The sequence below is a fragment of the Bemisia tabaci genome, chromosome 8, assembly GCF_918797505.1.
Source record: "Bemisia tabaci chromosome 8, PGI_BMITA_v3".
Taxonomy (NCBI): domain Eukaryota; kingdom Metazoa; phylum Arthropoda; class Insecta; order Hemiptera; family Aleyrodidae; genus Bemisia; species Bemisia tabaci.
Window position 1 is genome coordinate 10,832,360 of NC_092800.1, and position 101,770 is coordinate 10,934,129.

Consider the following 101,770-nt stretch of genomic DNA (forward strand, 5'->3'; position numbering starts at 1 on the left):
CCCTGATAACGAGCTTTACAATAATCAAACGAGCAGGAGCCAGGATATCACTTTAGCTTACGTCCGCAATCTTGGATTTTGGATTTTTCTGACTTTGACCAAAATTCGAGTTTCCGTCATCAAATACCGCAATAAATCAAGTTTCACAAAACCTAACGAACGGGAGCCAAGATAGCATCGTGAGCTTCGTCCGCGAACTAAAATTTTGAAAACTTAACTTAAAACAAATGCTATCCAAATTCTAAGCTCAGATTCGGATTCCTCGTTAAAAATTGATGAAATTCCATGTATCATACGCTAGCATAGCGTAATGGAAAAAGGCATTAACGATGGCGTGCTGATTCTAATATATCAGTCCAACTTGGCAACATGGGTAAGCACTGAGTAGGTCAGCTGATGAGTAAGAAGAATATTTCTCTTCTCGGAAATTCTGCGGCGAAACCGAATGCTTAGCGCCGGCGCCCGGGCGGATTCGGCGAAGCTGGCGGCAAGGCGGCATTTAGATAAGAGGGTTGAATTCCCTCATGATAAATTCTTCTTCCTCCTCAGCTGACTTCTTGACCCATATTGGACTGATATGTTAGAATCATTTCCTTCATGCTATGCTGACGTATGATACATGAAATGGCATCGATTTTTCACGAGGAATCCGAATCTGAGCCTTGATTTTGGATATCTTGCGTTTTAATTTATTTAAAACTAGCGCAACCGTCCAATTGATAAGTTGCTCTCAGCCTGACACACAGGGAAGTGGAAATTCGACGGCAAAGGCGGATCCATACACCTCGAATTGGGGGGGGGGGGGGGGGGGGGAGTCCGAGGGCCTCTCCAGAAAATTGCTGAATATTTGAAGTTTTTAAAATGCAGTTTAAGTTCCTTTCGTCATGAATAATTACCAAATGTAATCGTCTTTCCTACGTTCCTTCTTTCTTTCCCTCTTCTCTATTACCCCCTCCTTTTTTCTACCGAACGGGGGGGGGGGGGCGTATGCTCCCTGCGCCCTCCCCCCCTTGATCCACCTATGTTAGACGGTCGTCCAAGGTAATAACATGTCGAGGAACGTTGACTTCGCGAGTTTGAATAATTGCGCTAGACACAGTGCGGTTAGAAACGCATATTAGCGCCTGCGAGATCGCAGGAATACTTTACGCATTGCGTCAAACCGTGCGGTCAGCGCGGAATGCTTCTCTAGAGCTCCTCTAAAAACTCCGGTTGCTGAGAGGAAGAAATAGACGACTATCCTTCATCTTACTCTACGAATGAAGGACCTCCCATCAATAGTAACTCTAAAAGAAACAAATTTATGGAATCAAAGTAACACCTCAGCCAGGAAACCTAGTCTTGCTCACCTAGCAGAGATATGAACAAGGAATTTGTGGTACAAATCCTCCCTAAAACTTCATCTCTGAAGGAGGGTATAAGGGTAGGCCTTCTGGTAGAGAACATCCTAAAAGTGCTACCTCCAGGAAACTTTGAGATTTTCATCCCACTGAATGCAATGAGAACATATTTTAACTTACATAAAGAGGGGAAAAACATGCTGGATAGTGTTTTCTTGTAAACTTTCTGATACATAAAATAATTGTAGGGCAAATCGACATCTGAACCTTCTGGATTTAAACTTCTCTGATTGAAAGAGTCCAATACACAAGAATAAGAACAATTTGTCCTGAACTGAGTGGAAATAACAATTTCTCATGGTGCCTTAGCCCTGTGGAATATTTTTGGAACAATTTTACAAGGTAAACCGACTGCAGGTTATCTATTTTTTGAAGTTGCCATTGGGAGGAGCTTCAACTAAAATTTCGTCCTTAATTCTCAGCCTATGAAAATTTTCCGAAAAAGATACTTTCACGAAAGCTATAAACTTAAAAATATTTTTTTATTTACACTTTACAAAAACAAAAACGCCTGATGTCATAAAACTTAGATTTAGAAGCTGAACACAAGAGAATCCTATTTGTACATATGATATTCTACTAGCCAAAGGGATCTGTTGATCCGATTAATGCTTTTTCCGCAATGGGGATTCGGCGCTTGAGGAGATCCAATTTATTTTCCGATACATCTGGTAACTTAGACGCGTTTTTAAGAAGGAAATGATGGAAGAAGAGCCGCAAACTTTCACGGAAAAGCTTCAGCTTTGGAGCTTTCGAAACCCGAACGAAAACATCGGTAACCTTATCATCCGAGTCTGCCAATAGAATAATAGATAGAAGCTGCCGCAAAAACTTTAACCCTGCCTCATCCAAGTCGGTAAAATGCAGCACCTGTGACACAAAGCAAGCGAATAATTTTAAAAAACTTTTCCTGCCCAACAAGAAAAAAAATCTAATTCATTGTAAAAATTTTCCTCAAAGTTTCTCATTATTTTATCCCTGAGTTTTTCGGATAGATGATCTTACGCTCGGGAAAAATTGGAACAACTTGCCAGAAAAATTTCAATCAGTATCGCAGCGCACTCGTATGACAGTTGATGGTCAGTTTCAACTCACTTGGTAAAATTTTGACTACTTTTCTTCACAATATCAGATTTACTGAAACAAAAATAGTATCTGCGATGCTCTTACCTTCAGAATGGAGATAGGCACAGCTTTTGCTAGGAACAGATGCGCTAAAAACTTGGCAAAATTGCTGATCTGAACAGAAGACATGGAGCTCAAATCTTTAAACTTGTCCCACGAAGTATACTGGATGTTCAGCTGAAAAAATTAAGAAGAGGTGATAAAACTACTAACTGTATTTAACACACTAAATTTGAGAGAGGAATATTTTTAAAAAAAAGTACGCATGTGTTGCCTTCTCCAACTGAATATTTCTTCCAATTATTTAAAAAACTGAGCTTCTCTGTTTTGTAATTGGGTAAAACTAGTTCTACATTGGAAAAATTTGAAGCAAATGGGTGGATCACTTCTGCTGTATCTCGTGACAATGTGCTGATGATTTTCAAGACTCCATTCGATGAAAAAAGTTCTTCCATTAAAAATGGACAGAGATCTAGATTTTTTCTTCTTTTTTTTACTTATACTACGCACTTAACATAATTTTGTCAATTTTGGACCATGAAAATTATCTTGCTGTTAGTTGATAGCTTTAGTTCATTGACTGGTTTTTTTTGTGATCTCTAATAAGTAGTAAAATCCCTGTCAGGGATTGCAAGAAAGAACCAGTCAATAACATGCTATCGAATAAAAAAAAAAAAAACCTGTCATGAACTATTCGTGACAGAATTCAAATCGACAGTTTTTGTTTGATCTTTTAAAAGAAACAAAAACTGAGCCTTTATCTAGCTTATTTTAAGCACTCAGCCGATAGAAAGCGTTTACTGATTTCAACCTGGCTATAGAATTCTAGTATACTTAGTGACAATGTTATCAAATGGGGCACCGGCTCATTCGGATCTCACTGGATAGGGGCCTCACATGTTTAGAATAGATTTGTGTGTGATACCTTTCGTTAATGCTTCTGATATCGAATAACAGAGGAGAATAATCTTTTTTCTATAATTTATTGGTTTAACGGTAGGGTAGTTTTCTCAAAATTGACCTTTGAAATTTTCATTGAGGCCAATTCTTTTCTCATTGATGCTTATCTTTTTAGGTGCACTTAAAACTGCACCTACATAGAAAATATTGTTAGAGTAATGTTGTCAAAGCAAAAATTAATATGTCTCATATCAGCTGAATTCTTTTTAGATTTTTTCACAACCTTCGGTGCACCATCAGTAAATAAAATTTATTTTTCACTTTAAACACATACTGACAGCTGAGCGCTTCTTTAATGCGAATATATTAGAACTTTCCTGCTTGTTTTGTGTTGTTACAGATGCTTTTTATCGGCCTATGTGTATTTTAGAATTGAGTTATTTACCTGATACTTCCGATCAGCCTCACAAAAATGTTGAGCTAGGTAGGCATAGTACAAGTTAAATTGCTTTTCTTGCAATAAACAATGAACAACAACACGCAAAATCTCCTGTTCCTGCGATCCTTTTAGACCAAGGTGAAGCAATTTCTCAAAAGCGTCCAAGTAGTCCTAAAAACAAAAAATTTAAAGACAGATATGTATTGGATAAAGTTTAAAAAAAGTTAAATCAATGACATTTAGAAAATCGAGCCAAAATTTCTCCTTCCTTTTTCTCAGATTGATTCCTTGTGGCACTGTTTCCGCATTATTTTTGAGAATAGCTTTACTTAACTATTGTTAGGATTTCATTTCAACACAATTGGAATCGAGACATGGTTTTTCAATGAAAGTTTAAAAAAGTCTCTGACTGGCTTTATTTTGATGGCATACGAATATTACACTTGTCTTGTGAATGAAATCTTTGAAATACTGAAGAGTGAGTTGAAAAAGTGAGAAAAACAAAAGTACCTCAGCGGTCATCAGGATACAAAATATGTTTCGCCTAGTGTCAGTGTTCATTCGCTGTTTCCTAGCCAATTGTAAAATCTCACTGCTGAATTGTGGCTCAATATTTGTTTTAGTAGACTTGCCAGGATGTTGAGGTAAGGCACCTGTCCATGCAGATCCTACAATCCACCATCGACCTCTTTGGTCAGCTGCAAAAAAAGAGAAAAAAATTGATTATAGTAGAAAAAAAATCAATAAGTATTAAGATGTTCATTCAGACTTGGCAATCACATACATTGTTTCTTTAATTTGAATTCTAGCAATCTTTGCCTTTGGTTGAGCACTACACTTAGACCAAATACAGAAAATTAAAATAAATTTCATTTTACAAGCAAGTTTGACTTTACTAGCAATTCGGAATAGAAGTTAAGCTTACCATTTCTCAAGTCATCCAAGGTGATTTTTAGTTCCGAGATATATTTGCCAGCTCGAATTATATTTTTGACTAACTTCTTCAATCTTTCTGAAGTAGTGGTATCATAACCTGGAATCTTGGCAAAATTATTGTTTTTCACAGCAAGCAAGATTTCAATCATGAATTTTACACGAGATCTGTAACAGAAAAGGACATTCTCATAAAAAAATACGCTTCCCGTCATAAATATGGGACAGACTGAATTGAATAGAGAGGAATAAAACCACATTATGGAGGAGAATGAGTTAAGGGTGGTTTTAAGCTCAACTAAGCGTACATTTTCTCCGGTCCAAACTTCAAAGTAGATAAAAGTTATTTTGCATTTGAAAATAGATAGTGAAATTTATTATTAAAATTGAGTTTTGCAGAGGAATACAACTTCAAGTCTCTTTAACCTTTTCTCTTTTTTTACTCCAAGTAAATTTAACTTGGTCCATCCCACTGAGCTCAGTCTACTGGTATTGGATTTTAAATTATAACTGATTTTCAAGTGTAAGGCTAGTTATAATTTTGAGCGAGTCACTTAAATACCAGTTCCAAAATTTTAGATATTCCTTGAATTTCTGCCCTTCATCTTTCTTTTTCTCGACAAAAACATTTTATGAATAACTGCAAACTTGGCAATATTTTTAGAAACACTGCGATTTTTGATACAGAGCTGATGAAGGAGGGGAAATAAAAATATGGAATACATATTGAAAAATTATAAGTGCGGAATATTTTACCAATTTGTCTATTTTTACTCTGCGCCTGTTGTAAGTTTCTGCTTTTGCTCTGAAAAAGTTCTTTAGATTTTGAGTAATTTTTTACAAAAATTGTCAGAATGCTTTCTATTATTATTGAATGATGTTTCAAAAAAAATAGCTATATTTTGCAGAGGATTGAAAATAAATGCATGCATCATTATTGCCTCCAAGTCAAACAAAAGTCTTGAACATAGACTGTTGAGTATTTTTAAGATGGAAAAAATTGATAAAGTACAGACGTTAAAATTGATAAGTACAGACGTTTTTGCAACAATTAACTTCAGAAAAGAAAACAAATTTTGCACTCATTTTAAGAATTAGGGCACTTGAATTTGTACTTAGGTAATTTGTAATTAGTACGTAGGAAAAAACGAATTACGTTAATGAAAGGAGGTTGAGTTAAAAAAAAAAAAAAAAAAAAAAAAAAAAAAAAAAAATACAAACCCTTCAGCTAGCTTAGTTTCTTTGTTGGCTCGAAGTTGTATTTTCACAATTAACTGTTTCAAAGCACCAGGGTCATCTTTCCGCAAATTAAATCCCACTGACTTCAAAACAATTAAAATCAGATCAATATCCTTTTCGCTAAAGTTATCACAGAATTGATTGACCATATCATAAAGTAAACAGGCATTGAAAATCTGGAAAAAAAGGACAGAAGTTTCATTATAATAACCTGCTTCCACATTGATGGCTAAATGCAGAAAATGCGTGTTTCAATTACGATGTGTAAAAATCTTCAATTAAGTTTAATTTTCTTGAAAGAAAACTAATCAATAAGTTTGCTTGCAATTTTGTGTGATTTTGCTAGAAAGAGAGAAGAAAATTCACAAAAAATGTTAGTACAAGCCGCTGGTTAGTTTCCCTTTAAAAAAAAAAAAATTAGCAAAGACTTACAATGTTAATTTGAGCTAGGCATTTTTCCACTTCAGCTATTGATATGCAGAGTTACATTGGTATTATATGCTTCTCAAAATCTTCAAATATATGAAAATGCAACGAATGAGAGTAAGCTCTGATACGATTATGACTTTAAAAGTAGAGAATTATTTTTGGGGCGGACTAATTTGTATCCATAAGCTCACTGAATGAACCAGTCTTCAGAGAAGAGAAGCTGAATCGTCATTACTGAATGGACATAGATAAATCAAGAAATCCAACTTTCTGTTAAAGCTGGATTGACAAGTTTCTGACAGAATTACTGGATGGCCCATAGAAACAAGCAAGAGTCTGAGATTTTGACCCAATGCTGGGAGAATTATCCACACTTTCAATTTTATCAGGGTTGCTGAAGAATTCAAAAGAAAAAAAATTCTCGATTCCCCTGAAAAATTTTGGTAAAGTTTCCTGATATTTGAAGATTAGCAGAATGATTAAGAGAAATAAAAACTGCCACTTCCAAACCCAAAAATGCAACATTTGCATATCAGACACACCCTGAAAAGCGAATGATGGTGGTTACACAATTTTCCTCTAACATTTTTTGTTTTTCCTTGACTTTTCCCGATTTTCTGACTATGGCGGCCTTTTTTTTTTTTGGCCCCAGAAAATATTTACAAGTTCGATACATCTACAACTTGCGCCAGAATTTTCTGTCACATAAAATATGAAAATCGATGGGTATGAGTATGGTAATGGTTTGAAGAAATTATGTTTTTGGTTTGTTTCAAAAGTATCTTAGTCAAATTTATTGATCTTACCTTAAAAGTATACATATGAGCTAGAAGGTAAAGTAAATTATCTAGTTTCTTATCTTCAATTATCAAATCATCTTTATAATAGCTGTCAAATTTCTTGATCAATTCTTGCATGAAGTAGGCACCTAAATCGTAAAGAACAGATAAGAAAAAATAAATTAATACTTTTCTCACGTTTAAATAAAATGTGCAAGAATGTGAAATTTTGCGAAAAAATTATATAATCAAACTTTCAGGAGCAAAATTTAAGACGTAAATATTGGACAGGGTTTTAGAAAGGACTGAAGGAAAACCCAAATCGTTTTAAATTGGTTTTTGAAAGTCTGATGGGGTTTGAATATTAATAGACCTAAATAAGATGAAAAGATTGATAATAGGGAAATGTAGACTCTTTCAATTTTTGATTAACCCTTTCAATACCAGGTCTAGAATAAGGTGAGGCCCACACATCCCATAATCCAGACTAGAAAAGAGAGCGGCACCTAACGAGTACTTCAAGTCCCAAGACCAATGCAATAACATGCTTACACTTTGTCATAAACATGTTAGATTTGTAGTTCATATCCACACCAAAAGACAACATACATTAAAAGAATAATGAGCAATTTAATCAGCCAAAAAATGTGGCCGATTACAACTTCACCCAGGGAAAGGCTGATAAGGAAAAAAAGAAAAGAAGAAAATGAAAAATGAGGACATCCCAGAATTTAAAATTTCATTTTCAAAATTAAAAGAAAAAAAAACAAGGAAAATGAAACATTGATTTGCTAGTGCTGTGAGAAAAAGACTGAAATTAAAAGTAAACTCATCACAGCATGCAAAATATGTCAGATTAAGTATCTTGTCTGGTGCATTGAAAGGGATGATTAAGTGTTAGTTTTTCTATCAAAATTCCATATTGACGGTGAAACTAAAAAATTCATATGGCAGGAGCAATGCCTCAAAATTTTCGCCTCTATTTTATTGTTTGTAAGGAGACCAATCTAACAGCATGGCTTGAAATTTTCAAAGAAGATTCCTAACGCAGAAAAAAAAATCAGCCAAGTTTTAAAGAATGATGTTCAGTAGTTTCCTATGTAACAAAATAAAGTATGACAGGAAGTTTGCAACGCTGCAAACCGAAAGACGCATTATTGTAGTTTCACCATCTATATGTAAAACTATAATTTGAATGTAACTTAAGACTGAGATAATCTAATCTTTCATTTGGAGGGAAAAAAAGTTCTGTTAGGTACTAGACTGATGCATTTGATGGTCCTTACCGACTTCAGTGCCTACATTGGCATGAAGAATTGCAATCAACATGGCATGCTCTAAAATAAGTTTCTCTGGCGTAAGGGTTTCCGCAACAATTGCTTCCTCAAAGAGTTTAAATAACATCTCATTCGTAGAATTTCTGCTGTGGGACATGTAAATATCTTCCACCTGAAAATCAATAGAAAATTCATCATTATTTGGACAGGAAGTAAAAATTCAAGGGTTAACATAAAAATTAAGCACTGAGTCTTTGAAGTTTTGTAATCCATGAGGTAACTCACAAACCATTGCAAAAAGATATTCATTGCATGAAATTTTTAGGGGCAGATCAACGTTGAGGTGTTTCTAAACATTTTCAATATTATACATTTCTTAAAAGGGGGATTTCATGCCTTTTTCTACATGATACTGAGAAAAATCACTGAGGTAGGTATCTAACAAAATCTGAATGAGACTGCTTCATCAAACATAAAATAATTTGTTGAGTTTCATGCCATGTTTATGTTGACATCCAGCATTAAACACATGACTGTCGGCAGGATCAACATGATGAAGTCAGATAGAAATTCAGAGGGGCATTTTATGGCAGTATTTAAGCGCTCCGCTAATCTCCAAGTAATTCACATTTGTATTGGCAGGCATCTACATAGAAAAAATACAGAAGGCGGAAGCGAGGGAGGGATGTGCATTTCCACACCACAGCAGACCTCACTCTCATTGGCTGATCAGACGATGTACATTTCTACATCTCCACTGATTCTATTGGTGACTGCCTCGCCACCACTTTCTGTATTTTCTCTATGAGGCTTCCGGACCATAAGATGAAGCATTTAGATGTAGTGCTTCAAATTCACTGAACACTCTGCACTTATAAATCAGAATTTAGAGGCTAAAAATAAAGAACGCAAACCCAATGTAGTCTAAAAATTGATGCTATTTGTAACTTGATAATGGACCACTAGATAAGGTACGAATTTCAGCATTCTGATACATGTTTCTTAACCAAAATTTTACGTAAAACACGATGCTCACAACGAAAATTACCGAAATTAACTCCTTACGAAGATATCTAATGATTCTTAATGCGTGAATTCAAACCACCCGCTCATGAAAACTCAATGCTCTACGTGATTCACATCGCGCGCTAAACGTTATCATGACAGTCTCTGCGATATAAAAATCTGGCAACCTCAATCTTGACGCTTTGGCTCAGTTATAGCAAATTGCTAATAGTTTGAACAACACATGATGGGAAATGAACATTGCTCGATTGAGAAGCTTGCTGAAACCGTTGTAGTGGGCGATTTGACTCACGTAGAGTTTTGAGTTTCTTGTGAGCGGGCAGTTCAAATTCCTCGTAACCAATGTGAAATAAAAACGTTAATATCTTCGTTAGGAGTTGGTTTCCGTAATTTTCGTTGTGTGAATCGTTTTCTACGCTAAATTCTGGTTAAGAAACATGTATCAGATCGCTTAAATTCGTACCTTGTCTAATGGTCCATTGTTGAAGTTATGCATCTTGCAAAGTTTCTGCCTACATTGTTACAAATCATCACCATGCCTCTAGAAAGTTTTGAATAAATTCTGCAAATTAGACTTGCCTTTTTGTAGAATAGAGTCCCTTTGAGAGAACCTTTAAAATTGACTTACTTGTTTAGATATAGAAGGCATATTCCCTTCTGCAAGTCGATTGATGAGACCTTTCATTAGCTTTCTGAGTCGCATCATTTCAGCTGCTTTATTTTCGTCAACTTCTTCAAGTTTTTCCCTCATGGCAGGAGGTACATATTTCCCTGAGGTTTTCTCCTGAAAAAATTGAGTACATACAATATAGTAAAACCACTGACTAAATTTCCTATATAAAAATGGCTGACCGAGAGAATTTTGGCTGTTTGGATTCATTCTTAAGTATTGAAAAATTTTCATTGTTTTTAATCATAAATGATTTATTCAGACTTTTACCAATTTTTCGTATTTTTATTTATTTCATTTTTCTAAGGTTGAAAAATATTATGTCAATGCTTCAAAATAGTTGGTATCTATATTTTTCTCCAGTTTTCATTTTTATCGATAAATATTACCAAAGTTAGTTAGTTTTTATCCTCTATGGTAAAACTTATTTTACACTTTATACTGCAATCTCTCTGGCACTTTGGTGACAGCAATACCTGAAAGAAGATTCCAACAAGAGTTAAAAATTCAGAGTGTCAATTAAGGGAGAAAATTAGTTTATGATTTAATAACTAAGGCATTTGAAGGCCAGTGAATTGATGAAATTTATTAAATCTATTTACAGCTTCCAACAAACCTTTCACTTTTCGCATTATGCACCCACCTCAAGAATTTAATTCAGTTTAGTCAGAAAATGTTCGACATTTGCTTTTAAGGAGATCGCAACCACAGCTGAAAATATTATATGTGTAAACAGAGCTAGCAATGAAAATAATCAAGTGAACTTTGAAAAAAACTTTTAAATATCTGAGAGAAAGGGCAAATAAACCTACCTGGATGATATTCCCTTTTTTGTCTCTTAGCCTGCCATAAATATCTTCCCACTGTCCATCAGGGAGCTCTAATGCCTTATTTTTTGGTGCTTTCTGGATTTCAGTTTCACTCTCTTCATCACTGAAATCGTAACGACTATCATCTGCAGCGATATCATCACTGTTGCTGCTATCGTTTTGTTCGAATTCCTCTTCCATGTTTCCATCTTCATCTTTGTCTACAATATCACTGCCACTCTCGCTACCACTTTGCAGTTCAAACTCTCCTTCCATGTCTCCGACTTCATCTTCATTTGCGACATCACTGCCATTACCGCTACCACTTTGGAGCTCAAATTCTTCTTCCATGTCTGGGATGTCACTATTAGACTCAATATCTTCTTCTCCATCATTGAAGCTCATTTCCATGCTATCTTCTAGATCAGAGATATCGTTGGCTTCGCCGACATCACTCCCATCGCCAATATCACTACCGAATTCAACCTCCCTATCAGCCTCCATTTCATCCGCATCTTCATTCATCTCCTCACTTTTTTTATAGTCACCTTTTTTGGCGGATTTTTCGGGTACCAATTTGCTAATTTTTGGTTTTTTACTACTCCTTTCTTCAGGTGCTTCATCATCATCATCACTTTTACGTTTATTCTTTGTTTTATCATTTTTAAATTTTTCTTTTTCTCTTTCCGCCATTTCTTCGATATCATTTTCAAGTACGTTTGGAGGCAGGTTTTTAGTGTAGTCCAGATCACATATTTCTAAAAGGTCTGGAGAGAAAGCTAAGGAGATTCACTTTAAAAATCAACTATAAAGGCTTCAAAATCTTACATCAGCTATTCAAACACTATTGATACATTAAAGGATACGCTAGTTTGAGAAGTACTCAACAAGCCATATATTCTCTTTCTCTCTCCCTAGTCTTCCATAGCATGAGATATTGAGAGGTGCAGGGCCGGATTTGCTTGTAGGGCACTGGAGCCCAGGCCGCAATTTTGCAATTGGAGCAAATTTTGGCGATGGCCAAATCTCAAAATTGGAATTTTCTTCTTTCCTAGTGTAACCACTTCATTTTGTATTTTTCAATTGTGTACTTCATTTTGTAGAGGAAGGGAGGGGGGCTATTGTTGACTTAAGAGAGGCAAAGTACCGCCAGCCCAGTGCCCCAGGGGCCTGAAAACCTAAATCTGGCCCTGAAGAGATGGGAAAGTTTGAATCAGGAAAAATTTCTCCAAGAAGATAAAATTGGCTCTTACCATTTAAATACCTAGGTTAAACTGTAAGAGTTGAGGACCCTAAATGCTACTCTAAATGACTAGAGCTCGTGCATCGTATGTTGAGACAAACGTCAATCTCCGATTAGCTCTGAATTCGCACCACTCAACAGGTTAATACATGTAGTCAGGTGGCACCATTAGTGAATGGTCACCTAAGCAATACTTAGAAGTTTGTCTCAACATATACGAGCTCTAGGCTAAATGCTGAAATATAAATTTTCATTCAAGTTTAGAGCCTGTCATTCAACACATGTCGTTAAAAAAATTAGAACCTGTTTTTCTACCTCCATTGTAAAATTTGAAGCCTTTAGGCCGAGTCTATTGATAAATTTGAAATTTGCATTTTTTATTTATTCATTAAGTAAGCTTAATCACATCACACACCTTAATGATAAGATGAATTGAATTATTCTGCCAATTGGACGTATTTCTATCAAACAGACCCATGTGCAGGTGAGAAATATGGGGTGTGCTCGCTAGTTCTCTGACCATAAGAGTGAATGAGAATAATAAAGCGCCAGTGACGTCAGCGGCAATGATAAAGCCGCGGCGCGAGGGGGAGATCGTCGTCGGGGCGCTTTAACTCATGAGCTCTGTCCACAACGCTCTCGTCCAATCCTCGCGGCTCATGAATCCCGCATTCTGTTGGCACATAGTTCTGTTTGATAGAATGTAATATCCCGCTTTTCGATCTTTCCAAGAGGAATCACGCCCTCTTTTACATTGTTTCTTATGCAGATTTCTAGAGCACACCCTATATTTCTCACCTGCTCATAGTTCTGCTTGATAGAAATACGTCCAATTTATCATAAGGGGTATGAAACTAAAAAATACCATGAAAATAGAGCTATCTGTAAGTACCTTACTTTAAGAGGACTGAACTGTAAGAAAAATTAGTAAAAAGGATACAATCCAATCCATCTTCCTTGAATGCCTTGGGGATGCTCTTCTGTTTCTTCTTGTTCAATTTCAATAACTTTTCTAACTGTCGAATATTTCGATCTTCTTCATCGTTGGCTTGCATAAGTTGTTTCCTTCTTGCGAGTGCCATATCTTTCTCCAGCTGTGCACGCGACTGCTTCTCTCTGGAGCGTAGATCATCTTGAATTTCAGACGAGTTCTTGAACCTGACACTTTTCTTGCTAGGATCTGAGGTGGGTTTCTTAAGGATTGATTTGACTGAATTTTTGCTCTTTTTTGGTGATGGCGAGGTTTCAGCAACTTGCTTGGAAGACTTCTTGGATTTCTTCTCCTTCCGCAGTGCCTTTCGTCGTTCTTTGCGTGACACTACTTTAATCTCAAACTTTTTGGGTTTCTTTTTAAACTTTTTGCCTTTAAAAGATTTAGGGGCATTCATTGTGAAGTTAAATCTGATGCATGAGGCACACTTGTTGCAATAGAGTTCTTGAGTTAAGGTATAAAATTACCTTCTTTTGGGATGACAGCTATTGTCCAGGGGTAAAAATCACAAATTAAGTAAAAAAGATAAGAATAAAATGATTTATCATAGTAGAAAATACGGGGAGAAGTAATGCAATAAAAGTACAAATGTATTCAAATTCAGCACATGGTCTAAGAACATAAACATAACCTCACTTAATGATTATGATTGTTTTTCTTGTTCATTGTTCCGTTTGTTTGATTGGTCTAGGGCGGTTCATTCCATTTATTCCGTGTTGAACCAAAATAAGCGGGAATTTCAAATAATTCCAAATTCGCTTGTTTTCAGTAGCGGTGTTGTCAGTTTTACAAATTCCGGATATCCTGCTTGCCAAATCGTTTCCGTTTCCGGTATAACAGTGTTGTCAATTTTACTCACCGAGTGTTCGTAAATTTGTCAACATTGCTTTACCGGAAACGGAAACGAATTGGTAAACAGGATATCCGGAGTTATTTGAAATTCCCGCTTATTTTGGTTCAACTCGGAATAAATGAAATGAACCGCTCTGGACCAATCAAAACGTCTGGTTCAGAATTTGCGGTTAAGATTCCTTTTGTTCGAAAAGTGGAATAACTGGGAAAATGTAGCAATTTGAACCAACATACTCAATTTGGCATTATTATTGTTTACGTTCTGGGCTGCAACCTTGTGCACCGCTTGTAAGCAGGAAATATGAATTACTTTAGGAGTCAGCAAACTCAGGCTGTTGATAGCTATAGTTAGTTTAAAACACATCGACGGTGAAACTACCAGACCACATACCTCGTTTGCAGTGTTTAAAAATCTCCGCTCTCAATTTATTCTTTTCAATGAAAACAAATCAACATCATTTCTTGAGATTTTCCGAGAGTATCCTTTGCACAGGAAAGAGAAAACACGGAAGTTTTCCAGAATTGATGTTAAGCAGTTTTCCATTACAAAAATTAAGTATGACAGGCAACGTCGCAAACCGAGGTACCTGGTCAAGTAGTTTCACCGTTGATATCCATGGCACTCACCCGAAGCTTCTTCAATTTCGTTGGATATGCAATTTGATCTCCGGAGAATTAAAATAGTAGCTGAAGGTCGATGCGAACTCTCGGGAACGGCGATTTTCGTTGTTATTTAGTCTGCTGATGGTCAGTAAACATCCTTGACACTCGCCTGAAGTTCCTTCAATTTTGTTGGATGTGCAATTTGATCTCCGGAGACTTAAAATAGATGCTGTAGGACAAAGCAATTATTCGAGAATGGCATTCGTTTTTATTAACTTCGCCTCTGCTGGGAGCTCGTAGCCATCCCACTCTCTCAAAGTTCCTTTAATTTTGTTGGGTATGCAATTTGATTTCCGGAGAGTTAATATAGTTGCTCGAGGTTGAAGAAAGGGCGCTTATCGTTTTATAGTAGTCTGCTGAGTGCTGGCACACATTCATTCGACTGCAAAAACGATGTTGCAAATTTTCTAGAATATATATTATTTATCGAATTGAAAAATATTCACCTTTCTTTCCCAAAGAACTTCTCTGACACTTCTTCAACTGCAGAATAGTCTGAGAAAATTATAAACCAATAGGTGGGGCTTCTGATTACTGAAAACCTTTTGCACATTATCTAAAAGTGTTAGGACGAGTGTTTCTTATGATTCTACATAATACTTAAGTAAGGAGAAATTTTTTCTCTTCAATAGGTATTACAAAATTAAGCCAAAAGGATACTTTGTCATTGTTATGACTGTACTTTTGGTAAAGGGTTTACTTTACAGTTCCTCTAGAATTTTTTTATGTTATGAGGGGTTTAGGTTCACGGAGTTTAGGGCTTTTTTATGTTTTTCAGATGATTGAGAGTAAAGGTTCATTTGATGAAAAAAAGGAAAGAAAAGAGAGAGAAAAAAAAAAACTAGTTGGAGTTTGATAGCTGGACTAGAATGCAGATCTTTCTAAAAACCAACACAACACCACTGGACACCCAAAAAGGAGAAAATGTGAAGAAAGAACTTACATGTAAAGTTCTCATTCTCGCAGAAAATCGGTAGATTCACTTCAAAGTTGGTGAGAGGCATTTGTTCTGAATAAGATAGGGCCGAAAGTGATAATTTTTTCCTTCATTTTTCCCCACTTTGATATGACAACTGATAAAAGCTCTCTGTTTTGAAATCTATTGTCCATTGCAAAGAAAATGAAAACCATAGAGATCTGTCCAAAAAATATAATCAAAGAAACAATACAAAACAACAATAAGTATAGACTATCAATAAAAACAACAAGTAAAAAATAACAGTAAAAAAAACATGTGATGTTGTTTCAGTATACAAAGTAAAATTCTTAGCAACTTGAAAACATTAAAAAATAGTTGCAATCTAATTATAATGGATAAAAGCCCATTACCCGTTTTTGGCTGCCCCAAACAGAAGTTTTACACTAATTTGTCAGACCACAGAGTTAAAATAATGTCATATGAGGTGAGAAAAAAATTAGATTCACCTTACCTAATAGCAATGTAACCAATTACAATATTATTTCTCACTTGAAGAGAGTGTCTTTTACAATTCAAGGAACATAGTTTAAAATTAGAAAACTAACAATGTGCGATGTTCAATATCGGCTTAAGTAGTTACTTTGGTAGAGATTCGAAACAAGAAGAGGTGATTTCAAAAAGTGAATGAACTCATTTTATTAAAAAAATAAATTTTTTCTAAGGAGATTCACTTTTCCTATCAATGTAATCAAGTAATTTCCAGCTTTAAAGAGAGAGTTTCATAAAAAAGCTAAGTACCCTGTATTTTTTCCTGAAAATATAAAAAGTGAGCAATTATTAAGGCTAATATTGAGTTCCTGATAACTCATTTTAAATTGGCCCAATATATTTTCTACAACTTAAAATGATGTTATTGAGTTATAGTTTACTGGCCGGCAAAGCTGCCTCCCAAAATGTCACCTGCCTCCACCAACTGGGCCGTGTGAATGTGTCTGGAGATTCGCAGAGAGCTTTTTGAAAGTTTTTATAGAGCTGAAAAGGCAAAAGAAAGTTCATCAGTACGAGAGAAATGAAAATTTGAATACGTAGACTCAGGGGCAAGTGAGCACTTAAAAAGTAGACTTGTTTTAACTGATTAGATACTGAGCTGATCCAGAATTGAGATGTTCAATGCTACAATGACAAAAACTTGTAAAAGATTGTTACAAATAAGGAACAACACATCATTTTGTTTGAAAAAAAATTAAATTAATTTTTTATGGTCTGATGTTACGAGGTTATGTCAATGTATTTTTTTCTTGATCAATTAAAATTACGAAGTTTTAAGGAAGAGAATCTGGGAGTGGTTTTTCACACAATCTACAACAATAATTTTTTTCCACGAAATCTGAGACCCAAAATTAATTGATTGCATATTGTAAACTTACTTCCATCTGAAAGTACATTTGAAAATTCCACACTCAAGTGAAAACAATGTTTTAAAAATATTTTTAGTAACCTTACAAGTTTAATATAAACTAACAGCAAAATTTACCTCTCCATCAGACATTCCCAGTGCAGAGTTGAGCGCAAAATCACAGGGAGCGATCACATCTGCTAAGGAAACAGCATCATCTTTCAGCTCTGAGCACAAGTCCAAAATTCCATCTCGCAATATAGTGGCTGGTAAAGCACCTGATACATAACCCCCTGCAAAAAAAAAAAAAAAAAGACAAAACATCAAGTATTATTGATTTAAGATGAATATATGAGGTAAGGCTCATCGGTTGATAAGACGGAGGTTGTTTTTGTATATGCCGACTATTTACTTCCATGTTCATATTTGACATAGTAATTGTAGAGAGGCTTTGATGCTTTTATGTGACTTCAAAATTTGAAGTTTTCATATAAAGTTTTTCTTTTCAATCATTTCTTGCTGTCCTTTTCCTCCACAAATTGGAATAGGGATAGGTACATTGTTAATTAAGTCATAATTTTATGAAATTCGTGGCATATCATAATCAAATACTAGTACAATGGTCTAAAGCATCTGAACATATTGGTCCTTATTTTATACGTATTAATTTCTGGTTACAACTCCCATCTACAGTCAAGACAAAAAAAATTTGTATTAAAGCCTCGACAAAATCTTGCTGTTTCTGAATACAAAAAACTTTCAAGAAAGCAAAAAATCCCCATACATAATAAACTCAAATATATCAAATTGAAGTGGTGAAATAGGTAGGGCAGTCACCTTTGAAGGAAATCTAGGACTGGCAATGAGATTTTCCCCCTCAGAGGTTGATTTTTGGATTGGGCATTGATTTTTGTTTCACCAAGAGGAAAAAAAAGAAAAGAAAAAAAGTGATCACTTGGATTTTTTGTGGAAACTTCATTTCCTTAATTTTCAATTTGTATATTCATACCTTGATACATGGTTACGAGATGTTTCTCCAAAGACCATGCACCATAGAGAGAGGACACCTTCAGAAGAATCTTGTACAATTTCTCATCAGCTTTGACGGATTCAGCTCGCTCCAAAATTTTCTTCAGTAGGAAATGCTAGGAAAGGACCAAACAAAATATTGAAATAATGGGATTGTACATTGAGTAACAAATATCAGTTATACTGAATAAATGGTTCATTACATTGATAACAAAGTCATGTTATGATAATTAAATCTTGAAGATAGAGAAATAATTAGATGTGTCTATTTTTTGCCCAATATGAATGGAAATACTGCATTTTGAAAAAAGGGCAGATGGCATCATCCACTGATTTAGTAGACCTAATTGATTTTCACTGGGAGAATTCTATCGTTGTATTCTATCTACCCACATGGCGTTTGAACAGATCTTGGCATTCCACCTATTCTAGTAGATTTGACCATTAAAACACCAGTCTCTGATATGGGCTACTGGCCTAGGAAAACATTATCCTCCTATCTACTAGCTACTTAGCTTCTTAACTGTTTACTTTTCTGTGAATTTCAAATCTTTCTTTGAAGGGGACGGCAACCTTAAAAACAAGTTTGGCTAAATCGACAAAGAAAATAGTGCAATGAACGATGCCAAAATCCGTTTGCGAATATCTGCATTTGTTGAGCTGCTATCGCGAAAAAAAAGCTGAGCGCAAGACATCATGAGCTCAGTCTCGCATTTCGCAGTCTGCACTCTGCATTCTGTCTCCGGTGTCAAGTTTCCGACGCTAGTTCGCGACAAGTTATTAGTTCGCCCCGATCTCGCTCGTTTCCTGGCCGACTCTTTTTTCTTTGCTTACGGGTGACTATAAAGGCGACTTCGCGGTGCCAGACAGCGAACGCGCCAGACTTCGAGTTGTGTGCATGTGAACCGCAGTCGCACCAGGAGTGCGTCACATCACCAGTCAGACTTACAATCTTTCATATCTCTGCAGATTTTGCGAATTTTTCGTTCGGGACAGCCATTTTGCTTCTTATACCTTCCCACTTCAATTTTTAATACTATCTCATTTTCGAGTTTAGAGTTGCCCTCCCTTAACAAAGGACTTGAAAAGTCCTTGTCCTTTATGTAAAGAAAGATGCAGTTTTCCTTCTCTGTAAATAACCTCAAGAGAAATTTCTAAAAAAAATATGCATTTTTGCTACTACAAAAAGGAGGAAAAATTAAAAGAATGCTGTTGATCACGGGAGACAGCTTCATGAAATTCAGGAAACAAGCAACTAAAAAAGTTGATACTTTTTTGCCTGATACCTACACGAAAGTTTTAACTTTTATTCTCCGGCTCAATGACTTATTTGAAAGGAAAACTTGGGGAAAATAAAATAATTGAAATTACTTTCAGGGAGGACAAGTTCAGTAAATTCAAATTATACGCAAAATATCAAATGGACTACATGAGGAAAAAAAGAACGACATGTACAGAATTTCTCATTATAAGGTTTCTTCTTGTTAACTGCAATCCGAATGCTTTAGGAAAAAGCTTTGGAGAAACCTTTTACGTAAAGATGGACAAAAATGTACAAACCTCGCAGTATACTAGAGACAACGTTCTTGCTAAGTAGACTTGGGAATGATTCTTGACACTGAATGAGTCGAAGCCTTTCTTCGACAAAGTTTCAATTTTGGCAGCTGTTGACTTCAGAAGGTGACAAATCAACCATTGGAATGCATCTTGCAATACTGTAAACAATACAAATCAATTTTACATTAAATAATATGGGGAAAATGATATGCACCAAGCGGCTTTGACAAAGGGTGTAGTGCGTACCAAGTAAATTAGTACAAAATTACTTTCATTCTTCTTATTAGAACTGGACGGTATTGTCAAAAGAGAACAAAAAGCATGGTCACATTCAGAGAAATGCTTGCCTGTATAGATGAATTCAATAACAAATATGGTGTTTCCGACACCAGAAAAGTTGGTTGCATTTGGATGAATCACAGTTCAATTCAACTTTGTTGTTTCAACTATGCTGGACACATTAAATAATGCGAATGCGACACAAAAATAAGACTAATCAATTAGTTATTAGAGGGATGAAGAGAATTTAGCAAACAATCGAGACTATAGAATAACCACTTCATAATGCCTTCATTTTAATAACACTGACTGCAAGGTAAGGTGCTGACGACTTTTGATTGGATTTCTGATTGATGAAAGCAAAGGGTTTTTGAGATGAACGTTCGTTGCCAATTTCAGCTGTCCAACAAGCCGCCAACAGAAGTGCAGAATCTTCCTAACTTCAGATTATCACGCACCTACTGCTGGCTTTCCACAAAATTGCCCATTAGTTTAACTCTTTTCTTTTTTCCCCTTTTGATTCTTACTTTTGACTTTAAAAATTTTCCCTCCTTCCAAATTTATAGGGCCTTTCCACATTTTTATGTCCGGCAATCAGGCATTTTCTGCACCTCTGGGCACTAGTAATACTAACTAGAAAAGAAATATTGATAATTAATATTGATTCATTTAATAATGACAGAGGTGCAATGAGTTAAATTAAATGTTGGTAAAACCTCTCCACAAATTCTACAGTTGTTTATCACTTCTCTCTCTCCGGGTCCCTTGCTATGCTCAATACATATATTTTCCCCTCTGTCTACCGGACCTTTCTCTGTGTCGGACAAATCTTCCAGTCCCTTGAGATCCATTACAGAGAAAGAGTACTGTATCAGAAAATGCTACATGGATGAGTGACCATTCTTAAATAAAATCATCATTTTTCAACACAAAAACTGAAGTTCTTGCGGTCAATCAAAAAATGTGAGGGTTACAATTAAAATAAACTATTTCACGCACCTTTAGGTGAAACTGCCTCCTTCACACTTGTCGCAGTGAACTTGGAATTTAATATTTTATCTGCATCAGCAATAAATGTGACTGAGCCTAATGGAAAATCAAACACACCAGGAGTCTTCCTTTTAGACCATAGTTGTAGTAACCAGTTGCTTGTTTGCTGGATTAATACATTGTTGTCGCCTTCATAGGTTGCGTTTACATCTGTATCCTCTCGGAGGTCACACAGTCCCGCAACTGAAAGATGACAGTGAAAACGGTAATTTAGTTACATCATATGACAATTGTGTGATTTGTTTTCATCGCTGCCCAGTTCTCTTGCAACATCACTCTCATCTTCCTGTGAAGTTTTGATGAGAGTTAATGAAGGAGTTATTGAAAGGCTCACAATTGGTCCATTTAGTAACTTTGGTTGACGGTGAAATTGCAAAAATCTGTTACTTGAGGTGTTTCAAGATCATCGCTCCTTTTTGTATTTTACAAGAGGCAACCAAACCAACATCATGGCTTGAAATCTTCAAAGAACATTCTTTACTTAAAGAAGGGAAATCAGTGAAGTTTTCAAAAAATGAAGTTCACACCTCAGAAGAAAATCTTGGAAATTTCATAGAAAGACATCCTAATGGATTTTTGACTCAGAAAACTTACTTGTAAAAATGGTGGTATTTATGAAGACTTAAAATATTTTTTTAGAGAAACATGGATCCAACTCTTTGGCAAACTCAGAGCAATTATTGCACAGATATTTTGCTTGGGAAATATTCTGAAGTTTTGATACAGTTTTTGATTAAAAAGAACATAATGAAGCGAGCTGAAATGACCAATGTGGACACTTCTTAATGGTATTAACTCACTTTTTAAGTAGCCATGACCTCCACATGCTTCCCGACTTTCTTGAATCGCAAGATTAGTAATCCATGCAGCTACTGGTTTTGCTGAACTTGACAGAGTGTGTATTTCAATCCCCAGTTTAGCCTGAAAAACAATGGCATGCTTTAATATAATTTTGGAGTACGAATTCAAATTAAGGCTACAATGAAGTCAGTAACTTTTTAGTAACTCATTACTCATTTTGCTATTAAAAAAAAACAAAAAAGTTAAGATACAGGCTGTTGGGTCACTTTTGCATTCATGAAAAAGAACAAAATCAACTTTGATTCACTAACGACTGGTGCCGTACCAAGAATTTAACTGGAGCCAAAAAATGAATTCTCTTGGGAAATAATATTAGGATTTCAAAATTCATATAATGTTTAGAAGTCATGGGAAAACTTTCCAAATGGAAGGTTATGAATTGATTATGGAAAATTTTCATACTGAGTTGATACGTAGTAAGTGTCATCTTGTTCTCAGTACTAAGTTAAATCATTCTCTACAGGAAAATTTCCAAACAGTGAGCAACTAAATCGGCCCTACTGTTCACCGTCCCACCTAACTACTAAGTTTTATTGCTAACAAGTTGATATTATTCTTCCATCGATTAAGAGATGCAGGATTTCCTCCCATACTAGGGTTTTAGATTAAATGAGTTGTAATGAATGATTTTTGATGTTTTAAGTCTACACTTCTTTTAAGGTTTCTTGCTGTACTTTGTTGCAAACTTTTTTTGGAATGATACTCTCCAACCTTGCTATTTAATCGTTAGACTTGACATGCTCCAACACGATAGAAAGGGTGGCTTAAGTATTGACGAAAAGTAGTGTTATAGCTGATTGCTACCAGCTTTTAACGAAATTCTGTTCTGAGGAATATAAAATTTTCTTTACTTACTGCTTGTTCTTTGCTGGTATCATCCTGATGCAAGTTCAAAATTGCAGCTTTTGAGGTCTCGGCAAGAGCTGCACTGAAAAATTCACCAAAATTCTTCAAAACCACTGCTGCAGCTAGATACGGAATCAGTCTCCATTGCTGTAATTCAGGAGAAAAACGCAAACTTGCATTGTTAATATACTTCAGTTTAACTTGAAATTATAGATACAACTGACAAAATTGCTAAAATCAGATATGAGATAACTGACTTGAACAGACTTTTTGGATTAGAAGCTGGGAGGAGATACTTTGAGTTAGGTTTCTATCTTAGTGAATCTTCATTAAGCATGTAGCAAAGTGCAAAATCACATATCACACTGTAGTACGTCAGATATTAGTGAACAAAATTTGACAATGAAAGGCTTTGAAATATGTACCTCCAAAAGTACGGTCCAAGTGAATATTGCTAGTAGAAATGCAGAAAAAATTAGCGATATTCACTCAAACCATACTTTTGAGATTATTTCAAATTTTTTCTTTGTCAAATTTTGTGTGCAAATATCTGATGCACTGCAGCAGAATGAGGATAAGATGCTCAGAAATTCTTAAAAAAATATCCTAAAATCAAGCGTTTATCAATTGATTGATTGAAGTTTGAATCGTTCTTTCCAGTTTAATATTTTCTTTTTCAAAGCTCACTGATTACCAAAAAATTTACAATTCTTACTTTAAAACCTTGCTGATCGGCTCTTTAATATCTACGTATCAAAGCTTTTCACTTGTGTCTTATTCCACATCAATCATCCCTATTTACCTATTTCAGAGGAGAAATAAAAATTTAAAACAACATGTATGATGACAATGACTGCAGAAATTATATACTTACATGAAGAGGGTATTCTAGAATAGGCAATTCTTCTTTGTTCTCTGGTCCAAATTGTCGACGAGTAGCTGCATATCGTACTGCGATAGGGACTGCTTTTGTCATATAAGCTAGGCAGATGCTGACTATGCCGACTCGACCTGCAGACAAGGCTGCAAAATTTGCACCTGAAGAAACAAATTCCACATTAGAATATTGGCATGAATGAAGCGAACATTTGCTTGAAATATAGGGGAAATCGATGGCTATATGACAAGCTAGTTTTATAAAATTCATGAAATGCTAAAAATGTTCAAAAGACAATTCTGCAAGCGATATAAAAAATTCTCTTATTTAGCTAATAGATAAAAAAGCCATAGTACGAAAAAAAGTTTGAATAAAAAATGCTGATGTTTTAAGTTACCTATTCTCTTATTGGGATCTTTGAATGGAGTTACGTATTCTCCTTCAGGAGTGACATCACCAGTTTTGTTTAAAAGATCTTCCCGATCAACAGGATAGTTATCAAACAAGACAAACCTGGAAAATAAAGAGGTGAATATAATTAGAAGTTAAAAGAATCCATCGCGAATTCTGAGTAACGGAACTTTCTGAAGAATCACAAAGTAAAGAATCAGTGGTTTTTACAGGAGGAAGGAAATTATTTTAAAAATACCGAACATGATTCTTTATTCTTTGGATGAAAAAAATATACTTATCGATTGCTACCATTGAAAAATTCACAAAATGATTACAAACTAACTACTCAACGTATTGTAACTATTAAGTAATCATTGTATTTCAGGATATGTTTATGATCACCATTAGCGAGGTGGAACACCACTTTGAGAGGTGATATTTCAAGTTGAAATAAGTACCTACACGAAAATCTGTCAAATTGAAGAGAGCAGCACAATTTACTTTAAAAGCAGGAAAAGGAGGGTGGAGGGGGAGTAAGAAAAATATTTAAATGTGGAGAGGGAACCTTAGATAAAACAGGTAAGATTTTATATCTGAGAAAAACGATTTTTGTTGAGCCGAGTCTAATATTCAGATTTTGATATTTTGACAGAACTTCTCTAATGTCCTAAAGAATGACATTCAAGCAATTTATGTTATTCACTTTTGTGCTAAACCTTAAGTTGTATCATTATTGGGCAATTTTATGCCCAGAATATGACAGATAAAAACTGTAGATAACTTTTTCTGAAAAGTGTGTTCCTAAAAATACAAACTTCAAACCGTTATTACTTCAGTTTGGTTCCACTTTCTTCAGTACATACTGCAAATCCCAAAATGTTCGTGAACCAATCTATTTTGATCTGGTATCAATGCTTCAACTTTCCGTTTTTAAAAGACTCAAGTTCGTTTATTCCTGGATGATCACAAATAAAAAGAACTCTGAAAGCCAAACAAACTAAATCGTAGGATCTGAAAAAATGAAAAACAAAGAAATAAAGGAAAAATGAGGGGAAAATTTTTAACGAAAATGTTTACCCATTATCAATGCCATTTAATCCGCCTTTGTGACCCATATCCCCGACAGTCACACCTTCGTAAGGAAGCATTGTTTCAGGATCACGAATTTTTGTCACGAATGCATGCAAACCGTGGTCCTTCCCATCTGGAGTTATGAGTTTGGCATAGACAATTGCATGAGTGGCAGTTTTTCCTAAAACGATAACAAAATAGAACAGTATTGAACTGAAATGGGATTAGATCTTCCATAACATTCTTTGAAGTTGAAAGCTCTTGGTGTTTAGTGCTTCAGAACTGATGAGTGGAAAAAAATATTTTTATCGGCTTTGTAAGTCGGGATGAAAATTTCAGAATTGAAATTACTAATTCTTTAGGCTTTTCTAGAACATTTTATTGTTCTTCTAAGTTATGGTGCAGTTTTTAATTCTTTCGATTCATCAAAATTCTCTTGCAGCATTACATGAGAGAGTTAAGAATACAGCTTTCTTTTTTCTTGGCACAGCTAAGTGAGGGACATCGTCTTTGCCACCTCCTGGCAAGCTTAGAGCCCATAGCATGCTATTCTTCTTGCTTGTCTCTTTTGCGGAAGCTCATGCCATTTTTAGCTACAATGACGGAATGAATGATGCGTGAAACAAAATAGCTAACACTTTTGCCATGCACAAGAACTCTAACTATTTCTCACTGCTTAATGGACCACTAGACAAGGTACGAATTTAAGCGATCTGATCCATCTTTCTTAACCAGAATTTTACGTAGAAAACGATTCACACAACGAAAATTACTGAAACCAACTCCTAACGAAGATATTAACGTTTTTATTTCATATTGGTTACGAGGAATTTGAACTGCCCGCTCACAAGAAACTCAAAGCTCTACGTGAGTCAAATCGCCCACTACAACGGTTTCAGCAAGCTCCTCAATCGAGCAATGTTCATTTCCCACCATGTGTTGTTCAACCAATTAGCAATTTGCTATAACTGAGCCAAAGCGTCAAGATTGAGGTTGCTAGATTTTTATATCGCAGAGACTGTCATGATAACGTTTAGCGCGCCATGTGAATCACGTAGAGCATTGAGTTTTCATGAGCGGGTGGTTTGAATTCACACATCAAGAATCAATAAATATCTTCATAAGGAGTTGATTTCGGTAATTTTCGTTGTGCGCAACGTATTCTACGTAAAATTTTGGCTGAGAAACATGTATCAGAATGCTGAATTTCATACCCTGTCAAGTGGTCCATTGTTGGTTGCTTCCGCAATGCTCCTTCCCCATGATAAAAAAAAGTTGTCTGATATGCTGTATTTTAATCCGAATTATAGTAAAAAATGTCAAGGGACTGGATAAAATGTTCAAACATAACAGTGACAGTGAACATAGTAAGCCCTCGAGGATATAATATAAACGTACGATGTGATACAGCAATGGAACTTTTCAATATGACAATGATTAAAATTTTGGTAATCATATGATCAGATGCTTTAGATGCAACCAGTTTAAAAGGTCACAATAGAAGAACTCATAAGTATTTTTCATAAACAATTTTGTCTTTTATTCACAAATGAGGAACTTTAATGTGTATCATAATAGTATTAAATAAAAATCCAATACTTTAAATTGTTTTTGATTTGGACATCGTGTGTTATAAACCCCAAAGGATGCATGGAGGCAAGAAAGTCCATAACACAAGCCATCTTACCGCAGTATTTCTGACTTTTCAAAAAATCAAGCCGGAATTTAATATTACCGTAGGGAATAAAGAGACAAAATACGGACCTAGGTTACCGACCCAACATTTAGCAGCTTCAAAATCAGGTGAGTGGAGGAGAAATTTTTGAGTCGCTGGATCATACTTTGCTATGGTTCTCATCCCTTTGGCATTGGAGCCATGCGATATCTCTGTTAAAGCAAAACAACCTAAAATCTGAAAAAAAAGAAAAAAAAACATTTTTACAAAACTAAATTATTATTGAATTGGTTGAATATTTTTGAGTCTTTCATGGAACTTAAACCAAAGCAGAGGCATGCAGAGGCATCCTGAGTTTTTTCTCTGAGTTACGTGAGGTTGAATTGGACATTAGAGCAAGGTTCTTCGTACTGCCGACATCACACAAGTATTCATACTAAGAAATAAAAAGTAGATGGTCACCAGATTGTAATATACCTAGGAATACTTAAAAAATTACTAAAATCAGCAAAGTGAAAAATAAATTGATGAACAATAACTTGAAAGATAAATTCATATTCTAAAAAATATAGCTAGAGTAAAATCAATCGGAGGACTATCGAAGTGCGATATGGAGAACCTGCCATCTTAATGAGAGTATCAAGATGGCAGTCTTTAAACATTAGCTGACTAATTTATTACCACTAAGATGGAGAAATGGTGCTGAGTCCACACCATCTTGTGGGGAAAACAAAACCACGAAGTTCCAAAAATTATAATTAGAGTCAAAAATAAATTTTTTAACACCAATGAGTACCAGTACAAAACTGAGGGGGGAGAGTGTTCGGCTCAGGCAGTTTGTATTGGAATATTAAATTGAGGTCAAGCCGAGAGATCTATACCGGTTTGGGTCTTTTTAGACCACATTAGTTGATCACACTCGTCAGTGAATCCAACTTAGCATCACCCCAAAATCCAGGACAGCATTAAAACGCTGTCATGAATATGACCCGAGGCATAACTCAAAAAAGTGTTTTTTCTCATTTATTACCACCTCTGATAGATAATAATCACAATATCCTTCTTCCAAGAGCTAAACAATTCTTGAAGGATTTAGTATTCTTGATAATTATATGAAAAAAGGTTGCTATGGAAAAGTTTAAAATAGATACCTTTCCTTCTAGAGCTTCTTCATAATAGTGGAAATGCCTTTCTGACCCAAGACCTAGTACAACATTGCCAAACATTGAAAACGTAAGAGAGTATTTGACTGTCATAGATGGTTCATACTGGAACAATGCTATCATCATGGTGAGCGGCTGGAAAAATATACATGAGACATCAGTTTCTTGCAGTGAAATGAATCTATTTAAGAGGCTTACTGCATTTTCAAAAGTGAACAAAGTAAAGAGGATATAATAAAAAAAGAATGAGGAAAGGAAAAAATGTTGATGGCTTTAACGCCAAAACCACATGCTTCAATTAGGGTACTTTAGGATTTCTGCTCCTATTTTATTCTTTATTTGGCAAATTGAACAAAAATAATCACTTGAAATTTTTCCAGTTAAAAAATAAAGGAGGTACCTACGAACAAAACAGTGGCATGGTTAAATGATCGATTATCAATATTTCCCCACTTGAAGGTATGGTAAAGAATCAATTATATTGTTATTATATTATAATTATTGTTTGTTGCAAATACATTTATCGATCCTTTTCTTTATGTTTAAATGGCAGATTAAGCGATATATCACAAAGCACACCATGCCACTGGAACAAAAGTCTGAAATTTTGAAAACTGAGAGTGCTGTAATTTCAAAGTTGGACTATCCAAATGATATGATTCCACAGAGAGCTCTTAATGTCTAAGGAATGGAAAGCAAGGTAATGATACCATAGCAAAAAAATACTCACCAGTCTAGGATCTTCTAAAATATCCTCCAAGGGCAAGAAATTCATGGCTCGGACCCTGTACATCCTTTTCGTTGCTAGTTCTCTTTGAGCATCTAAAGGCAAATCATCAACATGCCGAAAAATTGGATCACTTTCTAATGCCTGCCATATTTTCACCTGAGAAACATAAAAGTTCAACAGTAACTTAGACAAAGTAGAAAAAACTATCAGGATTTTTCCCCCTATTTTTGACACGATTCATTTTACAGGTACCTACTGAAGTAGATCTACTTCATTTGGATAAAGGTACATCTAAATTTTAAATTACTCAGGAGAGTAAAAGATAAAAAAAAAAATAATTTCTTGCAACCGAAAAACTAACATTGTAATAAAATCCAAAAATTTTAAAACACACAATTTTTTTATGTATATAGGTAGCATTATTAGCTACCTAGTGTCATCTTGTCATATCAGTAACATTGACTATTAAATAGTCTCCTAACCAACTTAAACAATTTTTATAATGTAAGAAATTGGCGACAGCTAATAAGAGAGATAGTTCCTGTCAAAGAATCTAACAGTCACCAACAAAATTACTGGTCTTGCTGATAACTTTTTGTTTCCCAACTATTTTGCCCTGATTGGCTGTTACCAGATATGTGATCTCCTTCAGATAGCTACCGATGGAGCTTTAGTCACGTTATGAAAATGCTGAAGTTCCGAGGCAGTCTCAAACTAAATTTGTATTTAATCAAATCATGACATAATCATGAGGTATCAGTTTTCTGCACTTGATGGTGATAAAACCTTAGCTCACTTGAGCAGTTCATCACCTAACGCTCACCTTAAATCTCCACAGTTTTTCGTCCTCCAGTAGCAGCTTTAACTTTCTCCAATCAAAAGAGGCTTTCTTCCTGTAAACATCCAAAGGCCCTGGCGGAAAGTCGTTTAATGTATGATCCACAGCGAGCATGGTGGTTTGGTCTGAGTAAAAGCTAAAACAGTACCAAGAGCAAATCAAATGATGTAAAAATTTCTGTAATACCTCCAAGAACTTGCGTCAAGTAAGCAAACTTAGAATTATTTGCTGGATCTCAATATCAGGGTGTCTAAATGGTTTAAAATGATAATGTAGAACTACTTAACCTTTCACAGGGTATTAATACCAAAGAGATAAAATTTGAAGACGGCATTTGATGAAAAATAATAACCTCAGTTCTATCCACCAGAGGGTGAATTATCAATCTAGCGAGTCTAGTTTCTATTTGATCTGAGAAATCTATACCAGACATAAGGATACATAGAGTCCATGCCAAATAAGTTTATGCACTTCTTGACTGCGACAGAAGATTGCCTGACATCACTTAAACGTGTAAAGCAATGGAGGAAGCAAAGTGGATCATCTATCCCAGTCTACGAGTGCATAGACTTAGTTGGCGCGGATTCTAGGATTTCTCAAATAACTTACACAACAACAGTGAAACTACCAGACCGTGTATCTCGTTCACGGAGTCTAAAAATCTCCGCTCCCATTTCATTTTATTGGAAGGACGACGCCAGATCAATTTTATTTCTTGAGGTTTTACAGATTTATCTTCGCCCAGTAAAGAAAAATCATGGCAGTTCTCAAGAAATGATGTTGAGTAGTTTTCCATTTAAAAAATAAAGTATAACAGGAAGTCTACAACGTAGCAAACCGAAATGCGTGATTAGGGAATTTCACCATCGACAAGTAACTTATCAACTTGAAGTAAATATGTAGTTAGAAGAGATCAAATTGGCATTTATTGCGAAGGATACCTTTCAGATATACTACTCAATGAATATTTACACCAAGATTACCCAGACGGTGACTAAGATTTTGATGATAAGTTAGATGATGACTTACTTTAAGGTTGAAAGCTTATTCTGTTTGCGACACCAAAGGCTGGAGAGGGCTGAAAAACGAGAACCTGCAAAACTTCTGAGGATTATTCTGAAAGGTGTCAAAAGCATAGCAGAAGTGAAACTACACACGAAGATGACTGACCAATGAAGTCATTTCTTAGTACAAAAGATGCAAGTCAAGTAATTGTATGATCATGATGAAGGGTTTTCCTCCTGAAATTACAGAGGAATGGAATTTGCAATAATTCATTCTAAACGATTGTCCGACAATGTAACATCAAGTGCACTAATGACGATTGCAGGAAAATCAAATTAATAACATAAAAAATTAATTAGATCCACTAGAATTACATTCAACATGTGGTTACATAGTTAGACAATCACCAGTCACTTTTTTATCACTTATCAAATCCATCAAATCGAGTTTCAGTGTTTACAATCGACCCACTTCCGGTTTGTACACGTCTCAAACTCGCGAACAAACCGGAAATGGTCAGCTGACCGCGAAACAGCGCGACGACAAAAGAGGAGCTTTCAAACTTTTTAAAGCATATTTCACATCAAAACGATCAAAATCAAATTATACAGAGAATACTCGTTAATTTTATCACTACATGAACTGCAAAATGGTAAATTTATGATAATGAGATGAGTTAAATTTTCAATACTTAGCCGATTTTTCGAAAAAAACCGCCACGTGCAATCCAACACGTTTGTCCCTCTCTGAAAAAGACAACACACTGCTCTCGGAAATCTCTAACTTTTGATGATTCCATGATTCAAAGTAAATCAAGTAATATTGATATTTTGGTGTTACTTCGTTGAAAAAAATTATTTCGAGTAAAACTGATAAAATTCAAAGTATGTAAAAGAGGAATATCAGTAATTCTTCAGTTCATTGCTCTGCCAGGGATTTTTGGCAAAACATTTTTTGCTTGCATCTTAACAAACTTGTTCCCTAAAATTCGTCCATCTTGAAGCGCACGATCGCCGAAGCTGTGCCGCGTGTGCTTTTCGTAAAATGTTATTATTCTAACCGACGGATAGGAATATTTCAAAAATGGTATGTAGTATTTTCATTTTGCGCACTTAAATAATCCGTTCTATTACTCTACCACCTTTCTCCGCGTCTGTTTCTAACTTGTTTTGTCCTGCTGGCACATGGCCTCATAGGCTCAACGTCCAGCCGCCTTTGTGGGTTACCACGAGGATTCATCGCTCATGAAGCCTCAGAAACCTGCATTTATGCCTTTTAAGTTCTCTTCTGTAAATCGTCACCATGCTCCGTTCCCTTTACTCTAGCAGATTAAAATCCTCTTCCTTGTCAAACCTAACCTATGCTCATGCCTACGGACTCTCAGCCGTCAATCTAGAGTTGGCGTTTTGTCAGTCGATCTCTTGTCAAGGAACCACTTGCACATCATAATCTGTCAGTAGCCTGAAATAATTTTCCATTCTCTAGACTAGGAGCATGATCCACTATTTGTCCCTATAGCCTCAAGTCTGAAGTGGAGTCGGGTGCACCCAAGAGCTGGGGTTTCCACTGACTGTTGAAACATGGCATCGTTTTATTCATGCAAACATATATAGATAATGCCTTTTAAATCAGGCCAGAACCTGTTAAGATGTGCTAGGCAGTACTGCCTCATTGTATGGCACCTATATCATTCTTTACCTGAAAGAGCATATTAGGAGGCCGCATGGGCCCGGATGCACCCATTCAATGTTTAGAAAGATCCCTCTATTCTTCTAATTCCATCCTGTAAGTTGAAACCTTTCACCCTGAAAAGTCAATTCATCTCATTCCTTTTCTCTTTCTTTCAGAGTGTAGCGGCTACTCGTCCAATTGTCACCGTCCATGGTGAAAAAAATGAGGCAACTGGTTCCACCATCCCGATGCCTGCTGTCTTCCGGGCGCCAATCAGGCCCGATGTTGTCAATTTTGTCCACACAAACATAGCTAAGAACCATAGACAACCTTATGGTGTTGACAAAGAAGCAGGTACGCCAATATTGACCCCTCTTATCTCCTGCTTTCTTTCTTCAACATTTTCAAGCTCAAAATCATAAAATTTGTAATGGAGCTACATCTAAGATATTTAAGTCATTATGAAAAGTGAGGATGCATGCAGAAACTACATCTATATTTTGGAACCAATGGTTTGAATTCGGCCAGACAGTCTTCTCTCAGTTCTCCTTGTTGCAACCCTGAAGCTGTCACAATAAGGGCTTTTTCTTTATTCAAATTGCAGAGGATCGCTATGGAATGCACTACTTTTTTATCCTGTTCCACTGGCGCGTTCCATCTGTTCCAGTGAAATGCTGGGACTGCTCTGATGGGTGGGTTGAACCGCGAAGATCCCGATCTATAGCGGTTGAAAAAAAGCTCTCTAGTAAATGGTCACACTGAACTGAAGCAAGCCAAGGTTTTGAACTGGCCCTTACAGCATTCTATGAAATTTGGTCCTCATCCTCATTTTCTCAAGCAGTAAGGGGTAATGTCATCATTCTCGAATTTTCTCTCGTTCAATGAAGTTTCTAACTTAATATCAAAACTGGGGGTGCAATCACTTCTTCAACTACCTATCTAAGAAGAAATCCCCTTAATAACAGTATCCTTGTCAACCTCTTTTATCTTTAAAGCTTCTACATACCTGCCTTTGTCTTTCAGGTCACAAAACCAGTGCTGAATCATGGGGTACAGGTCGTGCTGTTGCCCGTATCCCCCGTGTTCGGGGAGGTGGTACCCACCGTTCTGGTCAGGGAGCCTTTGGTAACATGTGTAGAGGAGGTCACATGTTCGCCCCTAACAGAGTCTGGAGGAGATGGCACCGCCGAGTGAACACCAACCAAAAGCGTTACGCCATGGTATCTGCCATCGCTGCTTCTGGAAATCCAGCAATCGTCATGTCAAAAGGTTGGTAGCATTCGGATGGGCTTTGTTCTAAGTTGGAAAATAATAGGAATGATACTAATAAGATAAGAGACAGAATTTAATTGAAACCATCATGACGCAATCAGTAACGCCTCAAAATGTAAAATAACATAGTTTACTCATGACAATAGTGGAGGGTGCTAATACTTTGAAACTGTGGTCGCATCTAAAAATAGAAAGGCCATTTGAGGAAGAAGGGGTCTCAAAGATGGGAAGGCTCGGAAATTTCTGTCCTCTTGGTAAAGTCTGAGATCCCAATATCAGGTTTCGTATCGAGATTAGGGCTGCACTTTCTCTTATATTGGAGGGCGTTTTAATTTGAAGTTGCAAGAATCCTAGAGTTGGACATAGTATGATAAGGCTCAAGTCAATCTCAGACATGCATGTTTCTACACCACTCGGCAAGTCAGCACATGCATGAAGATTGCACCTTTAACAAAGGCTAATGCAAAGATCTTACTTCAATCTCAATTTACAATGTGCCTCCCCTACTGAAACCGGTGCAGGGCATCTTCATTTCGAATTCCTAACAAGAATTTTCCAGTCAAGAGGGCTTATTGCTGCCTGAGCTGTTTAGTTTTCAGAATTTAGCCATTTATTTTATCTTGTTTATTGAAAGAAAAATATACATCACAAAAAACTCCAAATTAAGTGATCATTAATACTTTTAACTCCTGCTGTTAACTGTTGGGCATCTTTGAGTAGGACTGACTGCTATTTTGTTGGTTTTTAGGTCACATGATCCAAGGAGTCTCTGAATTCCCTCTTGTTGTAACTGATAAAATCCAAGAATACAAGCGCACCAAGCAAGCAGTTGCTTTCCTGGCTGCTGTCAGAGCGTGGAAGGATGTCAAGAAAGTAAGTGCAGTGTTTACCAGTTTTCTATGGTTTTGAAGCCATTATAATCAGTACTGTAAATCAAACTTGCATCAAATAAGCAGGCAGTTGTTATCTGTCCTTGCGTTTTTGTTTACTATTAGCAATCGAGGATTGACTGTAGACAATGCTATTCAGAGGTATGTTATTTAGTCATCTGCGCATGATAGCTCAAAGTGAAAAATTGCTAATTTGTCTGACGTGAGTTCTAGTGAGTTTCTTAGGTGAAGAAAGTTGCAAAAAAATTTTATGTGGAAGAACATCCCTTGCAATACACAGGTGCTAAAAATCAATCTCATGTTGTATCAGTAATATTCACCGCATGCGGAGGAAAAGCCAGCATTGTTTTGTTTTAGCCATCCTCTAATATTATATTGTCCATTATTTCCTAGTGTAGGAGTTCAAGCCAGTAGTGGAGGAACTTGAATTTGCTTTTCTGTTTCATTCTTTAATGTTTCACACTTCTCATAATTCATGTGTTAACTTTTCTCCAGGTGAAACAATCTCATCGTATCCGTGCCGGCAAAGGTAAAAGGCGAAACCGTCGACGCATCCAGCGACGAGGACCCCTGATTGTCTACTACAACAACAAGGTACTGAGCAAAGCTAATTATCTCACACCGTAAAATTATCTTCTCATGCATTATTCTATTCAAATGAAATTTGCCACGTGTGCAGGCATTCCATTTGAACTGCTTAGGTCCATGTGGAAACAGAATTTCACAAGTCAAATAGTCATTACAACTTCATTTAAATTGAGTAATCAGCCATTTTGCTTTTAGGGAATCCACCATTTTTACAACAGCCGTATGCCTCATTTTCTCTCAGAAATTATGTAAGTTTTTAATTCAGATCAACAACTGAAAGATGAAAAAAGTTTCCCTGAATATTCTTGATGAATCTTGAATGATGACAAAAATTGGTCCGTGTTGTTGAGTTTTTGCTGAAAACAAACCAAATCACTTAACTGACAAAGATTCATCCAAAATTCTAAAGTGTTTATCCTCTATTTTCTGGGAGGATTTGTTTGTTTTTTTTTTTTTTTTAGTTGAGATGTAAGGTATTATAGATGTCATTTCAGGGTGGTTAGAATGATGACAAAATTTGGTCCGTGTTGTTGAGTACTACTGAAAATAACCACTTACCATTACTGACTAACTCTCTGAAATGCTGTTTCTGTCGTACGAGCCCATTTAGAGTTGTTTCTTTTAATTCACAAATGAATGTTAAAAATATTTTGTTGCCGAGGTTCAAAGAAAATGATGACAAAATTTGGTCCGTGTTGTTGAGTCTTACTGAAAATAAACAATTACCACTACTGATTACTTCTTTGAACCAATATTTTGGTCGCATTGCTCCATTCAAGGTCGTTGCCTTTGATTTACAAATGATTTTATAAATTAAGAATAATCCATGTTTCATAGCTGTAGCTCAAAGTTGTTTAAATGATGACAAAATTTCCCGCAGCCTTTGAGTTCTACTGACAGTATTTATTTCTGATAAACTCCTTAAAACTATAGCTTTGCACAAACATATTTTCATCTCAATTAATCAATGAATGTGATATGCTTCGAAAAATTTATTGGTTTAAGCTGCCATTGTACTTTATTATAATGATGACAAAATTTGGTCCGTGTTGTTGAGTTTTACTGAAAATAGCCTACACCATTTCTGAGTATCTCTTTGACAAAGTTTAATGGCAGCGCTTATCATTGCACAGTTTTTTTTATCTATTACTTCAGTTCGGATCTATGAGGGGAGAGAGAAGTTGATGTTTTTCGAAGTATTCCAAAAGAATTATTTATAAATCAATCAATAAACTTGTCTTTAAGTTGTTATGAGGATGACATAATTTGGTCCGTGTTGTTGAGTTTTACTGAAAATAACCTACACCATCTTCTGAGTAACTCTTTGACGAAGTTCAATGGCAGCGGTTATCATTGCACAGTTTTTTTTTTTTTTTTGTTTTTTTTTTTCACTTCGGTATTGATCTTTGAGGGGAGGGAGATACTGATGTTTTATGAATCACGGAAACAAAATTAAAATAAATTAATAAACATGTGTTTAAGTTGTTATGAGGATGACATAATTTGGTCCGTGTTGTTGAGAAGCACTGAAAATAACCAATAACCAACTCTGAGTAACTTCCAATTCTAGGGCTAGTTTATCAGTTGTTATGGTGTAGTTTTTTAATTCCTGCTGGAGGTTAGTACCTAACATGTTATATACAAGCAAGGTTATGTCTCTGTCTCTGCCTGTTTACCAAAAAACTTCACGTTTCTGGATCCTGAAGTCATACTTTCTCATATATCTCAAGAAATTCAACCGAAGGTTACATTAAGGTGAAATAATATGATGAAATAGTGTTAGAGCACTGGGTTATGATTCTCAAGATGATTACCCATTTCACGTTGACTAATTCTGACTTCCACATTTCACTCAATGCGCAATCAGTGCATCTCTGTCCTAATTTACTTGCATCTGTGTGGCAGCACCAATTTGGCAATGAAGAAAATGATGAAATTGCTAAGAGCACTGGGTTATGATTTTAAAAATGATTACCCTTTTATCACGTTGACAAAATCTGATCTCATTCTGCCATTGTTATGAGAGTTCTTACTCATTCCTTTCATTCCTACCAAGTTGAACTGAGTTAGAAATGATGAAATTGCTAAGAGCACTGGGTTATGATTGAAGAATGATTACTAACCCTAATCACGTTGACAAAATTCTGATCTTGCTCACTTAGTTAATCGGTACTCCTGTATTTTATGTCAGCCATTTTGTATTTGAGTCCTTCCTCTCTTCCATTCCCTTAAGAAAGAATCTGTAAATGTGTTCTCAAACATAAAAATAAATAGCTCTTCGGAGCAATGTGATCGGATAGTAAAAACTTCAGGAAAGAGTAGTCTCTTCGACTCATATCTTATCTTTCCTCATTTTTGCATGAATTTTTAAGGCGGATGATGATTAAAATTTTTATGATTTATTTTGATGATTTAAAACGGCTAATTTTTATTTTCTTTCCATTGCAGGGTCTTAGAAATGCATTCCGTAACATCCCTGGTGTAGACTGCATCAACGTTATGAAATTAAATCTCCTTAAATTAGCTCCTGGTGGTCATGTTGGAAGATTTGTCATCTGGACGGAATCAGCATTCAAAAAATTAGATGCTCTTTACGGCACATGGCGCAAGAAGAGTACTCTGAAGAGTGATTACAACTTGCCCATGCCGAAAATGGCTAACACCGACCTCACAGGCCTGTTGAGCTCTGAGGAACTCAAGAAATACATGAAGAGGCCCAAGTAAGTAATCGCTCTTTAACTTGACATTTGAAACCCACAAATCTGGAAGTGTGCAACGGACCACTAGACAAGGTACGAATTTAAGCATTCTGATACCTGTTTCCTAGTCAGAATTTCACGTAGAACACGATTCGTGCAACGAAAATTACTGAATTCAACTCCTAACGGAGATATTAACGTTTTTATTTCACACTGGTTACGCGGAATTTGAACTGCCTGCTCACAAGAAACTCAAAGCTCTACGTGAGTCAAATCGTGCACTACAATGATTTCAGCAAGCTTCTCAATCGAGCAATGTTCATTTCCCACCATGTGTTTTCCAAACTATCAGTAATTTGCTATAGCTGAGCCAAAGCGTCAAGATCGAGGTTGCCAGATTTTTTTATGGCAGAGACGTTCATGATAACATTTAGCGCGCGATGTGAATCACGTAGTGCATTGAGTTTTCATGAGCGGGTGGTTTCAATTCTTGCACCAAGAATCATTTAATATCTCTGGAAGAAGTTGATTTTGGTAATTTTTGTTGTGTGCATCGTGTTTTGCGTGATATTTTGGTGAAGATGCATGTATCAGAATGCTGAAATTCATACCTTGTCTAGTGGTCCATTAGTATATTCAGATTGTGCAGTATCTATGGATGCTGTTAACGTTTCATTACAGAAAAGCTATGTATATTGAGTTGTTCTCATCAGTAGCGGAGAAGAGGTCATTTCATGATTTAGATCCAATTTGATATAATGTAGAGTCCCCCTGATGACTTCACTACCAACAGCGCTTACTAAACTCTGATAAATTTTATAATGTCACAAACTTTTTCATGCATCAAGTTGGAAAAAGAAGGTTTCACCAAAATTTAATTTAGATGTAGCTTTTCACTGTTGCAATGCCTTAGTAACATCAACTCTATTTTCCAGGTATTCGCTCAAAAAATTGCACTGTCGTCTCGCAATAGACAATTCAGTCAATAACTTGAACAAGATCATTTATAGTTGCGATATTCTCTCCTAAGAAAGACAGTACTATCATGTCACCCTCAAAAACTTTATTTTCTATTCTAGCATTTTGCCTGAAAAATCTCTTTACGAAAGTGTCAGAAACTTTAGCTCAATTACCAGAATAGTTGGTGAAGAATTTTTCCAGACTCATATTCGTTTTATGTCAAGTATCTAACAAAGGAAGGCAATCTAAAGCAGTGCCATAATGTGTTACATAGATCATATGAATCAAAACGTTTCGCACAAGAAAATCTACTGAAGAAAATGTTTCTAACTCTAGGAAATGGAATGTTAATTGTGCGTATACTTGGCAGTTTTGGTAATATCACAGAGGAGCTCCTAAAATTGTGCAGGCTGATGAGCCTACATCAATGGAGGTCGAATGCAAGCAAATGAAAATTCTGAATGTTCATGTTCCTGTGCAAATATCTTAATGACAAAGAAGTCGTCCATGAAGGAATACGATCTATACACATGTATTGTATTCCTTCGTGGACCAATTATCGTCTTATTTTCAGCTTTGCTTCAATTTTCTCCAAAGAATTTAATGGAAAAATCCTTATTTTTGTTTTTCATTAAGTCTGTAATAGTGTGCTCTTCTCCATGCTCCTTTGTATGCCCCTCCAAGTTTCTATTTTGAAATTTATAGTTATACACTAGCAAGAAACTTAGCATTCATCATTCAGGCAAAGACGTTTCAATCCTCTAAGCCTAGATTTTGATACAATAGTTGATGATAAGTTGGCTAATTTTTCAATTTTGTATGTAATTACAGGAAGAAGACTTTCGTTTCTCGCATCAAGAAGAACCCGCTGCGCAACCCAAGGCAGATGGTGAAACTCAATCCTTACGTTGTTGTCCAGAAACGACTTGCCAAGTTGGAGCAGGCCAAGAACATCGAAGCCAAGAAAGTAGCAGCTGCCAAGAAGGAAGGAGTAAGTATTCTGTGCTTGTCAACCTAAGAATGTCAGGTTAAATTATGTTGAAGATCCTCATGAAAAAGATGCCTACTCATTACCTTTTCATGATGTTTATCTACATCGTCACTTTCCTGTTGTAGTTTCATGTTGCCGAAAAAACTATCATAACTGGAAAGGAAAAAAAATATAATTGATAGAGAATTTTATTGAAGAGAGGTTAAATCTGTCACTGAGGGCTGCTGAAACTTCTCAACCATGCGACTAGCCGGGTCATGTGCCAGTAACGTGGAATGGAGGAACCCCCATGAGAAAAGAAAAAATGGGCGGACCCCATGCAAAGTACAACTTAGCAGTATAAAAATCTGATTTATCGATGGAAGGGTTTTTTTTCCCCCTTCCCCTGCACCCATGCAATAGCAGGGTGTCTACCGGAAAGTCTGGATATAGTCCTGATTTTTTAGAGCGGTCCAGAAGTACTGAAAAAGTGCAGAATTTCACGATAAGGTTCGGAATTTTTGTCATTTTTGTCGCAATTCAAGCTAGTAATTCAAATTTTTGAAAATTTTCAAATTTCGTCAATTGAAGGTCCCGAAAAAGTACTGAATTTCTCTTATGAGGAGGTACTGAATTTCTTGGGAATGGATTGGAAAAGTACTGTTAAGTAATGTGTTTTGGCCAGCCTGTTTTGGTGGAAACCCTGAATAGTTACCTGACTCGTCTACTTTTTGTTGATTGCTGATGAGGGAATATCACATCTTGATAGTGATGTTTCGAAATATCTGCTCCTTTTTTGTTTTTTGTGTTTTTTTGCTTGATTTCTTGCGTGTTCATTGCATAATATGTTGACAAAATATTCCTTGAAGAGGGAAGAATAAATTTTGTAAAATTTTGAAGACAGATTCTGATGAGTGATCCAATCTATGAATAAGGTTTACAAGAAACCTACAAAAATGTGAACTGATTGTGAGCTACATGATTTTCAAGTTGACGCTTCCTTTATTTCAATTTGTCTGGTGTGCTAACAGTCCCGCATTCAAATTTGTTCTCAAATTTCATCAAGTCAAGTTGTTTGTTTGACAATTGATTGTTTTTTTTTTTAGGTTGAATACAAACCCAAGGAATTCAAACCTGTCGATGAAGACCCTATCAACATCTATGACGATAGCTGGAAGCTAACAAAGAAAGAATTGGGGAAAGTCAAGAAGCAGGGAATCAAAGAGTATAAGAAGAAGACGAAGGCAGCCGCCCTGAAGAAGAAGGCCAAGTCCGTCAAAAGGTTGGAAGCGAAGAAAAAGACAAAGGTAGTCAAGAAGAAGCCAGCAAAAAAAGCTGCGGCTCCAGCTAAAAAGGCTGCTCCCGCCAAGAAAGCAGCCAAATAAGGCATTGACAACCATGTTATGACTTCGAATTCAACTTTTTTTACTTTTTTGATGAAATATTCGATAATATTTTTGTTGAAACCCACGTTGTGTTTTATTTTGACCTTTTCATACCTTAATTAGATCACTAAGGAAATAACAAGTTAGAAATTTCACTTTAGATTGACTGAAATTCATGGAAAAGTAAATGGCCTTAAGCTGACAAAAAAGAAATTATAACGTGCACCTAAGCTTTGGTATAGCTGAATATGACCAAAATGAAATGAACATGAAATCAGTTAAATTCATGGGTGACACGGTTGAAAGGATTGACAAATTTGTAGGGATGGCGATTTCCAAAAGAAAATTAATTTCATTGAACCAAATTATTGGTTCTCCTAAAAACCAATCTTAGAGATCGAAATGCCGAAAAATCGTTTCTATGTTATTATTGCCACTGCCACTGCTTTTATTTGACAAAAATTGTTTGATGTCAGTTGTTCATTAGTTTGGAGGATGATTTGAAGTTGACTTTTAAAAATCAATGTGATTTCTCCAATCATAAGCATTCGAAAATTGATGTCTCCAAGTAATAGGTTTTCAATTGCCAGCCCTACAAATTCCCCTGCTCTGTCATCCAAATAATAAATGTTGTAGGAGCATTAAGATATTGAATCGATAAAAATATGTCCTAATCATTAAAGTTACTAATTAATTTCTCGATTACGCGCGGTTCATCAAATGCGCACAAGGAAAGAGTGCCAGACAACTATCAAAATTTTGGCCTGAAGAAGGAAGAAATTTCCGAAATGTTCATAGCCTAACTCAGAAATTAAGAAAAACCAGACAGAAAAAAGAAAAATAATATCCAGGTACTAATTAATGTCTCAACAAATTCATTGAATTTTCTGTAGAATTGATTTCTATGAACTCCTCAGAGAACTCCAAGTTTCAATTGAATCAAGTGCCTTAAAGAAGTCAAGAAGAAAATCCATAAAATTGTTTAAAAAAACTTATTACACCACAATATAATAAAAGATGAATGACTGCTAACGCTATCTCTGTCACAATCATGAGCTAAAAGGTGGCTTACTCAAGAAATGTCCCATCTTTCTAAGTCTGTGTCTCGGCTCCTTGATGAAGTAAGCTAAGCTAATGCTGCCATATGTGTGCCGTATTTATATCACAATTTTAAATGCTCCAAAATTTTCCAACTTTTAGATACTACAACCAGTGGTCAATTAAGTCCCTGAACCGACCTGCTAAGGGAAAGCACAATGTCGTTGAAGAATGGGCTTTTTTTTTTGTCTAATTACCAGGCATTTTTAACCAGTCCCATCTCCATCTTCATTTATTACACGTTTATATTTCAATTTTCATAAGTAGTGTAGTGGCATGACATTGTTGCTCTTAACGCGGAGGAAGAGAATTAAGTAAATCAGCGAACGGCAGAAGTCTATCCCCCTACATACTCAGCTCTCTCATGGCAAGGCAGATCATTCGTCATAGATAAAAAAAATAATTAATTTATGCAAATAAAAAAACATTGTTAAAAATAAAAAAAAAATGTGGAAAAAAATATTTTTTCAGTTTTTAATTTAGGCACAAACAGCCTTCCATAATAGATAGTTAGATAAGAGGACAATGTCCTAGGAAATGTTGAGACCAATTCATCAGCTTACTTATGGGAACTCTGCGCAGGTGGCATATTCCTCTATTTTGCAGAAGAAAGTCGAAGAAATAACTGTCGATCCACATTTTACTTCTAGGACTCAGAGGAAAGTGACGTGAAAAACAAGACTGGAAGTTTCAGTTCATTACTTAGTCACCCTTTTTTTTTAATTTTTTAAGCATAGCAAAAGTTTCTCAATTTTAAAAATAATGGAATAATTCTTCATTTTCTTTCTCATTTACGTATGAAGGGTGTAAAGTCGTTAATTAATTCGAAATCCCCGCCATTCTGATCCAGAGGTTGGTTGGTGGTTCGTGCCCTGCTATGTTGCCGCTGTCATTTTATTTTTTATTACATTTCTATTTCTATGAAAAGTTGAATCGTCTTTGAAACTTTATTTATGTCTTAACAACACTCGTTTTTTTTATTTTTAATGTGGTAATAAGTTTGTATTTTGAAGATTTTTTTTCCCAAGAAGATACAACCGCGAAGATTAACTGAACTTCACTGACGTGACAACGCTGTAACATGATTTTTGAGGTTATGTTGGCGGTTACACGAGCAGGTTCTCAGGCTTTCTCATACCATGTTGTTGTATAATTGCAGTAATTGCACAAATATTTCTTTCAGTTTCGAGCTGCCAGGATCATGTTTTCGGTCTTGAGCTTTTAGTGGTTTTTATTATTAAGTCACAACATTCTTCAGCTTAGGCACTTGATTCGGTCTCATTTCAAGTGCAGGTTATGCCAGTGTTTTGGGAAGATTAATTCATGATTATGTCGAGAACCATTCGAAATTAGGTATCTGCATCAGTTAGTCATTTGAAGTTTATTGTGGAACATCTGAAAAATGAACCTCTGCAAGAGATCATCTGATCAGTCCAGCAATGGGACGGAAGAAGACCCAAGGCCGTACCTAATAAACCAACGATACGGTACAGACAACGATATCCTGAAACAAAAGAAGTATTATGTCACGGGTGATGAGGTAAGAATACTTTCTCTTTCCTATCTCTGATCCCGAATTAGATGGAAAAAATTACCCCAAATATTAGATGTGCTGCTGAATTAAACTTATCCGATATCGTTTGGTTCCTTCGTTTTCTAAATACAATTCAATGGTCCCATCAGATTCAGGAGACCAATGAGTGTCAGGTTGAAGTTTTGGGCAATTTTCAGTTAACCCGTAAGTCATCTGGTCATTAAAACGGAGTCAAACACTGCTGATAGTTAGACATCAGACAATTCTGCTTCCGAATGGTCCCAATTAGTTTACTTTGACATAACATCTTTCTAGCAGCTTATTTACCTTTTTAAGGGATGTCAATCGTTCATGTTAATACTCAATGGTGCCATCTGATTGCATGTTCAAATTTGTTAAGTACGTAATGCTGACTTGACTAACAAGTCAGATAATTAACCTTACCAGAGATAGGTAATCAAAGACTAACCTCGTATCAATATTCAATGAATGAGCGATCTGATATATACCTTGGAGCAAGTGTCTTGGAATGCATCGAAGACGGCACTTACCTCTAAAGTTAAAGTTTGGTATTTTTTTCTGTAGGTCAGGACACAGTTTTGAGGACATGACTCTACTGATGTTAAATTCCATTTCTCTCCTGTACTACATTGTACTGAACCTGCTCAGAAATCCCTGCAGAATTTTTACGAAGGTTTTAAGGACCACTCCCATGAAATATTCCCACTGATGTCCTTCATATCATGCAGCTTCAATTTTTCACCCTGAAGCAGTTAAATCAAAGGCCAAATCCATCATTAAAATATGGAGATGCTAATTTGAACTTTAACAGGCTGTCATTGGGAATTGAAGTGGTTTCATATAATGATCTCAGGTTTGCCCAAGAATTTTTTTTTATTTTCTCTTTCAAACAAGGTACATTAAGGGGGGAGGGTTGTCTTCCTATTAGGGTAATCCCGCTTCAAATAAATAAAAAATTAAAATTTGGCTTGATCATCTTTGATTTGATGGAACTTCGTGAAGCTGATGCACTAAGTAATGATAAAATTAATTTTAAGACCAATAAGTAAAGAAAAGTAAAAAAGTACAGAAAAAATTAATTTTATGACTAATTTTTAAATTCACCTTATCCATAGCTGCCGATTGATAGGTTGAATTTCAAATTTTTTAGAGGTGCAAATCTTTAAAACATCAAGTCTTCAGTTCTATGATAGCCACAGATCCCATATTTAGTTCATTTATAGCTATATTCTCCTATATTATTAGGATCAGGACATTGGACCTTTTTGAATTTTCCATGCCCGCAATATGTCTTTTCTCACGATTTGGCATCGTATGTTCAGTGCTGTAGACGCTGATTTGACAGATAATACCTTGTGACCTGGCATACTTTATCAAGTACGTAGTTTTACATGATGGCAGCAAATTTTTTTTCAAAAACCCCCGTTTTTGGCGGCCAAAGTAGGCCGAACGCAGGATGCATCAACAATTCCTCAATGACGTCATCAACGGGTCGAAAATAACTGAATGCAATCCGGAAGCAACAGGTAGCCGTCTAGGAATGGTGGGAGGGGGGAAGCTGGCAAAGATAGAAATTAACATTTTCTCAAAAGACAACTGCATCAGTTTGTTGCTTGAACTCAAAGATAAATGTTTGAACTGCACAGCAAAGATTAGTAGTAGGTTTCTACTTTCATTGTTCCATCCACCTTAACTTCTGTACAATTCTTGAAAAGAAGCTCTCAAGAATTTTGAATCCCAAACTTTGTTCAATTCTGTATGAATGAAAGGATACATACTCTCGATCAATCCAGCCCTGGTGAAAAGTACCCTCTGAGGTGTCTTACTACATTATACATATTTTCGATGAGTTCTCAATCCTCTTTTCTCTGGGAAGTTGTTCTCTCTCCCTTAGTTGCTGTCGTGTTGCGGGGTAGCGCCGTATGATCTTTCAGACTCTCAGACAAGATTTTCAGAGGATCTTATTAAAGTTCATTTTAATCCGGTGTTTCTGAAAATTTCAATGAAAAATATCGGGGAAATTTTCTCAAAAATAATATTTTATCCAAAAAAAGTTGCAACGTTTGACTTCCCACACGGCATTCCCCTCTAATATTTAAATTAAAGTTTAATTTATCATGGTAGATCGGAGGGTATGGATTCGATCGACATGAATCGATCGTCACCGATTCGATCGACATGAATCGATCGAAAATGAGGTCCATTTTCCGCTGCGGCTCTCAAGAAGCCCTAAAATCAAAGATGGCGCCCGAAATGGCCACCGGTCTTGCGGATGAAACTGCCATTTAGGGCAGCTATAACAAACAATACGTTCAAAATCAAATTTCTTGGGTCAAGAAGTTCGAATGGGAGATCAGATGTTTACTCCTACAAAAAATTAAGCCTCCGAATCGAAAATGGCTGCCGACATCGTTGCCAGTTAGATGCGCAGACCGGTAAATGACCGATATTAAGGGATTTGCCAAAGGAGGGGTTTCGATAAGGGCCGTCGTTGGGCCCATACCCTGAAATTCTCCGATTCTACGATTGTTTGCTCATTTAAAGTCTAAAGTTTGCGGAATGTATCATGATTTGGTCATTTTCGGTCTACCTAGGGGTCTAATACTGGCCTAAGCATGAGACTAAAGGCCGATTTTGGCGAAAAATGCGGTTTTTTTTACATTCGACGTGACGCTGTTTCATAACGATCCCATCGATCGAAAAACAAGATCGAGAATCGATGGACGTGAATCAATCTACACCGCGTTAACAAAACCCGTGTCGATTCGATCGACATGAACCGATCGAAAAGTGAAAACGTGAATCGACGACGTGAATGGGGCTAATAACCATTTATGAAACAGTTCGAGCGGAAATAAATGCACATTCATTTATATTTTATGTCTAATTGCGCCGTTTTATCAAACTAGTTTTGACCAAGTTAATTCTGGTTCGCCAGTCCGTAGAACTAGTTGTTAAGGTGATTCGTCAAGCTCAAGTGACGTGGTCGAACTGGCATGCGATATATCGCATTGATTACGTCCAAATTCTCGGCAGATTTTGAATTTTTAGCGGAACAAAGAACCATAGCCCCTGCGCATAAGCCACAAATTTTTGTAGATGGGAATCCACAAATTTTTGTAGATGTTCAGATACAAAATTTGAAGACGTTTATTGGAAGTAATGTTGCTTATAGACGAGAGCAGAATAGTTGGGAATCAATCTTCTAAATTCCACAAGTGTGCCAAGAAGGGTTGAAAGACATCCTAGCGGAGATAATTAGGTTCCATTTTCAACGTTTGAAATCTACAAATTTTCATAGATCCATACATACAAAGTTTCATGGATGATCGTCCGTAAAAAAATCGTAGGCGGGGATCTATAAAAATTTGTAGATGAAGGTTCCCAAAAAATTTCGTAGTCGGGTATCTACAAAAATTTATAGATGAAGGTTTCCAAAAAGTTCGTAGACCGGGATCTTCAAACATTCATAGATAGAGAGCTACAAAAGCGGGATCAACGAAAATTCGTAGCTGGGCGTCTATAAACTTTTTCGTGGAGCCGCGAAACGCGTCAAAATACCACCCCTAAGGTAGCCCTAAGGGACATCGGACCGGGTGCCTAGTTGGGCAAGACATAACCACCTGTAGGGACCACCTAGGGCGAAAGCAAGGAAAAGGCACTGAAAAAGCAAGGAATCAGGGCTGCCGATACTCGGACTCACATTTCGCGAATTTTTTACTCACACGCTACTCACCAATCTAAAATTTACTCACTTGCTACTCACTGATCGCGATTTTACTCACTTTTACTCACCGTTCTCAATTTTACTCACTTTTTACTCACCATGTCCCGATTTTACTCACATTGACATTGTTTTCACTCACCGATTACTCACCGTTCCAAATTTTACTCACCGATTACTCACACTAATCGCGCCAAAAATGGAGAATTACTAAGAATTACCCATGGATTTTGCATTACTCACGATTACTCACGGATCGTCGGATTACTCACCAATTACTCATTACTCACGTTTTACTCACCGGTGCTCAAATTACTCACGATGTGAGTAATTACTCACGAATTGAAATTCCTTGTTCAATGACAGGGTACCAGTAGACACCCTGGGGAGGGCTTCATCTTTTCCGGCCGGAAACTTCCGTTTCCGGTTGAAGCCGTTGAGCTTACCCGGCTGTTTCCGGTACCATTCTTCCGAAACTCCAAACCGTAATCGCTGAGGTTGATAACTGAAACGAAACAAGTAATACCGTGTACTCTACGTAACCAGAGTCATTTCAATCCTATCGCGTGAAAAGAATTACCTAACTGATGAATGACAGTTAGGTTATCAGTACGTGCTTGTCATTTCATGTCTCGACGAAATATCTGCGAACCATCCGTTTGATAGTTGTTCTTGTTACCGCCACCAACCCTCTAACCTCCTCGTGGACAGTATTTACGTACCTAGGTACTGCTTCATATTTGTGATTTTTTTTACGTGACTCCAGCTTGCCTCTTACCTAAGATCAGTAGTTTCGATAATCTCCCTCAAGCTTTCCATCCACAAAAGTTAGATGAGCCCTCCTCTCAACTGAATCTTTTTGGTCTCTCTTTGGTTTCAGTTTTCTGTGGGCAGGTCGCAGGATGCCACATTAAGTATTCCAGATACATTTGTTTCGAGGAACCATTGTATTGTGAAGAAAAAGCTGAAAGAAAATTCTGAAAGTTCCTGGTTTCTACATCACTTGGTAAGCATTCACAAACTTACAAACTTTATCAGAGATGGTCAAGGGGCTGTCCTTGAATCATGTAACACTACTTTTCAGATTTTTTGACACTCCTTCCACAATTCTTAACTCACTTGAACGTTGTTCTAGATACTGTAAAGTAATTACTCAATAATTTGCCTCAATCACTCATTGTTATTATTTGAGAATTCGAATCTTGCGATTGCGAATACTTCGGAAGCAAATATTCGAATATTTTCGGTTATTGCTTCGATTTTTTATTTTTTATGAACCGTGAGAGATGAATGACACTTTTAACTAAGATGGTCAGTCATTCCCGTGTGGAGTTGTGTACGAGTTTTAATTAATAACGAGATTGACAATAGGGATGGATGGTTATCGAATTTGAATGCGATTATTCGAATTTGCGATTTCAAATACTTCGGAAGCGAATATTCGAATGTGATGCAATTATCTCGGTGCTGATAATTCGAATATCGAATATTCGATTATCTAAATATTCGACCATCCCTAGTACGCACTTTGGGAGACTGCACCAGTGTACCATCAAGACGGCAGAATATTCACCAAAACATCATTAAAATGATGTCTTACATGGATGAAGTGTCTTCTTTCTTTCAACTGAGGATCGAATGTGCAATGAAACACTTACATATATGTACCTGGCTAGTGGAGCTCGATTTTTTAGGATGTACCTAAATATTAGAGCCCTGGATAAATTTGGGGTATGGCAAATCCTGCAAATATTAGGTATAGATGACCGCATATTCGTTGTATTTACCAAATTGTACAACCTACTGATCGATAGAACCGAAATGGATGAGCTATGCGTGGAGTGAAGACTAATCATATAACGACGGCTCCTCTGTAAATGCCTCGGAAAAAATAGAAGAAATATAGGTACTTCAATCAGTTTGATCCTCATGTTTCTGGGAAATTGCTCTTTTTCATTGACCTATTCTTGATATTCGTCGGAATATCTTTATTTACTCATTTAGCAATCTATTTTAATCCTGCAAGAATTGCAGCAACTTACTTAAGCCTTGTCTTTATAATAATAAAAAAAATTTAAATCACACTGATCGCAGTGACACACTTTTAGTTAACGGTGGGTATGCTGGCTGTAGAACTTCTCTCACCATGTTTTTCCAGACTCCATACTGTAGTACCAAGGAGCTGTCAATAGCAATTTGTAATCTATTATCCGACTCTTTCACCTCATCTCAACTTATTTTTTTTTCTTGTACTTTTCATCCCAGGCTGGCGATAGAAGCTCAACATGGATAAATGGTATACGTCTCAAACCTGAAGAAGTAATCGAATTGAACACTAACGATTTGATAGAATTCAGTGATAAGAGAAACTTTAGTTTCAGGTTTCATGCTCCTGACATCGAGTTAGAACGCAAACGAGCAAAGAGAGCGTAAGTTCAGTCAATTTCATCATTCCAGGTGTATTTTGAGAAAGGCACAATTCCCGTAAAAATGTGAAGAAATAACTTCAATGTAAATAAGAGGAAACCTCCAAAATAACCTTTTTCTGCATTCAGTGAATTTCAGGGAAGCAACCAAATAATGATCATAATCTTGGGCATGTTGTCAATAACCCAAAAAGTCTCTGAAATATTCAGATGGAATTTTTTTAACGAATCATAGGAAGCGTTAATCATAAAAGTAACCTTACTCCCATGCAGATTCCAGTTTCTTTTGAAGTCCATTTTTGGCTCGGGCAAGTGAAATTGCCAAGAATATCCATAGAGAGGTGTGTGTGTGTTTGGGAGGGTGTGTGTGTGTGGCTTGAATAAGTTCCATTTTGCCCAAAAAATAGGAAGAAAGATAGCCATCTATGTTCTGGCTTCTTAACGATTTTCGATTTTGATAATTGCATAGTGCTAAATCTGAGAACCTCTCCTCCCTTTATAGAGTATACATTTTGCAAGTATAAGTGCATATAAAGTATTACATAATATTTGCATGTTCTCTAATCTATTTTTTTTTTCACAGGCTGGAAGAGGAACAGGAAAAAGAAAAAGAAGCGTTGACTATTGCGGCTAAACTGATGGCCAACGAGTTAGAACAAGAGAGGATGAAAAAAGAAAAGGAGGAGTTGGAGCTGAAAATGCAAGAACGCATTCAAATGCTCGAGGCACAATACCAAAAGGAGAAAGAAGAATTAGAAGAAAAAATTAAAACAGACAATTTAGAGAGGAAAAAATTAGCTGAAGAGCGAGCTCTGTTAGAAGAGAAATTGGCCCAAGAAAAACTCTTGGCTGAACAAAAGTTTAAGGATGTAAGTTTTTTCACTCTCTCTGTCTTACTATTTTGCGGTAAAGGCAAAATGATTAGAACTTAATGTTTTTGTGTGCATCGTAAGTTTTCATTCAAAATTCATTGAAAAACACGGAATGATTAGAATGAGCATATGCATGCAATCAAGATAAAGAATTAACGTTATGTTCTTTGTAAGAAATTGAGGTCTTAAGAGCAGTGGAATTTTAGGGCATACACAAATTTTTGATGTAAATGATTGAAATCAAACCTTTCTCTACTAACGCAAATTTTCTAGGAGGTGATTTTTGGCAAATTGGATCAAGAAATCAGAATTCAAGTTTTCGACAGAAAAGTCTCTATTTCCTTAAAAGAAGAGTTGTGAGCAGTTTAGTTAAATATCTTGTCAAAAGATGTGAATATTTGCATCATTATTTAACTATGTCGATCCCTGAATATGACAGATTATAACTTGAAATGTTCTTTTTTAAAACTAAATATTTTAGATTGATAAATTGAAACCAACATCATTCAGGCTTGATTTGACTTTCTGAAGCATTTCTAAGATCAAAATGTGGGAGAAACTCCCCTTTTATAAAATGGTAAATTTCTCTGAATTTTAAATCCTTTCATCTTTGAGGGTCCGTTTTTCCGTAAAGGACCACAAATATGTTGTCACTCAAAATTTGATCACTCAGTCCAACCCACCTGGTTTCACACTTTAAACAATATTTTTCAGAAATTGCCTTTGCCAGAATTGTCCTTTGAAAAGGACCTTTTGATTTTTTTTCATTCATGCATCATACAATTGACATGGTTGCCTCTGTCAGGGAATACCAAAAAACATGAGACATTTCAGGGAATTTTCATCATTAGAGATTATGACGAAAGTGTCAGGAAAAAATTGTTAAGTCACCTTTATTTGCCTTCTAGGTTTGATGTTTCAAACTAAAAATTTTGCCTGAAAACTATTTCAAAGTATGCCTTTTTAGCCATCTTGCATATCTTCAATTGTCAGGGAATTTCATTTTCTAAATTTTGTGGCAATCCTGAATTAAGCTCTTGAATCGTTTGATAAACGGAGCAACACTGGATTTTCCAATGAGAGACAATACTTTTTTATGATCAGCGGAAGTATCTTTGTCTATCCTAGTCTTCCTGATCCTCTAAGCTTTCTTTTCAGGATATTGTAGATTTACAGAATGTAGATACTGAATTTTGCAAACTTCTAACTTGCCAGTTGGCAATAAAAACACCTGAAGCAACAATTTTTTCGAAATGTCTGATAGAACATCGGAGCTATTAGGCAAGTAATGAAAAAAAAAATTAGTCTGTAAAGATAATTCTTATTTTTATATCACAGGAGAAACTTGAATTAGAAGACAAACTGAAAGGGTTAGAAGAAACAGTAAAGAAAATAGAGGATGAGAAATTACGGAAAGAAGAAGAACGTAAACAATTGGAAGAAGAAGCAGAGGTTTGTAGAGTATTTTTTACTCATCTATTTGTATGTCCTCAAAAGTTTCCAAGATAGGTGTATCAAGAAGAATGTTGTGGCAGAACTTTTTTTTTCCGAAAGAAAACCAACATTAAATCAGAATTTTTTACCCTGCATGTTCATTTCAAATAATTATTTTATTTAATATAATAATCTAAATCCTAAGAAAATATAATCCTGAACAAGATCAAATTTGTTGTTACTTACTGCTGTTGATTGTATTTTAGTCCCCCCCCCCTTTTTTTACACAATTTTTATTTAAAACAAAATAATATAAAAAACCAAGACACCAATTTAGTTAAGTTGTTTCCAAGTTATGACATTAATTTGCATAAATCCAGATAAAGTAAGTGGTCTCTTATTTTTACATTCCAAGCTGATGCTCTTCGTTCGTAACTGCAATAAACAGGGTTCAAAATCTATCTATGTTAGTGTGACTGTCTAGTTATGTTATCATTTTGCTGTCCACAACCATGTGAATAACATCAAAGTAGACCTTTGCCTATTTTGAAAACCCTTCGATACGCATGATTTTCCATTCTGAGGTTTACATAATTATTTTAAGCTATTGTAAGTACCTCTTTTTTAATATTTCAACAGCCGAAATGTTTCAATCCTCAAGATTTGATACGTCTATTGATATTTTTTTGCCTGTGTTCTTATGTCTTTCCCTGAGAAATTCTCAGCTGATCGATGATGCACTATATCTACCAAGAATTCATCAATGTCGATCATGTCATGTCTATGCTTTTAAATATTTCACATTTCACATTATTTTACCTATGTACTCTTTTCTTTTTCCAGAGAATAAAAGCTACACTAGCGGAAAAAGAGACTGCCCTGAAGGAAACAGGTAAATAATACACAGTTAAAAAATTTATTCCCGTTCTGTACTTGCACAGTTTTAATGGATTGAAAAAATGTAGGTAGGTATATGAGATTCCTTTAAAATTGAATAAATAAGTCACCAGATTGTTTAAGGATTGAAAAATTAACTGTCAAAATTTTTTTTAAGCTTGATTAAAAAATTTATTTTCAGATTTTTTGCATTTTGAATCAATGTATACATATCGATGGTGAAACTACCAGACCTCATATCTCAGTTTGCAATGTTGCTGACTTTCTGTCATACCTTATTTTTTAAATGAAAAACTATTCAAAGTCTATTCTTGAAATCCTCTGTGATTTTCCCTCTTGCGCGCAAAAAACTTCGTGAACACTTCAAGGAATAATTTTTCTTTGTTCTCCTGAGGGAAAAAAACGGGATTAGAGATTCAGAGAGAACACCACAAACGAGATTTGTTGTCTAGTAGTTTCTCCATCAATATTCAAATTGGTGTATGAAGAAAATACTCACAAAATTCAAGCCAGAATATTGATTCCTCTTTTGTCAAACATGAAAAACTCTAGTAAAGTAGACAATGTTTGATGTAGTCAAATCTGTCCTACTACTCATTCCAACGCTGGGTCATTCCATGTCAATTCAACCAGGCCATGGCACCCACCGACTTATATTTTTTAATATTTTTTTTACTTAATCTATAGATCAATATAAGAAGAAGTACCATTATTTAGCTTCTTATGTCGAATATTTTTGAGAAAAAAATTATTGAAGTTTTATCGTCTTTCGTAAAAATGCACTCTCCAGATTTCAAAAACGGCAGTACTTTGCCTTCAAAAAAGCCTCATAATTTTTTTAATTTTTAAGATTTTTTTCACGCAGTGTTTGCTACGATTAGTGATTAAGTGCGGATGGTAAGAAAATCCATGGATTCCTAAAGCAAAATTAGTGGAAACAGAAAGAATTTATGTGAATTTCGGATGAGATGCCAAGCTTCAAAAGGATTTGATGGGAAACAGCCGTAAAAACTTGCTTTTTTAGCTTTTCAATGCATTTTTTGCTTTAAAAGGGCGATTTGATAGAGAAAAAGTGAAATACCCAGGATTTTTATTTCAGATACTATCAGAGCACATTCTAACTATGATTTTCACCAAATAAAAAAATTAAAATATTTTGTTAGCTCACATGGTAATGCTCATTTTAAGGGATCAAGGCACTACAGCCAAAAATCAGGGCAAAAAAGGGGTATATTCAACTCATTTTGTCCTCCAGGGTATGTTAGGTTCAAGTGGGAATTTTTTCCTTCGAATACATACTACCATGGACCAGTGTGCCAAATTTTAGCTTAAAATCTTAAAAATTAAAAAAATTATGAGGCTTTTTCGAAGGCAAAGTACTGCCGTTTTTGAAATCTGAAGAGTGCATTTTTATGATAGACGATAGAACTTCAATCATTTTTCCTCAAAAAGTATTCGACATATGAAGCTAAATATTGGTACTTTCTCTTATATTGATCTATAGATTGAGTAAAAAAATTTTAAAAAAACCGAGTCAGTAGGTGCCATTTTCCCATTTTTTTTTGGTTGAATTGACATGGAATGACCCCGCTTAGAATATGAAAATTTGCTGCAAATATATTTATTGTTCCTTTTATTTCAGCCGAACAATTGAAAAAAGACGGCGAGTACGAGGAAAACATAAAAAAAATGACGGAGGAACTAGACAAGGTGAAGTCGGACCTGATTCAGAACTTGGACAAACAGTCTCTACTGGAGAAACAGTTGAAAGACACGGCTGGTTCTAGTTATCTAATAGCCAAAACGGAGTTACTCGAAAGTTTTGGTGAAGTTGTGGAGTCAGAACTACAGTGCAGTATCTGCAATGAGTTGTATATAGAGGTCAGTATCTTTGACTATCATTAACTTGAAAACTACAGTGAAGTCATTGGTGATCTTTTGAAAAATCAGAATATCTAGAGGTCGAAAACTTCTCTTAAAATCGTGATGCTCTGATTTTCCAAGCCTTAGCAGTCAGAGTAATGATAACTCTTCAGTATATAATAAAATTCGGATATTATCTGAGTTGTTTTTCGAGTTTTACATGAAAGGGGATCAGTGTTGCATCAATTACAATGTAGCCATCATAAAAGAAGTTAATTATTATTCGTTTGGTGGACTCACTGGCTCAAAACTGTATTTATTCACTTATTTATGTGAATACAACCCACATAATAGGCCATTCCATTCACTTTTGAAATTCAAATATGACGATTTATCCATTACAATAATGCCTAAGAAATTACGAATGACACTTAAGATCGGATACCCAGTTGTAAATTATTTTAACGAACAGCCAGTGGTACCCGACAGTTAATTTTAATTATTGACGAAAATTTCTGATTTCTGTCAATTTTTGACCAAATAACTGCATTTTAATCGATTTTGTGCCAGATGTTGTGTTCTCAAACACAATTTTATGTATTTCAGCTTAAAATAATGGAAAAGTGCCGAATTCACATTTTGGCATGCCGTTAATTTGAAATCTACCGTTGGCATATGATAAACCTGTTCTAATATTTTGTCTTTAAAAATTTTAGCGAAAAATATAAGAATTGCTATTGCTTTATTTGTGTGTCTTCAATAATCATTTGTGAAGACTCTATCAAGACAAAAAGGTCTCTGTCACTTGAAGGTAATTTTATTTTATCTTAATTTCAGGCAATGGTGCTACAATGTATGCACACTTTTTGTGCATATTGCTTGAACAAGTGGAAAAAAAGGAAGAAGGAGTGTCCTGTCTGTCGAGCCAAAATCAAGACTGAAAATAGAGCTTTCATCTGGGATTCGTTTATCGATAAAATGGTCAGCAAATTGTCAGAGGACCTGCAACAGAGAAGGAAGCAACTCATCGCTGAAAGAGCAGGTAAAGAATTTCAGAAATGTTCATTTTCATCCCATTAAACCCATTCACTATTACAAAATTTGCATAGCTGCAAAAAGCTCCAATGAAAGGAAGAGTTTAGAGTCCAAGCAGGGTGATCCAAAAGTTGCGCATCTCCAGCTTTGGGCATCATCTCTGTAACTTGTGCGGATAAATCGAAATGGAGACTTGCAATTTTTTAGGTGCACCTAGGTCAAAAGAAACGACTATAAGGACTCCAAAAAATTTCAAGGGGTTCACCTTGAAAAGGGGCAAGAACACTTGGAGCCAGAGAAACAGCAAGGGACTTTTGGATCACTCTTTTTAAGTTGCCAAGTAAAGAAAAACATCCACGAAAATGGAATAAAATTATAATCAAACAAACCCTCGACCTGTACTAAATTCAACAGGTATTAATTATGGAATGCCTAGATTTTAAGAATTCTCTCCCTTCCTTCAAAATGTCGCCTCTATTGAGATAGCTTATATATTTCCTGAAAATAGCAAGAATTAGCAAGCATAGCAAAAATTCTCAGAAGAAAATAATTTAATAAAAATTCTAAGCTTAAATTTCTGAAAACACCAAATATTAAACGTTCAAAGCTTGCCATAACACGGGCTGGACCGGACTGGTCCTCTCCAGGAGACTTATCCTATATCAGGAACTATGGTCATTTAACCACCAAGGCCAACTTTAGTAAACCAGCTGGACTCAAGGAAAATTTAGGTTCAAGGCCTTCTCAATAAAAACTTTACATGAGAACGAAGTCCCTGTATGTAAAATTGTATCCTGTATGTAAATTTTCTATGGAAGCTAATCTGTTCAATGCGATTAACTAATTTGTTCAATTCGACGAACAAATGCTCATCCTCATCATGGCCTCAATAATTTTTTTTCCTTTTGCTTTGCACAATCTCTAGCCTTCCAACATTGCTCTCAGACTTTATTGCTCTCTTAATAATTTAATTCTTTTCAGAAGGAAAAGGAGGAAGATCACAACAGGGGGAGGGAGATGACGAAGTGGAAGGGGAGGAGGATATGGATGTCGAAGTGGAAGGATGGGAGGAGGAGGAGGAGGATGATGATGATGATGATGATGATGATGATGATGATAATGATGATGATGATGATGATGATGAAACTTCTTTCGATGTAGCAAGGATGATTTTATCTGTATTTCCCTGTTTATCAAGATTTTATGATGATGATAATGATGATGACAGAGATACTGATAATGATGATGACAGAGATACTGATAATGACGATGACAGAGATATCAATAATGATGATGACAGAGATACCAATAGCGACGATGACAGAGATACTGATAATGATGATGACAGAGATACCAATACTGATGATGACAGAGATACCAATAATGATGATGACAGAGATATCAATAATGATGATGACAGAGATACTAATAATAGTGACCATGATGATACAAGGGATAATTCATCATTATCATCATCCAACATTACTCTCAGACTGTATAACTTTCTTAATAATTTAATTTCTTTCAGAAGAACAACGAGGAAGAGCACATCAGGGGGAGGGAGATGACGAAGTGGAGGGGGAGGAGGATGTGGACGACGAAGTGGAAGGATGGGAGGATGATGATAATGATGATGATGATGATGATGATGATGATGATGATGATGACAGAGACACTGATAATGATGATGACAGAGATACTGATAATTACTATGATAGAGATACTGATAATTACTATGATAGAGATACTGATAATGATGATGACAGAGATACCGATAATGATGATGACAGAGATACCGATAATGATGATGACAGAGATACCGATAATGATGATGACAGAGATACCGATAATGATGATGACACAGATACCGATAATGATGATGACAGAGATACCGATAATGATGATGACAGAGATACCGATAATGATGATGACAGAGATACCGATAATGATGATGACAGAGATACCGATAATGATGATGACAGAGATACTGATGATAGTGACCATGACGATACAAGGGGAAGGGATAATTCATCATCATCATCATCATCATCATCATCATCACACCATTAGATGATGAAGTGGAAGGGGAGGAGGATGAAGATGATGATGATCATGATTCTGATGGGTTCTCTTTTGATTTTGATGACAAACATGATGATGATTCTGATTCTAATGATTCTGATGACGGTGGTTATTCATCATGAACTAGATCAGGCAATAACAGTGGTAATCATAATTTTCGAGGATTTTATTTCCATAATATTGACAAGGAAGGAAGAGAGCCTGGAGATCGAATGTTAGTCATAGCCTCCCCTTGAACTTTTTCCTCCTTAATAGAAATATCTTTTTGCACCTGAATGCAAAACTTTGCTGTTCGAAGTCATTATTATAATATATGTGATATTTTGAACTTTTTTCCTTTCAATCGCAGGAAATGGGTCTACAAGCCAGACTGCTTCCGTCACTCCTGCCTCCTCTTCTGTCATCCTTCCTCATGTGATTACGACCAACGGTGGTACATACCAAGTTGCTAACATCAACACATTATCTCGCCTCAACACATCAATGCCACGCGCACCAACCGCCCAAACGATTCGAGTTGCAGTTCCTGTAACGAGCACCGGTATGATAGCTTCTGCACACCCTTCATTAGCAAGAGGTCCTAATGTTAGAGGACCGTTTATATCAGGTGTTCGTCTATTAGGAAGCATTGATCTAACGCAAAACAGACCTAACATATTACCCAGAACACCGTCAACTCCTCGTGCAGCATCAAGCTCTTCAGCTAGTAGATCATCTACTGACAGAAACAATGCTGTCTTGGCAGCTGCAAGAGCTGCTCTAGCCGGAAGATCTACGCCTGTGGCTAGTTCTCGCTCAAGTTCATCTTCAACCCATAGGTGAGCTACTAATTTCAATTTTCAGTTTTTTCTTACTGAAAGATGTACAATACTTTACATCACACGATACATTGTCAGTCTTTTTGACCCAACCAAAGTCCCCTAGAAACAAAGCATAAATATGACATCAGATTTAACATTGCCAGACAGTTAGACTGAGATGTATCCCAATTCCAGGACGCTCCAAATAATAATCTCCAGTACTTTTGCCCAGATTTTCAAAAATTAATTCAATCCCGAGGATAAACACTCTTCTTTACATCTGTTCAACGTCTTTTGAGTGCCTATCTTTTGATAAATAATCTACTAAAGAGACACACCTTTGTAAGAGTTTAGAGTAACGTTTATCTATCAGTAAAAATACAAATGCTCCTACCTGTAGAATTAAGTAATACTCCACTATCAGCATTTGCAAGTTTCATATGATCTGTGATAATGTTAAAATCGATAATGTCACAGATCGATCCTGAACAATCTGTAATATACTACCTCCTTGAGAGATAGAATCTGACTTAATATTGAATAGAAAAGAAAGGATGTACTTGTCTTCCTTTAAGTAATCATTCTATTTTTCTTTATTGTTGCTCAAGATAACTTTTGCCAAACAGTCAAGTAAAACAATTTGTTAGAAAATCTGTTTCTATGCAGAATGGGTCTGTTGCATGCAAGAGATACAGCCGCGCGAATAAACTTTTTAGAGGTTAAATGACACGAAAATTACGATGGTCACATTAAAAAAGTCTGAAATACACTCCTTACTGCGCAATTTGCGTTGTTAGGAGCGCGCTTTTTCAAATTTCCCGCGTCTGGGGGCAGTTTTCTAATCACCGGAAACGAGCAAATGGCGGGCTCGGTGATTTCCGGAAGATGCCGAGTCATTGTTGTTGTTGTTATTTTTTCCTTCAGTTTGTTTACAAACCCAACGTGATCTCTTATGGTGGTCCATATACGCTTAATGCGGTAACCAAATCGATCAACTTTTAAATATCCAACGCAATCCTTCTACATTTCATTTCACGATATCACGAGCTCCGATGTTTAGGTTATGTTGTCAGTTTAAGTTGACCGGAAATAGCCGCGAGATGCCGTTAATTGTTCCCGTTAGAAAACTGCCCCCAGACGCGGGAAATTTGAAAAAGCGCGCTCCTAACAACGCAAATTGCGCAGTAAGGAGTGTATTTCAGACTCTTTTAATGTGACCATCGTAATTTTCGTGTCATTTAACCTCTAATAAGTCTATTCGCACAGCTGTATCTCTTGCATGCAACAGGCCCATTCTACGGCAAGCATCATTCCAGGTGCCATATGTTTTAAAAAAGAAAAAAAATTGAATTAATTTGATCCCTTTATTGTGGTTGTAATTCCTCCATCATTCGCATTATAGAAGTTAATTTTCTTTTCCTATTCGTTTTAAATTTAGAAATGAATTCATCATGTGTGAATGTTTTTATTCAGAGATCTCGCAGGATTGTTTGGTGATTTTCTCCAACTAGTAATGAATACCTAAAATCTGTGTCACACATTTGATGATCTGAAGATCTTTTTTTGTATTTTCTAAGTTATACATTTTGTATCCTTTTGTTTAAGCTTTTTAACCCCCAGAATAGTTAATGTAGAATATTTGAAATCATGCCTCATTTAAAAAAAAGAACATCGCACGGGTGACGAATGAATTATGAATATTCTTATTGTAAAATAGTAAGATGTTCTGTATAACCTTCCAAGCCCAATGAACTTTAAACCTAAGCTTGCTGAGCACAGAGTTCAAGATGATAGGACTACAGAGAGAATTTGTCTGCTTTTTTTAATGCATTCTGTGCTCAAAATGTCCCAGTAACAAATTGATTATCAAGAAGAGTCCTTTGTTCTCTAGAAAATGAAACAGATGCTGCAAAAATTCCTGCTTTTTCCAGTCAAGTGCTGACTTGCTCGAAATTGCATCACAAAAATCAGCCCAGTTAGTTCGAAACTAGTTCACTAGCTTGTGTAGAAGTGCGTAAAGGAATCCATGTAAATAAAAAAATAAAGGACCTTGACTAGTACCAAATTACTTCATCATCCGTCCTTTGTCTCTTAAACAATGTCTAAAAATAACCCTAAAACCTTTTGAAAAACTACCCTACCCTACCTTTCATTCTGTATGAGATGCTTTGGACGCGTTCCTGATTTTTCCCTGTGACATAGCCATCTTATAAGAAAAATCATGTGTACTCAGCCTCCTCTTTCAGTAACATTTCTACTGTAAAGAATAATTCCGGGGGAAATTGAATGGTAAATTCGCTGATGTTTTTTTTTTACCTATACTTTGACCAGTGAAAGAGGCCCTTAACTTCATCAGGCATATATTTTCTTCAATCTGTCGTCACGATTTTAGCACTCAGTTAACCTCCCTGTTGAACAATTTTGTGCATTTTATATTCAAGCATTTATACTCAATGTAAATTTCAATATCTACTGAATTGTGTGGTAAAGACTCTAACATGTATCTTTTCCAAACTTGAAGTTTTATATTTAGGTATAATTCCAATTCGACCGGTGTAATTTATGTATCCTTAACTGTGCAGTGTCAATTCTTGAAAATTGTTATTTTCTAACTCATGATTAGTTGTTCAAGTGTCTATGAAACTCAGTCATTGCGAAATATTGTAGTGAAGTTCTGTAAGTGAAGTTATTGGCTCTTTCTGTTTGGTTCATCTCATTTTGTTCTGAGCCATTCCATGTTTGATGTATGGATGGTTTACTTTTGATCATGCCAAAATCCCTGTTTTTAATGCTGACATAAATAGCCGTTAACATAAATAAGCGCTCCTTACAATACATGAAAATACAAATAAAAAATGCCTCAATTTTGTGCCTTAGTTCTTTCACTTGTTGAACTAATGAGGCAAATGATAATTTTTTGAAATATTTACGTTCCTCCTCCTATTCTCTAATTCTCTATTCAGAAAATGTTTGATCGTTAAAGCAAAGAGCCACGATCAATCTACTTCATAAATTGAAATTAGGTCTATTGGTGGTATTCAGATATGACAATAGAGCATCTTATCTGTCTACGTTGCGCATTTTTGTGCTACCCAATTACCAACTGTGAACGTCAAATCTCTGAATTGATTCTTATTTAATTTTCTTTTCTTCTCTTGCTCTCTTTTGAATAAACTTTGTTAGCCAGACAAAAGGTTACCCAGTTATGTTGAAATTCGTATAATTTATTTTCTAAGAATGTTGTGTAAATATTTCAGCCCACTGTTCCTCATTAACTTTGTCCGGACATTAGTTTTGCTAAATAAATGTGAAAGTTGATTGAAAGGAAGTTTTGTTATTTTGGTCACGATTTTTCCTCCCTGTCAGCTTTGCAGACAAAATCACTACAAAAGAAAATGGAATCTAGTCTTAACGCTTTTTCTCTTTCAATAGTTTCAGCCTTTGCCTTTACTTGTCTTTTAGATTGAAGTGTCTAGCATACAACAATTATGGACAAAGCCTCTCGCTGGAATGTGATGTTTTTTTCATGAATAGAATTAAATGTGATGTATCCTGTTTAAAAGGCCGTAACTTCACTCTAGTGACTCAAATAGTGCTATAAATAGATGTATTTTGTTTGGTGTAACAGTTTTGTGACAGTGCTGAAAATCCCTATCTTATTTAATTGTCATTCATTATGAATGGGTAAGGCTTACTTAATTGAAAAAATGTGATAATGCTGTTGAAACATTTTGTTGTGTAAAATTTTGCTTTGAGAACGTCCTCCAAGAAGGTTTCAGAAATCACTACAGGGTTTGTAACCTCATTGTACTCAACTGCTCTCTCATTGATTGCTCCTTAAGTATGGAAAAGTAACACAGGTCATAATTTTTCTGAAATATGTTTCCTCTGTTACCTCAAACACAACAGTCTAGGTCGAAAAAAAGTTTATTCTTATGGAACTTTTTCACAACCCATGATCAAACAGAAGAGAAAAGTAAAGTTACGTTTCTTTTTATAATTCTGGTGTTAATTCCAGTTGTTAAGCACTGTTGTCATAACAGTTGTTGCTGCTAAGTCGTGTGTAAAATTTTTGCAAGAGACTCGATTCCGCTCACTAATATACTGTAACAATGAAAGAGAGAATTTTGGGCATTTTTAAAAATTGTTACAGCAAACAAAATAGGTCTACCACATCTTTTAATAACAAGCAGCCTCCATGACATATCACCCATGTTAAAGATTTTAATTTAATTGCTCTGCACTGATGCAATGAATTTATTCCATTTCAAATGCTTGTATAGAGGATTGTTATGATGACATGGACTGAGTTTGGCAGAAGGGACTCACCTTCTTTACTTATTTCAGAAACATCTTATCCTCTTAATATTCTTTCACAAAAAAGTGCATTATGAACGTTGGTATTAACGTAGGTCCTATTGGCTAAACTCGGTCCAATTAGTTGGCATGGTAGTCGTAGAATCGTTTTCTGAAAATTGAAAATACCTAACATCTGTCGGAAAATTAAGTTTCTAAACTCAATATGAACGTAAGTATGCCCCTTGGATAACACAGAAATTGACAACCTGCAGTATATACTGCGGTCTTTCTCACCGCGGTTTTATCAACTCAATTCAGCAAAAGACTCAGTTCAAATGTGAGCATCCAAACTCAATAAATCGAAGGTGGAAGACATCATGCTACACTCCAACGCCAAGGCAGTGAATGACCTCGTGTAAAATATTTTTCAGAGAGTAATAAATAATAAATTCCTTGTGTAATATTATGTATGTAGAGCAGTTGAAGTTGTTTTCATCATTTTCTACAAATGCGCAGGATCAGACACAACACTGTGACATGCAGAACACCAGTTCCTTTAAATGAAAAATTTCCCGAAAAAAAAATAATAAATAAATAATGAAAATATCCCTCAGTGTATGTATTCATATTCAAATAGAGTCATTGTGATGGGTGAATTCTACTAAGAGAAAGCTGTTTTTTTTTTTCATCAGAAATTGATTGATTAGTCCTAGATTTTGAATGGAGCTCACAAATTTAATTTGCGAAGAAAAAAAAAACTATTAATGTTTTTAAAATCTTGTTGAATCTTCCATGAAATTAAACAATTACCAAAATATCACATATTTTGCACTAAAATGAGGTTTCCTTTTAAATTCAGTATAAGTGTGTCCATTTAGTTCAGCGGCATATTTCAGCTGTCCATTTTCAACCACTCTTTCTTGGAAACTGGACATGAAACCCAATATTACCAAAAAGAAGAAATCCGTGTTTGATGTAGCTCTTAAGAGAATGAAGAGATTCCTCCCCAAGTAGCGCAGGTTGTAGATCGCAATTACAAGGAAAAATTATTGCCTTTGTATCTAAGTGTTGTGTAGGTTGTCTACTCGCCGATTGAAGGGGCTCTGTTTGAAATTCATTGAATAAAAGTGAAAAAAATTGCAAAGGAATCTTTCTCATTCATGGCGCTCATTTCATTGATCGCTTAAAATTGTCATTTATTGACCAAATGATTTAAAAATGTCGCAATTTCCTCTTAAGAATAGGGGAAAAATTTCAATTTTATTGCATTAAACTGCAAAATTATGTCAGTTTTCCCTTTGTTCCATTGAGCTACTTGAGTTTCTTGGCTTGGTATCTCTATTCTGTTCCAATCAAGTGTTTGACACAGATTTAAGATTATTTGCAAACTATGCTATACTGAGAAATCATGTCTTTCTTTATTTGCATAATTGAAAATATTTCGATGATTTTCGAGTTTCGATACCTCCATTGCGGAGTTTCAAAATCCCCTCTCCTCATTTGTTTAAAGAGAAGCAAGCCAGCTTTATAGCATGAGATTCATACAGAATACTCCGCCTGCTAACCGAAAATAAAAATCAAGAAAGTTTTCAAGAAACTATTTGGACCCCTTTCCCAAAGAAAAAATAAAGTCTGACAGGAAGTTTGCAACGTCGCAAACAGAGGTACATGGTTTCGCAATTTGGCCGTCAATTTGCAATTATCAGCGCGATAAATCATTTTTAGTTCGAGTCAAAATACGTCTGACATTCTTGCAGAGCTTTCAAAAATTTTTCACCTCTGTTTTTCAAATCTTCCTTTAATCTCATTTTTAAACTTCATGCAGGAGCAGCTAATTTTAGTTTTTCAGTTTTTAACGCATACTAAGTCGCCATTCATCTTTTTAATTGTTTCAGTTTAAGTCCTAGCCGGAGCTCAGCACGTCTGCGGGCCAAAAGGCGGAGAGTACCCACCGAGTCTAGCAATCCTGATGAAGTTGTCGATATCGAAGAACCCACCACATCAGAACCTATCGTCATCGAAGATGCAGTGATTGAAATCCCAGATGAGTCAACCACTCCTGCCTCCACGAATGCAACCTCTGTCAGCTCGGATTCAGACGATGACAATGTCATTGTTGTTCCTGTACGGAGATTGAATAGGTCCAACCCTACAGATTCGCCTCAACCATCAACATCAAGCTCAGAGCCACCAGCATCAAATTCCAGAACTTCAAAACGGAAGAGAGATACTACTATTGTCCTATCTTCTGACAGTGGTAGAAACTCAAGCGATTCGAACTCTGACACTGATTCTAGCTCGGTTGAGGGGCATTTTGATTATGAATACAATGGCGGTAGGTGTTGGGACTGCGGGCGAAGAGGTCATTGGGCAAGAGCCTGTCCGGAAAATCGATTATATTAAAGCTATTTCCTGTGCGTAGTTTTACCGTACTATTACATATAACTTCGGGTAGATTTTGGAAAGATGAAGAGTATAATATTCATTGAAATTTGTTCTTCGTAAATGGGACATGTTAAGACCAGGCGAAAATCGAGTGGAGGTAATAGTTAGTAAGGTTTCCTGATTCCTTTATCGGCAGACAACAATAAGTTCTTTGGCTACTCTTACAAAATTTAATATGAAAAATTTTAAGGGTCTGACAAAGGAATGATGAAGAAATCTTGAGATTCAACCATCTTATAAAACAACTTCACCTCTATTTATAATCATGTCCCACTGACAAAAGTAAAATTGAAAAATCGGCCAGCATCCAGCTGTCATTATATTTTTAAGCAATCCTGTTTTGACAGTGAAACTGCAGAAATGTGTAATTTGGTTTGCGGCATTGCTGACTTCCTGTCATATTTTATTTCCTACATACAAACTACTAAATGTCTCTTCCTGAAGACTTCGGCGGCCCACTCCCCACTCTGTAAGAAGAACACTCAGTAAACAATTCAAGCCATAATGTTTTTGAGATTCCCTTTTTAAAAATAAAATAGAGACAGAGATTTGGAAACATCGCAACTGAATTATGCATTTTTGCAGTCTTACCGTTGATTTTTCAATCTCTACAATCTGTTAATTTAAGTTAAGCCTACTTTAAGCCTTCTTACTAAGAGTAATCGAGCACTGCTTTTTAACGCTTTTGATGATGTAAACATTTTTGACATCAAAACCCTCTGTTGAAGTATTTCAACTTTTGTACAAATAAGTGCTCAAATTCTTAACTTATCGCATCAGATAATAAATTTCGTATACTTTGGAGCTGCCAAAATGTCCAGTTTTGTATACAGATCTTGTGTCACAGAAAACTGTTCGAAAGAGAGGGTTTAATAATGGATTACATTTTGCAATAAGGAACCACTATTTCTGGCTCATTTCAGAAATAACATATGTGCCATCGATTTCCCTATGAAGATACGTGCTTTTATGGAAGAGCCAGAGATAGTGGATCCTTATTGCAAAATGTAAGCCAAATTATGTGTTGGATATGTACAGATTCTAATGACTAGAGAAACTTATCATCGTTTATCCTCTGCTTTGTCCCTTTAAAAATCGAAGCCTTGTTTTTTTCTTGGATCAACAATCCTCTTTTTTCAAAATCAAGTCTGGTATTTTTTAATTTCCGTCAAGTTACTCTTCAAAAATGAAAGTCAGTAGGGCCCTTACGAAAAAAAAAAAACCTGAGTTGTAACAGCATTAGAATGCGTCATAGTCATTGTAAATTTTCAAAAAAAATTTAGGGAGCCCTCTGTATTGGTGGTAGTTTCCTCCCCTGCACACGCACTGTGCCCTATCAAGGCCCTCCAAGTATTCTGCCGTGCTAAGGAAGAACGCCGTATGAGCCTTCAGACGTTGCTAAGTTTCCTCCGACAAAAACCGAATTTACTGGGAAAATTGTGAATATTATTTTCCAAAATTTTCAGACAATATTGTACGCAATTTAATCTAAAATATCTGAAAATTTCAAGTGAAAATATCCATAAATGTTTTCAAAAATACAGGTTTTATTGAGGGAAATTTGGCAACTCTCGAATGTTCATACGGCGTTCTTCCTTAGCACGGCAGTATTGTGCTCAAACAAAGTAACTGGGCTTTAATGTGCCAATGTAAGTCCTTTAAAAATTTAAAGCAACACAAATTAACAGAAAAGTGTATCTTTCTCAACATTCATTTGATTTAAAAAAATTCAATTCTTATATCTTTTAATGGCATTGTAATGAGAGGCCTCTTTCTATTTTTGATAATTTTTCATTTTTAATTTTTTTTTGTGACACTTTCCCCCCAATTTTTTTCTCTCCTTTTTATGAATGAATGACTCCAAACCTATCCATTTCACAAAAATGCTACCATTTGGGTGTCAAGCTGTGAAATTAATCTTTAAATTATTTAGTTCTATCGAAATCAAACTGAGAGGGATCTTATGAATTATCCGAAAAAATAATTGTTGTTATTAAAGGCTTCAATAAGTCATCCCCAACTTCTACTTTCTAGATATTGTACAGTTAATATGAATTCAAATCACTTCATCGTAATTATCATGTTTGAGTTATTAAGTTAAATTTTGATTTTCCTTGTCGGAAACTTATATTCTAAGTGCACAAAGCAGCCTTTAACTTATTAGATTTTAAAATACTGTTCAAATTGTTTCAGTGTTTGGTCATTTAAAACTTGGTTTGGTACCTCTGTACCTCATCTCTCAGGATGTCCCTGCTATGTCCTTTGGATAAAACATGAATTTATTATGTATTGTAAATGTGTAATTGTACACTTTGTAAAATTTCATTTGTATTTTTATAGATCAATATTTCTGGTTCCTCATTTTGATTTAAGTTCATGGGTCAGTTTCATTTGATAGAATAGTATTTGGATGGTTACAGCCTGTGGGGTTTCATAAAATTATGATCTGCGTGGACAAGAAATTTATACAACGAAGATCAACGGAAGTATTAAAAAATGAAGTAAAATTTTAAAATTTTATAAAACTCACTAGTCAGCGAAATTACAGCAAAATTACCGTCCGACGCGCGTTTCAACCCGTTGGATCATCATCAGGGCGCGACTCGCGATGATCCAACGGGTCGAAACGCGCGTCGGACGGTAATTTTGCTGTAATTTCGCTGACTAGTGAGTTTTTTAAAATTTTACTTCATTTTTAAACGTGACCTAGTCTGGTACTTTTTAAATTTTTTAATAAACGGAAGTATTGCCCCACATAAACCTCTGTTAATTACGTCATCCTCTATGACAGTTTATTGTGTGTTTCTTTCCAACGGATGAATTTAAGGAGGAAGAAATCATGGCAAACACTACCTCAGTGAATAAAGTCATACATTTTTTCTTCTTCTCCCACTGAGGCAATATTCTGGACGATAGTAAACACAAAAACTTTGGCTTTCAGACAGCTCTTCAATTTTTTTTAAACCTACAAGTTGTAACCATCTGAGGAAAATTCCGTGACAAATGCAATTGACTCACTTAACGTGTCTCCTGTGATAAAACCTGTATTCCACTTGGAAATTAATTTCGTTTCAGAATTTTGCGAACAGCAAATTTCTATCTTTGGATCATTTTTTTCATAATTTGTTTCCTTTAAATACATTTTTTTCCATTATTTAAGTACTCCAATTATTTCATTTTTATAGAGTCTAAGTAAATTTCTCTCAAAACGATTTCTCCTATCCAATCATATTAGGCCAAAAATATTGATTCTTCTCTTAATTTTCTGATCAGAGATGTTCAGGAACGGACGTCTCCAAATGAGAATGTGACAAGAAATATTTTTGAACCTCCAATTTTTTCACTGCTGGAAAATTCCTTTTAGCATTTTGCTGACGATAATTAAAAGACAACAGATTATCAGTTTTGAAAAGAAAAAATTTATTAAAATTAAAAAATAGATATCACTACAGAAGATTACATTAATTGAAATCCAGGCAAAATGCCACCTTAACATCATTCGCAGAATGAATTCACAAAAATGCACCCTCTATAGCAACAATTCAACTATCCGAAAATTTAAAAATTCATATGTTGCCCTGATGATGGGTGTATAGATTAACCTAACAGAGGAGAAAGACTAGATTGTAACTTTCAAATCATTGTTTCTACGCTCAATTAAATTTTCATTTATTCTCACAAATTGAAAAATATTTCCTGAGATAAACAACTAAGCGCTAAAAAAAATTCCCAGGATGGATATATTTTGCTAAAAGTTTAGAGTTTTCAAAACAGAACTTTTGATTAAATCAACAAAAAAAAAGACATACAGGAGAAGGGCATTTCTAAGCGGTGTAAAATAATTTAGTGGAAAGACCATGGTCTTAAGAAATACTTATTTGATGAAATAGAAAAAAAAAAACCACACAGTTATTGACTTATTCTGTTCGAAGACTAACTTATGAAAGAGATTTTCAGTGCTAGTGGGTGATCCACAAGTATAGACGCGTATTCAGATTTACAACATTTCAAATTTCCCATCAAACTTCACATTTAAAAAGTGGTGCACTACAGTCCATAACATGAAACGCAGCAGCTAGATATGGGGCCAGGAAAGCGGCAATATCTATTTTCTAAAGGTTGTGGCTTGAATGTGCCGCATTTCAAACTTTGAAAAAAAGATTGATTTAAAAGATCACTCATTTGACTCCATCTCTCAGTCGGCGGCTACTTTCGTATTGTAAACTATGATCAAATTTATTACTTGAAAATTTGTTTTTCTTCTTTGGAAAAGTTTTTCAAAAACTTCAAAGGACAAGGTTACTTTGCTTCCCTTCACAAACATGACAAAGGAGCAAAAATTCTTAAACGTTGAAATTCGGATAAATTTTTTGAAGCATCCCCATTTCATCCAGCTAAGATCAGTGCAGTGGTATTAAGTAAGAACTGAGAGTCTCAAAAGTCATTTCTCAAATGTAAATATTTTTCCATCAATGCAGGTAATGCAAAACAATTACAACAAGGTCCTATTTTTTCATCGAAGGAAACGCTGTTGTTAAACAGTTAATCTGATTAAGGTACCAAAAAGAGGGAATAAATTAGATCTCTGATAAACATGCTTCCTCATCAATTTCACACAGAACGTATGACCTTCATGTTGGGCGTATCAAAATTTACTCATTGATTAGAAAATAATGATTTTAGTTTGCATTGTAAACAATTCAAGCTCCTCACTCGCAAAAAGACAATAATTAGCGTAGGTCATATCTGCCTTTGAAAACAATCTGGCAAAAAACTGGAGCTGGCTTTCGCACACATTCCCATACTCCTCTCATATAATACATCTCTAAGCTCATCTAAAAAAGTCAGCCCTTAGAAAAAATTTTCTACTGTAAAATATACAGATTTTATTTGAGTGGATTAGCTTTGGGTTTTCTATGCGCATTGGTGTACACAAAAAACGCTATATTCTCACTTGGTGCATCCATCAATATACAAATCTATTGTCGAAATTGTATCAATGCCTCTCTTAGCCATACGTACTTGTAAAGAGGAGATCAATATTTCGAGAATACTAAAAGCAGTGTGCATTATTATGATGGTAGTAGCGCAAAACACAACGAAACACAACTAGGCATCAACAATATCGTAGAACTACTTGAATTGCAAATCTTTGCACCACAGAACAAGATTAATTGTATGACATTGGCCATGAGAGAGCGCTGTTTTAAAATTACTTTACATTCAAAGAATACTCCGTTCCCCTAAGTATAAAGTAGCTTCATGGCAAAAGAGGAAGACAACGGGAGGGAAAGAGTATCCATAAACATGCTACAGTAAGTTCAAGTGATGAAGGGACCTTTTGAACTAATATGCTTAAAATAATGTCTAAAATTCAGAAAAATAAAAATAATAATAATAATAAAAAAAAAACAATCTGAATCGACTGAGCTTGCTCATGGAACTTAAGCACATGGTGAAGAAAAACTGACAACACCTCAGAATTCAATAAAAAAACAAATATAACAGCCTACAGGATAGGCGGTCGCCTACAGGAGAGGAGCCTTAGTACTTGGAAACAATATATTTATCAAATTGTGATTTTCACCAAGTTGGGACACAAAATCTGTGTTCCATTTTCAATGAGAAGCACATTCTAGCACACCAAAGAATAAGCTGCAAGTAATTTGGTTTATACTTCCGCCAATGAAGGGCATAGGGCAGCAAATTACAAAATAATCAAATAATTGGATTTCATTTGGCAATAAAGAACTATGTACGGTTTTCGGCTCATTTTAGAAACAAAGTTTGAGCCATTGAAGCCCTCGTGCTTATAGGAGCTTTTATTGATGAGTTAAAAATAGTAGTTCCTTATCGAAAAATGTAGTCTAATTTAGAGCCCAAATAATGGCAAACCGAAACTTAACATTTTTTTTCAAGGCTATGAAAGGCCTTGTCCACACGAAGAACCGTTTGCAGAACTTTGCCGGAGCAAGTTCGCAGAACTTTAAGCTGCACATCGTTTACTGCCTCTTTCCAGTGCGCAGATCGAATAAATTATAACTCAGCTATAACTAATTCCACCGAAGTTTTGCAAACTCTACGTGTGTGGACAAGGCCTTTAGTTTTTGAGTAGAAACTCTTACTGTCAACACTCTGATTTGGTTTGAACTTTTTAGGTATTTTTTGCACATACAAATCCAAGTAACAGATAATACATAAATATCCAAGTACATAAAATAGCACGAGTGGCTTAAATTTTACAGAACAGTTCTCTAGGCAATGGATCTAATACCTGAACATCTGGTTTTCAGGCACTGAAGTCCCTTCTCCTGTGGTTGCATAAGAATTATAACAATAACATAAAAGCGAAATAGCTAGCGAAAACGGTCAACTATTATGCAAGGTACTCGAGGGCGGGAGGAGAGGGGTTGCTTGAAATTAGTTTACGAGTTGAGCTGAAGCACAGGGTTACATAACAATCAAAATTTAAACAATTGAGCTGTTTTTGTTGGGAGTAAAATGGAATACACCTACTCAATGCTTCATAATGTGAGGAAAGGGTATGTAAATTAATTTTTTACACAGATTATAAAGGGAGCTAGATGTTAAAAAACATTGAAAAGCGTGTTGAATAAATCTTCAAAAGCCCTTCTCAGGGAAAAGGCAATCACATAATACACCCATAAACTGAGAGAAGCACTCGCAACCTGATGAAGTTCACATTTCTGTCATTAATGATTGTTACTTATGATAAAAGAGGTCCATGATTAATGGAAAAGTTTCTCATTTGTCTTTTTATTAGTTTTCTTTTGTGCTCATTAAATTTTTGAAAATTTTGTAAACAAAGAAAATGATAGGTCTAAACTCAGCAAGTAGCTTAAAATTAAAGTAAATTATGGAAATATGTTTTGAAAGAGACACTGATGGTTAGAGCGTATTTTGATGTTACAAGTTTCATAATATTGAGAGAGCACTTATGAATTCTTTTTTATCTCTGGGGTCACTTCATTGCAAATTGAACCATTTTCTGACCGATTTCTTAAAACAATATTTGAAAGTTGAAAGTAGATTTGTATAATTTAATTTTTTTTTTTTTTTTGCATACTTCCTAATCAAGTAGCCTCATTTGAATATACTATAAATCCCTAGGTTTAGCAATTTCTTTTTATTAAGTTGCTTTGGATTGAAAAGACGAGCGCTGAGTTTTCCCTTCAATATTTGAGGATTGAACCCATGACTAATTGACTAGTTTCAATTTTTTATCTTGTTCTGATTGATCGAGGTTTAAAAAAATTCAAAGAGATATCTGCTTATTCTACTGCATTTAATGGACAATCTTCCACGTATAAAAAAGACCTCTTTTATAATTCGTTTGTAAAAATAAAAAAATTAACCTCTTAGGAAGACATATTTGACAATTGATGAAAAATAACCAAAAGGAGATAATCAGATGCCTTAAAACATCATCTGCACTCCTTTAAAGAAGGATTTTTCAATTTTACACCTGGCTCCTCTTTTAAGTTGCTATAAAATGCTGCGATTTATCGTAAGGGGGCTGATAATTCACTGTATCTAGACTTCATTTTGAAAATTAATCTTCTGACGAAAATGCTTTTCGAGAAAAAGCCGTTTAAAGCGCTGCAAAGTCACTTTTTAGTGTTTTAATTGGTACATAAACAAAGAAAATGAGAGATTTTATTGAAGAGGCTAATTGTGGAAATTAAAGCCCATATTTTGGAGGAATTTACGTTCAATCCACAACTTCGAGAGGGGATTGCCTTAAGGAACAAAATTAAAGACATAAAAACACTTTCCTTACACCTTAAACTAAACAAACACCTTCTCTATCGAAAGAAATGAGCAAACTTGAGGAATCACAAAAAATAACAAAACGCTTTAAACCTACAGAATTACTAACTCTAAACTTGAGTATCAAATTACAAATACTTTAAAAAAATTGCCCTTATCTGGTACTAACCTCCGACCAAAGCTGATGACCACTGTGATGCGCCAACACCAAATTAGAAACTACGATTCCTCCGAAATTGCGTAGTGGACTATTCCAAAAAAGAATGATCAGTTGACTTTCTTCTTGACGACAGAAGAGGAAAATGACTGGATTGCATTGTACAGGACAGAAAATTTCTGGAAAAAACACAAAAATATGGATATAACAGCTCAACTTAGTTAGTTTATTTATCAAGACTTGACTTTAAACTATTTTCATTTAAAGACAGAAAGCAGAAACATGATAAAAGAGATTAAATGTACTTAAATTTGCTAATTTCTGTTGGTAGATGAATGCTGATTGCTGGCTCTCTCCCTCTACGGGCATATTTGACCTTTCTTTCTCTCTTAAAACCTTGAATGCTTCCCCCTGCAAAGAGTTATGGAATGATGGTACATATTTGATATTTCTTCATCCAAATTTCAAAGGAGAAAATCATTGAAGAGCATGAAAATTAATCAAATAACATGACTCCCTTTACAAACAAAATCCAGTAATGAAAATCTTAGCTGGATCAGCATTAATTTGAGAATGAGGAAGTTTTTTTCTTTTCAAACTATTTACTGACAGTAAAAAATAAAATTCTGGCAGCAAGACTTACAAGAATTGCTAGGTAACAGAATCCAAGATAAGCTCCGATTGCTGCTGAGAGGAACAAGTCAAATACTGCTGGTTTCACACTGGAAAATAAAAAGTTAATTTTGAGCTGCTCCTGACAAAGACTGACAAGTAATCCGTAATCTAAAAATAATGGGATGACAGAATAAAGCCACTTTATCCTGCTGGGAAATCAGAGCCAAAAATTTAAACAAATTAGAAGTAGAGTGACGAAATTTCAGGGTGACCCTCAGTCTTGCACTGTGACTTATTGCAGTTCATGTTGCAACTCTAATTCTAGTTTTTGGATCAATTGGACCTGGCACAATTCTATCATTGGGTTGCTTTCAGTATTCGGGCGACATCTTTAGTGTTTTTCTTTTTTTAAAAAAATAATCTATAAATGAATAAGACTTCTTAAAATTTGGTAAATTCATTGAGTGAAAAAACAAACAAATAAACAAAAAAAAAAAAAAACTAGTGACCAAATACATAACCGCTTTTGTGCAAAAGGTATCACTGTTGTGTAGTGTTGCCATTGGGCAAGTAGCGGGCATGCTGCAGATGATGCAAGGAACTCAACAGGTCTTTATCTTTTTCCCTCTTTTTTACAGAATGGTAGTAACAAAAAAAAAAGAAACAAAGAAACACAAAAACCAATATGAATAACAAACAGAGAGAAGACTGTACGTTTGATCCATGTACAGTGTTAGAATCTTGCAACTTTAACTTTTTTTAATATTCATAGAGTTCATAGTTGTGGTAAAAAAACAATAGTTTCTTCAGCATTCTGTCTAGATGATAGAGAGAAACGCAGAGCAGAATGAGTTTCCAGACGGAAAAGGTAAACAAACTCTATTTATGTTACAGCACAAGTAACTGAAAAAGCCACCACACTTATTATGTTCAAAGCATTGAAGAGATACCACCATATCTAAACCTATGTCGACGAACTCTTTGACCTTGAACCATTAATGCATTGTATTAAGACCTTCTGGTCAGCTTATAAATCTATTGAGGTTTAAAACGCAAATGAGTCTTACTTGTAAATATGAAGAGCTGCTTTGGTAACATCATAAAATACAAACTCCGGATCCCGTTTGTCAGCTGTCATATATGAGACTTTTACATCCCGTAAGTACCTAGATGTTGAAAATAAATTTTCTTACTACAAGCTAGTAAATTATCTTCACTTCAATTACATACAACTAGGTACCGTGTTAAAAACTAATGTTTAGACTAGTTTATGAGCGACTTGCACAAAAATTTAAAAGACCATAAAAAGCTTGATAAGTACCAGATGGTAATAAATAAAAATAAAAAGATAAGAGGGGGAAAAGGCATATTTTCATTCAGTAAACGGTATAAGTGATTATAGTCTATTTCTAAAATACTTAATATGAGATTGTAAAAGGCAAAGGTATTGATATTTTTTGTATCAGTAACATAAGTTGCTGAGGTTGAAATTTCTTCTCATTTTCTGAATAAAGATAAATCATTATTGGAAATCGGCAAGAATAATTAGAAAAGTAACGATTTTGTGATTTTGACTTAAATGGGATTTCTCATGGTGTAAAAACTCAAAATTCATGTAGAGCAATGATTCTGACACTGACCCTACTACGAGATTCAGAGACCAAAGAAAATTTCAGGTAAAGCAGAATTTTGTCTGAAGCCTATTTCGATTTAGCAAGATTTCACGATATCACAAGTGGACAAAAAGTAATAAAAGTAAGTATGCTTGATCTGTGCTTGCAATGAATTTGAAAACTAAATTCTGAAATTTACTGAAAAACACTAAAGCTACTTACGTTCCCATACTTTCTTGAAGAATGTTTACTAGTATGTTGTTTTTATCACCTAGCAGTTGAGCAGATCGAGGATGATTTGACAAGAATTCTACCCATGATTTGATGAAATTAGACCTGACACCCTGAAAAAAAACAAAAAAAACAATTAATATAAACTTCTCTCCCTACGCAACCGTTAAACTTTTATTAAAAAAATGAAAAAGAAAAAAAAACACCCTAACACAAATATTAAGAAAACTCGGATGCATTTTAAGATCTAACAATTCTTCTTAGATAAATTCTGAATTTGCTATTTTCTTTGGAGAAGAAAGATCAATGTCATTTTTTTCAGTGCATGACCAACATGTTTCGACTAGTTTTTTTCATTTCAAGAAAGCCTCGTCTACACTTTGCGATCAAAATGGAATACGAATGTGTCCCAAAATGACGCGATATTGGTCCTTCAATTAGGAAACCAAACAACCTATTAGAATAATCTTGGTCTTATTTGAAAGAGAACGTCAACAAAAGCAGAGAATTTAGACCCAGAATCATCACACGATCTTGAATCATTCCAATTTTCTTGCATTGTTACCATGGTTGTGCCATGGGTCATATGACCACTAGAAACATACAGCATTTTGAAGTCATGTTGGATGTTGCCAAGCAGTAATATGAACCCAGAGGAAAAGTTTTATCTGCGCATTTCGGTAAGAATTAATTTTCATCAAAAAATCAAAGGTGGCTGCCTTTTATGCCATTTTGACACGATCATAACATGGTCAATTTTTGTTCAAATAAGTTGATCTTGTCCCATCTGTCAACATTTGACAGCCTCTTTCGAGTGAGACCAAAATCAGCTTGATACATTCCTTGGTTTATAAATTACAGCAACAGCCTCGGTTATTTTGGGAGACGATATGCATACATGAAGTAAAGAATGTAACTTACATAGGACCCAGTCATGATGTCATTAGATTTTGAAAAATTGAAAACATAGTGCGCTATAGATTCAGCTAGAAGATTGACACTCTTCTCGAGGAATGCTGTGTTTACATTCGCTTTTGTATCAAAAATTGTACTTCGGATGTAGTCCTTGTGAGACTGGAACAAACACATTTTTTTAATAAATACATTAAGGCGATAAAATAATTTCATATCACATGTTTATGAAACTGATTGTATAGACAAGGTAGCAAAGGAGTAAAATGCTACTCATAAAATACAAAATGCAGAAAATCAGATTTTTCGACTCCCCCCTAACCCGACTCGGGGGGGGGGGGGGGGGGTACCTATCTTTCAACAATGATCACCTTGTTAGCCATGTACGAGGTCTGTTCGATTAGAAACCGGATTTTGGTCATAACTAGCCTATTGTGCGTCCAAATTAGGTTTTCTTGATCTTTTCTGATGGCTGAAAATATACTTAAGAACGCTACCTTCACAAATTTGAAAAATCTTAATTAACTTCGTTGGTATGTGGCTTCAAGTACGGCAACCTCATGGGTGTTTTGTGATTTTTATGTTTGACCGAACTTGTCTCTCTTTTTTCGGTCTTGCACTACATTTTTCAATCCACAAGGATCATTGGAGTTTCGTCTCCGTATAGTAGCCGTACACTCAAGTATTATCACCGAAATTATTCTATCCAAAAATGTAGGATCATGGTTAGAACGTTCAGGCAGCTATAGGTAAATTAACATTTGGTTGGATTTTGTTCAACGGACAACAATCAAGGGGCAAGTGTACCTGAAACTCGATGCATGTCTACATATTCTATCAAAATTGTGTGTACATAGCCTTCAGAAATATAACACTGTTCAGCAAGCTCGAAACGATCATTTTCGAGACTTTTGTCCGCACTTCTTCCACGTGACAAATGTTAGTTGCCATTGATGGTCGATTCCCATGCTCCTCATCTTCAACGAACTCCTGACCAGTTTTGAATCGTTTAACCCACTCAAAATAGTGAGAACAACTCATATAATGATCTTGGTAAACTTTACTCAGCATACCAAAAGTTTCGGTACAAGGTATACCGAGCTTGAAACAAAATTTAATGTTAAATCTTTGCTCTGTCAGTGATCGCATGATGAAAATCGCAGAACCCACCTGACTTCCTCGTATTCAAGATGGCACAGAATAAACACAAATAAAAATAAACAAAATTTGTGAACTTAGCGTTCTTTAGTACGTTATCAGCTATCAGAAAAGTCCAAGAAAACCTAATTCGGACGCACATTAAGCTAGTTATGACCAAAATCCGGTTTCTAATCTAACAGACCTCGTATGATGAGCAGTTATACATGGGTGAAAATAGTACTCCAGCTACACTCTATTAAATCACTGCATGATCCTACATGGGTTGTGACAAGCATAGTACAGCACATAAAATGCAAACGTTAACCTGATTTTTACATTTTAATTTTCTGAGGAGTGATGATAAAAAGACGCATCTACCTCATGAAATAATCCGTCAAAAATCGTGCAGCAACTAAAAAGTTATGAGTTTAATTGAAAAGACTTTTCCGGCAAAATTAACCAAAATAGGAAAGATTCAAGTTAGGCAGGTATGACTTACTGTTAGGCTTGAGACAGTAAAAGCAGGCAGTCTCTTGATACTGAAGCGTTCGTGTTCCCATGCCAAAAGATCATCTGCAAGGTTTATCTTCTTGTGCACCATGTGGATGGAATTGGCATCATCACTTACATTTTTGACAATCTGTGAGAAAAAAATTTAAATACTTTTTTTGCTTGATCAAACATTTGTATATACTTTATCAGGAGTGTGAAAAGTTCTAAACCTCAATAATTTTCCAAGAGGCCTCAAAAATTACCTAGAATGCACTGGTTTTTGCAAAACGGTCAATGTAATGTACTAATTAAAATTGAGTCAAATTTTTTAGTTGGTTTGCAATTTTTATTCTGATATTTGCACAAATTGTTAAATTGTGTTGTTTGCAGGGGACATAAATTTCTGAATTAAATAAAAAAGAAAAAAAAACCGGCCAGTGTTCACGATTTGGTCTTATCGGCCGGTCACGCAGTCGAGAACGATTTACATCTCTGAGGTTTAGTTTTAATGTAAAAAATGCTAAAAAAGGGCGTTGAGTAATTTAAGAACATTTCCTAAAGGAAGTTTACAGTACATACCTTTATAAATTGATCGGCTGGACTTCCTGCCTTGGGTGGTTTGGAAACATGGAAGTACAATTGGTCACTTGATGAGCCGCCAAGAGAATCCAGACAGATAACAAAGGGCACATCCTAGAAAAAGTGGAACAATAAATTTGCATTGAAATCCTGCAAGATATAGGACCATTTTGAGAGATCTAATGATTAAAATCTTAAAAAAATAAATAATTTTGAAGTTTGGCCTGTAGATCATTCATCTGAAAAAGTCTGATAATCCTGTAGTGATTGATTTTGAGACTAATGTTAAGATTTTTCCAAAAAAATCTACCTCACGGTTGAAATTCGAAATGTTTTAATCATGCCCTGAATGAATATTGCGGATCCACCTTAAAATAATATAGATCCACCTTAGGGAAAAGTGGCTTCAGTCTAATACGTGGCAATCCCTTTAATATGTTGCTTATTATGCCTCAATCTAAGCTCATTAATGCTTATTAACAGTCGTCCATAGTTTTCCAGGGAATGCGGTCCCATACATCAAACACTATGTAAGGCAAGCGGTTGTTGACGCCATTTATGCTCATGATGATCATTGCTCCAGTCGAAGAATGCACCACCGTACTTTTGGTTTTTATTTTTAAGGGGTGTGGTGCCAGGGAAAATAGGTACCCAAAACATGGAGACAGGCAACAAGTTAATAGAAAAAAAAAGGGATGCAAAGTCGAAAATTTCCCCACTAAGTTATACTTATGATTCCTGGAAACAGTGTTCGAAACTCACCTTTGAGTTTTAGGAGCCATGCGGCGCATGAAGCTTGATTTTTAGGGGCCATTGAAGATTTTTTAGGGGCAAAATTAACTTTTTGCCTATACTACGGCGCATTTAGTGAAAAGTTAGACACAAGATGTTTAAGTCACAAAACTAGTAGCTGTAACTTGAAGGAGATTTCGAAAAATCACCAAACAGAAGAACTAGGATTTTTTTGAGAGGGAGGAGGGGGCAGAGACAATTTTTAGAGGCCTTGTTGGCACAGAGCCTTCATTTTATGGGCGCCATAACCGATTTCTTAGGCGCATTTGGCGCGTTGGCACCTGTGAGTTTCGAACACTGGCTGGAAATGACATTATATTCAATAAGTTCAAAAACTCGAGACAGGAAGGATTCTTACATGGAGAGTAGAGCCTTCTGAGACATCAATGTTGTCTTCCAACCACTTCTTACTTCCTTGGTAATTAATTTTGCCACCACCAGAGAGCAAGAACAGCATGTTGAAGCGAGGATGCGTCTTTAAGTTAGAGTAAAAATGAGAGAAGATACGAGCTAACTCCAACAGAGCGACTACTCCGGAACCATTGCTATCACTTCCATACGACAACTCCTAGAAAGAAAGAGAGAGTGATAAAATTGATTTAGTACGGGGAAAACCTGGAAAATTTAGCCTCCAATTTTGAAACAGGGAACATAGTTTTATAGATAGCTTCTTTACTAGTAGGCTTGAAAATCTGACCATAACTACTTTCAATGAGATGTTTGATTAGAAATGAATTTAGACAATGTTTGGAGCAGAAAGAGGAGAAAACATTATGTAAAACGCATCCTGTCATATATTACATGTGAAATGTTGTGTATCATAAAATAGCTTCCATAATAAAGCAACTAACTATCTACCAATGTGTGTTTGCTAACTTTAACAGATAAAGAAAGTAAAAAAAAGACAAATTAATTCAATGTTGTTGCTGACAATACTCACGGGTGCAACACCAAAACTGTCATAATGAGCAACGAAAACTATGGTGGGTAACTTGTCCTCAACGCCATACCCCGAAAGTTTCCCCTGAAAAAGAAGACAAAACTAAAGTAACCATATAAAAAATAGCAAAAAGAAGGAGAAATATATGAGAGGTAAATAGTAAAACTTCTGAGCACATTTCTTTCTGAGGAGAAAAATTTTAAATGCTTTGTTGACTTGTCCAGCCACAGTTCATCTAGATTCTAGATTATTTTTTGGGTTGACTACAATTCTAGGTATTTTCTGAAATTAAACAATACTACATGTTTTTCAACTGATAGTTGGGCAGATATATTAGTTACTGCTGAATCAAATCATAAAAAACAATAACTCGACTTCATCCCATCACTGAAAAATTTCCATTATTCTTCTCTGGGTGGAGAATATTTCCTGAAAATTTTTAAAGAATAATGTTGATTCGTTCTTCATTAAAAGAATTAAATAGAAGAGGAGATTCTGAGACAATGCAAACTAGATATATGGCTTGTATAAGTTTTAGTGAAAAAGGAAATTCCATGCGTTTGATTTTGGAGGTACCTGGTTGAGTCCAAACATACCTGGATAGTGGGTATTTGAAGGTCATACTTAATATTAGGCCTGGGAGCATTTATGGACACCTGATAACCATTTGCGGAGATTGAGTTAAATAGAGCTGTAACAGAATAAGAAAACTTTAGAAGATAATATTAATGATAGAAAAGATCAGATGTGCTTAGCAGTTACACTAAATTTCCCAGACACTGAAATTCTTTACGTAGAGTGCAAAATTGCGGAATATTCTTCCAACTATGACTTATTAAGTCATATTCTTAACAGGAATGGCACCAAAGTCTTTTTGGTAGGATAGAAAACTAAGGTTATGGAAAATGAACAATCCGATTTTTTTTTTGAAAATTTTTCAAGGCTTGTGACTAGGATATACAAGGTACAGTCCAACCAACTCAACAAAATGAAACAGATGTTTTTCACTGACCGCTGTATCTGAAATGACATATCTTAGAGTTGATCAAGGAAACAATTTAATGCTGAAAACTGAAGATTTGTTGAATGAGACAGGGCTGTGAAAAAAACACTGCAAAGTAAGAGAAAAATTTACCATGAGCTGCTGTTTCTTTCTTTGGTTCACTAGCAGTTAAGCCAGTTGATAAATCTCTCACTATAGTTTTCAGTTCATAAGACCACTCCAAAAAATAAATGGGAATTTGAACTTGCTGAAGCAGCAAGTTCTTTTCAATGCTCAGCACATTCTGTGAAATAAAAAAGTGGAACAAATTATCAAACAGCATTTTTGCCTTAACTTTACATGGGTCCATACATCTAGAAGAAAAATATTGTGGCGATGCAGCAGTGGCACACATTTTTTAAATTCATTTTCTGAAAGTATGGTGTAAACTAAGCTTCCAGGAATTTTTCATATTTTTTTACTGTATTTTAAAAATTCCAAAAATTGGATCTATTTGAAACGATATTTTTGGCGGACTATGATGAAGTCATCAGGCGGGGGAATAGTGTTTGCTGATGGGCTGAAATCAACTTCAGGCATTGCCTTGCTACATCAACTTGACTGTCCGCTTTTGATTAATCAGATTTTGGTTGGCTTTGTCTCCACTTAAAAATAGATTGAGAAAATTTTTAACACACATTTCGGTTTTTGAATAAAATTCAACGTAGGAAAAACTATACTACAATCCTGCTAAAATTCCTTGACACTGCCTTTTTATTGTAAAAAATTCAAACAGCTCTGAAACTTCATATTAACAGTGAAACTACCAGAAAATGTATCTTGGTTTGCAACGTTGTAGACTTCTTGTCATATTTTATATTGTAAATGCAAAACTACTCAACAATTCTTGAAAACTTCTATGATTTTTTTTCTCTGTTTGAGGAAAAGTCTGTGAGACCTTCAAGGAATAATATTGATTTGTTCTCCTAAAAAAAATAAAATGGAAGGGGAGATTTTCAAACACTGCAAACCAGGTACATAGTCTGGCAGTTTTACGGTCCATATGTTATTTTTTGGCAATGCTGGGCTGCATAGTCCGGGACAAAACTTTTTTTCCCTCCAATTTTATGATAATTTTTTTTTTTCTTTCTTATCGATTGAGGACATAAACAAAATTCATTCAATTTCAAGAGGCTGGAGAGCAACACTGATGATTTTGTAAGAGTTAACACAAAAATTATTTTCAGAGAGAAAGCTCTTACCGGACACCAAACAAATTTGAAACATTTTATGGCTAACAATGAACCAAGAATGCAAAATTCAGAATCAAAACTAAAATCTTGTTGTTTCCAGAAATTTTCACTGATCATTGAAATCATTAAAATGAATTTCAAGCTCACCTGTTTCTCCTCGGCTGATAATTTAGAGAAATCTCTTGGCAATATTATTAGTAGTGCCCCAGCTTGAGTTAATAATTTGTCCAACTGTTCCAGGGCTAGATCTTCGAAATGCGCTATGACACAATGCCTTAACGTGCTCCATGTGCTCAGTGATCGAGCCTCCAAATTAACCACACTACTGCGACAGCCTAAAATGAAATTTACTGTGATGTTCAAGTTTGAATGATCGAAACAAAGATGGAATTTAAAAAACTGACAGCAGTACATCTAGAAAATGTGGATAAAATTAATCGCAGCCCTGACTTGGAAAGTCAGAACCCGAAGGAATTTGGCAACCAGTTCTAGTTTCGGTTCTCCTAAAAAAATAAATTGACAACACAACAGTGTCAGAGGTTCCAAATGGGTAATGCATCGTGTTATCTTCACCTTTTCATTCTCTCACTGTTGCACAACCCCAATTCCTAGACAATTGTCCTAATAGACTGAGTAGGGTCTTTTTGGATCTCGCAGGAAATATCTTTGATTACCCTTCGATCTTCATTAATCCATGCATTACACAGCCGGATTGACTTGAGTAGTACTCGAATTAAAAGATATTTTGAAACAGCGCTTTCTAGATGCATATTTCTGTGGATTAATATGACATTTTGGGATTGAATATTTTTTGCCTGATAGATACTTTAATGCCCCTACGGTTTGACTGTGATGAGTAGAAAAAAAAGTGTTAAGGGGCAGATAAACCTGCGAGCTAGACGCGTGTCTTGAGCTACAAGTAGGCCTTCGGCAATCTTCGTAGCCACTCGTAACTCGCTCAAAGTAGGATCGGATCCTCCTTTTCGGGTCAAGACGCGCGTGTAGCACGCAGGGGTATCTAGTCCTTTAGGGGCGCTATACTATCAGGAAGTTAGAGAGATCTGATAGAGTATATAAATGAAATTCCGACGTGAATAAACAAGACCTCTGGACTCTAGATGCAAATTCTTCTACAAAAATATAAAAATGGTGGTGCCATTGGAAACACCCAAAACCCGTACAATGGAACAACTATTAGGTTTGGGGGAAATGTTCTAGTCCGACCCTACCTAGTAGACCAGAGAATTTAACTTTAATTGCAAACGAATGATGAATAAGTTAATAAACTTATCTTTGAAAAAATAATGAAGACAAGATCTGTAATTGAAATAAACCTGAAACGTACCTCGGGCAGTGCCATGCAGGTCAAAGTGTTGCATCCGGTAGGCAGAGAATTCATGAGAGGCTTCGACGGGATTTATTGGGGAAAGGATAATAAATATCGGGAGAGCTAATATTAAATATATTGGAAAAATACTTTTAATTATTTCAGCAAATTGATCCGCGTCCAAGGCAATCATGGTGAAAATAGGTTAACTGATAACGAAGGGAGTGCTGCAACCCGCAACATACCGCATAATCGGTGTCGGACATTGACATCAAACTTGCATCAATCACCAATTCAACACGTGCATCGTGCATTGTTTTGATCGAAATGTGTTTCCTGAAATTTTCTTTTGAAGTAATTTAAAATTATTTTAAAGTCATATTTTCTGTCAGTGCATTTGCTAAAGCAACAACTCTCAACATGGCCATAATGGGGGCCAAAAATGGTGATAACGGAGCCTCTACGTCCCATGCCAGGAAAGCATTGCCCATCAGCAAAGTCAGAGAGAGGTTAGTTCTTATGAAAGTGCATATCTAAAATTATTCTCTTTTTCCTTTTTACGAAAAACTATTGACCAGCATGTTGTCAACATGTTGATGGAATAATGAAAGACCTTTCCAGGCTCTTGGATCAACTGTTCAATCTTTCTCTCTCTGATGAGGTCTGCCAAAAAATTGCATCTGACTCGCCGTACTGCGAGTGAAAGTGCGATGCACGATGAAGCTGTATTGCTGGCAAAGGATGGAAAGTTTCCTGGATGAAAGGCAACATCAGAGTTCTACTCCTTTGACCTGACCATTCTTTCACTAGGGAAGGAAGAGATGGCATTAAGGAATCCCAAGTCCTAGGATTACCTGTATGGATATCAATGCCTCTCAGCCATAGACGTTGAATCACGTAGACCCTGCATCCTGCATTACGGATAGCGAGACAATTTTTAAAAATTCGCATGCCGATGAGTGGTGGCACCTACCCACATCAATGAGTTCGTGTGTCCCAGTTGCGCTCATCTGCGCATGCTTAGTAGCGGCTCCAGTGAATTTTTGTCGGATTGTGAGGCTTTTTTCCTTGGTTAATAATTAGTTCGGAGTAAAATTGTGTGTTCTGAAACTTTTCATCTCAAGAATTTTGTCTGAAAATGGACTTTCAATGAGATATTTGTGAAAAACCGAGCGCGGGAATGAATTTTCCATTGTCTCTCTGCAGCCTCTGCGAGTGCTTGGGACACACGCTCTCTCCCCTTCCCTGCCCGCCCATCATGGGGCTTCAAAAGACTTGCTTTGCTCCGCCTGTTCTAAACTGAGCCGGACGCATGGTCTACGTGATTCAATGTCTTTGCTCTCAGCTCGGTAACTCTGTTGCCTACGAGAATAGAGAGGCCGTAACTACGATTCTGTGACGTCACGCTAGTAGATGAAACTTGGCTGTGTTATAACATGTGTTCTTATAGGAGAATGCGAGACACATGTTTTTTTTGTGCCAATATCTATTCAGGGTTGAGCTGATGCAAAAATTCTGAAGAACCATTTTGCAAGAAGATGAAATTTCACTTCAGGAAACTACCCAGTCCATAAATTACATCGTCTGATAATTGATGAAATAAAAGCTAAACACTACTAAATATCGAAAATTGTTACCCCACTAAGATTTAAACGCGCCGCTCATGTAACTTCGGCAGACCGACGGCGGCTCTAATTGGTTAACACGGCGACTACTCCACTAGTTTGACATCACGAAACCGAGTAGTTATGGCCTCTCCATTCTCGGAGGCAATGGTAGCACTACAGATTATTTTACAGATTTTATATCATTCTGTATTTCACTTACTTCTCCGGCAGTAATCAGGTAACTCCTTGAGCTGTTTTTTTCTATCTCATTTGCTGTGTTTGTCTGGTCGGATTTTAGACCACACCTGTTAAAGGATTTACCCTCAGCAATGTGTCACCTCACGTGAAAAGATATAAGTAAATGGTTCTTCTCTGTTCTAGGCTGGTGGAAGAGATTTCGAACAACATGACGTTGATTTTGATCGGAGAAACGGGCTGTGGAAAAACAACCAAAATTCCTCAATTCATTTATAAAGCAAAACTGAACAAAGGCGCAATGATAGCCGTAACACAGGTGAGACTGCCATCTTTTCTCTAACAAACTCATTCTCTGTAACCCTGTCTTTTTTTGCTTAATAAATTGGATTGATTGAAAACTTACATACTTAGTTTAGCTGGATTTGGTTTCCACTGGGTTTTCTTTTTTTCCTATCATTACAATTTTACTCAGATGGTAGAAATGCAAGTCCAAGTAAATTACATTAAACAATGGACCTATCTAGTTCCTTTTCTAAATTTACCAGCAGCATGATTGTTGAAATTTATGTCGGCACGACAAGAACCAAAAATCGATATATTACACGGCGCAGATAGGGCTATGTCTTGTCTCATCGTGCCGACATAGCCAGTTAAAGTTTCAGTAATCTGGCTGCTGGTAATCAGTCCTAGTCTGTGATAAAATCAATGTAAACAAATGATAAATGCCCCAAAACAACAATTTTTTGGAGATCCCTACGAGCTAGATGATTTTATAAGATGTTCATAGCACTAGATAAAGGCCATACTAAAAAAGTTTCTGCCCCTCTAGAATGCAACAGAAGCTCAGCTTTCTTAGTAACCCAACCAAAGAATTTCGCTTTAATAAATAGACATCTCTCACTTTGATATACTGTGTTTGGAGTCAATACCAAAATAGAAAGACAAAACAAAACTTTCCTAATTATTAATGAATTGTATGTGTTGCAGCCAAGAAGAGTTGCAGCAGTAACGATTGCATCTCATGTAGCCAATGCCTTTAATTCTTCTGTAGGAGGATTGGTTGGGTACACCGTTCGGTTTGAGGATGCAACATCGGCAGACACTAAAATCAAATTCCTCACAGATGGAATGTTACTAAGAGAAGCCATGTTAGGTAAGCGCGAATGTACAAAGCAAAAGCTTAATATTGAAGTAAATAGTTTTAAAGTACACCAAATGAATCCCATGTTCTGGCACTTCCTTCCTGTATTGATTTTACCTCACATTTTCTCCGAAGTTTTTCCAATTTCTCTTTCCGCCCAACAGAAATTATTTTGAAATTTCATATAAGTTGACTGTTTAGTTTTTATATTACAAATGTTCTGTAGTGCACCACACTGAAAATTTTCTGCAGATTTTGTAGTTTTTAATGGGGCAGTTGCAAGAAATTCTTGCAGGGTTATAATTTAGTTTTTCACGTGTAGAATTTTGCAGAAAAACCACAAAAGTGCTTTCAAAAATTCAAAAAATTGTTTCTAAGGGGAGAAAAAGCTGATCAAAAGCCAACAGTCGAGTTGACGTAGCAAGGCAAAGCTTGAAGCTGAGTCAAGCTAATCAGAAAACGTTGTTTCCTGTGCCGGCTATGTAATCAGAGCCTGCCAAAAATATTGTTTCAAAGGGTTCCCATTTTTCACATTTTCTAGCAAGAATTTTGTTGCCATTTAGTGTTCAAGAAATCGTGAAAAAATTCCTAGAAGCTCAGTTCACTCCATACTATTAGAAAATGAGTTCAAAGAAATTGGTGGCACTGACCCCCATCAGCAATCATCATGATATTTTAACATGAAACAGTTCGGATTTTTTTTAAAAGAGAAAATATTACCAACTCTATTTTATTTTCATTTGTTACTGTTTAAAAATCAAGCTCCTCTTTTATCACTTTTATTAAATCAATTTTTTTAGATGCCAATTTATCAAATTATTCAGTGATTATTCTGGATGAGGCTCATGAAAGGACTGTCAACACAGATATCTTATTTGGCATTGTAAAACGTGCTCAATATAACAGGGAACAGCAGAAAATCAAACCATTGAAGGTAATATTCTTTTTTTTTTAATGTTTACTCTGTAATGCATTAGCCACTGTCTTCACGGAGAAAAGGAAGAAGAAGTGGTGAGGCCTACCTTTAGATTTGTTGGCAAAACGTAGACTCTGCTTCATGCAGTACATGACCCTTTGTCATAACCCTCATCAGATCTACATTTACTTGATGTGACATAAAAATGTACATTTCCCCTCTTGCCACCACCCTCAGTACACATTTCTTCAGTACCTGCATTTCACATGCATTTTTTATATTCTAGTCTATCTCTCTGGCTAATTTAAAGGGTCCTCATTTTCTCAAAATTTAATTCAAATTTTTTTCCAGTCGGTTGAATGTTTAGTGAAACTAGCTGATTCTCTCTTCACCATGATAATATTATTTTCAACGCTCTATACTTTTTGTTCTTCTCTTCAGATTATTGTCATGTCAGCAACCATGGATGTTGATCACTTTTGCAAATATTTCAACAATGCACCAGTTGTGTTTGTCGAAGGGCGCACTTTCCCAGTCCACATTCACAATGCTGTGAAGCCCCATGAAGACTATTTTTTCAGCGTCCTTTCTACCATCTTCCAATTACATCAGTCTGCGCCTGTTAAGTATGTCACCCGTAAAGTCTTTTTAATTTTAAGCTGTTTTTTTCTGTCATTAAGTTCTGAGACTGTTTTTTTATTTTTGAAAGTCTTTTAGTCATTTTGTTTTTACTTTTCTACTTACTTGACACCCGTCAATCACCAATTTCAAAATCTTCAACCAATTATTTTGGTATTAATTTTCAAGATATTCATTCTTCAAGCTGTTTTATTAAGTGTCACACCTAATGAGATAAATATATCTTGCTGCGGTTTTAATTCTTTTCATTTTTTCTCTCCATTCTCATTCAACCAATCAAAAATCTTGAAATCAAGAATGATCCTATTTTAGCTATTTCCCTGATTATCATATTTGTAATTTCAAGCCAGAGGGGTTTTTTCCTATTTTCCTTTTTTTATTATTTATTATTATTAACTCTTGACCTTGTCCTATTGTTCCAGTCATGACTTTCTGGTGTTCTTAACAGGACAAGAAGAGATAGAATCAATGGCTCACAATATCAGGCAGATTCAAATGGTGCGTATAACTTATGTATTAGTTTCATAATCACAAGCGTCTAGCATATATATTTTGAATAGATAAGAAGGAATTTTCTCGAAGAAGAATTTCATTTTTTATCTCTTTAAAGTATATTTGCTTTTTCCTTCTGGACCTCTACAAGAACAACTTGGAATCGTTTATTTGCAGGGTTGTAAGTCAATAAACTCTTGATTCTTGCAGATTCTACCACTATATCTCAAGATTATCATGTGACAGAACGGATGGCAGGTTATAGAAATTCTCATAAAATCGCAAAGCGTTAATGTGTATTCTATTGTTAAATCAAGCCTGCAGAAATTGAAGAAAGAAACAAAAAAACAAACAAATTGTAGCTTTTCTAACTTCCATCGCTTATCCTACCATGATCTGTGGTGCAGGATCCTTGGATCTTGCATTTTTTTGCACGCCTGTAAAAATTATACCCGGCTCAAGTTTACTACAACAGTATAGGAGTAGAGAAATCTCCGAGTTGTCTCCCAAATTTGATTGCTCTTCCCCATTTTAACTAGAGTCCCTTTACACTGAGAGTCAAGACAGTGTGAATCCATTTCTGATTGGTTCCCGTATTTTAGACCTCCACAGTGTCACAAACGGGAATAAAGATTACATCTTCACCTATTGCAAAGATTATAATCTAGAATGGACCGGGGAATAAAGGGTTCGACAAGGAACAAATGGAATGAGAGAAAGAACGGAGGAAGGAATTTGAGAATGAGCCGATCAAAGATTACGGGAAACTGTCAATTTGTGTAATCTTTATTCCCGTTTGTGACTCCATGAGAGGGGGTTGTCTTGACTCCCAGTATGAAGGGACTCTAATTTCAACTAAAACTCCTGATTGCTTTCCTTTGAAGACTTAAAAAAAAGGAAACCTTTAACCCAGAGTATTTGGGTTTGCTCCCGCTAAAACACAGCCATCCCCCCATTTTGTCATATTTTCATGTGTGTTCCATTGCTTTTTTCCGTTCTGGCAAGGCCTTACTGACTTCATGCGACCAGCACATAATCAGGTCGGTTGCATGGTCGAGAAGTTCGTGCTTATTCGCATCAGTATTATTTTTGGCAGTCTAATAGTTAAGAGAATGAGCAAAAACTTTCTTTTGTTGGCATTGATACTATAGTACATAATTTTCCTTGTTTTTTAGGACCCTAAATTCAAGGATAGTCCGCCTATGATGATATGCTACCTGTTTGCAGCATTGCCAACTTTTGATCAAGTGAAAGCCTTCTCACCAACGCCACCTGGCAGGAGGAAGGTTATTTTGAGTACCAATATTGCAGAAACCTCAGTCACCATTAGTGGTGTGAAATATGTCATTGATTGTGGGAAAGTAAAAATTAGGTAAGCCTTTTCCCAGCATGATTAAAAAAAAAAAATATGAGCTAACAGTGTTAAAAGCAGAAATAGCTAGCTTTATCATTTTAAAAACCTCTTTTCTCGTAAAATACTGAAACAGCGCAATCGAGATACGTTCCTTCATGCAGGAGAGAAAGCGCATAATTGGTATGTGCCTAAAAGTGACTTTTCAGCATTGGTTCTCCTAAAATGGACTGAAGAAAGGTCTTCTCCTAAAGCTTGTGGTGTTCAGACGGCCATCAAAAAAAACCATCATATCTAAAAGTAACAGTATCTAATTGGTTCCAAGTATCAATTTTTGCATTGTTTGAAGTTTTAATTTTATTTTTATATATTCTCATTCAATTCTAGAACTCATCAACCAAGTACAGGTCTGGATATGTTAAAAGTGAGTCCTATCTCACAGGCGCAAGCATGGCAGAGGGCAGGACGAGCTGGTAGAGAATCGGAAGGTCACTGCTATCGTGCGTATACAGAGCAAGTAAGCATATTTCACTTTGCATTTTATCCTTGGTCTTATTTCTTTTTTATAGTGCAACCATCCACAGGAAAAAGGGACTTTAGTGTTAAAAAACTTCACAGTGAAGTATTTGAATCCCTGCTTTAAAAAATGCCCAGCAATTATGAAGGTTGTTCAGAAAGTAAGTTTACCTATTCAATATTTTCTAAATTAGGATAGATAAAAAAATCTGTAAAAAGCGTTGATTTGCCACTACTCTCAGCTTTTTAACGCGCTGTAGATTTTTTAGTTTGATGTAAAAGAACTCCGAAAAAATGTATTTTTCTGGACCCACCTCCTTTCCACGCGGGTCCAAAATTTCACGGAGCGTCATCAGCAAGTGAGTTACTGTGAGTGCTGTATCTCTCGCTTATCGCAAAAAAAGCGGCTTAAAAATGGCTGAAAGTCATGCAAAACATTAGGAAGTACATTAATCAGCTAGGATATTGCAGGATTGACTGTATTTACATTAAAATCAGTTGTATCCGAACAAAAGTAACCGAATTGTCATCGTTAACTCTCACTGTACTGACTGACTGAATTGTTTATAGGGCTTCACATTACGCCGCCCGCTCTCGAAAAAATTTCATCAAAGATGCATCATTTGAAAAGTATGCATTATTAACAACATCTGTATTGTAAATTAACTTGAATTTGAGCCGTTTGGTCACCTCTTTTGATTAAAAAACGAATTAGAAAGCGCAATTCACACACCGAAACCAAATTCAGTTCACGTGTTGCAGTTCAGACCCACTAATACCGAATGAACCTGCAATTTTTCTGATTTAGGTATGTTCTACCCCATATTTTACATGAAATTCAACCACCTCTAAGCCACTTTCTTGCTATAAGTGATAGACCCAACAGCTCATTTGCTGATGGTGCTCCATGAAATTTTAGACCCGTGCGGAGAGGAGGTGGGCTCAGAAAAATCCACTTTCCTAGAGTTCTATCAAACTAAATTTAAAAATCTATAGCATGTTAGAAAGCTGAGAGTAGTGGCTTTTCAACGCTTTTTACAGATTTTCTCTATCCATCTTAGTTTAGGTGTTATTGAATAGGTAAACATACTTTCTGGATGACCCTCGTATTTTGATTAATAGAAAAAATTAACGCCAGAAAAGTTAAACTATATTAGAGTCATAGAATGTGGGAAGCTTGCAGTGGGTCAGATAAGCTCGGGAGGAATTGGTTGGCCAATAGTTGATAGCCACAGATTTTGGTATGAGGAAAACAATTCGCCTGGTAAAATTACCCTAAAATCGGCAAAATAAGGTTTCCTTTTGCATTGTCCTGCAAAATATGTTTTAACCATCTTGTTCTTTACCGCCATCAAAATTTGACTTTATATGCAAGAATGGGAAAATGGCTGCAGCAATGCTTACCCACTAATTACTCTAGTGCTGTCATTTGAATTCTTATTGACATCTTGTTCGAGGTTATGTTAGTTCTTTAGTGTTGTGATACTGCAACTACTACTAGTGTATGTGCTACTTGTGATTTTCACTCTGAAAGACAAGATCTTGGCAAATGTGGTGAGCCGTCAACTGAACTCAACAAAATTGCATGGCCCAGCCTAAAACCTCTGATCAACAAGCTGATCAACAACACACTGTGCTGTCTCTTTGTATTTTTCTGTCATGGATTCTGCCATCATATTGATCCTGATGGCAGACTCAAAAGCATTGAGCTCACTGCTTAAACCCTGTTTTTGGCTACCCTAATTTTTTGCACCTTTGTGTGAATTTTTCTCACAATTGTCATTATCATGAAATGTCAGGAAGAAAACAGAAAGTTAAGTTCACTTAATACTCTTGAAGCCCGTTGGGCTTAAGCAGTGCAGTCTGGTAGCGATTCTGCAAATTAATTTTTAACATGTGAAGATGAAACTAGTTCAGAATCCTTATTGCTGATCTAACTTTTTTTTTTTTTTTTATTTTTTAACAAAATTAATACAAGAGCAGACATGTCCAAATGCCATATCCTTCTCAGAATTGTTGCAATTGATTCTTTTTCTTTTCTTTTTCTAGGAATTTGCAAATTTTAAAAAAAATACTCCACCTGAAATTCAAAGGTGCAATCTAGCGAGTGTAGTGCTTCAGTTGTTAGCGATTGGTATCAACGCTATGAAGTTTGATTTCATGGATAAACCTAACGAACAGGTTAGTATCAGCTCATGTTTCTAATCACTTGGAATAATGAATTTGTATAGAGTAGAACTCTGCGTTAAGTGCCAGTCAAACAAAACTCTTGAGCCACTTAAGTTGGTGTCATCTTTATTTCGTAAATGTTAAAATTCTATAGGCCTTTAAGGTAGGTGTATTCTTTTCAATGTTTGTAATAGTGAGGAAATTTATTTGACTTGAAGAAGCCTTCGGGTAACAACTAATTACATTGGCAGCATTATGTCTCAATCCAGACAGCAGAAAAACTGAGCAATCCGCGTAAATAGTTGTTCGCAAAAGTTTTTCACATTCTTAGAATATTTATCAGCGTTCTCATTCATTACGACTTAGTGGTTAGCAGCGGTAGTGTGATTTCCGTGATTGATATTTTTGAGAGAGAGTCTCCATAATTAATGACCTTTTTAGGACAAAGTTTCCATAGTTATGTAATAACTTTTTTGTAGATAAGTCAGCTGCCCATTATTTAGGGGACTGAAAAGTATTTAAAACATGTTCACATCTATTCAAGGTTTCTGATGGTCTGAAAAACCTGGAAAGTCAGAGAATTTCGCCAGTAGTGTTCAGCAAAAGTCAGTATAATTGAAAGGAAAATACCTAGATGAAAATTTTGTTTGAAGGTCAGAGAAATACAGAGAATAAGGAAAAAACCCTGAATATATACTTTTTATATTTCCACCATGTTCTTTTCACTCTCAACAATTTTGCTTTTGGGTTTTCTATTGTCTGGGTTCCAGCTTTTAGCTCATAATCACACCACCACAGTTCACCTATAGTTCGTATTTAGATGATTTATTCTTAGCGCTTATACTAATTCTCTCCTTTCAAATTTAATTTAATGTTTTTTATTTTCATTTTAACTATTCTCTTACCTAAAATTTGATTATTGAACGTATTTTATTATTTTTTAGTCAATCAAAGAGGCTTTGCTTCAACTGAAGGATTTAGGAGCAATCACAAATATTGAAAACCCCTCTCTGACTCAACTGGGGAAACTAATGTCTCAGTTTCCATTGGATCCTAGGTATTCAAAAATACTCATCTGCGCGCAAAATTATGAGTGCTTGTAAGTAGATTTTTCCTACCACTTTCTTCTTAAAGTTTAAACAAAAGAAATACTCTTTTTGCAGCAATGAGTGACTCAGACTTAACACTCTGCACCAAAAATGTATGTAGAAGCATCGATTTCAAAATCGCCTCCTTGCCTAAAATTACTCCGAAGGTATCTTACAGGCTTATTATTTGTATGAAAATTGCCTCAAGGATATGTCTTCATGTGGTTTTTAATTTTTTTTTTCTCTCTTTCAGAACACAAGGACTTCATTCTTTAAGACATCAAAAAGTGTCGTATTCTTATTATTACATACATACTTTTTTCCTCTCTCAACTAAAGTCGCAAAGGATTTAGAATAATATCGATCAGTTTTATCTATGAGTCAAACGGTCTCTAAAATTCTAAAAAATGTCTTCGTTAAGTTTATTGAACACTTCGTTCGAATAAAATTCTAACTATTTGCTCTCTGTCTCTCACTCCCTACCCCCCGATGAGAAGTACAAATTTTAATTAATGTTTGCTCGTTAACTTTTCAGGGAGGAAATTTTGATCATTGTAGCTATGCTTTCAAGCGAAACTGTGTTTGTGAATGCTCAGTCAAAAAAAGAGGAAGTAGCAGAGGCTCGACAAAAATTTCACTCTTCCTCAGGCGATCACATAACCTTATTAAAAATTTTCCGTGCGTTCACTGCTGCTGAAACTAAAAAGGTACGTTTAACTTTTCTTCTCCAAAAATGCCAACAAAGGACAAAATATTAAGGTTTGGTAAATCTTAGGAAGAGAGAGACAAAGCTTAGCCGTAGCATTTATCTCTCAAAGTTTAATGTTCAAATGTTACAGCAAGTAGAAAAAACCTCTTAAACATTACAGTTTGACAATGAATGCTTACTGGTGACCACGTGGCTTGTGTGCGGTATTTCAAAATTTCCCCTTTCATTTGATTGTATCAAAGAAGAACAAACAAACGCTATGGCTTGAAATTTTTATAGTTTATTCCCTTTCAAAGAGAAAACAAATTAGGGATGTTATAAAAAAATGATGTTGAGTGTATCCTTTAAAAAATGAAGATCGACAAAAAGTCTTCAATGTTGCAAACCGAGAAATACATTCCTGCAGTTTCACCATCAAATTGCTTTGATTTGACTACAGGCAAGATAACCAAATTATTCTCAATTTTTGTATTTTCATATATTTTTAGGCTGATCTTATTTCCATTCGTTTCTTTTGATTTGCCACAGTAAGTTAAAAACGTAATGTGAAGATTTGTCGCTGTGAATAGGAGGGAGAAAAAAAGGTATCAATATTTTCAAAAATAAAAATAATTAAACTGAAAATATTTTCGATTTGTAGTCTTGACCTTGTTTCTTCTCATCCAAAAAATATGCAATGTTAGTAGTGTGAAATCATAAAATTTTAAATTTCATTTTATTGTTCAATCATTTTCATAGCTCCGCTCCGTTATTTCACAGCTCTGTAACATCGGTAAATGTCAAGCCCTCCTCATTATTCTCATTCGTATTCTGAAAAATCAGTTTAAAAAGTTGAAAGCAAAAACAGAGTTTGAAGGGTGTATTACACCTGAATTATTTATTTTTTTTTTGTCTTTTTCCTTGAAATCAAAATTACTTTACGAGAGGAATTTTTCTTACACTGCTGTAATATTCTATTCTATCTTAATGCTTAATGTTTCAGAAATGGTGCTCTAATAATTTTCTTCACTTTCGAAATTTGGAGTACGCAACCAAAGTCAGGAAACAGTTAACTGAGCTATGCCAAAAAAATGAATTCACATCAAGTTCCTGCGGACAGCAGTATGATCAAATAAAAAAATGTCTCCTAACCGGTCTTTACATGAATTTAGCAGAATTACAACGAGATAAGAAATACCTTACAGTAAGTACTTTTTTCATTTTATCTCCTTGGTTTTCAAAATCCGTCCAGCCTTTTCATAAGAAATTTTTGAAAAACTATCATATCCTATCAGGAAAGTTCTAAATTCATTTTTTCCCTTGATGTTCATACTACCTAACTGAGACAATTTTGTTTGTTTGTTTTAAACTATAACCTAGCAGCTTAGGGAAAAATTCATTGGAAAAACAGGATAGCTCATGGTTTGAACTGTGTATGTTCTAAAACTTTTCATCCAATCAAATAACTGATTTTGCTCTGTAAGGCCCTCTCATAACCCGAGAGCGATGATCTTGTTGAGACAAAAGTAAAAAGATAGTGCGACCTGTTTCCATCATGCACCTCTAGTTCCTCTAGTTCTGAAGTATGCTCCTTTGCTCTTTCAGATTTGTCGTACCTATTGTATTTTTATTTTTTTATGCTATTCCTCACCAGGAACAGGTCTGCAGTTTAACCACGTTAAGACTGATGTCAACATGTCTTGCCAATTTGTCAGTTCTAACAAGTATCCATAATTGATCATAATGATAAGCTGCAACTGGCCCATCTTTCACTCATGTTATCTATAATTTTAAGGAAGACTAGATACATTTTGAAGGCTAGGAAGGCAGAAAGTTCTTAGCTATCCCTTTTTCAAATTGGCCCTTCCTTCAACAGTTCAAAATAATGACCTCTTTTTCTTTCAATTCTAATTTTTGCCTTGGTCTTGAAAATTATCCACAATGGAGATGTTGCATGTGTGAGGAATTTGCAATTTGACTCTTGATTCTTATGTAAAAGTTCAAGAGAAACATGATGATGCCACTGGTTTTCTCTGAAATCAACTCCCAAGCTCAAAAAAAGCTCTCAAGTTAAGGCCAAAATGGAGGGGATATCCCACGCTATCCTGAGAGTCCACCTCTACATCAAGACAAACTCTCCATGCAAAGATCGGGAGCAAATACCTTGACAGGGCTGCCACTTTTTTGAGGACTCTAAAACTGAAAACACGGTAGCCCTGCTAATGTATTTGCTCCCTATCTTTGCATGGAGTTTGTCTTGATTTACAGGTGGACTCTCAGGATAGCGTGGGATGTATCCCCTTCATTTTGGCCTCAACCTGAGAGCTTTTTTTGAGCTTGGAAGAACTTTTACTTAAGAATCAATAGCCAAATCGCAAATTCCTCACACATGCAACATCTCCACTGTAAATTTCTCTGATGCCTGCTCATACACTTATATATTGCCTTGTTGTTTGCAGGTCCATTCAAGACTAACGACATCAATACATCCCACATCATCTCTATTCGGATCGTTGCCTCCTTGTATTTTATTCACTGAAATTTTAGAAACCAACAAAAGTTACCTCAACAACATTTCAACTATTGACCCTGCATGGGTTGAAGAAGTTGTTCCAAACTATGCTCGTCAACACATTCTGCGGAAACTCGACTAGGAAACATCTTTGATTTTAAGCTCTATTTAGAAAAGATGAATTACTGCGACTTCTAAGATTTTAATCTAGGAGAGTACATATGGTTATGATCTTTGAATTTTGAAGCCTGGTACTTACTTCTGATGATGCAATATTTGCTATTATATCTCTACCCAGTCAATCAAGATTGCTCTTTAGATATTTATTTTAAAGCATTTATTATTCAGATACTAAGTGAATTTTTTCAGAGAACCATAGCAAATGAGACCTAACTTGGAATGATTGTTAAATCTCAAAGCTGTTCTCATGTTGAATTTATGTATCAGTTTAGTCATTTATTACCTGGGTGTCAATTATGTTTCATTAAGTGTGCAAATTACCATTTTTACAATTTGACCTTTGATCCTACCATCAGTATTTGAAATAAGTATAAAAAAAATCATTCTACAGACCTAAATAATCCTTGCTAGATCTCAACCTTGAGTTGCAAATATCTAGGTTTTTGTGTGTCAGATGGTAAACTATGTTCTCTACATATATCTAAGGTGCATTCACACTGTTTGTCTGACGATTGGTTGTACCCTGATTTGAACTCACAGTTCAGGCTGTCTCCCAAAGTTAGTGGGTCGCTCCCATCTCTGAATAATTTTCTTGCATGTATCAGACTTAGAAAATCTGCCTTTACATGATGAATTAAGCCCATTCTGGTTTTTTAAAAAAGGGTATAAGTAGTTGCTCAGCACAGGATAGCACAGGAAGTAGATGCAGAAAAGAGAACTGTTAAAAATTTGTAAGTCTAGTGGTACTTCAGATCAGAATATATACAGTGTAGCGTATTGGCTTTAACCCTTAGGGGGTACTACATTTTATTTTTCTGTAGAACCATGCTATGTTGGCCAGCTCTTATTCATGAGACTATGCTTCACCGAGTAAGAGATTAATCTGTCCGTCTGATTTTGCTCTCTCTCTAACAAAATTGTGAATGAAACGAGGCTCTTGTTTAAGATTGTATTGTTCTCACCATAGCTTTGAACTGGAATAAACATCCAAAATAAAACTACTATTCCTGCGTGATGTTTGGAAGGAAAAGCGGCTGTTTAACTGAAGTCTAAAGAAAACTTAGACTTATCAGAGAATTGAGAGGTCCTTAGTTCCAGCCACTTTCAAGCGCACAGAATTGTTTCAAAATGTGTTTTTTGAACTAGTCTGACCAAACGGTTGAAAATCAAATTTCAATTCAAGTTACCAATATATGCATCCTGCATTTTTAATATTCGGTTATCGCTAACTTTGAAATGTGTTTTAAGATCATTACTTGACAATTTTCGAAGTCACCGATTTTTGTTTTAACTTGTAAGCCTTGCTCTCTTCATTCCATACTGACTCAAAATCACCCAAATTTTTACCCATAGCCAGGATCTTGCCAATTACGTTCCTCTCAGATTTGACCGAAATTCTTGGCACATGAAAATGAGTTTTTTCTACTCGTAATTTTGTTCCCAATGTCATCCAAAGTTAGTGAATTTTCGTCCCGGATGGGCCAAAGATAACTGTTTCGCAAGATAGCAAATTTGCAATGCTGAAATATTTCACTGCCCCAAAAATTTACTCAAGTGTGTACCTTAAAAGTAAAATTTAATGGCATTTTGCTGGTGCCAAAATTTTGCAGTGAATCTGCACCTAAATCTGTATTTGTAGCTTTAATTTAAAAACATTAAGTCGCCCCTCTGATGTAAAGGCATATTTTTATCTCTAAGTGAGCCCCAAAAAACATAGAGTTACATGGATAAAGGGCTCACGTAGAAATTGATGTACGCCCTCAGTTCAACAAAGCATCGATTATTCCTCATGATGTTATTCAAAGTTTTGGTTTTTTATTTGTAGCTTTTTTCATTTAAGAGTGTAAGTATTTTAAATTTGATCTGTGATAAACCATTACCTACTTTAGGTCTAGATCATCAAGATTTTCTAGATCTAGACTTTTTTAGATATTCAGATTATACCTAAAGAATGTTATTTTTCTAGTTTTAAAATTTGTCCATGGAGTATGGAGACAAGTAAGAAAGTGGATATACGGAGGAATTGATTGAGAGACTGGTGTCTAGTTCAAAGTGAAGATTTTTATTTTTTTCTCTGTGTGAAATCAGTGTCTGGAAGGTTTTCCTTTTCTTTTATTATATGTCTTATGCAAAAGTAAGGAATACTTGTTTTATGAAAATAGATTTTTCCCAAATAACTTTACTGCAGCTACGTAAAAACAGACGCAGATTTAACAAACTGCCTCCAAAATTCCTACTCAGTCCAGGATTTCTATGGTAATCTTTCCTCCTCGTAGAATACGCCTTTAATTTTGTAATTTACTTATTTCTCATATTTTCTTTGTTGCTTACTGATTTGTATTAATCTAATTATCAAGTTATTTTAAGGTTTACTTAGTAATCACTCAAAAATTTGTAATCGTGAGGTAGAAGTGAAAAGATAGAAAATCTAATCGCTAGAATTGTTAGAAATTCTATGAGTTAAGTGGAATCCTTACCCTAAGTTTTGCATTTTCATCTCAGAATTTATTGTGCAAGTATCCACTTTCTTACAGGCTATCCTATACTTATGTTGTTTTACAATTTTGTCTTTTTATTGGTCTCACAAAAATTAAATTAAATATTTATAACGATGAAACTATTGTGTTTTTTTTTTTTTTTTTTTTTTTTTTTTTTTTTTTTTTTTATCATTTAAGCATTTAGTTGCTTTTTAATTCTTACTGGAAGTTCGTTACCATGAATTAATCATGAATCTTGTAGGATAATTTGTCGACAAGTTCATAGATAAGTTTACCCGGCAATCTCATAGTAGCTCTTTCAACCTCTTTGAGCTTGGAAAGAGAAAATTAAGAAACTCTACTGTATTGAAGATAGGACCAATGAACAGCCTGACCATATTTTGCAATAAGGAACTGCAACTCTTTTGACCTAGCCATGGAAACACCTATCTCCAAAGGGAACTGTATGGCACACAGGTTGTTCCTGAAACCATAGAGAAATTGTTGTTCCTTATTGCAAGAAGTGGTCCAACTAGCCTTAAACTGTTTCTTGAGTTGCATTCTTGATCGGTCGCAACTACTGTTGCCTCCAAGATTAGATCAACAGTGAACCTGTAGGAATGTGTATACCTCGGTTTGCAACTTGGTGGATTTCCTGTCATACTTTATTTTTTAAATTATCAAGTACTCAATGTCATCTATAGAAAACTGTATTAATTTTTCTCCTCCGTGTGAAGAGTATTTTGTGAAAATTTCGATCAACATGCCGGTTAGTTCTCCTTCAATTAAATAAAATTGGAGCGAAGATTTTGAAACTCTGCAAACAAGATATGCATTGCAGTAGTGTCATTGGCAATATTTCTCCGAGGAAAAACTACACCCCTGTTTACCAGCCATCCAACCAACCCAATGAGTATTACATATTCAACTTATTTTGCACTCTTTCTAAAAGTACCTGCATAAAAAGTTCCATGAAACTATTTTTGAAATGTACATACTTACCTGATTAATTAAGTGCCTATTAAATTTTTCAAAATCTCTTTTTAAGTATTTTAATTTTTTTTTCAACTTTGAAGTGTTTTTTAAAAATGGGGTTTTCCATAATATTTCTTTAAAAATTCTTATCTCTTAATTTTATTATCAAACGTCAAAAAAAGTTTTTAAAAAAAATCAATTTTTTGCAGGAAAATTAACCGTTAACAAACTTCAGCCAAAGGCAAAAGGATCTTTTGTGTAATTTTGTCAGCAAAGTCAATTTTCGTGTAAAATTTTCCAGCAATAGGCAGGGCCGGATTTAGGGGGTGGCCACATGGGCCGCGGCCCATGGCGGCAAATTTTGCAATTTTTTTAAGTGAAGGTTTGAAGCAAATCGGATTCAGAAAAAAATACAAACGAGGAAAGGTGACAAAATCTCTCATTTCCTGAGAGTACAGTAATTTCGCATTGCGTCAAACACAGTGCGTTCAGCACCGCTCGACGTGAAACGCAAAGCGCCTACAAGACTGTAGGAATACTTCACGCATTGCGTCAAACACAGTGCGCG

General features: G+C 35.6%; 6 protein-coding genes across 7 annotated transcripts; 3 read left to right on the forward strand and 3 right to left on the reverse strand.

Annotated features, from left to right (window-relative positions):
- Positions 1–1,863: 1,863 nt before the first annotated feature.
- LOC109034940 (nucleolar MIF4G domain-containing protein 1) lies at positions 1,864–13,898 on the reverse strand. Its single transcript, XM_019048375.2, has 11 exons — positions 13,210–13,898; positions 11,030–11,793; positions 10,176–10,331; positions 8,531–8,693; positions 7,272–7,393; positions 6,019–6,212; positions 4,790–4,965; positions 4,375–4,562; positions 3,871–4,035; positions 2,571–2,702; positions 1,864–2,270 (listed from the first exon to the last, which is right to left on the reverse strand). Exons 1-11 carry the CDS (start codon positions 13,655–13,657, stop codon positions 1,980–1,982), a joined length of 2,799 nt encoding a protein of 932 aa, XP_018903920.2. The 5' UTR covers positions 13,658–13,898; the 3' UTR covers positions 1,864–1,979.
- Positions 13,899–15,911: 2,013 nt separating this feature from the next.
- On the reverse strand, positions 15,912–30,896 carry LOC109035125 (peroxisomal acyl-coenzyme A oxidase 3). Its single transcript, XM_019048626.2, has 15 exons — positions 30,489–30,896; positions 29,445–29,595; positions 28,622–28,777; positions 27,880–28,026; positions 26,818–26,965; positions 25,060–25,234; positions 23,987–24,102; positions 23,587–23,750; positions 22,722–22,859; positions 21,806–21,926; positions 20,955–21,188; positions 19,680–19,834; positions 18,100–18,235; positions 17,229–17,383; positions 15,912–16,726 (listed from the first exon to the last, which is right to left on the reverse strand). Exons 1-15 carry the CDS (start codon positions 30,593–30,595, stop codon positions 16,613–16,615), a joined length of 2,217 nt encoding a protein of 738 aa, XP_018904171.2. The 5' UTR covers positions 30,596–30,896; the 3' UTR covers positions 15,912–16,612.
- A 469-nt stretch (positions 30,897–31,365) lies between these two features.
- Positions 31,366–40,984, forward strand: RpL4 (ribosomal protein L4). The gene is made up of 8 exons (XM_019048425.2): positions 31,366–31,550; positions 32,312–32,489; positions 33,159–33,404; positions 34,156–34,280; positions 34,793–34,891; positions 37,334–37,605; positions 39,376–39,535; positions 40,621–40,984. Exons 1-8 carry the CDS (start codon positions 31,548–31,550, stop codon positions 40,897–40,899), a joined length of 1,362 nt encoding a protein of 453 aa, XP_018903970.1. The 5' UTR covers positions 31,366–31,547; the 3' UTR covers positions 40,900–40,984.
- Positions 40,985–43,056: 2,072 nt separating this feature from the next.
- On the forward strand, positions 43,057–68,588 carry LOC109034516 (uncharacterized). 2 transcript variants are annotated; one of them, XM_019047719.2, is made up of 10 exons: positions 43,057–43,537; positions 48,157–48,282; positions 49,542–49,705; positions 50,286–50,571; positions 51,913–52,026; positions 52,852–52,900; positions 54,548–54,786; positions 55,606–55,810; positions 58,235–58,703; positions 64,880–68,588. In XM_019047719.2, the coding sequence occupies exons 1-10, from the start codon at positions 43,400–43,402 to the stop codon at positions 65,385–65,387; spliced, it is 2,298 nt and encodes a 765-aa protein (XP_018903264.2). In that variant the 5' UTR covers positions 43,057–43,399; the 3' UTR covers positions 65,388–68,588. The 2 variants fall into 2 exon arrangements, with proteins under 2 accessions (XP_018903264.2, XP_018903273.2); XM_019047728.2 differs by lacking the exons at positions 58,235–58,703; positions 64,880–68,588 and adding an exon at positions 57,332–58,216.
- A 237-nt stretch (positions 68,589–68,825) lies between these two features.
- Positions 68,826–84,497, reverse strand: LOC109034695 (BOS complex subunit ncln). Its single transcript, XM_019047975.2, has 13 exons — positions 84,272–84,497; positions 83,074–83,261; positions 81,827–81,977; positions 81,288–81,382; positions 80,692–80,775; positions 80,110–80,319; positions 78,960–79,073; positions 78,388–78,528; positions 76,758–76,910; positions 75,828–75,949; positions 75,060–75,158; positions 74,021–74,099; positions 68,826–73,556 (listed from the first exon to the last, which is right to left on the reverse strand). Exons 1-13 carry the CDS (start codon positions 84,444–84,446, stop codon positions 73,488–73,490), a joined length of 1,680 nt encoding a protein of 559 aa, XP_018903520.2. The 5' UTR covers positions 84,447–84,497; the 3' UTR covers positions 68,826–73,487.
- Positions 84,498–84,532: 35 nt separating this feature from the next.
- Positions 84,533–100,367, forward strand: ath (ATP-dependent RNA helicase DHX33). Its single transcript, XM_019048528.2, has 13 exons — positions 84,533–84,762; positions 86,242–86,374; positions 87,046–87,211; positions 88,000–88,133; positions 88,557–88,741; positions 89,177–89,252; positions 90,422–90,618; positions 90,985–91,114; positions 93,163–93,294; positions 94,227–94,381; positions 94,906–95,077; positions 96,062–96,262; positions 97,518–100,367. The coding sequence occupies exons 1-13, from the start codon at positions 84,674–84,676 to the stop codon at positions 97,710–97,712; spliced, it is 1,965 nt and encodes a 654-aa protein (XP_018904073.2). The 5' UTR covers positions 84,533–84,673; the 3' UTR covers positions 97,713–100,367.
- Positions 100,368–101,770: the final 1,403 nt, after the last annotated feature.

Coding starts and splice junctions, on each gene's coding strand:
- LOC109034940 (XM_019048375.2), bottom strand. CDS start 13,657: ATGAATGCCCCTAAATCTTTTAAAGGCAAAAAGTTTAAAAAGAAACCC. Junction 7,394..8,530: donor CAATGTAGGCACTGAAGTCG/GTAAGGACCATC, acceptor TTTACGATTTAG/GTGCCTACTTCATGCAAGAA. Junction 2,703..3,870: donor AGGCTGATCGGAAGTATCAG/GTAAATAACTCA, acceptor TAATTTTTTCAG/CTGAACATCCAGTATACTTC.
- LOC109035125 (XM_019048626.2), bottom strand. CDS start 30,595: ATGCTTTTGACACCTTTCAGAATAATCCTCAGAAGTTTTGCAGGTTCT. Junction 28,778..29,444: donor AAAAACTGTGGAGATTTAAG/GTGAGCGTTAGG, acceptor TATGTTTCTCAG/GTGAAAATATGGCAGGCATT. Junction 26,966..27,879: donor AAGAAGCTCTAGAAGGAAAG/GTATCTATTTTA, acceptor CTTTTTTTTCAG/ATTTTAGGTTGTTTTGCTTT.
- RpL4 (XM_019048425.2), top strand. Junction 32,490..33,158: donor TGGTGTTGACAAAGAAGCAG/GTACGCCAATAT, acceptor TTTGTCTTTCAG/GTCACAAAACCAGTGCTGAA. Junction 33,405..34,155: donor AGCAATCGTCATGTCAAAAG/GTTGGTAGCATT, acceptor GTTGGTTTTTAG/GTCACATGATCCAAGGAGTC.
- LOC109034516 (XM_019047719.2), top strand. CDS start 43,400: ATGAACCTCTGCAAGAGATCATCTGATCAGTCCAGCAATGGGACGGAA. Junction 55,811..58,234: donor ACTCATCGCTGAAAGAGCAG/GTAAAGAATTTC, acceptor TTTCAATCGCAG/GAAATGGGTCTACAAGCCAG. Junction 58,704..64,879: donor AGTTCATCTTCAACCCATAG/GTGAGCTACTAA, acceptor TAATTGTTTCAG/TTTAAGTCCTAGCCGGAGCT.
- LOC109034695 (XM_019047975.2), bottom strand. CDS start 84,446: ATGATTGCCTTGGACGCGGATCAATTTGCTGAAATAATTAAAAGTATT. Junction 80,320..80,691: donor ACAGTTTTGGTGTTGCACCC/GTGAGTATTGTC, acceptor CTTTCTTTCTAG/GAGTTGTCGTATGGAAGTGA. Junction 74,100..75,059: donor GCAGCTCTTCATATTTACAA/GTAAGACTCATT, acceptor TTTATTTTCCAG/TGTGAAACCAGCAGTATTTG.
- ath (XM_019048528.2), top strand. CDS start 84,674: ATGGCCATAATGGGGGCCAAAAATGGTGATAACGGAGCCTCTACGTCC. Junction 89,253..90,421: donor ATATCAGGCAGATTCAAATG/GTGCGTATAACT, acceptor CTTGTTTTTTAG/GACCCTAAATTCAAGGATAG. Junction 90,619..90,984: donor TGTGGGAAAGTAAAAATTAG/GTAAGCCTTTTC, acceptor ATTCAATTCTAG/AACTCATCAACCAAGTACAG.